This window comes from Martes martes, assembly GCF_963455335.1.
Source record: "Martes martes genome assembly, chromosome: X".
Classification (NCBI taxonomy): Eukaryota; Metazoa; Chordata; class Mammalia; order Carnivora; family Mustelidae; genus Martes; species Martes martes.
This window is the reverse complement of record NC_137897.1, coordinates 116,075,213-116,219,391: the sequence shown is the minus strand read 5'-3', so window position 1 is coordinate 116,219,391 and position 144,179 is coordinate 116,075,213. Positions and strand designations below refer to the sequence as shown.

Below are 144,179 nucleotides of genomic sequence, written 5' to 3'. Positions count from 1 at the left end.
TGTATAACTTTTCATATAAATGTATTCACAAAGCAAAAACAATCCTTTTGTCGGATTTCACATACTGCTTCCGACATCAGAAAATAAGGTCACCTTACAGAAGGCTGCAGAGAAACACATTCTAAGAGTGTTCCTCTTCTGCCATCTTGTGGATTTTTGTTGAAAAATATAGTAAAAAGCTGCAAGGGTATTTTTTTCCTTCTCATTTTCAACACCCAAATACCCCTCACCTATGTTCACCAACTGTTAACATCTAGCTACAACCAGTCCATATGGCTACACACCCACAAGCCCACACTTCCTTTTTTTTCAAATCATAGAAAAGTAGGCTACGTTCATCATGACACTTCACCATGAAATATTTCAGCATCTATTTCCCAGAAAGATCCCCCTATTTAACTACATTAGCACACTCTGCGAAAAATCATCATAAATTAAATATCCAGCATCCAGTCTATACTACATTTTCTTCTGTTGTCCCCAAAATGTCCTTCTTGACTTCTGTTTTTCCAATCCATGATCCATTCAAGATTCAGAGCATTTGGCTGTGTCTCTTTAGGATCCTGCAATCCAGAGCAATCCCAACTCCTTCTGTCCTTCATGACATCAAATCCTTTGAACAGTCCAAGTCAGTTGTCCTTCATCGTTCCTCACATTATAGAATTGCCTGTTTCCTCATGATGAAATTCAGGTAAAACATTTCCAGCAAGAACATCACATTGTTCTCATTACATAAATGTCACATAAATGACATTGTGTACCTCACACTGGATCTTAGTGGAGGCACTCAGTCAAATCACTACAAGCATTTGCAGGCTTGACCACTTGGTTAAGGTATTGGCCACTAGACTTTCCCATTGTAAGAGCACATTTACCCCCTTTATTAAAAGTAATCTGTGAAGTGATCGTTTGAGACTCGTTCCCAAGAACATTTTACTCAGTCATATTTGCATCAACTGAAGATCCTTATCACCAATTATTCCTTCAAGGGTTACAAGACAGGAACTTTCTAATTAAACCATTCCTTTTACATTTAATAGCTGGCATTCTTCTGTAAAAATAAAAACAAAAACAGAGCTTTTCCCTTTTACTCTCTTCTCCTTTAATTTTAAATGTCACCAAGGATTTCTGGATTTTACATAAGTCAATGTATTACACACTATGACCAATAGTGTTTTATAAGTTTATTTATTTAAGCAATATCTACCTCAATGTGGGGCTCAAACCCATGGTCCCCGAGACAAAGAGTCACATTCTTTACTGACTGAGATGGTCAGGAGCCCCTACCATTATCATTATTTTTTTAAGCTATCTTAATTTTTTCTTCAAATTTTTATTTAAATTCTAGTTAGTTAATATATAGTGTAATATTGATTTCTAGAGTAGAATTCAGTGGTTCATCACTTACATAAAACACCCAGTGTTCATCACAAGTGCTCTCCTTAATAGCCATCATCCATATAGCCCATCCCCCACGTACCTACCCTCCAGCAACCCTCAGTTTGTTCTCTATCTTTGAGAGGTTTGTTTCTCTCTCTCTCTCTCTCTTTTTCCCCTTCCCGTATGTTCATCTGTTTCATTTCTTAAATTCCACATATGAGTGAAATCATATGGTGTTTGTCTTTCTCTGATTGACTTATTTCACTTAGCATAATATACTCTAGCTCTATCCACATCATTGCAAATGGCAAGATTTCATTCTTTTTGATGGCTGAGTAATATTCCATTGTATATCTATACCACATCCTTTTTATCCATTCATGAGTCAATGGACATCTGGGCTCTCTCCATAATTAAGCTATTTATAACGCTGCTATAAACATCAGGGTGCTTGTGCCCCCTTAAATCTGTATTCTTGTACTTTTGGGTAAAAATGTAATACTGTAATTGCTGGATTGTAAGGTAGTTCTTTGTTTAACTTTTTGAGGAACTTCCGTACTGTTTTCCAGAGTGGCTACACCAGTTTGCATTCCCATCAGAAATACAAGAGAGTTCCCCTTCTCTACATCCTCACCAACACCTGTTGATTCTTGTGTTGTTAATTTTAGCCATTCTAAGATGGTATCTTATCCTGGTTTTGATTTGTATTTCTCTAATGATGAGTGATATTGAACATCTTTCCATGTGTCTGTTGGCCATCTGAACGTCTTTTTTGGAAAAATATCTTTTCCTGTATTCTGCCCATTTTTTAATTGAATTATTTGGTTTGGGGGTGTTGAATTTGATAAGTTCTTTGTAGATTTTTGGATACTCTTTTTTTTAGATTTTATTTATTTATTTGTCAGAGAGAGAGAGACAGAGAGAGAGAGAGACAGAGCACAAGCAAGCAGAGTGGCAGGCAGAGGCAGAGAGAGAAGCAGGCTCCCCGCTGAGCAAGGAGCCCGATGTGGGACTCAATCCCAAGATCCTGGGATCATGACCCAAGCCGAAGGCAGAGGCTTAACCGACTGAGCCACCCAGGCGTCCCTGGATACTAACTCTTTATCAGATATATCATTTATAAATATTTTCTCCCACTCTGTAGGCTGCCTTTTAGTTTTGTTGATTGTTTCCTTTGCTGTGCAGAAGCTTTTTATCCTGATGAAGTCCAAATACACCATTTTTGCTTTTGTTTCCCCATCATTAGTATTTTTTTTTTTAAAGATTTCATCTATTTATTTGACAGATAGAGAGACCACAAGTAGGCAGAGAGGCAGGCAGAGAGAGAAGGGGAAGCAGGCTCCCCGCTGAGCAGAGAGCCCGACGCGGGGCTCGATCCTAGGACCCTGAGATCATGACCTGAGCCGAAGGCAGCGGCTTAATCCACTGAGCCACCCAGGCGCCCCCCCATCATTAGTATTTTTGATGTTCAAATTATTCCAGACTTAGCCAGTGGGTGTCCCTTCAGTTTGGCTTCTGTGTCCTTATGACATGTTCCCATCACTCTCTGATCTTTTTCTTAATTTGTAGTCCAGCAAGACACTCAGGCTCATCTTGTACTTTCCTTAAAATCAGCTACTTCTTTAAGGAAACCTGATTCATCTTCATGGGAAATGGTGTATAGAAACAGAGATCTGAGTGCTAGGCATGTTCACTGCTACTGGAGAGTTTTTCTTCTTATATCCTTTTGATCAATGTACAGAGATAAGGGAAAATACATGCCTAAACATACACATACATTTTAATCATGAGTTCAGAAGACTTCTGTGATAGAGTAGCCTTCTAGCAGACCAATATTCTAACAAGAAAACTAGAAAATTCAGGTTTTAGAAAATATCTTGTGTGAAGGAATCAAAGGACCACTGAGGCAGCCAAGATTTGAGAGAGCAAATCCAGAAAGAAGAGAAGCTCATTAAGGTAAGCCTTACTTTCTGCATACTATTTTCTCCTCAGGATCTTTTTGGCATAGGGCATAAGACAAGCCAGCAGATCAGCTTTAGGTTGCCTCATGGGGCTCAGAAGACTAAAAAAGTAAAGTTTGGAGTTGTCAAGGTAGCTAACAGTTGAGGGACCAAGATCCTAGAGAAAAAAGGAGGACACAAAATAGAACATAATACATGGAACCAGTTTTCTTCTAGAGGTATGTACGGTTTAAGCTGCACAGAAAATAAGGGCAGAAAGCATCAGCAAAGCAGAGCAAGTTTGTGACAAGCTTACAGTGCTGAGGGAGCAAAGGAGATTATAAAGTGCTACGTAGAAGAAGCCCTATCAAACAATCCTAATTTTTATTTGGAACTCTTAGAGGGCTACCCCCTAGAAATGGGGGTGAACTAGAGGCAAACCTGGACATTTAAAGACTGCAAACTACCCCAGAGTCAGCAAAGTCTATAGTTGAAATAAGGTGATCAGAATCTCTGCTTCCTGACAGAAGGGAGGGGTAAACCTCTCTGGAGGAAGATAACATGATCTGGAGCCCTTATAATTTTCACACATAATGTTGGGCATTCAATCAAAATTTACTGGCATACAAATAAACAAGACCAAGAGCAATAGAGAGAGGGTAGAAACAGAAACATAGGTGATACTGAAGTTATCAGACACAGACTCTGGAATAATTGTGATGAATAGGTTCAAGAAAATAGATGGCAAGAGAGAAATTTTCACCAGGGAACTGGAAACTGTAATAAAAAGCCAAATGGAAAATCTGGAACAGAAAATAAAATAACGAAAACTAAGACCTCAACAGATGGATTTAACAGTAAATTAGGCAAAGTTGAAAACATGATTTGTGAACTAAAAGGTCAATAGATAATAGCTAGAAAGAAGAATGGGGAGCAAAAGGGATGGAAATGAGACATATGAGAGACATATGAGATATGGTTAAGAGTGCATTTGGGAGACCCAGAAAAGTGAGAGAATGGGTCAGAAGCAGCCCTTGAAAGAGCAGACAAATTCCTTGAGAAACACAATTCAATAAAACTGACACAAGAAGAAAAGAGTCTTATATGAGTGTAAGAAATGAAACTTGTTATTAAAAAGTTAAACTGCAGACCTAAATGGCTTCACTGGTAAGTTCTTTCAAACACTTAAAGAAGAAATAACATTGATCTTTAACAAACACTTCCAAAGATCAGGAAAAAAGGGGATATTTGTTATCTTATTTTATGAAGTCAGCACAACCAAAACCTGAAAGAAATTACAAGAAATGAAAATCACATAATAATAATAATAAAGGGGGCAGGAAGGAAATTTGGGAGGTGATGGATATGTCTTTGGTCTTGACGGTGGTGATTGTTTCACAGGTATATAATTATCCTCAAACTCATCAAATTATATACATTAAATATGTACAGCTTTTAACATGTAAGCTATAACTTAATAAAGTAGCTTAAAAAAGAAATGAAAATTTTAAACAATGATATATATGTTTGAATCTAATCCAGTGATATTTAACAATGATTAATACATCTCAACAAAGTGGGTTTATGGGAAGATCAATTAGTGTAATTAGGCATATTAACAAAAAAATCTAGAAAATTATAGATGCAGAAAAGGCATTTAATAAATTATACTCCTACTTGATGTTAAAAAAAACCTCATAGCCAAAACCAACCAAACAAACAAACAAAAAAACAAACTCATAGATAACTTGGAAGCAAAGGCAACTTTCTTAGTCTGAGTAAATAGTGGCTGCAAAAAAAAAAAAATCATTAATTTTTTATTTAAATCATTATTTTTTAATTTCCCCTGAGATCATGAATAAGACAAGGATATCAGCTAGTAATGCATCTATTTAATGCTGTCCTGGAGGTCTTAGTGTAATCAAGCAAGGAAAACATAGAAAAGGCAAAAGGAGTAAAAATGAAGAAAGAAAAACTATCATTTACACAAGACATGATTATACATAAGAAATCCAAAAGAACCTACAAATAATGTCAACTAATAACTGTATTTAACAATATTGATACAAATTTAAAATGTAAAAATCAATTTATATAGATCAGGATGAGTAAGTAAGAAAAATTTTTAATTTATAATACTACCTAAAAGACATCAAATACTTAAGAAAAAATTTAACAAAAGATCTATAAGATCTTCACACTGAAAACTAGAAAATATTATTGAGAGAAATTAAAGAAAACCTAAATAAATATAGGGATATACCATATTCATAGGCTAGAGTCTCAATATTGTTAATACTGGGCTGTTTTTATTTTTTATAGGAAGTAGGATTTATTGGTGTGCATGAATAGGGAGAGGGCAGTGCCAAAGTTCTCAAGAGTGCAGAGCCCACCATTTGTCCAAGGGGACATGATTTGACCCCATAACCATCTTGGATGAACCAATTTTTAGCCACCATATCTTCAAATTCATCCACATCAAACTTATTAAAGCCTCAATTCCTGGAAGTGTGGATCTTCTGGTGGCCAGGGAATTTGAACTTGGTCCTGCATAGGGCCTCAATCACATGCTCTTTGTTCTGTAGCTTGGTACTGATGGACATGATGACTTGGCCAATATGGACCCTGGCCACTGTGCCTTGGGCTTTGCAAAAGTATACTGCATACCTGTCTGGAGCCTAGTTTGGAGATAGCATGAGGTTAGACATCAATGTCCACTGGAAAGGGCTATCTCCAAGGTCTCTTAGGGCAACCCATACAATCAACAGGCTGCATACACAATCAAGGAGGGTAGTGTTTGCTGCCATTGTACACTGGGACCCCACTGGGTACACTGTTAATATGCCAATTCCTCCTTGATTTATGGAGTCGATGAAATCCAAATAAAAACTGTAACTGGTTTGTTATAAAAACTGACAAGCCAATATTGAAATTTATATGGATACACAAAAAGCCATGAATAGCCAAGGTAATTTTAAAGAATAAAGCTGAAGGAATTACACAACCAGGTATCACGACCTACTATACAGCTATAATAAGACAGTGTGCTTTTGGGGTCAGCATAGATAAATACATCAGTGAAACAAAATAAAAAGTATAGGAACAAACCACAATTATATAATCTCCTGATTTTTATATCTTTTTAAAACAGATTTTATTTATTTATTTGGAAGAGAGAGAGAGAGCACAAGCGGGGGGAGCAGCAGGCAGAGGGAGAGGGAGAAGCAGGCTCCCCACTAAGTGGAGAGCCCAATGTGAGGCTCAATCCCAGGACCCTGGGATCATGACCTGAGCCAAAGGCAGACACTTAACCAACTGAGCCACCCGGCTGCCCCTGATTTTTGTATATTTAGGTTATATCCTACTGAGATTATTCAGAGTCAAAATTTACTTGAATTCTTTCTTCTTTGATTAAGTTATCAATCTGATACACAAGATCATTTGTTTTTGTATGCATTCAACTTAAGATTTGCTTTTCTTAAATCTTTTTTGGATATGTCAGATATGTACATGATTCAAAAGTCAAAACTATATTAAAAGAGTAGAAAGTATTATTTTTAAAAGATTTTATTTATTTTAGAGTAAGATAGAGAGTATGAGTTGAAGGAGGGGCAGAGGGAGAGAGAGAATTCCAAGCAAACTCCATGCTGAGTACAGAACCTGATTTGGGACTCGATCCAAGGATGCTGAGACCATGATCTGAACTGAAATCAAAGAGTCAGATGCTTAACTAACTGAGCCACCAGGTACCCCAAAAGAGTAGAAATTAAACAACACACTACTTCATAACCATAGGTCAAAGAAGACATCACAAAGAAAATTGTAAAATACTTTGAGATGAATGAAAATATAAACACAACATACCAAACTTATATGGTACAACTAAAACAGCATTTAGATAAAAATTTATAACTGTGAAGACTTATATTAAAAGAAAAAGATCTTAAATAAGTAACTCAAATCAATAGCCTAAACAAGAAAAAAGGAAGAGCAAACTAAACCTAAAGCAAACTGAAGGGAGGAAATAGTAGAGATTAGAACAGAAATAAATAATAGAAAGTTGAAAAATAAAGATCAATGACACAAAAGGTAGGTTCTTTGAATAGGTCAACAGAATTGACAAATTTTTTTTAAAGATTTTATTTATTCATTTTGTCAGAGAGAGTGAGCACAGGCAGACAGAGAGGCAGGCAGAGGCAGAGGGAGAAGCAGGCTCCCCGCTGAGCAAGGAGCCCAATGTGGGACTCAATCCCAAGACCCTGGGATCATGATCTGAGCCGAAGGCAGCTGCCCAACCAACTGAGCCACCCAGGCATCCCAGAATTGACAAATTTTTAACTATATCAACCAAGCAAAGAAGAGAGAAGATTCAAATTATTAAAATCAGAAATGAAAGAGGGAACCCTATTATCAACCTTACAAAAATAAAAAAGGATACAGAAATAAAATGGATACTATGAACAATTATATGCCAATAACTTAGATGAAGGGATAAATTCCTAGAAAGGTACAAATTACTGAAATTCAAGAAGATTCAATTAGTAATTTAAAAACTATCCTCACACAAAAGCCCAGGTCCAGATAGCTGGATAACTGGATTTCACAAACTCTTTCAGATAATAGAAGAAGAAATACTTCTCAACTCATTCTATGAGGCCATTATTACCTTCATATAAAAACCATATAGGTCTTTTTTGAAGATGGTACTGAAGGCAGAGAAGGAAGCCCCTGTCCCTCCCAAAGCTGAAGCCAAAGCAAAAGCTTTGAAGACCAAGAAAGCAGTGCTGAAAGTGTCCACAGTCACACACAAAAAAAGACGACATGTGTGACCTACCTTCCAATGGCCTAAGACACTGCTTCTCTGAAGGCAGCCCAAACATCCTCAGTAGAGCACCCGGAGAAGCAAGCTTGATCACTACGCCATCATCAAGTTCCCCTTGACTACTGAATCAGCCACGAAGAAAAGGGAAGACAATAACACACTTGAGTTCATTGTGGATGTCAAGACCAACAAGCACCAGACCAAACAGACTGTGAGGAAGCTCTATGGCATTGATGTGGTCAAGGTCAGCACCCTGATCAGGCCTGAGGGAGAAAAGAAGGTATATGTTTGACTGGTTCCTAACTATGATGCTCTGGATGTTGCTAATAAAATTGGTATCATCTAAATGAGTCCAGCTGGCTAAAGCTAAATCTAATTTTTTTCACCATAAAAAAAAGATATAGAGGTGCCTGGGAAGCTCAGTTAGTTAGGTGTCTGACTTCAGTTCAGGTCATGATCTCAGAGTCCTGAGATTGAGCCCCTTGTCAGACTCCACACTCAGTGGGGCATCTGCTTGTCCTTCTCCCTCTCTCCCTCCACTCATGTTCCCTCTCTCTCTCTCTCAAATATATAAAATCTTTAAAAGAAGACATAGACATCACAGATCAATATCCATAAGAAAACCACAGACCAATATCCATTATGAATATAGGCACAAAAATCCTCAACAAAGTACCAAATCCAGCGATATATAAAAAAATTATACATCATCACCAAATGGGACCTCAAGAATGCCAGGTTGGCACAACGTATGAAAATCAATCAATGCAACATGCCATATCAATAAAATAAAGTGAAAAAACACATGATAATCTTGATAGACACAGAAAAAGCACTTGACAACCTCTAACATCCCATCAACAGCAAACTAGGAATAAACCAGGAATAAAAGTAATCTTCTTCAACCTGATAAAGGACATCTATGAAAACTGCACATTGTACTCAATGATGAAAGACTGGATGTTTCACCTAAAGATCAGGAACAAGACAAGGCTGTCCATTCTTATTACTTCTGTTCAATGTTATACTCGAGGTTCTAGAAAGGGTAATTAGCCAAAAAAGAAATAAAAGGCATTCATATCAGAAAGGAAGAAGTAAAACCGTATTTTTCATCTCTATCTATACATAGAAGATGTTATCTTTTATATACAAAGTCCTAAGTAATCTTCTAAAAAAGAAACTATTAGAACTAATAAATGAGGGGCAACTGGGTGGCTCAGTCAGTTGAGCATGTGACTCTTGATTTCAGCTCACATCATGATCTCAGGGTCATGAGATAAAGCCCCACATCTACCTCTGTGCTCAGCCCAGTCTGCTTGAGATTCTGCCCCTCCCACTTGTGCTCTTTCTCTCAAATAAATAAATAAATCTTTTTAAAAATGGGGCATGGTGGGGAGGAGTCAAGATGGCGGAGAAGTAGCAGGCTGAGACGACATCAGGTAGCAGGAGATCACCTATATAGCTCATTTAACAACTGCGAACACCTACAAATCCAACAGGAAATCGAAGAGAAGAAGAGCAGCAATTCTAGAAACAGAAAATCGACCACTTCCTGAAAGGTAGGACCGGCGGAGAAGTGAATCCAAAGCAACGGGAAGACAGACCGTGGGGGGAGGGGCTGGCTCCCGGCAAGCGGCGGAGCAGGACTTTTAAAAGTCGGCTCCACAGAGGGACGTCGCTCCGGAGGCTAAACCGGGGGGAAGCCCACACGGGGTCAGCGTAACCCCAGGTCCTGCGGGGTCACAGAAAGACCAGGGGTGTCTAAGTGTCGCAGAGCTCGCAGGTATTAGAGCAGGGAAGCCGGCTACAGAGACAGAGCCGAGGAGTGAGCTCTCAGCTCGAGGTTACCTTTGAACCCTTGAACCAGTCACAGGCTGGGTGAGCTCAGAGCGCGGCTGGAGGCCAGGGAGACGGAGTGACTGAGCACTTTTCTCCAAGTGAGCGGCTGGAGGCCAGGGAGACGGAAGCAACTGAGAGCTTTTCTCCAAGCGCGATCGATTGAGCGCTTTCCTCCAAGCGCAACCAGAGGCCAGGGAGATGGGGGTGGTTGGGCGCTTTTCTCTGAGGGCGCACTGAGGAGCAGGACCCCGAACTCTCGGCTCCTCCGGGCCGGAGATCGGGAGGCCGCCATTTTCATTCCCGCCCTCCGGAACTCTATGGAAAGTGCTCATGGAACAAAAGCTCCCGAAAGCAAACCTGAACGGATTAATTAGCCCAGCCCCTGGTAAGGGTGGCGCAATTCCGCCTGGGGCAAAGACACTTGAGAATCACTACAACAGGCCCCTCCCCCAGAAGATCAACAAGAAACCCAGCCAAGACCAACTTCACTCACCAAGAACAGTGGAATTCTAGAGGAGGAGAAAGCAAATCTTATCTAGACAGAATGACAAGGCGGAAAAACTCACCACAAAAAAAAAGAACAAGAGGCAGTACCGAAGGCTGGGGACCCAATCAATATGGACATTGCTAATATGACAGATCTAGAGTTCAGAATGACGATTCTCAAGGTTCTAGCCGGGCTCGAAAAAGGCATAGAAGATATTAGAGAAACCCTCTCCGGAGAGATAAAAGCCCTTTCAGGAGAAATAAAAGAACTAAAATCTAACCAAGTTGAAATCAAAAAAGCTATTAATGAGGTGCAATCAAAAATGGAAGCTCTCACTGCTAGGATAAATGAGGCAGAAGAAAGAATTAGTGACATAGAAGAACAATGACAGAGAAAAAAGAAGCTGAGCAAAAGAGAGACAAACAAATACTGGATCATGAGGAGTGAATTCGAGAGATAAGTGACACCAAAAGACGACACAACATTAGAATAATTGGGATTCCAGAAGAAGAAGAGAGAGGGGAGCAGAAGGTATATTGGAGAGAATTATTGTAGAGAATTACCCTGATATGGCAAAGGGAACAAACATCAAAATCCAGGAGATCAAAACCAAATAAAAATCAATAAATCAATAAAAATAGGTCCACACCCCGTCACCTGATAGTAAAATTTACAAGTCTTAGCAACAAAGAGAAAATCCTGAAAGCAGCCCGGGAAAAGAAGTCTGTAACATACAAGGGTAAAAACATTAGATTGGCAGCGGACTTATCCGCAGAGACCTGGCACTCCAGAAAGAACTGGCATGATATATTCAGAGCACTAAACGAGAAAAACATGCAGCCAAGAATACTATATCCAGCAAGGCTATCATTGAAAATAGAAGGAGAGATAAAGAGCTTCCAGGACAACAAAAACTGAAAGAATTTGCAAACACCAAACCAGTTCTACAGGAAATATTGAAAGGGGTCATCTAAGAAATGAGAGACCCTAAAAGTAGTAAATCAGAAAGAAACAGAGACAATATGCAGTAACAGTCACCTTACAGGCAAGACAATGGCAATAAATTCATATCTCTCAATAGTTACCTTGAATGTTAATGGGCTAAATGCCCCAATCAAAAGACACAGGGTATCAGAATGGATAAAAAAAACAAAACCCATCAATATGCTGCCTACAAGAAACTCATTTTAGACCCGAAGACACCTCCAGATTTAAAGTGAGGGGATGGAAAATAATGTACCATGCTAATGGACATCAGAAGAAAGCTGGGGTGGCAATCCTTATATCAGATCAATTAGATTTTAAGCCAAAGGCTATAATAAGAGATGAGGAAGGACACTATATCATACTCAAAGTGTCTGTCCAACAAGAAGACCTAACAATCTTAAATATCTATGCCCCTAACATGGGAGCAGCCAACTGTATAAACCAATTAATAACAAAACCAAAGAAATACATCGACAGTAATACAATAATAGCAGGGGACTTTAACACTCCCCTCACTGAAATGGACAGATCATCTAAGCAAAAGATCAACAAGGAAATAAAGGCCTTAAATGACACACTGGACCAGATGGACATCACAGATATATTCAGAACATTCCATCCCAAAGCAACAGAATATACATTCTTCTCTAGTGCACATGGAACATTCTCCAGAATAGACCACATCCTGGGTCATAAATCAGGTCTCAACCGGTATCAAAAGATTGAGATCATTCCCTGCATATTTTCAGACCACAATTCTCTGAAGCTAGAACTCAATCACAAGAGGAAATTTGGAAAGAACACAAATACATGGAGACTAAACAGCATCCTTCTAGAAAATGAATGGGTCAACCAGGAAATTAAAAAAGAATTGAAAAAATTCATGGAAACAAATGATAATGAAAACACAACAGTTCAAAATCTGTGGGACACAACAAAGGCAGTCCTGAGAGGAAAATATATAGCAGTGCAAGCCTTTCTCAAGAAACAAGAAAGGTCTCAAATACATAACCTAACCCTACACCTAAAGGAGCTAGAGAGAGAACAACAAAGAAAGCCTAAACCCAGCAGGAGAAGAGAAATCATAAAGATCAGAGCAGAAATCAATGAAATAGAAACTTAAAAGACAATAGAACAAATCAACGAAACTAGGAGCTGGTTCTTTGAAAGAATTAGTAAGATTGACAAACCCCTGGCCATTCTTATCAAAAAGAAAAGAGAAAGGACCCAAATAAATAAAATCATGAATGAAAGAGGAGACATCACAACCAACACCAAAGAAATACAAATAATTATAAGAACATACTATGAGCAACTCTACGCCAACAAATTTGACAATCTGGAAGAAATGGGTACATTTCTAGAGACATATAAACTACCACAACTGAACCAGAAAGAAATAGAAAACCTGAACAGACCCATAACCAGTAAGGAGATTGAAACAGTCATCAAAAATCTCCAAAGAAACAAAGGTCCAGGGCCAGACGGCTTCCCAGGGGAATTCTACCAAACATTTAAAGAAGAATTAATTCCTATTCGCCTGAAACTGTTCCAAAAAATAGAAATGGAAGGAAAACTTCCAAACTCATTTTATGAGGCCAGCATCACCTTGATCCCAAAACCAGACAAGGATCCCATCAAAAAAGAGAATTACAGACCAATATCCTTGATGAACACAGATGCGAAAATTCTCACCAAAATACTGGTCAATAGGATCCAATAGTACATTAAAAGGATTATCCACCACGACCAAGTGGGATTTATTCCAGGGCTGCAAGGTTGGTAAAACATCCACAAATCTATCAATGTGATACAACACATTAATTAAAGAAAGAACAAGAACCATATGATACTCTCAATAGATGCTGAAAAAGCATTTGAAAAAGTGCAGCATCCCTTCCTGATTAAAACTCTTCAAAGTGTAGGGATAGAGGGCACATACCTCAACATTATCAAAGCCATCTATGAAAAACCCACTGCAAATATCATTCTCAATGGAGAAAAACTGAAAGCTTTTCCGCTAAGGTCAGGAACACAGCAAGGATGTCCGTTATCACCACTGCTCTTCAACATAGTACTAGAAGTTCTAGCCTCAGCAATCAGACAACAAAAAGAAATTAAAGGCATCCAAATTGGCAATGAAGAAGTCAAACTATCACTCTTTGCAGATGATATGATACTATATGTGGAAAACCCAAAAGGCTCCACTCCAAAACTGCTAGAACTTGTACAGGAATTCAGTAAAGTGTCAGGATATAAAGTCAATGCACAGAAATCGGTTGCATTTCTTTACACTAACAACAAGATGGAAGAAAGAGAAATTAAACAGTCAATCCCATTTACAATTGCACCCAAAACCATAAGATATCTAGGAATAAACCTAACCAAAGAAGCATATAATCTATACTCAGAGAACTATAAAGTACTCATGAAAGAAATTGAGGATGACACAAAGAAATGGAAAAATATTCCATGCTCCTGGATTGGAAGAACAAATATTGTGAAAATGTCTATGCTACCTAAAGCAATCTACACATTTAATGCAATCCCTATCAAAATCCCATCCATTTTTTTCAAAGAAATGGAACAAATAATCCTAAAATTTATATGGAACAAGAAAAGACCTCGAATAGCCAAAGGAATATTGAAAAAGAAAGCCAAAGTTGGTGGTATCAGAATTCCGGACTTCAAGCTCTATTACAAAGCTGTCATCATCAAGACAGTATGGTACTGGCACAAAAACAGACACATAGATCAATGGAACAGAATAAAGAGCCCAGAAATAGACCCTCAACTCTATGGTCAACTAATCTTTGACAAAGCAGGAAAGAATGTCCAATGGAAAAAAGACAGCCTCTTCAACAAATGGTGTTGGGAAAATTGGACAGCCACATGCAGAAGAATGAAACTGGACCATTTCCTTACACCACACACAAAAATAGACTCAAAATGGATGAAGGACCTCAATGTGAGAAAGGAATCCATCAAAATCCTTGAGGAGAACACAGGCAGCAACCTCTTTGACCTCAGCCGCAGCAACTTCTTCCTAGCAACAGTGCCAAAGGCAAGGGAAGCAAGGGCAGAAATGAACTATTGAGACTTCATCAAGATCAAAAGCTTTTGCACAGCAAAGGAAACAGTTAACAAAACCAAAAGACAACTGACAGAATGGGAGAAGATATTTGCAAATGACATATCAGATAAGGGGCTAGTATCCAAAATCTATAAAGAGCTTAGCAAACTCAACTCCCAAAGAACAAATAATCCAATCAAGAAATGGGCAGAGGACATGAACAGACATTTCTGCAAAGAAGACATCCAGATGGCCAAGAGACACATGAAAAAATGCTCCACATCACTCGGCATCAGAGAAATACAAATCAAAACCACAATGAAATACCACCTCACACCAGTCAGAATGGCTAAAATTAACAAGTCAGGAAATGACAGATGCTGGCGAGGATGCGGAGAGAGGGGAACCCTCCTCCACTGTTGGTGGGAATGCAAGCTGGTGCAACCACTCTGGAAAACAGTATGGAGGTTCCTCAAAAAGTTGAAAATAGAGCTACCCTATGACCCAGCAATTGCACTACTGGGTATTTACCCTAAAGATAAAAATGTAGTGATCCGAAGGGGCACATGCACCTGAATGTTTATAGCAGCAATGTCCACAATACCCAAACTATGGAAAGAACCTAGATGTCCATCAACAGATGAATGGATAAAGAAGATGTGAGATAGATAGATAGATAGATAGATAGATAGATAACGGAATACTATGCAGCCATCAAAAGAAATGAAATCTTGCCATTTGTGATGAGTGGATGGAACTAGAGGGTATTATGCTTAGTGAAATAAGTCAATCAGAGAAAGACAATTATCATATGATCTCCCTGATATGAGAAAGTGGAGATGCAACGTGGGGGGTTTTGGGGGTAGGAAGGGAGGGAGACAAACCATAAGAGACTCTTAATCTCACACAAAAAAACAGGGTTTCTGGGGGTAGGGGAGTAGGGAGAGGGTGGTGGGGTTATGGACATTGGGGAGGGTATGTGCTATGGTGAGTGCTGTGAAGTGTGTAAACCTGGCAATTCACAGACCTGTATCCCTGGGGCTAATAATACATTATATGTTTATAAAAAATTTTTAAAAAGGTGATTGGATTAGACAACTTTTGATCTTTTCCAATTCTAAATATTCTTATTACATTTACATTTAGCTTAGATGGTTAAAGTCCATTTTCCAATGCACTAGTTATTGCTAATGCTTTTTCCAAGTATGACCCTCTACTTAAAAAAATTGTAAGTCAAATTGTCTAAAAGCTGTTCTGTAAGCTATTTTATCATGAACACGCATTCCATGTCTGTCTATACTTGAGTGAAGGACCTAACATTCTGACCGATCAATCATTCAGTTCATTAGGTGATTTTCTCACCCTCCAGTGAATCAACTGGTCATTTGACTAAATAGTCTAAATAAACCAAATGTGGAAGAATGTTTTGGAAGATCATCTCTCTAACTGCAGCAAGACACTGTGGCCTACATAAAAGTGAAAATGAACAAGTATTTTCAGGCTATATTTACCTATTCATTGTCTAACACATTACTTGGCAAGGCACACAAATGTCAGTCAGCCCAAAACTCTTCTCCCAGCCTTGGTGCTCAACTAAGACAAAGTAGACCAAATATTTGGGAGTTACATTGCTTTCCCTAGGTGATGCTAGTCTACATGACCTAATTTTTGGTGTTATTTTTTTAAAAACTTTTATTTTGAAATAATTATAGATTCATAGGAAGTTGTAAAGATAGAACAGAGGGGTCCTACATATCCATCACCCAGTTTTACCCAATGGTTACATCTCACATAGCCATAGTTCAATATCAAAACAAGGAAATTCACATCAGTACAATGTGTGTGCATAGTTCTGTCATTTTATCACATGTGTAGGTTCACTGTTACCATTACAGCAGTCCAGATACAGAACTACTCCCTGACCCCAAAGATCTCTTAGTGCTACTCCTTTATAGTTATAGTCACTCCCTCCTCTCTACATTACCTGTGTTCAATTCTTGAAAGAATAAACTGCCCCAGGGGCACCCAAGTGGCTCAGTCGGTTAAGGTTAAGTGTCTGCCTTCAGCTCAGATCATGATCCTGAGGTCCTGAGATAGAGACCTGTGTCAGACTCCCTGCTCAGCAAGGGGTTTCCTTCTCCCTCTCCCTCTGCTCCTCCTCTCTGCTTGTGCTCTCTCTCTCTCACGCATGTTCTCTCTTTATTTCAAATAAATAAATAAAATCTTTAAAAAAAGAAAGAAGAAACTGCTGCAAATGGAATTTCCCTACTGTGACACACATATCTCTAAAAATTCCAAGAACAGATCTCCTTCATTTTCATAACCAAGAAACCCCTGACAACTCATCAAAGCTGCTTTGAACCTGGGCTCACAGCTATCAATCTGTTTTATTGTCATTCAAAAAAAAATCTGAGATGTATCAGAGCCTTTCTAGGAATATTTAACATTCAAATATATCTTAACTTATTATATTCTTGTTCTGGTTGAAGCATGGATTTCACAAAATCCCCTTAGTAAGTGATTGTTTAAAATGCCTGTTCCAATGACCTAGTTACATGCTCAATAAGACAACGCAATCTGGATCCAGGGCTCTGAGGAATAACATTTGATCCCTTTCTCTCTCCAGTGTGAAAGAATGTGTAAAAAAAGAGAAAGAACTATGGGTCATAAGTATCTAAAATACAAACCATCTCATTACAATGAGAACATTCCCTCTGTGTTACATCTCCCAATCTCCACCAGTTTTCTTCTCTTCCCCTACTCTACATCCTTCTACTTTTCCAACCTATCAGATTTCTTTTTTCCCTTACCCACAATAATCTACCCCCCTAAAGACACTAAAGTCAATTCTATCCACAGAAATTCTATTCGTTATCTCAAATATTTCAAAGATATACATATATGATATTGATTTATAATAAAAATGGTACTCAAGTATACATAGAGTTATATCATCTTTTTCACTCTACACGTGAATATTTTCCCATGTCATTAAACATTTCATTATTCTTAAAGATTTAATATGGAAAAATCTGTCAAAAGAGTAGATTGAGCTGAAGTAGACCCATGCCTTGTGCTAGAAATATATAGGAATATTGGATAAAATACAATACTCGAATTTTAATACATAGACTAGCTTGAAAGGAAAATAAATTTCCAGGGATTATAAGGGAAGAAAGAAATCAGAGCCAGAGTTAGGGTGACTTCTTGGGTTTAGTAAGTCCTGCATCCAAGAAAACCTCTCTGTTCTGGGCAACCAGGACAGTGGTTTTCCTTACCTAGAGCAGTAAAGTTAAGGGAAGCTGATATACAATAGACTTGTTATGGACTCTAAGTGCTGGATATAACACTATTAACTGTCTTATTAGTCCCAATTGTTTATTAGTTCCCTTGTATTTTCTATGCAAATGAAAATATTGTTTGCAAATGAGAGATTTCCTCTTTTAGTCTTTATTTATTTATTTTTTTTTTACAAAATTTTTTTTTTTAAGATTTTATTTATTCACTTGACAGGCAGAGATCACAAGCAGGCAGAGAAGCAGGCAGAGAGAGAGAGGGAGGTAGAAGCAGGCTCCCTGCTGAGCAGAGAGCCCGATGCGGGGCTCAATCCCAGGACCCTGGGACCATGACCTGAGCCGAAGGCAGAGGCCCTAACCCACTGAGCCACCCAAGCGCCCCAACCTCTTTTAGTCTTTAAAGGATATTTGTTTCTCTTAAATGATTTCCTTGGCTAGGTGCTCCAGTATTATGTTAAACAGCTGTGGGAGTGTCTGGTTGGCTCAGTTGATGGAGCATGCTACTCTTGATCTTGGGGTATTGGGTTTGAGCCCCACATTGGGGGTAGAGTTTAGTTAAACAAAACAAAAAATATATAATAGCTGCCATACCAGCCTTCATTTTCCTGTTCCTGACCTTAAAGGGAACACCTCTAAGTTGTCTTCATTAATACTTACACTTTATTTTCTTTTAAGATGTTAAGGGAACTTCCATCTATTTCTAGTTTGCTAAGATTTCTTTAAATCATAAATTGGTGACAGGCATCTGGGTGGCTCAGTGTGTTAAGCATCTGCCTTCAGCTCCTCTGCCTTCAGGTCAGGTCATGATCCCAGGGGTCTTGAGATGGAGCCCCAGGTTGGGGTCCCTGTTCAGCGGGGAGTCTGCTTCTCCCTCCCCCTCTGCCTGCCATTCATTACCCCCTGCTTTTCTCTCCCTCTGTCTCTCTCTCTCTCTCTCTCTCTGTCAAATAAATAAATAAATAAATAAATAAATAAAATCATATATAGATATTGATATTTATCAATTGCTTTCTTCTGAAAATCATGTAATTTTTCTCCTTCAGTTCATTAATGTAATTATATTCTTACGCATTCCAGCATTGAAACATCCTTGTACTGCTGGAACAAAGCCTACTTAATACATAATTGGCTTCAGTACACACACACACACACACACACACAAACACACGGGTATAGGATTTTTGTCTCTATGCCCTTAAGTTAAATTGGCTTCTAATATTCTCTAATATTCTTGCGTTATCTTCTGGTTGTGATCTCTATAGCACACCAGCGTCATAAAGATGGGCAGCTTTTCCCGTTATTCTACCTTCTGAAACAATTTGTGTAAGATTGGGATTATCCGTTCCTGAAATTTTGGTAATACTCACCTTTTGAAAATGGGACCTGACTCTGGGGGCAATAAGGGGAAAGTAAAGAGTGCAACTAGAAACCCTTACCCTAACCATCTGTAGGCCCTGGCCAACATCTGCATTTCCTTTCATGTATTAACCTTGCCCTAAGGCTTTTGAAGATTTTTAGTTGCTACATTTGACACTGAGTTCCATTAATTTCTCCATCACTTTGTTGGCATTGGCAGTGAGTAAGAGACAGGGGGGACTAGGTAGGTAGAGATAGAGGGGCTATGTGATCACACTCACAGAAATCCCAAAAATGCAGAGGTGTAAGGAAACCAGACATAAGGGAACATACCAGACCACCTTGCCACAGGTGTCTGAGAAGGGGAGCCTTATTTATGATGGTCTCCTATGGTCAACAGAAAATAACCAGACCCTAAAAAAGAAGTAAGCCATTAAAAATGTTATCACTAGTCCTCAATCAATGGTGCATCCAGTAGAGAAGTTAAAAAGATTTGAGTTCCCTGGTTAGCTTTCAATAAAAGACCAACCCTACAAGTCCTCAGTGGCAACCCCATTGGGACCCCTCTCACTCCTAACTTTTTCTGTATCCTTGCTTAATAAAATTCTATCATTTTATTCACTCCCTTTGGTCTGCGAGTTTCATTCTTCAAATTCTTCAAATCCATGAGACAAGAACCTTGCTCTCCCTGCTTCATTTTGGAGCCAAAACCCAGGATCACTCCTACTGAAGGGTGAGTAAAAGCAGCCTCTTTCCTCAAAAGAAGGGAATGTTGGCTTAACCCTACCCAGTTCTCTTTTCTGTTCATTTGCTTTTCTTAAATGGCTCTCTCCCACCTCAGGGACTTTGCCTATAGTAGGGCCCTTCCAACCTTTGAGGATCAGTATTCCCTTTTAATCAGGGATTCATTTCAGGATTTATAATCACTTTTTATCCTGCACAGTTCCTTTTCAAAGCACCTGGGAATTTTGTGGGTTCAATAGTTCAATAGGTCCTGCCGACTTTGCTATCTGGGAGAAGAATGTTGCCTATGTAGATAAAACTTTTTCATTTAAAAATGTCTTTGGCAAAAACTTAGTTCAAGAGGAAAATCTTTTCCTCATTTATGTGGACTGGTAAGACATATGTTTTTCTGGTAGGTATAACTTAGGTTTAGTCACGGCCAGGAATTATAGCCCAAGTTATCAGCAAGCAGGATTAGAGCTATCTCTTTATACGATAAATTGGAGGCATCCCAATATTTCCTGGGCATTTACTCCCCTTGGAATACCTTGGGCAGTAAGGAAGGAATTAGAAACCCCAGCCAATGTTTTGATTGGTTGTATTAGCAGCTGGGGCTTCAATGGGTCGTATAGGTGAGTTTTTCTTGTTTCAACAACAAAAATATCAAATTATGATGATGCTAAATCTCAGGGTCTGCACCCCTCAAACATGGCCATGCTTACAAATGGGATCTCAGGTATAAGGACAGGAAAAGCCCTTGAGGGGTAAGGCAAGGACTCATAATTGAAATCAGCTTATAATTGGCCTGACTGCTGAGGTACCATCAAGCGAATTTATATGACCAAACAGTGAGAACTCAATCACAGAGCTCTTTTTTTTAAATTTTTGATTTATTTTTTAAATTTCTTTTCAGTGTTCCATATGCACCACACCCAGTGCTCCATGCAATATGTGCCCTCCATAATACCCACCACCAGGCTCACCCAACCTCCCACCCCCCTCCCCTCCAAAGCCCTCAGCTTGTTTCTCAGAGTCCACAGTCTCTCATGGTTCATCTCCCCCTCCACAAAGCTCTTAAGAATAAGGTCTTTAAAAGGATTCCCTGCTTTGCGTTAAGGTTCACTGTGGGGGGTGGGGTGGCAGCGCACAGAAGGACTGGCATTCCAGCACTCTGAACCTGCTCTTTGGTTACCATTGATGGCCTTGGGTGTCTCAGAGACACATAAAAGGATAGAGACCAGCTCTGGGTGGGGGGGTGTCACATCCCAGGGAAGCTGCATCCATAAATAGCACATGCCTCCCACTGAGAGAACCTAGCTGTTTCATTCGCATTCTTAGCCTTCTAAAGAGATATTAAAGTTTAATCTCACACCAAGCCCCTGGGGCAGAATCCTGAGGAGACAAGGAGGATCAGCTGACTGACTGGTAAGAGTGGCTATTCCCAATGATCTGATCCCTCCTCAACCCAAGATGTTAGGCCAGTCTTTCACCCTGGGTAGGCAAACCGGGGGATGCCTTGGTTCGCAGGGGAGAGCTAATATGTAGGGACACCTTCATAGTCACCTCTCTATAACAGGTACGGGGTAACACCTACAGGGATCACAAGATGGGAAGCCATTCTACGCAGGGATTCCTCTTTATCGGGTAGGGCAAAATTGGGTAATTTCCCCTTGTAAAACTTTTCTGGTGTTTTTCAGAGATTAAATACCGTGGGTTCTTCAAGGCAAGGTAAAATAAAGTGTGACCTCCATGGCAAGGCATGGTCTCTTCTTCAATTACCAAAGACTCTCCCTTGGGGTGCCTTTTAATTCACTGGAAACAATCTGGACTGCAAACTTTAGGAAAGGACCAAGCTCCTGTAACACTCACTGCATGGCCTTAATGGGATCTATCAGATCTCTTCTGCAGGAAAACAGGGTCACTAGATGGAGGTAACCTAAGTCCACCCAGGTTTTCAGGGCTCTAAATCAGGACCCAGACCTAGGTGCCTCTTGCAGAACATGTTTGGTCATAACCAGACCAGTAAACTCCCTCCTGATGTATGGGATGATAATTACCTAAACAGGCCTTCTCTGAATAAACCCAGGTTGCTGGAGGAAACACAGGCCCTCCCTGGCAAAGGGGATGCCGACACTCTCTCACTGATCCTCCTAATAGATGTGGGGGCTTTTCCCTCATTCATTTTCCAGGTTAATGACTATAACTGGAGCCAACTGTGGTCAGTCCACCTCAGGATGGGGAATTTAAGGAATATTCCCGAGCAGTTGTTTAAACTCTCTTTGTTTCGGGGAAGTTCCCTGTCTTCTCTGGCCTGACATGGACTGACTAATCCCACTTGTTGGTGAAAAAAACATGGCTTTTGCTCATCTGCCCAAGTGGATGAGATTTAGAACCGGGAACCCTTTTTCTCTGCCTTCTGGCTGCATTTTGCCTTCTCTGTCTCCCCCACCCACTCCTGTTTCTGTACCACCTTGGATAAGGTCTGCATACACCACTCACCTCAGATTTCCCCACCAGTGTCTCAGATAAAAATTGACAATGGGGGGGCGCTTGGGTGGCTCAGGGGGTTAAAGCCTCTGCCTTCGGCTCAGGTCATGATCCCAGGGTCCTGGGATCGAGCCCCACATCGGGCTCTCTGCTCAGCGGGGAGCCTGCTCTCTCCTCTCTCTCTGCTTGCCTCTCTCCCTACTTGTGATCTCTGTCTGTCAAATAAATAAATAAAATATTTTTTAAAAATTCTGGTGTAACAGTTCACGATTGGTTACTACTTGGCCTTCTTCACTGAAGACTTAATTTTCGAAGAGTTAAAATTCTGCTAAATGAAATTAATACTGATGGAAATAAGCAACACTACATGTAAGAAGATCTAAGGAGTGGGAATGACTTTTTGTTAAAGGTAAAAGGAAGTAACTTTGTCCTAAATAAGACTGATTGTTTGGAGAGAAATGGCTTGGGACAAATCTTAATGTAAAGAAAGTTATAGAAGGTTTGTTTTAGGGAAATTTTTGGAAAGGAATTTTACATGTGGTCAGGACAGACTAAGATTAAAATGAAGGGCTTTTAAAAGTATAAGGGTATAAGATTGAAAGTCTGCTTTCTCTCAGTCAAAAAGACAAAGTTTTCTTAAATGGTTGGTCTGTTTGGTCTGCTCTTGATAAGGAAATCTAAACACTTGTTTTCTCTTTGTCTGCCCAAAAAACCCAGTTTCTATGTTTTGCCTTCATCCGGTGTTTAATGATCCTAATCCTATTTAGGCATGTGCTTTAAAACTTTCTTTTTTTTAATTTTTTTTAAAGATTTTATTTATTTATTTGACAGAGAGAGAGATCACAAGTAGGCAGAGAGGCAGGCAGAGAGAGAGGAGGAAGCGGGCTCCCCGCCGAGCAGAGAGCCCGATGCGGGGCTCGATCCCAGGACCCTGGGATCATGACCTGAGCCGAAGGCAGAGGCTTTAACCCACTGAGCCACCCAGGTGCCCCCTTTTTTTTTTTTTAATTTTTATTGTGTTATGTTACTCACCATAAAATACATCATTAGTTTTTGATGCAGTGTTCCAAGACTCATTGTTTATGTACAACACCCAGTGCTCCATACAATGCTTTCTAAGGTTTTCTTTAAATTATTACTTATTTTATTTTTTTTATTAACATGTAATATATTATTTGTTTCAGGGGTACAGGTCTGTGATTCATCAGTGTTACACAATTCACAGTGCTCAGTGTAGCACAACCCTCCCCAATGTCCATCACCCAGCCACCCCTAAGGTTTTAACAGACTTCCCAAGATTTGAATTATAAATGAAGTCTCTTTGACTCATTAGGCCTTTTATTTCCTATGGGGAGTTACTTGGAAAGCACTGTCAAATAATGATAAGCCTTGGGTTATGTTTGGGTGAATGCTATTACATTTCTAGGTATACAATTCCTAAAGTTTTAGTATGTTTTAATATAAAGTCATCACTTGATATTTTGATTATTGAAGTGTTATGTGTCACAGAAATAACCAGATTTCCTTGCCAGCCATATTTTAATCTCTCATCAGATCGTTGGTCATGTCCATTTTTAAATCTTTTGTCATTTCTAATTGTTCTTATTCTCTTGCAAAATGAGTTTCATTTTCAAGGAGGTTCATAAAGAGGACTTTAGGACAAATACAGGTATTTAATATCTTTACAATCAAGACTAAAATGGGTAAGAATTTTCAGAACTAACTAAAGTTGCATTCAAATTAAACAAGAATAGTAACATGGGACTAAATGAACAAAAAGATGATTATAGTTCTGTGACTCTTGTTTGAAACATTGCTGGTTCTCTAATGTTTGCTCTCCCAGATAAAGGAAACTTCCTCTTAAGATATCTATGACTTACAGAAACATGATAAAGCATTCATTAGTGAACAAATTGAAGCATTTAATTTTTCTCTCTACCTGAACCCTCTGAAATTCACGGGGTCTCAGTAAGCATTCTTTCTCCCATGGCAGTCACAGTCATTTGCATAAGCTCATTAAGAATCTGTTCTCCTTGTAACAGGACGCTATTGGAAACATGGGTTATTTTACCAAGGCTTTTGAGAGAGACATGCATAGACTCAGATATGACCAAACAGCTTTGAGGAACTAGAGTTGACTTTATGAAACCGGGAACCATAAAGCCCCTTGGAGATGTTGGCCTGATACCTTGCTTAGGTTCCCAGCAGCCTCACCAGGTGATAAAGAATGCCAAATCCTGGCAGGTGCAGCGCCTCAGGATAGACTGGGGACCTAATGAGGAGGAATCTGCCCACATCTACAGGTATTGCAGGCATGTCTGATGGCAAGCACTTGGCTTGGCTTCTGGCCTGGAGAGAATACTAAGAGTTCAACCTAAAGATTCCTTATAAAAGTTGCAGCAAAGCAGATTCTGAAAGATTTATATGATCCATCATTATTCTTGCTGAGCTTATATAAATAATTAGGCCAAGTTTGTTAAAATTGGACTTGTTTGGTAAAACAAATTGGTCTTGATTTGGCTATCTCTGAAAAAAAGGGTGATTTTAGAGAGAAAAATTATGTTTCAATAACATAATGTGGATGTTAAATCCTAGTTCTGATGGTCTTTGAATGATGTTTGCCTAAGCTAGACAACCTAAGGTAAACTTCAGAGAAATTGCCACAATAGCTCATGTATAGGCAATCTTCTTGCTTATTATTCTGTGGGGGATAATAACAGAACCCCATGGGCATATGGTTATTTAAACAACTAGAAAAATGAGATTGATTCCCCAACAGCTGTATAATTCAACTAGCACCTTGACCAATTCTGTGTGGCTGGGATGACAAATTCTTCCCTTTAAACCCAGAGCATACTTACTCCACTGCATGGTGTTGACTATAGACTTATGGAGATAATGGATAACCCCACTTTCTTTATGATTGGATTGGATGATGCACTTGGGGATGACCTTATCTCTTGAGACAAGTTTTCTCCCACTTGCCAGTGATTCATTGTAATTAGGATATTGTTAAGTCTGGACCTCAAAGAAGGCTTCTTGATGGTTTTATTCCTTAGTCATATTTATCCTAGAAGCCATTTCTACTGAGGTACAATTACAAACAAAGGCTTTAGCCAAGCACACAACAGCACTCCTGGAAAAAAAAAAAAAAAGAAAGCCTGAAAGCTCACTATGGGTCTTCCAGGACTTAGCAAATAAGCAAAACAGTATGCTTGCTCAGCAGGACTCTAAAATGATACTTCCCGGGCACTAGATACACTAAGCCAAGAATTGAGTGAAGTCAAGGGACTTCTCAAGAACTGTGCCACAATTGACTGTCTACTATTGCTACACCATTTGAGGTGTGATGAGTTTCCTCACATGTATTGTTTTAACATCATAGTTAATTCCTGCAAGGTGTCTCGATAGCAGACCTTTGTGATCAATGACATAAGATCAAGATATTCACTGGTCTGTTTGACAGAATTGGTAACTGGGAATATTATCTGAGGGATGTGATCATAATTTTGGGCCCAATATTTGTTTTATATTTATCCTCATTCATGTGCTGATGTACGCACCATTTGTTGTCCATCATGGCCCCCTGGAGCCCCCACAGGCCCTTGGACTGACCCCTGGATAGATTCTAACTGCCACACAGCCCACCGCCCCATTTTAGCAGGGAGCAGTCAAAGCAGTCATTATCCCATTCCCTAATGCCAGTTAGGGTTACTATTCCAGGGGGAGGGATGAGTAAGGGACAGGCAGGACTAGGTAGGGAGAGATGATAGGGCACTATGTGACAGGCTTACAGAAATCCCCAAAGTGCAGAGGTGTAAAGAAACCAGAGATAAGGGAACACACTAGACCACCCTGCCCTAGGTGTCCAAGGTGGGGGGTCTCATTTATGACAGTCTCCTGTGGGCTGGTTTCATGGGCATGCAACTTATGCACTCATAAATAGGCCCAGCTCTTCTCTCACAGAAGGGCCCTGTGCTTGGTTTAATGTTCTGCTGTCACCATCTTGAAATTCTTAACAATTGTAAAAATGCAGACGGTATTTTCATTTAGTACTAGGCTCCATACATTATACAGCTAGTCTTGCTATTCCTAAATAATTTTCTATTTGAGTTTCACCTTCTTCTGTTCTTTCTACCCTGAAGTTAGAACCCATATACAAGTACAATTTTTGCTTGAGATCTGGGACAGGCAGCAGCTAACCCACATATTACACCTTGGTCTGAGGCTTTAAATTCAGCCTGGCAATCCTATAGTAGGTATTATCAGTTTTCCTAGTCCTCCCAAGGGAAAGTTGTGCATCATTTAGACCATAAATAGACAAGAAATATTTACAAAATGCTATAATGGATAAAATGTGTCTTCTTACACTAAAGAGAAGCCCTTATTTTATGGAACATTTCCATCATCCATGATGCTGATATCTAAGAGAGATCTTGTCCTCATTTTTAAACAACCAAACTTTACATCTATCCAGATTCTCTACCAGTGTCTTGTTGCCCATGGGCTAATGTGGAAGGGCTTTGTTTTTGACCAATTGGTCATTCTTGGCTTATTTTTCTTTAAAGATCTGTATTTGTTTGAGAGAGAGAAAGCACGAGTGGGGAGAAGAGGCAGAGGGAGAGGGAGAAGCAGACTCCCTACTGAGCAGGGAGCCTGATGTATGTGGGACTCAATCCCAGGACCCCAGGACCATGACCTTAGCCAAAGGCAGATGCTTAACTGACTGAACCATCCCGGTGCCCTGTTTGTTTTTGGTTTAATGTCTCAATGTCTGCAGTTGGGGAGAATGCTCATAACCTCTGGTTTTAAAATAGTCACCTTAATCAGTTTAAGTTCAGGCTCCGCATCAGAGGTACTTCTTGTTTAGTGTCTTTTTATTTGGAACGGATACAGTAATGGCTTGAGGGAAATGACTCTGTGACTGTTAAAGTTTGCATTTTAGTGACATACTTATGATCTACCAATTTATCTCTTGCAGGACTTGGTCAGCCATATCAGACATGATTTAGTAGTGTATTAGGCGCTGGTGTCGGGAACAGCTCTCTAAAAACACTTGTTTCCTTCCCACTCTTGTGAGGGTCTGTTTGGTTTTTAATCTTTAATAATAATAACCTTCAATTGCTTCAACTTTTCATCTCTGTCCCGACATTTGTTCTGCATCTCTAGTTGTTTGACTACCACTCTAAACTCACATTCTTTCCCCTCACATTATCACCTAATAGTAATCTCTGTCAGTGTCCCCTGCAACTTGGTTTCTAATCTGTTAGAGAACCTTTGCAGATGTTCCTATCTATTGCTTTCAAAGTACTGCATCAACCATACTTATAGCCATAGACTGCCACTGTTTTTGATAAATTTGAATTTTATACTCTAAAATATCTGTTTCTTTTTGTAGTTGTTTTATTACTTATTTCTATCCAGAGAACTTTTTTGTTTGTTCTTTTTCATTTAGTTTTGCCTGAATGCAGTTCTTAAAATTTAGAGCAGCAGTATCAGATTCTTGGGGAATAGCTTTGAAAGCAACCACTTGTTTACTGAACTGGTGATCGTTTGTTGTACAGTTTGGCTTTTTTTCTAAGACTTCATTTTGCCTTGGAAGTACCTGTTAATCATAGAAAAAGTGAAGAATACCACAAAAATATCTTCGTTTCCAATCCAATCATCCAATAGTTATTTTATTTGTTGAGCACCTTCTCTGTGCCAGACACTGTCTGAGGCACTTGGGATATATCCCTGCACTGAACAGAAAAAACTCCTTCTGCTCTAGGAGAGCTTACGTTCTGGCAGGGGAATGCAAATAATAAATAATAAGCATAATAAATAACCAAATTATATGGTATGTTCACAATAAATAAATGCTATGGAATAAACAGAACAAAGTAAGTTGGGGATCAGTAGGGCAGGCTGAAACTTCCCCACACCTCCAGCCTTTACACTCAATGCTCCTTCTATTCCCTATCTTTAAAAAATTCTCCCCATTCTAAACTACCAATCAATTACTATACCTCTTCACAGCCAAACTTCTTCAACAAGCTTTCCACACTGATTTCGCTTTCTCACTTGCAAGTCACTCTGTAACTCAAGTTATCTAGTTTCTGCTCCCACCTCATCACAAACTGTTACCACCAAAGTCACCCATGACTTCCATGTTACTAAATCCAGTGGAAATTAATCAGAATTTTGATGCTGTTGATCATTCCCTCCTCTTTTGAAACATGCCATCCTTTTGGATTTCATTACATTGCTCTGTAGGAGAACAAAACTTGCCACCCCAAAATGTGTCTCTTTGTCATGTGGATTATTTCAGGCTGATTCTTTTTAAGAAACAGAAAACTCAAGAAGTTTTTTTGTGTTGCTTTATTTTTCCTTTTTGTTTTTCATTTTTTGCCTTCCTGCTAACTGCCTAAAAGAATTCAGATAGAGGTCCTACTCCAGAAAGGGAACAATTAACATAGATAACTACTGTATGATATGAACTAGGTATGGCAAACAGGAAGGAACCTAGCAAAGTTTGTTTGTTAAAATTTCTCTCTGTATCCCATTGTTTTTTTAAAGATAGAGATTTTTTTAAAGATAGGGAATAGAAGGAACATTGAGTGTAAAGGCTAGAGGTGTGGGGAAGTTTCAGCCTGCCCTACTGATCCCCAACTTACCTTGTTCTGTTTATTCCATAGCATTTATTACTTGTGAACATACCATATAATTTGGTTATTTATTATGCTTATATGGCCCAGGAAACATTTGCTTACCAAAAATTTACTGTTTTTCATCTACCAGTGAATTTTCTTCCCTTCGAAGTCCCAGACCCTTATCCCTTTTCTCCTTAGCTCTGAATGGCATATAAGCCTCAATTGCCTGACTGCCTATAGGCCTCAAATTCTTTACAGAGCATCTGTATGTACATAATTAAATTTGATTTTCTCCTGTTAGTTTGTCTCATGTCAATTCTTAGACCAGCCAAAAGAATGTTTAAAGGTATAGAAAAGTTTTTCCTCCCCAATTCTTTCCTGCTTATTCTCATACTTCTCAGTCTCCACTGACAGCTACACCATTTCTGACCATCCCTTAAATGCTTGTGTTCTTCTGGATTCTATTCTAGAAGATTCTATTCCCTTATTTTTTTCTTATTCTTCTTGGTTGATATCATTCATTCACTAGGACTTCAATTATCATCTATATATTGATGATTCCTAAACTTTTACACATAACCAGACCTTTCCCCTGAGCTCCAAACCCATATATCTAACTGTCTACTGGTCATTTCAACCTGGATGTTCCACAGGCACTTCAAACAGCCTATCCAAAAATGACTCATCTTCACCTGCCACACCTGTCCTTCTTCTCATTGTCCCATTTCACTGAATAGGAATAGGACCACTATCTTTCCAGTTGGTTCATCACTTAGAAACCTGAAATTTATACTATCCTTTCAACCTCCTCATTCCTTTCCCACACAAACAAATAACTAAGTCCTATTAATACTACATGCCATACAGCTCTTAGATCTATTTACTTTTGTCCATAGTCTCACTACCCTTGCCCAGGACACTGTATTTTCTCATCTATGTTAATACAACAGCCTCATAAGTGATTCTCTTGACTCCAGTACTGCTCACTTCCAATTCTCCACACAATAGTTGGAGTGGCCTCTAAGGATATAGAGCTAACCACACCCTTCTTGTGCTTAATGTTCTTCATTGGTTCCCTTCTGTCTAAAAGATAAAGCCCATTTTTAAAATGTGGGTTATAACCAAAAAGAGGAAACCAACTAAAAACCAGACTCTTAACTATAGATAACTGGTGGTTATCAGAAGGGATGGGTGAAATAGGTGAAGGGGATTAAGTGTACACTTACCTTTGGAGCTCAGAGTAACATATAGAAATGTTAAATCACTATATTATACTCCTGAAACTAATTTAACATTGTACACTAACTATACCGGAATTAAAATTTTAAAAAGGGCCTAAAAAATAAATAAATGTAGGTTAAAAAGTTCTCATCAGAGCCACCTGGGTGACTCAGTCAGTTAAGCATCCTACTCTTGATTTCAGCTCAGTCATGATCTCTGGCTCTGGACTCAGCATGGAGTCCACTTGTCCCTCTCCCAAAACTCCTCCCCCCACTTGTGCTCTTTCTCTTTCTCTCTCAAATAAATAAACAAATCTTAAAAAAATAAAGTTCTTTTTTTTTTAAAGATTTTATTTATTTGAGAGAGAGAGAGAGAGCATGAAAGGGGTGAGGGGCAGAGGGAGAGGCTGGCTCCCCGATGAGCAGAGGGCCCAATGTGGGACTCGATCCCGGGACTCCAGGATCATGACCCAAGCTGAAGGCAGTCGCTTAACCAACTAAGCCACCCAGGTGCCCCCAAAATAAAGTTCTTTTAATCTAACATCTAAATTGAATTTGCTGCCATCCTGAACTATTTGCTGTATTCCAAATATTCCATGTACTTGGGCCTTCATATATGAAATGGTCCTCCCACCACACACTGATTGCATGGGAAACACCTGCTGGTCCTTCTTACCTTCCATTTTATGCCTCTTCCTGAAGTCTGGGCTAAGTGCTCCCTGCTAAATGCTCCCATAGAACTTGGTACTCCTTCTCTCATAGCCTTGTCATTACTTTACCTGGCTTCCTCTCTAGCAGGATTGTGAGCTCCATGAGGGAAAGGCTAGCTTTATCTTGCTTGTGACTACATCCCTAGCACATAGAAAGTGCATTGCCCATAGCAGGGGCTTAATTAATGCTTGTTGAATGAATGAGCAACAAGTCAACGTAAACTTGAGCCCCACACATTTCAAAAGAGGAAAGTGAATAATAAAGACAACTTTTAAAAAATCAGTTAATGGGGGCGCTTGGTTGGCTCAGTGGGTTAAAGCCTCTGCTTTTGGCTCAGGTCCTGATCCCAGAGTCCTGGGATCGAGCCCCACATTGGGCTCTCTGCTCAGCAGGGAGCCTGCCTCCCCTTCTCTCTGCCTGCCTCTCTGCCTACTTGTGACCTCTGTCAAATAAATAAATAAAATCTTTAAAAAATAACAAAAAAATAAAAATCAGTTAATGTATATCATAGAACATAGAACACAATTTAAAAATAACAAACTAACAACAGTGTTCAGCTCTTGGTAGTAGGATTATGGATAATTTTCCCTTTCTTCTACAGAACTTTATATACCAAATTTTCTATAATGAGTATGCCTTTTATGGTAGAAAAATAATGTTATATGTTATAAAATAAGAAGAAAAACCCTATTACAAAATATTTTTATGTCTTTTCTTCAAAATAAAGACAGTATCAAATATAGTGAAATATGATCACTGGGTTCCCCCATCCCCAACCACTTTGCTGGAAGGTGAATAACACCATGAAATCTCTGCCTTATTTCACCCCAACAGAAGTATTATGCTGATAACATAACCGAAGTTGCAAAAATCACATTAGTACCTAAGACCTGAATTGTCACCAGTGTTTTTCATATATATTGTTTTAATTCTGCAGAAACTATTTTTAACAAGAAGAACTCAGATCCTGATTTGATGCACAGAAACATAACTATCAACTTTATTTTATATTTGGAAGTAAACATGACAAAAATAAGAACTCCATCAGGTTTAGATGACTGGAACAGTCTCCTCTGCTCTGAATGGTTTGTGTTCCTTTTAGCGGGAAAATAATGCTACAAGAGAAAAGTAAAGTAGAGTAAAACAACTTGAAAGGACTAGTATACATACATCACACTTTGTTAGAAGAGGAAATGATTGCAACAAAGTTCTCAAACTCTGTATATTCAGTGCTATGTTTAACTTAACGTATTTTCAGTTTGCCAGTTTCAGTGTATCATCTTATGTTACTGTGAGGCTAAGACAAAATACACTGTGGCAAATACAATGACAATTTCTGAATAACAAGGTGAACTTCCATGCCCCAGTAAATGGCCCACAGAAATCATATTGTTAGTCTATTTATAAAGTCATATATGTGTGTCTGTGTGTGCATACATACGCACATATATATATTGCATTAAACTTATACAAAGCAATGATATATAGGTATGTATATACATGTATGATCATAATACATATTTGTGTATTACCTTAGATTGTGTGTGTGTGTGTGTGTGTGTGTGTGTGTGTATATATAATACCTTATATAAGAATTTTGTTTCTTCTGAGATAAGTCACATTTCTTATTCATCTAGTCCAAACTTCTTATTTTGCAGCTTGGTGAACTGAAGCCCAGGGAAGTTAAGGGAATTGCCCAAGTTCCCACTGTACATAATGGCAGAACTGAGACTAAAGCCAGAGTCTCCTGACACTAAGATCAATGGTCTGTTATTCCACTCCTCTGCTTCTCTGTAACTGAGGCTAGAACTTAACAATTTAAATGTGAGTATTGCACTGCAATTTTCAAAGCATGTTCACATACATTATATTGTTTAAGTTATATAAAAAAATTTCAGCTAATGGTATCAAGTTGCTGAAAGGTTAACTTGTCTGTGAAAATGCTATAAGATAACGGCCTGAGTCTCCTGACCACCCCCAGTCCAATACTCTATTCCCTGATACCTCTCTTCTAACTGACCATTTTATTCTTAGTTGGCTCTTCCTAATTATTATGGAAGAAGGAATCTCCAAGCCTAGGAGATCCGTAAGCCTGAGGTCCAGGTAGTCCCTGCTGTATGATTCTGGGATCCCTCAACCACTCATAATACTAAATTATTTAAGTTTGGGGAGCAGGTAGCTGAAACTAACAGCTAGGATCCAGGATTGGATTGTAGATCTGTCAGATTCCTGAAGCTACCCTCTTTCACCTGCCTATCTGGCATGGTAAGTACATATGGGGAACTACAGCCATTAATATTTAGTGAAGGTGTCTGTCATGGAGCTGCAGAGTCAGAGCAGACAGATTCCACTTATTTCTTCTAAAGGGCTGAACTATGTATACCAAACAGTGTGGTACCCAAACAACTTGGCATCTTTCTTGTCCACCTTCCTAAAATCCAAATATCCCTAGTGATAATACTGTTTCAGAAGCTCATATCCTGTGGTCCAAACATTTGTGGGATAAAAAACAAAAACAAAAACAAAACAAAACAACAACAAAAAAAACCCCAACCAACCAACAAAGCACATCAATTGAACCAAGATAGTGGTAAAAGAATCAAATATTAAATACTTCAATTTTATACCCTACTGCTAATTACCTTTGGTCTCCTGCTCTTTTTCATCACCTAAACCTTCCTCCTCTTCTGCTGCTCTCCGTAACATTTCAGCATCCCTCTTTATTTTCTTTCTTTGTTTCTTCAAACCCTTTAAAATTCTGTTGACTCTCCTTCGTAAAGGATTGGCCCATTTGCTGTAATGTTAAAAATTCAAAGTGAAACCTTATTATTCAACAGTGATAGAACAATTAACAATTATGGGTTAAAAAAAATGATGGGTTATAAGGAAAAGGCTATTTACCCACATAACTCTTTATACATTCCCACCTGATTATTTAACTCACTGTATTTAACAAATCTGATAGAAAATATTGCACTGGGCTCATTCATATTTATCATTGTAACCATTACTATTACTCTACATAGTGTCATTTTGATCACTTGATCCTCTTCCACAATAGTAATGCTGTCGTACCCTCCTCTGCCAACATCAATGTTACTCACACTTCAAGACCCAGCTTATATATTATTTGCTTGGGAAACCTTCCCTTTTACTCCTAGCCTATAGAGATTCTTCTCTCCTATTAATTTAAAAACTAAATGGTAATAGTTCACATTACATTATCATCTATAATTTTATAAGCTTACACTTTCACTGACTATTGCTATCATTTGGAATTCAGGTGCCCCAAGATCTCTCACTTTCTAAAGATCTAAGCACAAGCCAAGGAGAAAAACTAGAAATGCTCAAAGCAAAGATAAGGACGGAAACCCAAAAGAGAAAGGAAGATTTCCATATGATGTTATGAAGAAGTAATGACAGATACATAGTTCTAGCCTCAGCTCAAAGCTAGGTAGTGTGCAGAAGAGGACACCTGGCTCCTGACAGTGCTACTTAGCTATACAGAGCAACCAGGTTCTTAGCATGTGGGACCCAGAGATTGATAAGCCTGCCCTTGAAATGATGACTTTGAAGGTAATATTCACTTTTCTCCCCTCAAACTGCATTACTGAGTTGTCACTGAGCTCCACTAGGTAAGACATATATGGAGCAAGTAAATACTTTTTCCTCAGTTAATCATAAAAAAGTCTCCGGGCATAAATGAAATAGTGGGTGAAGGCCAAAAATATATTTATGATTTACCTATGGCCTCTTTATGTTTTAGTGCTATTAACTTCAGTCTCAAAAAAATAATAACTGAAACAACTATATAGTTCTCAGTCTCTTGGGGCCAGATGTGGTCCAGAGTGCAGAATATTTTGGGTTTTAGAAAGGTAATATGACATGATATACTGAATATTACATGGCACTTCCATAACGTCTGAAGCAACATCTCATGATCAAACACAATAATATTTCTACGACAAAATATATGATTGTTCATTTTAAGCATTAACTAATGACTAGAAAATGTCTCAGGTCAGGTCAGCTCAGGTTTTGTTGCCAAATGAGTTTGAAAAAAGTTTTAGGTTTGTAGAACTTTTTGAACTTCAGAATTTTAGATAAGAAATTGGGGATTTATTCTGTTTTTCTAATGTGACTTCAATATATTTTATTTTACATAATTAAAATGACTATGTTTTTTTATTCATAGATTTTACTTTAAATTTAATGGAGTACATTTCACCTTAGTTGACAAAGAAAAATGCAACATGGCCTTATTATTTCGAAATGCACTGCACTAGTCTAGTTTGCAGAGAACTAGGTTTTAGGTTCAGCCTTAACGTTCATTACTGAGACCCAAAGTTAGATATTCTACCCAATATCTACTGAGAATGCCCAAGAGGGAAAGTAGGGGTGAAATGATTTGTCCAGAATCCTAGAGGTGATTTTCTTCTTTTTATGTAAAATGTCATATTGTGACCAGCATACTCGCACTTGAAATGTACAGATCAACTTATCTCATACTCATTCACTTGCTGACACATTTGCTCATTTATGAAATAAATACCATTCTAAATACTAGAGACATAAGATGAATAATATATGTGTCCTGCCCTCAAGAAGCTTAAAATTTAGAAGGGAAGAGAGCTATATAAGCTGAATTATATCACATTGAGACAATCCAAACAGCAGTAAGCAGAGATTGGTAGGAGACAAAAAGGAAGAAGCCTGACCCAGTCTGGGTTGGTGGTCTGGGGTAAGCTTCCAAGAGGAGGTAACATCAAAGCTGAGGCGTGCATCCAGGGTAGGGAGAGCCAGATAAAGAAGAGTGGTGATGGGAAGATGTACAAGAGCTTTTCAATCAGTGGGTGGTACATTGTGTGAAAAGATCAGAGTGGCAAAGAAGTATGTTGTTTGTAAACATCAAGTAGAGTGGTGTGGCTGGAAACACTAATTGGCTCACTGGGAATTTCTTGTTATACAGATCTATACAGTTGTGAGATTTTCTTTTTCTCTAAGAATTCCCAGGAACCTATAGATCTAGGAGCAGAGAAGTAGTGTGGATTCTATTTCAAAGAAACAAAGGAGCTGGAAAGAATGGACTCATGTATCAGACGATAGGATCCAGGCTAGATAAAGAAATCAGATAATATTAAAAGATAGAAAACAGAAGATAGGGGAAAACAGAGTTAAAGACCCTAGAGGTCCCAATGAGAATAGGTGTAGCAAGAGTAAAAGAAAAGAAAAACCTAGAGGACAAATCACCTATAGTCAAAGAGTAGTTTGAGGTTCGAAGTTTAAGATTTCAAAGACTCAGAGGTTCAATTTGTGATGAATGACAAGATTTAGGATATGAGCATGAAAGTGGGTGGCCAATACAGAATACAGGAGAGATTCCTCAGAATTGAGTGCATCAGGGAACTCTGAAGCTATGGGCTTAGATGGCTCATAACATAGACAGTGAAGCTTCCCAGGTAGATGACCAGATGGAGAAGAACACAACACCTAGCAAGTGCCCAGACCAAAGTTAGAGCTCGATAAATAAGAAATAAAAATAAATAATAAATAAATAATAATAAAATAATAAATAAAAGGTCTGGAATCCAGATATTCTTTTTCTTTTTAAGATTTGTATTTATTTATTTGACAGAGAGACAGAATGAGAGGGAACACAAGCAGGGGAAGTGGGAGAGGGAGAAGCAGGCTTCCGCTGAGCAGGGAGCCTGATGCCGGACTTGATCCTAGGACCCTGGGATCATGACCTGAGCCCAAAGCAGATGCTTAATGACTGAGCCACCCAGGCGCCCCTGGAATCCAGATATTCTTGAATGCATCAGAAGATCTTGAATAATATAATAAAATGAAATAATACTATCTTTGGAAGATTAATCTGGCAGGACATTACAGGATGGAATAGAAGGAGCATAGATTAGGAATCCAGGTATATGTCCAAATTGGCTTGGTAAGCATCCTTAATAACTCCCTCCTTCTTTTTTTTTTTAATTTTTTTATTTCTTTTCAGCGTAACAGTATTCATTGCTTTTTCACCACACCCAGTGCTCCATGCAATCCGTGCCCTCCCTAGTACCCACCACTTGGTTCCTCCGACCTCCCAACCCCCGCCCCTTCAAAACCCTCAGGTTGTTTTTCAGAGTCCATAGTCTCTCATGGTTCACCTCCCCTTCCAGTTTCCCTCAACTCCCTTCTCCACTCCATCTACCCTTGTCCTCCATATTATTTGTTATGCTCCACAAATAAGTGAAACCATATGATACTTGACTCTCTCTGCTCGACTTATTTCACTCAGCATAATCTCTTCCAGTCCCGTCCATGTTGCTACAAAAGGTAACTCCCTCCTTCTTAAGGGCACAGTCATATATTCCTATCAAAGTGCCAGGAGACTTCTCCAGGACTCAACTCCTAGCCATCTTCCAAACCCCACTTATAGTTCCAACCTAGTTATATTCTCTTGTGTATAAACTCTTTGGATTAAATACCTTATTCCAGTGCCCTCTGCAGTTCTCAATCCTTTCTTTGCCCTTGGATGCTAGCTAGCCTTTTGTTATAGAACTGAATGCTTGTGTCCTTAAAACTCATATATTAAGTCCTAACTTCCAGTATGGTTATATTTGCAGACTGGAGTCTCTAAGTAATTAAGTTTAAATGAGGTCGTAAGGGTGGGGCCCCAATCAGTAAAATGAATATCATTATAAAAACTAATTTTTCAGTTATTTATTTATTTATATTTTTAAAAGATTTTATTTATTTATTTGAGAAAGAGAGAGAGAGAGCACACAAGCAGGGGGAAGGGCAGAGGGTGAGGGAGAAGCAGACTCCCCACTGAGCAGGGAGCCAGACCAGGGCTGGATCCCAGGACCCTGAGATCACGACATGAACTCAAGTCAGATGCTTAACCAACTGAGCCACCTGGGTGCCCCAATTTTTCATTTTTTTAAACTAAAAACCAGAGATTTTGGTTTTTTCTCTCTCTTCCCCTTCTCTCATGCATCAAGGAAAGGCCATCTGAGTACACAGTGAGAAGATGGCCATGTGCAGGAAGAGAGCCCTCACCAGAAATCAAATCCTCTGGCATCATGATCATGGACTTCTAGCCTGCAGAATTGTGAGAAAATAAATGTCTATTGGTTAAATCCCCTGGTCTCTGGTGTTTTATTATGGTAGCCCTAAAAGACTAATACACCTTGGCTCCTTTTTGCTCCTCTTCTGAAACCACGTAACCGGGACAGAAGTTGACAGAATACAAGACCTGGACCAAGCTGTATAAATAGATAAATTTGAGAAGAGACAAATCTCAGACTCATTCCAAAGGAAAGCAAAAAAATGACAATGGATTAAGAGAATAGATTACATATTGCAAATAAGGGAAAGTAGTCACAGATGACTTTAAGGTTTCTAGTCTGGGAGACTAAAGAAATTATTGATAGAAATGAACAGATGTCAAGGGGAAATCATTTGAGAGAAAAAAAGATAAGTTCAGTTTTCCGCATGTTGCATTTAAGGTACTAACAGAACACCTAATTCATGAAGGCAATTAGAAATTTGGAAGAGGTAGAGGTAAGGATTTCAGGATTCAGATTTTTTTTAAGATTTTATTTATTTATTTGACAGAGAGAGAGAGAGATCACAAGTAGGCAGAGAGGCAGGCAGAGAGAGGGGGAAAGCAGGCTCCCCGCTGAGCAGAGAGCCCGATGCGGTCCTCGATCCCAGGACCCTGAGACCATGACCTGAGCCGAAGGCAGAGGCTTAACCCACCGAGCCACCCAGGCACCCCAGGATTCAGATTTTTTAAAAAAAGATTTATTTAATTGTTTATTTATTTGGGGGGGGAGAGAGCCTGAGAAGGGAGAGAGGTAAAAGGAGAGGGGGAAGCAGACACCCCGCTGAGCAGGCAGCGAGATGTGGGGGCTTGGTCCCAGGACCCTGGGATTAGGACCTGAGCCAAAGAAAGATGCTTAACTGATTGAACCATTCAGTCACCCTCCCCAGGATTCAGATGTAAAAGAGTTATTCACCCAGAGAAAACCAGAATATTACTATCAGAAAGGACCGTGGGAATTATCTAACTCAATTCTCTAACTTCAAGAGAAAACCAGTACCAAAAGAAGTTAAACTCACTATAAGACTGGTAGAAAAGAACTAGAATACAGATCTTTTCAAATGTTCTTTCTGATACATACTTGTAATATTCTCTGGTAGATAAGAATAAGACTTTGGAAAACAACCACGGCTGGGAGAACAAAGTAAAGCAAACTGTGATGGATCAGAATGGTAAGGGGAACAATGAAATCCAAGGAAGGAAATTTTCAAGAAAGGAGCAGTCAACAATGTACTACTATGTGACAAAAAGTTCAAGTTGGATGGGAATTGAGAAAAGGCCACTGCATTTTGCAATGAGGTTATTAGTTACCTGGCAACAAAATGTTCTTTTTAATAGTACCTACTATTCCAGAATTCTCTAAAATGCTGCCCTTGGAGTCTTTGCAATGGGAACACCTCAGACATATAATCCGCATATAATGAGATTCTCTTATTATTTCAGTAACTAAATTATTTTGAACAGGGTCCAGGAAGAACTGGCTTTATGTGAGTTTCAAATCTATAGTGACTCATGTCAGAGCAGGGTTCCAGTTTGCTCACATTCTCATCTGATCATGTTTTATCAAAGTTCTTGGAGACTAGCCATAGTTTTAAATTTTATAGACTTTATTTCCTTTCTCTAATTCATATGTATATAATCCAGGAACTTCAAACCTTTCAGCAGTTGGTTAATTACTACATAAAGCTTTTCAAAATAACATTACTAATTATATTGTACAGTATAATGAAACACACAAACATGGGGATTTGAAAATGTAAATGCCTATTTTTAAAACTCATTGGGTGATGATTTTTAGGCAATTTTTGACACATTTATTCCCAATTCTTTACCTCCCTTTCTAAAAAACTAAGCAGTATTAAGACTATCTGCATTATGAAAACCACATTATAAATACAGAGAATCACGCAGCAGAATTTGTCTAAATGTAGAAATTTTCAGTAACAGCCATCTGGCAAGAAGCAACATTGAAAGTGTATGGGGGATGTTCTATTTACATTATCTGTGTATCAGATGATCTACAATCTTTAAAAAAATGGCTTTTTATTAGTTGAGAGAAAACATAGTTTTATCATTTGCAGACTGAGTTCTGAATTTTTTCTTAGTTCAAAGTTGCAAAAAAAAAGAAAACAAGAAAATGTACTCCATCTGAGTTTAATAGACATGGTATTATAATATTTGAATTTTCACCTTACCAAAGCTATGTACATACTCAAGTATCATATCACTATATAATACACAGATGTTTAACTGGCCTATGCATAGAGATTAAACTTTATCTAAAAACAGATAAAGATTAGAAAATTAATTTGACACTTGAGACTACTATTATTGGCATTCTATTACTGTAACGGGAACAATTCAGACACCGCTCTTCTCTCTCCACTACAGCCCTCCTCCTCTGCTTCCTTTTGTCCTCATCCACCTGATCTTTTCCTTTCTTCATCTCTATATAAGTCTTAAGCCAGCCAGTGACACTTAAACCTAATGAGGCTTCTGATCCCTATTAATGAGAATAAAAATAGATCTTACATAACCTTGACGATGTAATGAATTTCAAAACTCATCTTATATGCAAGTTTAATAAGGCTATTAGTGGCAAATTCTTAGAAAGTGTTTCACTAATGTTTTCTGCTCCCTTTTGTATATGTGCAACCAGCTCAAGCGGTCTCGAGTTCTCTGTGTACCTCGTTCGTACCCCACCTGAACTCAAGTCAAGCAGAAGTAAACTAGAGATTCCATTAGAGGTTACTCCAGGGGCAAATTTCAGCCACCTCTGCTTGCAAATGATGAGCAGTTAAGGGGGAGACTCTATCTGGATGTACTGAATTCTGTGGGAGCATCCTTCAACCTAAATCTTGTCCTCCCTTCAAAACAGCTCAAATAGCACCTCTACTGTGGAACTCGCTCTGCTCTCTCCCACTTATCCTGATCCCCACTGCCTCAGAACTTCGACAAGTTATTGCCACCACTCTTTTAGTCCTTAATTATATTCCGTCTTGTACTGTTATTTAATATATCATGCTTGGGACTTATTTTAAGGTAGATTTAAACTTCTTGGATGTAGGGCCTATGTCTTGGACATTTCTGTATCCTCCCTAGCACAAGCAGTGACTAAGTACGGTCAATTATGGAAAGCATGAATTAGGCACCAAAAGAATGAAATACATTTGGCTCTGGAAAGCGATTATCCTCTTCCCCTAAACTGCTTTCATTTCTCCCACCTGCTCATATTACTTCTCATTTTTACTTCCTCCAACCCTTGCCTGAGGCAATCTGTAAATAAAACTCACTGTCCAAATTGCAGGAGCTGGGGAATGTCAAGACATCACTTGTTTTGGCTTACAACTAAAGACTGAGAGGGGAGAGGTACAACATCTGAAGGTGTGTATATTTAATGTATAGGACAGGATCCGGCAGGAGGAGGAGCGTAAGAGTATCTTTCAGTGTCTCAAGAGTTCTTCTCACAAATAGGTCCAGATCATGTTACTGCAGATCTGCTTTTGGCTTTTAGCCCCTCTGATTTAGACGAACAACTGTGTTTGGCTACTTTCTTTTCTCTTTAAAACCACTACATATTGATTTTACTGCTGCATCTACTTCCCTTTTATGTGGGCACTTATTTTACCTACTGCAATATTTTATCTATCTCTTTATTCTTTGAAATGAACAGGAAGTGAGTTAAGGAGATAGTTCTAAAGAGATATCTTGACCCTCAAAAGGCAGAGGGATGGTTAGCAGGCTTTGGCTTCCATTTAAGCTCCGTGTTTGGTATCAAGGATAGGATCTTTATTCTATCACAATTATTACCCTTGCCTCTAACATCAGCTTACCAGGAAAAGCGTGACAGTGCCACATCCACCCTTGAACATCCATTGTTCCTGGAAATTAAGCTAAGCGGCAAGCTGCCCCCACATAATCCGGGGTTGCAACAAACAACCCAGGACTTCTGAAAGAACATGCCACTCTTACACAAAATTGTAAAACAAATTTTAAAAATAAACAAATAAATAAATCATAGCAAACCAAAATTTTTGGTGTTCAATAAACATACTATTCACATTGTTCAAGTCTCAAGCAGTTTATACTATGTAGAAAGAAGAAAATATATTCTTATCAAGGAATAGTTCTTTGAATTTCATTTTAAAGAAAAATCCAGTGTACCTGAATATCCCCACAAAACTCCTTGGCAGAGACACAATACAGAGGCTGTAATTAAATTATTGTACCAGGCCTATTATACCAGGCTCTAAATTGCATGGCATAATCCTAGCCACAATTTTCTAGCAAATATTATTTCATTTCTATTCAGAGTTATCTTTTATCTGAAATCAGACTTTGAAGAAGGAAAGTTCAAAAATTACACTCCTATTCCCAGTCATCTGTGGAAAGAAAGAAAATGAGAGAGGCCTAGGGATTACACACTCAGTACTGGAAACTAAGTAAAAATGGAAAGAACTGTCAGCAAACTGGAGGAGTTGAAATGCTATGACTCCATGTGTCTTCAAAATGGTCTGAGAAAATGATATAAGTGATGAGAAGGTTTAAATTACTGTAAGACTGCCTTCCAGGCTAGCCAATGTTAGCTAATATATTTCTTTACTCATTCAACCACTTATTTATTCAACAAAAATATATTAAGCACCTTAATATATGAGGCACCCTGCTATGGACTGAAAATACAGTGTTGAATATGACACACTCATCAAACACAAGCAAAATGTACAAAAAAGAAAAAAAAGACTTAATGATCTTTATGGAAAATAAGGTAACTTGTGTATAGTATAGTGTCAATATTCCAGTGAAATCTAAACAATTTTTTTGGTACCTCAAATACCACTTTCTCATTAACTTGAATAAAAACATCAGAGAAGCTTAATCTTCAATAGGTGACTTTGCTTTTTCTTTTTTCTTTTTTCTTTCTTTCTTTCTTTTTTTTTTTTTTTAAGATTTATCCAGTCATTTGAGAGAGAGAGAGCACACACACATGGTGCAGGAGTGAGGTGGGGGTGGGAGGTGGTGAGGGAGAGGGAGAGAAGCAGACTCCCCACTGAGCATGGAGGCTGAGGCAGGGCTCCATCTCAGGACCCCGAGATCCTGGCCTGAGCCAAAATCAAGAGGTGGACAACCGGCCGAGCCACCCAGGCACCCCAGGTACCTTTTCTTTCCCTGAGAACTGAAGAAAATACCTAGTTGCATGGTCATGCTAGTGCCCTTACACAAACCTGAGAGTGAGTGCCTCCTTCATTTTTGTGCTCCAACTGCCTCACTCACCCTGGCCCTGCTCTTTATCTCCACATCCACTGTTCTAGTAGGTAGAGAGGTAATTTTTAAAACCTTAGAAACATTGTGCCAATAGGCCACTGGGATTTTTTATAAGATGGTAAGAAGAAATCTGATACAAATTGGCTTGAAGACAGACCAAGGCTTTTAAGACCCAATAGTACATGACCAGCTACTAGATGGAGACAACACTTCTGGGAACTCTTCTGACTTGCAGTTAATAACCACTTCCACTCACACACTCCCAGCTCACTGATGTATTTTTCCTTCCAATTGTCTGATGAGGGAAGGTACAGACTATGCAAGAGAATGTCTAAATTCGTGGAAAAATAAAATAACATGCATTTAAGAATATTATGGGAACTCTATTTTAGGTTTTTCTTAAGCTACTTTCTTTTAAACAAAAGGGACCCAAACATAATCCTTGTGTTTCTAGTGCATACGAATAAATGTGTCTACACAGAAATATCCAAATACACTCAGCAATCAGCAAATAAAAGTTTATGTTTGCCTACCTCCTCCGGCAAAGAGCGCAGCAATAAATGGGCAGACATCCCAGGATGATCATGCTGATCACACCAAGCCCAAACATCCGGAACATCTGTGTAGGCTCTGTTGGTTTAATTATATCCTGTTACTTTTATGACTTAAGCAAGAGAAGCAAATCTGAGCTCTTTCATAAAGTTTTTATTTAAAAAACTACCAGTGAATAAAGCAAAATAAGGAGGTATTCTTATATGACAGGTAAATATCTTTGCTACTATATCAGAAGCAGGAGTTTATGAAATGTTCTTGAAATACAACTAAACACTACACTTGAAATACATGCTTCCCAAAGGAAGCTTTAGCAAAATGATCCTACTGTTTTTGCTAAACAGACTAGTAAGACTCATACTATATATTTCTTCCTATAGCTTAAGTGTGTTTTTTCCCTTGGCCATGTTATACATTCTCAAGCAGTCAAGGAGTGAATTAATCTATGAATAGTTAATTTGTTAAAGGAATGGCTTCTTAAATGTTTACTTCAAATTATAAAACATTAAACAAGAAATTAAGAATTTTCAAGTGAATAAGCATATTTTATTCATTTTTAAGATTTTATTTATTTATTTATTTGTTTGTTTTAGAGAGACACTAGAGGGAAGGACACAGGGAATGGGACAAGCAGACTCCACGCTGAATATAGAACCTGCTGAGAGCTTGATCTCGCACCCCTGAGATCAGGACCTGAGCTGAAACCAAGAGTTGGACACTCAACCAACCGAGCCAGCTAGGTGCCCCAAGCATATTTTATTCTTATATTCATTTTGGAAATGCATTCCAATATGATTGGGGAATTATAAGTCACGGTTCAATTTTCCCCTCTATAAAGACCAAATGTCTCTTCACACATAATATAAAGACTAAACTGATGAATGAATTATAAACAACATGAGACAGTGTTGAAATTGTAATACTATATTCATGATCAGGTTTCAGTTTCCATTATTAATACTAGATGTTCAACAAAGAGCTGTAAATTGAATAGGGACTATATTAACCTAAGACATTGTTTTGCATGCATCCTTTTTGTAGTATTTGTTAGTGTTTAATCATATCTAATATGCCTTCATGGGACCAATTGGTAATATGTCCCTACTGTCCAAATGCAGGAGCAAAAATAGATGGTCTAGTTCTTAAAACTTTGTAAAGAAAAAAAAAACCTTAAGAACCTGATTCAAAAATAATAGAACAAAGAGAAACTAATAAACAAACCTTAACAAGGAACATTTGAGTCTATTGTTACATACTGAGATGTTGAAGAAAAGATAAATGGGAAGAATTCTACTCAAGTAGGAAGAGAAGTTAAGATGAGAAAAATAAGCTAAGGCATGCCTGATTGGTATCTTCTCCCAGGCACTGAGGGTCATGTATCATAAAGTCTGAAATCTTTTGAAGAAGACAGAGAGTGGCCAAAGCAAAAGAAAAGATAAGACTAATTCTGAACTGCCAAAGTCACATCCAAGGGCTAAGCAGAAACTGTTCATGAATAGATGCCTGACAACCTCAGGACTTTCACAGAGAGTGTTGCTCTAGGGCTGGGAGCCCCCTTTAGGTGTGAAGCTGGGAGATCGAAATTTAAATTTATGCCATTGTGACCTATTTATTTGATTTTTTAAAAAAAGAAATAAAATAAATGTAAGAGGATGAACTTACTGTCTTTTAATGGGGCAAAACAGCTGAAGTTACTGGTCCTGAAGGATGTATAACAGCATTTGTATCCCAAACATTCACTCTTGTTATAATCTTGCAGCTCATTGCAAGCCTTCACCACCTGATTCACCTTTGGAATGCACGCTTTCAGAAACAAAATCCAAGAAAAAGAATTCAGTATGGTTAATAAGCGTTTTCCCTAATTAAATAATGACTGCAAAACAAAAAAAAATTCAAACTGGTGCATTTAAAGACTGAATAACATATACAAAGTGATGAATGCTGAAAAAAATAAGAGTTAAGCTAAAAATTATCACAAAGTTATTAACATCACATTTAGATTCTAGATGAACTGCAGAAAAATATAAATTGTTAACAGGTCATTGGTAAGGTAGTTTTAAAAGGACTATAGATCATAAGCTGAGTAGTAGGATACATATATAAAATAGAAGGAGCTAAATAACAAGAAATATCAAATGTCTTTAAAACCGACACCTTGTTAAAATAATACCATAGATATCCTCTCACTCAATTTTTCTAAGCTACAGAAATTCATTAAATATGTCAATGAAAATGAATGTAAGTAAAATTCACAGTTTATTGCTAGAGTATAAGGTAAGTGGTACTACTGATATTGACCTACTTTCTGTGAACACTTACCATATTAGCACTACAGTATGTTTTAAGATTATTCCTTTTGGCCTTAAATTATGTCTCTATAATTTTGAATAGGCAATGATTTATAGCATGAACACCAAGGTTCATGCAACTGCAATAAATCCATACATATCTGAATCTATAAGATTTGCAAGCTCATGAATAGATAAATAAATAAAAAATAAAGATGCACAAGCTCAAATAACTGATTTTTTTAAATCCTGTTTTATAAGCAAATGACGTATAAACAAATGACAACCAAATAGATAGATAGATATGTTTTATATTCAAAAAGAAAACTTCCACAGTATGGCTTAAGGCCAGCATAGATTCGGTTTACTCTCCAACACAATCAACAACTACAGACTTAGAAAAGTAATAACTGATATTTCATGATTGCTCCGAAGAACTTTAATGTCAACAAAGAACAATATCATGGTTACAGGCATAATTTTTTATCTCTTAGTATGTGTATGTGTATATATACATATATATGTATATGTGTATATATATATGTATGTGTGTGTATATATATTATATATATATATATATATATATATATATATATTCATTCTCCTTTTTAAAAATTGGCAATTCCTAAAACTAAAGCAAAAGTAATAATAGCTACCATTCACTAGGTATCTATTTGGGCCAGGTTCCTTGCTTTACACACATTTCTAATTTTCACAACAAACTCTCAAAATGAGTTTCAAAACCCCCATTCTAGAAATAAAGAATCAAAGTAATCTCTGCAAGGCCATAAATTTAATGCATTTCTAGCTGACTTGGATATTCATTTCCCACACATTTTAGACATGTGAGAGTTTGGTCTACTTTCTTTTTATCTGACAGAGAGAGATCACAAGTAGGCAGAGAGGCAGGCACAGAGAGTGGAAGCAGTCTCCCCACTGAACAGAGAGCCTGATGTGGGGCTCGATCCCAGGACCCTAAGACCATGACCTGAGCCGAAGGCAGAGGCTTAACCCACTGAGCCACCCAGGCGCCTGGTCTACTTTCTTGTTATATACACTGGGCAATCTATTCTCCAATTCTGCCAGGCCCACGGTGATTTCCTCCCCCAGGCTGGACTGCATTGGGAATACCACGTTCATTCCTAGGCACCACACACTCAAAAAAGGGTGACTAGAGTCAGGGCCTGGTCAGAGATGGTATGAACTTACTGCGTGTTGAATTTACTATTAGCATTGCTCAAAGACCAATTTCCAGGAATGGAAGTCAAAGAAGAGATTTTAAATCACAGAAGAGACTGGACTGTATGATCTCTAAGATCCCATCTAATGCTGAATTTCTGTTATTTTATACTGAAATTGCATCTGATGGACTTTATGCCAGATACTAAAATTAGCTTTCAGACTTAAATTACCGAGACACCTGTATTTTGAAGAACAAAAAGAGTAGACTAATTTTTATCAGGTTTCTGTATATAATTTTGTCCTAAGAGAGAAGGATCATGTGACCTCTCGAGCTTCCCTGCCAGTCTGTCTCAAGGTTATCACTTTAATGAGCAAGAGATAAATCTTTGATGAACAACAGCCTGATGACAAAACGGCAGGATTTTTTTTTTTTTTTTTTTTAGTGCTTATGTGGGGAGAGTGTTCCTTTTCAATTATACACGGGAGGAAATAAATTGGTTAAAAGTATTTCACATCTTATGAACTCATAGTTATTCTTTTCAAAGAGATAGCATATACATTTCATAAATATTTAATCCCTGTTTTTGAAAGATTTAAATCAACCTGGGCCCAAAGTTTCTTTTAAAATGAACAGTCTGATTTTGTTGGGCATCTCATACAATTGATTTTGACTCAACTTACTGCACCAGGTTGAAGGAATATTTTGGGATGCAGATATTCATATTTAAGCTATTTTTAAAGGTGGCTTCAGTGTTTGTATAATGTTATTAGAGGTAATTATGGGACAGTGTATGTCTGTTATCTCCATAAGTTCTAAAGCTTAAATCATCATCTGTTGTTGTTTATGACCAACTTTGGCACTCAGTAACCATTTTTTTAGTTTCACAACATACCACCTTCTCAAATTTCTTTCTTTTTTTTTAAAGTTTTTGTTTCTATTTTTTTAAAAGTTTATTTATTTGTTTTAGAGAGAGTGTGTGTGAGCTGGGGTGCTGGGCAGAGGGAGAGGGAGAGAAGCAAACTCCCGGCTGAGTGTGGAGCCCCATGAAAGGCTCAATCTCATGACCCCGAGATCATAACCTGAGCTGAAATCAAGAATTGGATGCTTAACTGACTGAGCCACCCAGGCACCCCAATTTTTATTTTTATTTTTTTACACTAAACTCTATGCCCAACATGGGGCTTAAACTTACAACCCCAAGATTGAGATGCTTTACCGACTGAGCCAGCCAGGCAACCCCTCAAATTTCTCTTTCTTCACTCAACTTGACCATGGCCATTTTTAAAGTTTATTTAAGGGTCTCATTTATTTTGTTATTCTCATTAGTAGTAGGTGTTATAATGCCTGTTTTGTACTGGATGAAACCAATATAGAGAGGTGTGAAGAGATTTATGCAAGATCACAGAAAAATTAAGTGGTAAACCCCGATATTAAACAATGGATACAATTTTGTGCTTATATATGTACATCAAATTTTGTTAGAATAAATTCTCATGATTTTTAATAAAAGCTTCATCCTTATAATTCACATGTCAATTTATTTGAAGATTCTCCTTGAAAGGGCACCACATGCTGTAGAAAATGAAACGTTTATTTGTGGTTAATAATTCTCAGGGGTCATCATGTGCTTTATAAACACATTACATACAGAATCACAAAAATATGATGTGACTTGAAACCTGAACTTTTTATCATTAAAACAGATGGGAGAACATCTGGTATATTCCATAACATCAGAGCCACACAATTCCCTGATTAATGCTAAAGAAGATATTGATTTCACAATATTGGGTCAGTGACTAAATTTTAGGCAATGCCTTTAAGATAAACTATGAAAGGTTTAGATATTTGTGAAGGAGAAGCATCTCCATAAAGAGTTAACATTTATGGAATGTCTTAAAAGTACAGTTTCAGGTCATCCTCACAATTCTTTGTGGTAAATATTTTCATTTTAAGGATGAGGACACTGAAGTTCAGAGATGTTACCTCGCCTAAGGCAAAGGGCAGAAACAGCATTAAAACTCAGGTCTGGCTCTCCCCCCGTGCCAATAGCCCACACTGCCTCCTAAAGATGTAACTACTCTTCAAAAAGAGAACATTGGGAGGAAAAAAAAAATCAAAGAACTTACTTGTTGGAAAGAAAAAATTTAACAGAGCTTCCCAAATGGAAGTTTTTTCCAGAGACCGTCCATTAGCATTTTCACCGCTCCACAGAATATGTTCACTTGGAGACACAGAATTCGAGAACCCTTAAGAAACAGTGAAATTATTAATCCCAAAGTATAAAACATTGATCACTTTTTATGACCCTTTAGTAGTAATTACCTTTTGCTTAGTTAATTTAATTATGGAAAGTCTAAGGACTAACAGGTATTATACTTACATCTCATAACAGCTTAGGTACTATTAATCAGAAACTGATTCTGCTGAAAACTGAAAAACTAAGTATTAATATTTTAAAATTTTTTAATTAAAAATAATTAATTTTAAAATGCTTAAGCCATAGGCTAACACATCTTATTATTGTGCTATAAACTGAATTGCAATACTGAATTTGCCTCTGACAAACAACATTAACATTCCGAGGCCCAACCAATTAACAACTTGGAAACAGTATGTATCCCAACTAAATCAGACCCCATCACAGAAACTCTTGGCATATATTGATGGCTTCTTTATTTACTGATAAAAATGAAGCCCTTAGACATTGTAAAACTCTCCTTATCCTTCTTCCTCAACACTTCAGACTGCTGTTAGTTTTATTTGCATCATTCCCTCTTATACAAGAGGAAAGTATATCTGTCTTTGTTCCTGTAGCATGGATTTGTCCATACCATTCAATATTTTTCAAGACTATCTTTAATAATTTCACAGTATTCCATTACATGGCCCTATTACATCTAAGTTAGCCATTCCCCCATAGAAATACATTTAAGTTATTCACAAGATATTGATATTATAAAGAACACTGCATAGAACTCATAGATACAAAAACAAAACAAAACTCATAGACAAAGAAGAAATTGGTGGTTGCCAGAGACACGTGGTAGGGGTAGGTGAAATGGGTTAAAGGAATCAAAAGGTACAAAATTCCAGGTATAAAATAAATAAGTTCTGGGGATGTAATGTACAGCATGGCGACTATAGTTAATAATACTGTATTGCATATTTAAAGTTGCTAATAATACTGTATTGCATATTTAAAGTTGCTAAGAGAGTAGATTTCAAAAGTTCCCATCACAAGAAAAAATCATTTGTAACTATGTACGAGAACAGTTGTTAACTAGAGTTATTGTGATCATTTTGCAATATATACAAATATCTAATCATTATGTTGTACACCTGAAACTAATGTAATGTTATATGTCAATTATACGTCAGTAAGAAAAAAAAAAGAAAAGAACACTGTAATGATTACCACTGGAACTATATATTTGCCAATAGCTATGAAAAATACCTTGGGATAAATTAGTAAAGAATGGCTCTTGATTTTGGTGACACTACCCTCCAGCAAGCCTGCCCAAAAGTGCACTTCTACCAGTAGTGCAGGTAAATACCAGTTTTCTTGCACCCTAGCCTTTTTGTTATTTGTCAGTTTAATGGCCAAAATAATGGTATTTCTTTTGTTTTAATTGCACCTTCAGTCATCAGTGAGCTTACATCTTTCATACATTTGTTGTATGAAATAGAGAACTTAAGCTTTAGTCTGTCACATATGTTATAAATATTTTTCAAGGTAGTCAGCTATCTTTATATTTTTTATGACGTTTTGGGAAGTTCAAAAGTTGCAAGTGTTTTATGTAATCAAATGTATCAATCTCTTCCTTTACTATTTCTGCCTTTTGGGTCATGTTTAGAAAGATATTCTAAATTCCAATATTTCCTTCTACCACTTTTTTTAAAAGATTTTATTTATTTATTTGAAAGACAGAGAGTGAGTGAGAGAGAGAGAGCACAAGCCAGGGGAGGCACAGAGAGAGAGGGAGGAACAGACTCCTCGCTGAGCAGGGAGCCAGATGTGGGACTCCATCCCAGGACCCTGGGATCATGATCTGAGCTAAAGGCAGGCACTTAACTGACTGAACCACCCAGGTGCCCTCCTTCTAACACTTTTGAAATTCATATCTTTAATCCACCTGGAATGTATTATGAAGTAGGGATGCTTTTTTTCTAGTTGTCCAAATACATAAAGTCCATCCTTTCCTGCTTATGATACTGCCATCATATTCTAGGTCATTAAAGAGTTATAAATCTGATTCTTGAATTTTCTACTCTGTTCCATTACTCTATGTGTTCATGAACCAATAGCACCACTGTTATAATTTATCTTACACTGTTATATGTTTTAATAACTGATCTGGCAATCCTTTCATTAGTCTTCATTATCAAAATTTTATTCTTAACTCTGAAGAATTTTTTAGATGAAGCTTAGAATCATTTTATCAAGTCAAAAAAATTAATATTTTTATTGCAATTATGTTCACTTATTTAAAATTCATTAAAAATATTTATTGTGTGTCTCATGTGCTTAGCATGAATACGGTTATATGTCAGCTCATTTGGAATGAAGTGATAACTGTACAATATTTTTTCACCCAATAATAGGTTTGTTTTCTCCACTCATTCAACTCTCTTCTTCTCTACCTGAGTAAGGTTTATTGCTATATTCATGCAGGTACTATGCCTTATTCTTACTATGTTTACTCCCTTATATCATATATATTTTGCTATATGAATATAATCTATTTCATTACATTTTCTAGCTGATTTACTGTTGGTATGTAAGAAAGCTATTGATTTGGGTTCATGTATATTCTGATTTACTACCTTATTTGACGCTCTTTAGCTCTCCACTGTTCTTCATTTTCATTCCAGATCTATACAATCACATTATCAATAAATATAGATGGTTTTGCCTCCTTTCTTTCCAACACTAACAGCTCATTTCTTTTTCTTCTCTCACTTCATTGCTAGAACTTCTGAAACTATGGTGAAAAACAGCTATGATAATGGACATACTATAGTCAATCCTGACTCTAATGAGAATGCACTAGTGTTTCAACATTAAGTATAACTGGCTGCTGACTTAAGATGGCTATTTTTTATTTTAAATTAAGGATACATTCCTCTAGTCTTGGTTTAGTACAAATTTTTGGTTATTATTTTGTTTCATTTTTAATCAAGAATGGAAGTAGGATTTTATCAAGGGCTTTTACTATTTACTGCAACAATCATACTTCCCTCTGCCTATTAACTTTTGAATATTAATATATTTTCCAATATTAAAATATTTTTGCATTCCTGAAGCCCACAAGTGCTAACACTTTATGTAGGATTTGTGGATCAACATTCCTAAGTATGCCTGAATTTCCTTTTCTGGTACCTCTGTAGGTTTTGCTATGGGGTTTATATTCGCTTCATAAAATAATTTGGGAAGCTTTCCATATTTTTTTCTATACTGAAAAAATTTAAACAGCATAGGAAATATTTGATCCATTAAAAGTTTGGGAAAATTCTTCAATAAATAGTCTGACTCTGTATTTTGTAGAGTGAATAATTCCTCAACAACATTTCACTTCTTCATGCTCATGAGCCAATTTTAACCTTAATTTTCCTAGAAAATCATCCACTTACAAAATAATTATTAGGGTGGAATCATAATAATATTCACTTATAATTTTTAAGTCTCCTTTATATCAATGAAAATGTCCTTTCTTATTTAATGAGACCAATTTCCATACACATACACTTGAATGTGTATTCTTGGTCTGTAGGGTACTTTATTTTGTTTGTTTGTTTTTTTTTTTAGATTTTATTTGTTTTTCAGAGAGAGAGCACAAGCAGGGGGAGCTGCAGGCAGAGGGAGAAGCAGGCTCCCTGCTGAGCAAGGAGCCTGATATAGGACTTGATCCCAGGACCCTGGAATCAAGGTCCCAGCCAAAGGAAGATGCCTAACCAACTGAGGTACCCAGGCATCCCTGTAGGGTACTTTCTAATGACATGAAATTTATTATATGAATATTAACTTTATTACACATGTTAAATCAAGCTAAAGTGTGTTATTCAAATGCTCAATATCTTTATTTTATCTGTCAAAGACTAAAAGATATGTATTAGAGTCTACCACCATGACTGTGGCTTTGTCCATTTCTACTTGAATTTCTAAACCATTTGTTTTATGTATTTTAAGACTATGCATAAACATTCATTCATTAGAGTTTTTTCTTCACTGTATATTACATATCTTGACAATATTTAAAGTAAGTAACCCATTTTCTTCTATTTGTTTTTCCTAACTCATACTCATTCAATAGATATGTATTTAAGGCCTACTATAGTCTAGGGTTGGGGGATACATCACTGAACAAATCAGATAAGAACCCTGCCCTCACAGGGCTTAAAATATTGTGGAGAAAACAGACAAAAAATAAGTAGACTAACAATTAAATAATTACAAATTGTAATGAGTGCTGTGAAGAAAGTAGATACCAATACAGTTTAAGGTAAGCGACCTACTTTGACTAGAGGATTGTCTATCTGAGATGATATTTAAGCTTAAAAAGTGATTAAAAGAAGCTGGGCACACAAAGAGCTTGGAAGAGTGCTTCCAGGACAGGGTACAAAAAATGAAATTAATATCATCAGGCACACTTCAGCAGAGTAGAGGGCTCACTGCTCTACACTACACAGGAAAGGAACTACAATTAGAAGTGGCTTTGACAGGACGAGAAACTGCCATTTGTTCAATTGGTGTCCCCCTTCCCCAATTGACCTGTCCTTGTCAGTGCGCCATCTTAGGGAAGTATTGGCTGACAGTAGCACATTGTGCCCTAAGTCTCCCCTCTAGGTTATCTTCTACAGGGGCTGTGCTTTCTGGAATCCCTCCAGGACAGAGACTGATCCCCAACTCAAAGTACCCTAGCCTCCACCTCCTCCCAGATAGGCTCAGCCTAAACCTGTGGTAAAACACATGTTGCTGCAACTTTTCTCAGTAGTGTCTGACCTGGCCTCCTCTCTATCTTTCAGAAATCCCTCCAAATTTCTGGCATGTTGATGGCAGATGGAACCTTCTTGGTTCTCTTTGTTTTCAACCATTATAGATCTTTTGGTCATTTCAATGGGCATTTGAAATAGAGGAAGTGATTAAACATTTTACTCAGATAAGCACCATGAGTGGCAGCCTGAACCAAAATTCTCCAGTATATTTAATTTGCACTCTACCTCTGCTTTCTTCCCTACACTGAAAGACAATTATTTACAAATTACCTTGAGCAGTATTTCCCAAAGGGTGGTATGAGTATCAACAGCATTACATGAGTTGATTTTAAGAGGAACACCATTGAATATTTATGGATGGATTGATTTTTTGCTATTTATGTATTACTTTGAAAGTGTAGAAAGAAATATAAATGAGTGTTACATACACACACACACACACATATATAAACACACACACACACACATATATATATATATATGATTTAACATGTGTAATAAAGTTAATATTCATATAATAAATTTCATGTCATTAGAAAGTACCCTACAGGGATGCCTGGGTGCCTCAGTTGGTTAGGCATCTTCCTTCGGCTGGGACCTTGATTCCAGGGTCCTGGGATCAAGTCCTAAATCAGGCTCCTTGCTCAGCAGGGAGCCTGCTTCTCCTTCTGCCTCTAATTTGCATCTGTACACTCATTATGCTCAGCAAACAAAAAATTAGGCACCAGCTTCCTTAAAAGGCAGGAAGAAATGGTAAAGAAACAATTATGTTTCCCTGTCACAAAGAATTTTATTTTTTTTATTTTTTAATTTCCCTGTTGCAAAAAAAGACCGAAAATCTAACTACATTTAAAAAAGAAAAAACAAACTCAAAGCTGCAGGATCCATGGGCATGAGACCTGTGCAATCTACAGAGTCTGGCTCTTAGAAGGACCCTATTCTTGGGGTCCTTGTTCTGCTACCATCTTGAAATGTGTAATAAATTTTGAACAAGGGACCTTGTATTTTCATTATGCAAATTATGTTGCCAGCCCTGTTCAGCAGGAAGGTCTCTCAGATGAGGAACTCTATTAAAGAGTGAGGAGACAGAGTGGGAGTAGTGGCTAATGGTATCACATTGGAGAAGATTCGGTTGGGAATTTCTGGGCTTTGGTCTCAAATAGACCTGAATTTGCATTCTGGCTCTGCTACATAATCGTTGGTGAACTTCAAATCAGTAAACTTCTCTTTGCCTCAGTTTATTCTTCTGTAAAATGGAGATAATGTTTATTTTGAAGGATTGTAAGGAGTAAATGAAGTAAAAAATGCAGTGCTTAGTACAATGAAAAAAAGGTAAATATTTTGTCATACATCCTCCATTATTTATTTTAATTTTATTGCTTATAATTTTAAATTTAATAACATTACTTTGTTTTCAGGGTATTTATTTTTATAAATAATTGTCATAGTAGCAAATGTGACCAGTTTTCAATTTATAATTGTGCTATGGTTTCCTTTTAAAATAAATATATTTATGTTAAAAAAAGTGGGGCAGTTCAACAAAAGATGAAAAACTGGTAACATTAAGATAATCAAGAACTATGCAGGTGTCATACAAATGACTGAGGCAGGAGAAACACTTATCTAGTGAAATCTCAATTTTTAGACAAGATAACACAAACCTAAAGAGGTAAGGTGACTCATCAAAGGTCACACAGCATGTCAGTGGCAGAATCAAGATAACTTAGGTCTCCCAACTCCTAATTCAGAGCTCCTCCAAACATACCACATGCACAAGTGGTTAAAACGAGAGCAAGCATGGTGCTTAATGAGGTGCATGTCAAGTAGCCAGACCTTCTTTCAATATGCACTGCCTCGTTCATTCCCCAAGGAGAGCAGGTAAGTGAAGTATTCTAATATAATAATACAGAAACTAGTCACATGGTTTTGACAATGGAGCTGAAGTATTTTGAAAATACCACCTATTAGTAAATCTTTATTTCTTGTTTTATGTTTTAAATCTCCCTGAAAAATATGTGCAATGAAGACTGATTCAATAGGTCACAGAAAATTGGTAAAATAGATGGGATCAAATTCTCAGTCCCCAACCTGCTAGTCTCCTCATCCTGTATGCCACCAGTCTTTATGTCTTCTACATAAATATAACCTGAAAAGCAAAGTCGCTTGGGAACCCAAATGAAAATATGAAACTAGAAATATCCCAGAGCTACCTCAAGTCCTTCAACTTCAAATTCCATTGGTGACAATAAGTCTAAAAGAACTCAGAAGTGTCTGTCTAGGAAAGAGAAGGGGAAATTTAGCTGTAGGACCATGTAACTTGCTTTCACCATAATCCTCCAGGCCATGGTCACATTATTTTACTCTTCAGTGTGTAGTTTGCTAAGGTTGTTGAAACAAAGCACCATAAACTGGGTGACTTAAACAATAGAAACTGATTGTCTCACCATTCTGGAGGCTAGAAGTCCCAAAATCAAGATGTCAATAGGATCGGTTCCTTCTGAGGGCTGGGAAGAAAAACCTCTCTACTTGGCTTATATACAGCTGTCTTCTTCCTGTGTCTATTCATTTGGTCTTTTCTCTATGAATGTCTAACTCTGTGTCCAAATTCCCCCTTTCTATAAGGACACCAGTCCTATTGGATTAGGGCTCACTTCATTTTAACTTGATTACCTCTATAAAGACCTTTTCCCCAAATAAAATCACATTCTGAGGTACTTTGGTTTAAAAGTCCAACTTTTTTCTGGAAGGGACACAATTCAACCCATAACACACTGCATTTAGTTAGATTAATTAAGTTAAATCATTTAAAATGCAAAATGATACTTAATCCATCCAGTCACATATCACCTCCTGGGAATCTGGGAAATCTGACAATATAAAGAATGAATCATGGATTATTTTAGGAGAAAACATGTTAAACCTATATTGGAAAAAGTCCCCAAGGAAATAAAGAAATCACACTGAATAACAGTATTCTTTTTTTGTTAGAGTTCCACTCAAAATAGAAATAGAAAATGAAGAAATCATGGACTAAGAAAAAAGTGATGTACAATTTATAGTTTTGTTTTTTAACTTACTTTTTCAGAGAATGAAAAAGCTCTCAGTTTGTAAGGCTCTCAAGTGTATTTGTAACTAACATTTACAAATACAGTAAAAGTAATTCAGAAATACTTTGGTATTTTAGATGAATAGAAGAAAAAATAAATATGAATAATTTGAAGTAATATGATTTGCAAGCAATCATTTAAAAAGTATCTTAAGATATTTGTGAAAGAGCAAAGATTTTATTTTCCCAACTTATGTAAAATAGCTGATAGAAGAATGAACAGCATATATTTTATTTAACTTTGAATTTCATCCCCCACCAAAAGTTACAAACCCACAAAGTTATGACATAGTAGTATACAGAGGTCTGTTCCATTTACTTACAATGCCTCTGCTCAATTTTTGCCTCCTCCTTTGACTGTAGGAGGACCTTGGTTGGGGGGATGGAAGGTCCTGGAGCAGGCAGGGAAAGAGAAGTCCTTGAGCTTAGAGGTGGAGGGATAGGATGGAGCTTGAGTGAGGGAGAGAGACTGTCGGAAAGCCAAAGCCTTTATGCAGATGAGGAGACAGAATACCATTGAGAGGGAGCTGTGGGGGAGGGCAGGCCAGGGGTTAAGGTAGAGAAGGTACTTTTGAGAAGGCCAACTTGGAGCTAAGGAGAGAAGGCTGTGGGGAAAGGAAAAGTATTTGAGTGAGGGACAAGACATATTTGAAGAAGGAGGTGGGAAAGACTTTGAGGAAAATGAGGCAGCAAGACCACTGAGTAGAAGAAAAGAAGGCTGTGGGGCAGAAGGAGAGAGTACCTTTGAGCAGTGAAGGAGGAAAAACTTAAGGGTAGGGAGAAGGAGGGCCTTTGGAGGGCTGAGAGAGGCCTCTAAGAGGACAGTGAACAAAGAAGGCCTGAAGGAGGGTAAATAAGGAGGTAAGAAGGATTCTGAGCAAGGGGAGGAAGGACTTCGTTACAGTGAGTTAGAGAGAGGACAGCGTGAAGTTAGTGAACGAAGGCATTTTTCTAAGGGAGGTCTGGAGTGAAGACCTGGAGCGAGGGGACTCAAGGGCTTTGTGAGATAAAGAAGAAAGGTTTTTGAGGAAGGGGAGAGGAGGCCTGTAAGGTGAGCAAAGGAAAGTCATCCTGGGGAGGTGAAGAATGAAAAGACCTTGATTGAAAGTTTGAGCAGTGAGGGAGGGAATACATCTACCAGGTAAGGTGACAGAGAGAAGGCCTTTAGGCGTATAAGTAAAGAACACATTTTTAAGAAAGGGAGGAAATCGCAATTCTGCTCCTAGGTATATGCCCAAGAGGGCTGAAATCACATTGACACAAACACTGTACGCAAATATTCACAGCAATATTATTCATAACAACCAACAATCGGAAATAACCCAAACATCCGGAACATAATCAATGGATACACAAAATACAGGATATTCATGCAATGGAATAATATTCAGCCGTTAAGATGTAATAAAGTACCGATACATGCTACAACAGGCGTCAATCTCAAAAAACGTCATGCTAGGTAAAAGAAGCTGGATACAAATCCCAAGTATTCTACATTACCACCACAGGAAACGGCCACCAAAGGTCAATCCCCCGAGACAGAAAGCAGGGTGGTGGTTGCCCAGAACTGGCCGATGAGGAGGGAGTAACGGCTTTACGAACAGAGTGTGGATTTTCACTTGGGTGGATGAAAACATTTTGGAACCAGGTAACGGCAGTGGCTTTGCAACAGTGAAATAGACTAAATGCCACTGACTCATTCGCTATAAAATGGGCCATTTTCCGGGAGGGAAATTCACCTCCGTTTTTCAAAAAAAAAAAAAAAAAAAAAAAAAAAAAAAGGCAGGGGGCTGAGGGAGATTAGAATTTTGTAGGGGGGGGAAGTCGGCGAAGGGAGGTCTCGATGAAAGGCCCCAGGAGGGAAGGGCTTTGGGAGGGGCTCTGAGGGGCGTGAAAGGGGAGAGACTGGGGGGAAGAGAAGCCAGGAGATGGAGAGGCGGGGGGGGGGGGGGGGGAAGGGAGGAGGTGGGGGGAAGGGAGGAGGGCGGGGGGGAAGGGGAGGGGAGGGGGGGCGGAGGGGAGGGGGGTGTTGGAAAAGCAGGGTGCGGGGTGGAGCGGGGGGGCAGGTAGAGACGCGACTGCGTGGCTCGGCAGAGGCTGGCCACGGCCACTCACCGGTGTTCAGGGAGTAGCACAGCAAAAGCAACATCCAGACGGTGAGCAAGAGCAGCCCGAAGCACTTGTGGGCCCACATCTTCACCAGAGAATGGCGCGTCTCCGCCCGCAGGCCTCGCAGAGACGCTTGCCAGCCGGGCTGAGGCGTGGCTGCCATGAGGGCCCGGTGCCCGGGGATGCTGCCCCCTGGGTGCGACCCGATGGCTGCGTTATCCGCACTACACCCCGCCTCACAACCTAGCAACCTGGAGCGAGCCCCTCGCAGGACCCTGGGCTTTGGTCTTGGCCTCCCCCGCATCGAATTCTCCTCAGAAGCCATGGCTCTGGGTCGCTGCCTCACCGAAGTGACGCCTCAGTGCCACAGACCTGTGACCCAAAAGCCCCCGCGGTGATGACGCAGACGTAGCGCCCCTCAGTCTCACGTGCCAGGCCCCGCCCCTTTTTAACGGCCGTCCTATTGTCTTGTGCCCCCTCCCCCACCCAAGGCCTGGCACTTCTGCTGCTTGCTTGTGAAATGCCCTTGAATGAATGACTGCAGCCTGGAGCCTGGTCCTGTGACGTAACTGCTTGTCGTGGATCTACCAGATATTTCGAGGGAATTCAGACCCCAGCCTTGGCTGCTCATTCTTCCCCAGATTCAGCCCTGTGACGCGTGCCATACTCTGCGGCCACTACCGTTAAGTTAGTCCCCACAGTAGCCACTAGGCAAATATGGCGGTTTAAATGGCAATTCTAACTAATTAAAATTAAACAGAGTTAAGGAACCAGTTCCTCGGTCACAACAGCCATGTATGAAGTGCTCAGTGGCCAGACATATCTCGTAGTGACCATATTGGTCGGTGCCAGTTTGGAGAGTTTCCATCATGGCGGAAAGCTGGATTGGGCAGCACTGGATGTGCATAGTGACTAGCGAATATGGTAGATAATTTAGTACGCTGTTACTCCGTAGGAGGAGCTTTTAAGTGGAACGACCTGATATTTGCCTTCAGAGATTTTAAGGTTTAGTTACCAATAAATGAAACAGGACAACATGAGGACAAAGAATGTGTGAGGAACGCTAAAGAGCGTCTCAGAGCACTTAGATTTTATTACCGTCGTTTTCCACCAACGAATGGGGTAGCCCTAAGTGTCTTCCTACTTGGCCTCAGTGCGGCAATGTGTAAATAGAGAGTTAGCATCGTCTCTAAGCACCCTTTTGACTCTAAAGTCTGACCCGTGGGCGAAATCCCAGTAGCTTGCATGGTTTGGGCATGTCTGCAAAAGGAACATGCAGTTGAGGCTGGCTTACCTATAGCCTACCTCATCCCAGTTTTCAAAGGGTGTGAAAACTGCCCCTTGCAACTGCATTTCCATCCTTGTTCTTATAGTACTTTACTCTGGCTTTCCAAATAGATTTCTACTGATTTTATTCTATTGTTCTTATTGTTCTTTCCAATGTTAATATGCATTCCATAGGGGGAAGGAGGGAGGAAGGTTTCTATGCAAATAATTCTTGACACTTAGCCCACTAGACCCCGCCCCCACATCCAGCAGCAATTCATAATGCTCTTTAGTTACTTAAAGGACAAGACAAGAAAAGAACCCGCTTCCCTCTCTCTGTATTTTTTATAAATTTTTTTGCCTCAACTTTTCCCAGACTAATTTAACCAGAGAACACCTGTCCCACTTAACAGCTTCTGAAACCACTGCTTGCAACTCTGAGAAACTCAAGTACCTGAGATTTTACCCCACTTTCGAGTAATAAGGTAAGCTGCTGCAGTTTCAAAGAAGCCGGCAGAAGATGCAAGACAACTGGGGCAGAGGCAAAGGATGAAAGCTCCTCTGAGACACACAGAAACTTGAGAGACCCACGAACAATTGCCTACCAACAGCAACCTTGTTCATGTCATGGCACACGTGGAAAATGATCCTGTGACCAGGCACCACGCAACCACCCTGAGGGCTCAGGGGATTAAGCTAGAGCACATGGGTTAGGCACTCAGCCCTTGACGACTTCACAGTTTATGCTCTCTGAGACTTAGTTTCCCCTTCTGCAAATTATGAGCTATGGGCAGCCTGATTGTGAAGCTCCCTTCCTGCTCTGCTTGCTGTGGCTTGTCCTGGACAGTAGCATTTGGGGTTACTGTAAACAGGCAAGACATGGCAGTTCTCCAACAACGCAGTACTCCTAAGCAAGCCACATTCTGCCATTTGAAACCCAAATTACTAACTGGAACTCAGAGGGACAAAAATCCCTAAGATTATGCCTGAGCAATCCCTGGATTACATAACACTGATTCAAGATTGGAGACACAAAAAGCCATGTGAACTGTCCGTTTTGAAGATTATCAGATGGTGATTTAAAATTCTGCACTGGCGTTCCTCTTTCATTCTATATTCTCGGGATAGCTAAATTTGATACTAGACCCAGACCTAATTAGGGAGGAAAATCTGTTGTATGGGCATGAATACAAGAACTGCCTCATGAGGTGGTACATACCACTGCTCAGAATGCCACTACTGTTCTTGTGGAAAATTGAGAATTGACACTATTTTTTAAATATTGCCATAGACAGACAGGAAAAGATGCTCCGCCTCTGGTAATCAGGGGAATGCAAATTAATCAACAATGAGATATCATTTTATGCTCATCAGATTGGCAAAAATTAAATATTCATAAGAATATGCAAAAATAGAAATTCAGTCATTGCTGGTGGAGATGTAAGTGGGTACAACCATGTTGGAGTGCAATTTGATAACACTTTGTAAAGTTAAATATCCATGTAGTTTGTGATGCAGATGCAGAAATTCTACTTTAGGGATCTATCCTGTCATCCATGTGTAAAAGGAGACATGTACAAAGACATTCATTGTTTTAGTGAAAGCAGTGTAAAGGATGTCTCAGTAGGGAAATGGAAACACAGTGTAGTTCCATCATATAACGTAGTGTACTACTAGTATATAGTACTTAATGGCAATCAAGATCAATCACCCTAGCCAACATAGTAATTCTCTCTCTCTCTCTCTTTCTTTTTTTTTTTTTTTTTTTTTTTGTTGTTGTTGTTGCTTTGCCTAGTGGCATGAAGTGGCAGTCCCAGCTTCTAGTTCAGTGGAAGCATTGTTGTGTTCCCTGAAAGAAATCGTCCTCCCCTAGATAATAAACTTCCAAAAGAACAGAAGCCAGAGTTGTGCAAATGAGAAGCAAAGTGCAAAATTTTTGCAAGTGGGTCATTAGGTATTTCTCACCACTACCCCTTAATTCTTAGCCTCATGGGTCCGGTTATGGGAGAAACCACAATGTATGTTGATGGGCCCAGTTCAGAGTGTTGAGAGACATCACCTCAAACTCATGGAGTGCTTTCTCCTAGGTGGTGTCATACTAGGTTTTCAAGAGGTGATTTCATTGTTCTATTAGGCCAACCTCTTTTTGTCAGCTTTATTAGGGTATAATTGCTAAAAAAAAAAAAAAAAGTGTAAGATATTTAAAATCTACACATAGTGATTTGATACACATATACACTGTGAAAGGATTCCCTCTATCTAGTTAATTAAGACAGCCGTTACCTCACATATTTAGCTCTATCTTTTGCTTTTGTTCTCTTTTCTTTTCTTTCCTTTCATTCTTTCTTTTTTTTTCTTTTTTTTGGTGAGAACATTTAAGTTCTCAGCAAATTTAAATGATATAATACAGTGATATAATACACAGATCAACATGTGTCACATTAGATCCTCAGACCTTATTCATCTTATAGCTGAAAGTCTACACCCTTTTTACCAACCTCTCTATTTCCCCCACCTTCCAGCTCCTGACAATCACTTTTCTTTCTTTCTTTTTTTTTTTAATTAACATATAATGTATTATTTGCTTCAGGGGTGCAGGTCTGTGAATCATCAATCTTACACAATTCACAACCCTTACCATAGCACATACCCTCCCATTGTCCATCACCCAGCCACCCTATCCCTTCCCCCACACCCCCCCCCCAGCAGCTCTCAGTTTGTTTCATGAGATTTAGAGTCTCTGTGGTTTGTCTCCTTCCCTGGTCCCATCTTGTTTCATTTTTTCCCTCCCTACCCCCACAAACCCCCCATCCTGACTCTCAAATTCCCCATATCAGAGAGATCATATGATAATTGTCTTTGTCTGATTGACTTACTTCGCTTAGCATAATACCCTCTAGTTCCATCCATGTCATTGCAAATGGCAAGATTTTGGGGGGTTTTTTGGTGGCTGCATAGTATTCCATTGTATATATATACCACATCTTCTTTATCCATTCATCTGTTGATGCACATCAAGGCTCTTTCCATATTTTGGCTATTGTGGACATTGCTGCTATAAACATTCAGGTGCACATCTGGCAATCACTTTTCTAACCTCTGTTTCTATTTCTATGAGTTTGACTTTTTTAAAAAGTTAAGATTCCACATACAAAAGATACCACAAAGTATGTGATTTCTCTGCCTGGCTTATATTCTGAAAAAAAAAAAATTCATTGGACTATGTTCTAACAAATTGCTGTGACTACTGTTGAGTTGTAATAATACATATATAAGCTTCAATTCAGAACATTTTAATTGCATATTCTTTAATCAACACTGTATTTACATGTTAAGTTAAGTTAAGTTGGAGTACTTCCAGTTTTAGAAAACTTCCAGTTGGGCAATGCCTAGCACCTGTTGGACCCAACAACGTATGATCATTTTGTTTGTTTGTTTGTTTTTAAAGATTTGATTTGATTTGATTTGATTTCAGTGTTCCAAGATTCATTGTTTATGCACCACACCCAGTGCTCCATGCAATATGTGCCCTCCATAATACTCACCACCAGGCCACCAGGCTCACCCATCCCCCCACCCTCCTCCCCTCCAAAACCCTCAGTTTGTTTCTCAGAGTCCACAGTCTCTCATGCTTTGTCTTCCCCTCTGATTTACTCCCACTCACTTCTCCTCTCCATCTCCCAATGTCTTCTGTGTTATTCCTTATGCTCCATAAGTAGGTGAAACCGTATGATAATTGACTCTCTCTGCTTGACTTATTTCACTCAACATAATCTCCTCCAGTCCCGTCCATGTTGATACAAAAGTTGGGTATTCATCCTTTCTGATGGAGGCATAATACTCCATAGTGTATATGGACCACATCTTCCTTATCCATTCGTCCGTTGAAGGGCATCTTGGTTCTTTCCACAGTTTGGTGACTGTGGCCATGGCTGCTATGAACATTTGGGTACAGATGGACCTTCTTTTCACTATATCTGTATCTTTGGGGTAAATACCCAGTAGTGCAAATAGAGCTACCCTATGCTCGTTTTTGAGAATAAGTTCCTCACAGTTTAAAATCATGCAATATCACTTCAGGTACAGTTCATGTCTCCAATACTTGTGGTTGTTTAGTAAGTGTAAATGTTAGCTCATACATGAAATAATGGCTCATTCATGAACGATTTTACTGAATTTGAAAATCTTTAAAATTGTGATGGATCTTTTGTACATTGCTGTTCTTCTTTGTTGTTTTTTGATTTCTATTAAACTAGAACGTTATTATTCATTTCTGCAACAGACAAATATATAGATGTAAGTTTGTTCCCCTTTTTTTCCAAAAAATTATTAATGTAATTAAGAAGTATTAATCCATTGTTTTTCTTCCTTTTTTTGCACTCAATTCTAATATTTATTTTATTATTTATTAATATTCCTGGTATGATTATATATATGAAGTTCAATAAAAGAAAATTTTCACACTGTCTGTATTTCTTCTCTGGCCATTTATGTTTATTCATTTCATTTAATGATTATTCCTGAAAAGCATTGTATCATATGGAAGAGAGAGGTGATAAAAAACAATCCACTCCATCGTATGTGGTATGAGATATGCTTGTCATCCAATGAAAGGAACTGCTACCTTTGCTCTAGTTGAGAGACTGGAGCTCAGGAAGTCTTTTCTAGAACTGGTGGTTCTAGGAAAATGCAACTTTACCTGTGACCGGGGATTGGGAACATGCTGCCAGGACTGTTGACTCCAGACCCTCAGCAGCAAAATAAGTGCCGTGCATGTGACGCTTTGCTCCCCATTTGGCTCAGTTTGGAATTCAAGCATAGTACAATTTTGTCTAATTGGCCATACCGAAATCACATCCAAAACCCTGTCTGCAAGGTAATCTGGGAAGTGTAGTTTTTAGCTTTCTAGTTTTTCTAGTATAGAAGGCAAACCCCCAAAGGTTGGATGTTGAGTAAGCCACTATCACCTTCAATAACCTCACACCCAGCCAGATTAAGGCTACTGCCACCCACGCACACTCCACTTCTGACTCACTCTAACAGCTCCTTCCACTGTGCCTGCGGTCATAGAGCATCCTACATCTATATCTACAGCTTTTAAAAATATTTATTTATTTATTTATTTATTTATTTATTTATCAGAGAGAGAGAGAGCACAAGCAGGGAGGAGCAGCAGGCAGAGGGAGATGCCGGCTCCCTGCTGAGCAAGGAGCCCAGTGTGGGACTGGTCCCAGGACCCTGGGATCATGACCTGAGCCGAAGGTAGCCACTTAATCCACTGAGCCACCCAGGTGTCCATCCGCACATCTCCATCCTGATGCAGAGAAACTGTTCTAAATCCTTACACTTTTCCTTTTCCCTGCTTTCCTTCCCCTTGAATGGAAAAGTTTAGCTTCCTACTGATTAACCCTTCCCGTGTTCATCACTGTCCTGAAAATCCTCTGTAATGGATGCTGCTCCTCCTTCCACTTCCAGGTGAAGAGAAGGGGGTCAGTAAACACCTTAGATCCCTTTGCCCCAGGCCATAGTTTCAATGCCTGTGGTGAATGTCTTCTGTTTGGGAGCTCACATTATCTGATTATACCATCTGTTTCATTTTTCTATATCCCAAGGGCCTACTACTACTAAATTCTTTTCTCTACTTCTCTGACTTCTTTACATCTCAATTCTCAGCCATTATCCTTGCAACGAAACTGGCTACATGGCTTTTTCACCTTCCAATTTTCAAATCAGAAGGGCACTGAAGTTATCTATCCTCAAACACTTTGCTGCATTTGAAACCGTTAACTTTCCTCCTTCTGTGAGGGAAGCTGAGTCCCTACAGTGTGGTAAGTTCTATGGGAGCAGGGATCTTGCTTATTTATTGATGTATTTTTAGTGCCTACACAGTGAGTGGCACATAGTAGCCACTGAATAAATATATTTTAATGGTAATTGCTATGACAGAGCACAGTTCTCACATCCTTCTAATCCCTAGCTCATCGGCTAAATGTAGATATTCCCTGAGATTTAGCCCTCTGCTACCTATTTGTGCTGTCTTTTTTTTTTTCCTGAGTGACATACTTATTTTTTCTTTGGTGGTCACTCTGTGTCAGCCATGCTTTCATCTTTATATATCTAGCCTCACCCCTGTCCTGAGCTCCAAACTGGAGATCAACAAAGCAAGTTCAATGATGTTGCTTCTGGGAGAAGCAGATGGAATAAGTCAGAGGCCCTGGGCTCTGGGAGTTGCACTCTAGTGTGGGAAGCAGGCATGTAAAATGCAATTATAACAGAGTATGATGAATGCTCTTAAAAACAAAGGTATGAACAGAGTGCTGTAGGAACACAGAGGAGAGGGCAAATAATTCAGCTTAGAGTTGTCAGTGAAAGCTACTGAAAAGTGACATTTAATTTAAGTTTTGAAGATTGAATAGAAAATGTTCAGGCCAACAAGATGGGAAAGATTTTTTTTCATGGAGGAGGCCAAACAGAGACCCAGAGGAATGGAAGGACATGATAGATATGGTATGTTTGGGAGTCAGGGATAAATATTCTGCCATACTTCAAACTATGTACAAACCTGAGCTTTCGATCTTTTTCTCCCAAACCAATATCTGCTCCTGACTTCTTTATTTCCTGTGGATGTTCCCATCCTTCTGATCCCTTTGATTGACAACCTCATGTCCAATTAGATGCCTGTTGATTTTGCTTCAAAATACTCCTCATTTCCATTCCTCCTTTCTTGTTCTACCTAAAGAGTCCTAGCTTAGACCTACATTACTTCTTCCCTTGACCAGCAAAGGTTTCCTGAGAGATCTCTACAAGTAGGGTCTCACAGTTCTAATGCACCCTACTCACTGCAGTCAAACAATTCTTCCTACTAAAATAACCTCTGCTGGATCCCTAAAGGCAACAGTATAAATGATAACAATAAATCTGCTCCCTCCTTCAGGAAGCAGTCTCTCTCTTTGGTGCTGGGCCCGCTCTTAGGCCTTCTTCTCTTTGCTTCCTCACTCTACCCTACCCCTGCAAAGGATCACGTACACTCCTGCAGCTGACTTGCCATTATGTCCTGATTATTCACAAAACTGCAGTTCAGATCTCTCTCTTGAGCCCCACTGAAGCACCATTTCTGCTTGGCTGACTCACAGCACTTAAATCGGCTCACATCCAAAATTGAATGATTATCTACCACAAATCTGCCCTTCCTCCACTGTTCACTATCTCAATCGGAGGTACCACCTTTTGTCCAGTGGCTCAAGTGGGAAATCTGGGAGTCCTCACTGAGTACTCCATAGTTTTCAATCCCCACCAGTCAATCAACAAAAGCTCTCTATTCTAACTATGAAATTAAGTGTGATGGTTAGTTTTTTGTGTGACCTTGGCCAGGCTATATAACCTAGTCATTCCATCAAACACTAGTCTAGGTGTCACTGTGGAAGTATTTTATAGCTGTGGCTTAACATTTATAATCAGTTGACTTTAAGTAAGGGACGTTTCCCTCAGTAATCTGGGCGGACCTTATTGAATTAGTTGAGAGACCCCGAGAGCAAAATTGAAATGTCCCCGAAGAAGAAATTGTGCCTCAAGATGGCAGTATTTTCTGGCCTGCATTTTCAGCCTGCCAGCCTGCTCTAGGAATTCTGAACTTGCTGGCTTCCATAGTTGCACAAGCCAGTTTCTCGAATTAAATCAATATCTATTTTATAAATTTTGTGGGTTCTGTTTCTCTGGAGAACCTTGACCGATACACAATGTCTCTATTCTGTCCACTGCTCTTGTTTCCAGGTCACTCTCCTTTTCTGTAAACTTCGAAGACAGCTGGTTATGGCCCAAATGCCTTTCCTTGGTTCCTAGCTCATGAGCGCTCACCTGCTCTGCATTTGTCTTAACCCCCTGGCCTCGGCTCTTGTCCCTCTCCGTCATTCCATGATGGCCGCACACAACTTGCCCAGACTCGTGCTTGAATGTGAAAAACCGAATTCATAGTGAATTCAGGGAAAGAAAGATCTGCTCTGTATTTATCACCTCCTCCACTCGTTGTTGGGGTTTTTTGCAAGACAGGATGACTTTTCTTTGTTTACACTGATTTGTTTACACTGTTTACACTAAGTTTGAATTCCTGCTAAACACACATACTTCTAAATCTTCCATCCATTTTTTTATCACCCTATCAACAAGGTGGGAGACTGAAGAATGCCTATTTTCCCCAGCTGGAATTGGCATGAGACACCAAAGTGTCTAAAAAAGTCTCTGATTCTTTAGGGTTTATAAGGGTGGGCTAAAGATGACAAAATGCCGAAGTCTTAGTACCTTAACACAATAAAAGTTTATCACTTGTTCATGCTACATGCCCCACACAAGTGGGCAGGGACACTCTGCTCATCATTGTCCCTGTTACCCAGATCGATGGAGGTGACGCTGTCTTATGACGCTGCCATCTCAACTTGAGCTTCCAAATTACCGTGTCCGGGTTAGAGAGTGTGGAGAATCACAACATCCTGGCTTGTCATCTCGTTGGCCCAGAAAGGATGTGCATCCTTTCTGCTTCCACTTCATTGGCTACAGGAAATTATAGGGCCAGGCTTCAGTCAAGGGAGGCATGTGCCTGGGAGGAAAGAAGAATCAGGAACCATGGTGAGCCCTAAAAATATGTAACACTAGCATTATACGAACAGCAATCCTTTAGGGGGGATGAGCCATGTACAGCACACTGTGCTAAGCACATTATATTAATCCTTCTAACAGGCCTGAGGCAAGTGTTAATATCTCCATATTTGGGGGGAAACTGAGGTTCAGGGAGATTGTATGATTTGTTGGAGGCTGTGGGTGATATTTAAGCTGGGATCCGAACCTGCCAGCCGCTGCTTACTCCGGACGCTGTACCCTCGTTCTTAATGCCCTTTCCAGAACTCTGTGCTTTTGCGCCCATGATTCCCTGGGCCTGACCAAAGTAGGAAAAGTGCATTCTTGGCAAACTCCTGTTTACCCCTGCTAATCCATTTCAAACCAGAAGTCCTCTGTGAAACTTCTCCTGACTTCCTCCTGCAGAGCTCATTGCCCCAGGCTCAGCCGCACTCAGCTCAAATCCCTAGCAGAACCCTCATCGTATGGTTTTGTTATTATCTGTTAACCTGATTTTTTCCACTAGATTGTGGATCCTTGAACAAGGGAGCCATGTCCCATTTCTCTCTGTATTTCCAGGCCAGAGGCAGAAGAGCTGAAATCCAGCCAGAGCTTTACACATGCCAGTTTCACTCTCATGCCATCTCGGTGAGTTAGGTGCTGTTATTAGCGTCATCCATTTTACCAATGAAGAAACTTACACTAGAGAATGTTTAAATAACTTGCCCAAAGCCTCATAGGTAGTAAATAACTGTGCTGGAATTAGAACTCCCGAAGTCCAACCCCAGAGCCTAAGCATGCTTAGCCACTATGCTACTGCTAGAAAGTTCTTCCAGCTCATATCTTAGCCCTTTGCTCCTAAATACTTCATGTATTTCCTAAAATCGGGAATATTCTCTTATATAATCATAGTACAGTTATCAAAAATGAGAAATTAGCATTGTCCTATTATGTAATCTATAGAACATATTCATAGTCAAGTTTCCCAATAATGCCTACTGTAATAGAAGACAACAATATTTTCTGGTTCAGGATCCAGGGCAGGGCCACATGTTGCATTTAACTGTCATGCCTTTTTAGCATGCTTCAACTGGCAACAGTTCCTCGGTGTTTCTTTGTCTTTTATGACCTCAATAATTGTGATGAATACAAGCCTTTAATTTTGTAAAATGTCCATTGATTTGAACTTGTCTGATGTTTCTGCATTATTAGATTAAGCTTATTAATTTTTCTAACAAGAACACTGCTGAGTGAGCTGTGCCCTTCTCAGTGCATCATATGAAGAGACATGATTATCTCTTTGTCACTGTAATTATCTATTATCTTATGCTAATTTTTCTGTTTCCCAGTGTCATTTTCTTCTGCATCTCCACATCAAATACACTGGCTCATGGTGTATTTTTTTTAAGATTTTATTTATTTATTTGACAGAGGGAGAGAGAAAGAGAGAGAGAAAAAAGGAACACAAGCAGGGGAAGTGGGAGAGGAAGAACCCAAAACGGGACTCGATCCCAGGAACCTGGGTCATGACCTGAGTCAAAGGCAGATTCTTAACAACTGAGCCACCCAGGCACTACATGGTGCATGTTTAATAAACATTAGTTGTATGAATAAATCCTCATTCCTCTAAAAGAAAACTATTAATCAAGCCCAAACTATGTGAATCATAACCCTAGTTTCTTCCCTTTCTCTGTCCCCACATAATAATCACCAAGTCCCACTGATTCTCTCTCCTAAATATCATAGTGATCCCACCATCTCCATTCTCGATGTCATTGCATTGGCTCGTTATTCAAACAACCTGGCCTCCCTGCCTCTAGTCTTGCTCCCTTTAATGTACCTCTGGAAGGTGAGTGAAATAAAACACAAGTCCTGTATAATGGACACAAGAATAGGTTTAATTGTTAAGTGTTAGTAAGATGAGGCACACGGTCTCATGTTCTGTCATTATCCCACAGTGAAACCTGTCTTCTCATTGGGACCAGAAATTAATTGGATTTGTCAGTGGGATTTCTAGAAGTGGTGACAATGGCAAAGAAGACATTGTAAAATGAAGAGGGTCCTAAATGAGATACAAAGTTCATCATGAAAACTGTAGGACTAGGGTAGGAGGTGGTTGAGAGCCATGTGGCTAACTCTTATAGTTGATGTTAGATAGTGCCACTTGCAGTGAGGTATTCAAGAAGAAACAGCAGGAGCTGTTGGCCACAGTGCATACTGCCTAGTCAGTAAATGAGCCAAAGCAATGCAGTTATCCAACAAAGCAGAGGTAGGGAATCAAGAATATCTTTGGTAGTGAGACCCTAGCTATCTCATTGGTAATCTCGTGGAGTCAGCCTTAGAAACATCTCCTGATGGGAGGAAAACCCATATAAAATGGTGATAAACTGTGTCCCTCACGCCCTCAGGTAGATCTTGTTAATGGGACCAGGATCTGGGGTTATATAGTCTGTGCCCACTGGCTCTTTGGCTATGAAAGAGTTGTATGGCTGTTCTTAGGAAGCGAGTAACCTTGTATCTAAGTAGGAGGCAGGGGAGACAAGGGAGGTGGTCCCACTACATAGAAAAACTAGCCCTGGAAGTGGGTGAGAAGAGCACAAATGCTGCTTTGAATTGGGTCCAAGGTGAATCTCTGTACCCATTTGGCATGGACATCACAGGTGATGGATACATGAATGTAGGAAATCAAGGCAGAGTGGTTGAGTCCCCTGCCTGGTAGGAGCAATATCAGAGGTCTTGTATGATAGTGCAGTGCTGATAAGATTCCCCCATAGCCAAATCAATTGGGGGTGACATAGCTAGCTTTCTGATAGTTAGTAGTATGGTCACTGCCCCAGACAGGTACAGTCTACCCATATCTGAACTAGGAGAAGAGAGGTTATTTGCCCCTTGATCCTCCACTTGCTTCCCAGAGTTGGATCGGTCCATGCCCAACCAGTTGGGGTCCATAAGCTCCCCTCAGTAATGAACCAGGCCGTATTTTATATGCTGGAGTGAAAAGCTCCACAGAGACCAGGGACTCACAATTCCATTACCAAAGGGAGTCAGTCCCTTGACATCAAGGAAGATGGCTACAGTGTAAAGGTGACTTACTGCATGGGCAAGAGTGTCCTCAACTTGCAGAGGAGGGGTATGAAAAACCCAGTGTCAGAGTTGTCTGCCTGGTGGGGAAGGACACGAGATGCCATTTTAAATTTGTGTTCATCCACATTTCCGTGACCTATGTAGTAAAAATTTTCCAATTACTCACTATGGTCAGTGCAGGTCCAAAGAGAGGGGGAAGTATTATTACATAGTGTGGTACCCGTGCAGCTGTGCCTGAGAGCCCCACTTGCTACCCTTCTGCAGCCAGGACTGTGTTTGTGCCAAGGTCGTGTTTCCTGTAGACCACTTCTAGCCCTTGATTGAGCAACAGTGGGGGTACAAATGTAGATCCATTCTTAGGAGGAGGAGAACCCCTGTAACAGCTAACTTTGGTTCAAGAACTCCCCATCAGCCTGGTTGAAACTTGCTTGGAACTGTAACATAGCCTGAGATCCTTCCTACCCCATCCTTCTTCAGGCCCGTGAAGTATATTTGCCAGTATGAGCCAGTCCTATCTTCCATAGTATGACAAAGCTCACCCTGAATTACAGTTTAGGATGCTGCCTGGGAGTGTAGCTTCTTTGAGTGTCAAATGACAGCCCTTCACGGTGGTTTTGTCACTGTGCTGGGTCTGGACATAGATCTAGTAGGCCACCATGGATATGGATATGACTGATGTCTCACGGGCTCAGTTGACCTACTTCTTGCAGATGCTTTGCTTTTCTGAGGATGTGGAGACAAATACATAAGTGACTTACTAATTGAGCTTGGAGGTGAGTCGTATTTGTTTTCATCATGTTATGACTTGACTAGTCTCAGCCTGGGTCGCTTAAAGGCCTGACTGGAGTGAGGCCATTCGCAGTAGCCCATGAGTCCATGAAAATGTGTATTTCATCCATTGAGGAGCAGAATGCTTTATTACCGAAAACAGCACTTTTCAGGTCGCCCCATTGTGTAGAGCAACTAATGCCACGGGTTGTCAGCACTTACCATCTTCATAACAGATGGCCTGGTATTCTACGGAACTTGTTCACCCATCAGTGAAACAAGTTTCCTTGTAAGGTACCGAGTCTCAAAATGGAGGCCCCTATGAAGCCAGTCACTCAGGGCAAGCAGCCAATGGGGACATCTCGGTTTCTGCTGAGTGGGTAGCCACCTATTCTTGCAGGTGGCTTAACCCCCGATTGGAGGGACTTCCATTTTACATTTTCTCAGTTCGTGACACGTTGTCAATGATTAAGCGATTGTCTCTCAGTTCCAGACCATCCTTCCGTGTTCTTCTCTGCTCTGTCACCAGTGCTGCCTACTGGGTTCTGCCCCTAAGAGTCTCTAGAGGGAGACTGGAAAACTGTGGTTCATGGTTCTTCACTCTGGCAGGAATGGTTTGCTCCGGTAGCGGCAGATGAATCCAATTTCTGATTTCCTTCCCCCCACTCCCCCACCGGAGAACAAGCATCATCATGTCTGCTGGGAGACACCAGCATCAACCAGTTGGCAGGTACTCCCTCTCAGTGCTCTAAGTCCCAGCCCCATGGGGGTCTTCCCACGAGTTACCAAGGTACCAGTACCAACCAAAAGCATCCCTTTCCTGGAGGTCTGGGTTTGAATTCTGTGCGTCTCTCCTTTGAGCCTGATCCCTTTGTTCCCGAAGGCCTCAGGATGGCAGATGCTTCTTGTGGACCCCACCTCTGTGTTACCTTAATGTTCCTGTTCTGAATTTTCAATCCTTAAATGTATGTCTAGCCAATCTCTATATTAAATTCTCTATTAAAAGCACTAGGGTGATTTTCAGTTTCCCAACAGGACCATTACTGATACCCCGATGGGATGGAATTTGGTTTAGTGACAACAACCCATCACAGGATGGGAATGTTGGAATTGAGAATCACACTTTTTTTCTATAGTGAGACAATGTGTCCCCACCAGGACAAATAACTGTCATTCAAAAGGCAGGTACCATTCAGTGGTGTAGCTAGTATTTGCAAGGCCAATAGTTTTTCCTGATTAGGCTGTGGAATATCTCTTTGGGCAGTTGCTTATATAGCCCCCAAGCCGGGCACTCAAGTGGCCTGGTCCTGGTCTCTATCCTAATTCAAGGTCTTGCCACCTGTGCAGAGTTGAGGGCATGCATAGAGAGCTGTGAGGGCCACCAGAAAAATATCATCAAGACAGGGGCACCTGGGTGGCTCAGTCAGATAAGTGTCTGACTCTTGATTTCGGCTCAGGTCTTGATCTCAGGGTGGTGAGTTCAAGCCCTTCATTAGGCTCCACCCTGGGCGCAGTCTACTTAAAAACAAAATATCATCAATATAATGTACTGGACTTGCCCAACTCATTACTGATACGTTGCAGTTACTAAGTATTGCTGGGGAAGTTCAAAATACCTGAGGCAGGACAATAAAGGTTAACTTCATGCTTTGCCAGGTGAAAACAAAAATTTTTTTTTTCTTCCTAGAGAAATCTGGAGAAGACATTAGCAATGTCTATAGCAGCTCTGAGAATAATATAACATGAGCCACATATGTAATTAAAAATTTTCGGGGCACCTGGGTGGCTCAGTCCATTAAGCATCTGCCTTCAGCTCAGGTCGTGATCACAGAGTCCTGGAATCAAGCCCCCCATCAGGCTCCCTGCTAAGTGGGGAGTCTGCTTCTCCCCCTCTCCCTCTGCATGTCTCCCCAGCTTGTGCTCTCTCTCTCTGAAATAAAGAAATTTTTTAAAAAATCTCAAAAAAATTTTTTTCTTGTAGACCAATTAAAAAAAAAAAACAGTTAAAAGAGGCAGGTATAACTAATGTTAATGACATAGTTTAGCTAACCCAATAGATCCAAAATATTGACAATGCAGTATTTAAATGTAAAAAAAAATAACTAGTTAGATAATCTTCAAACTAAGTCTTCAGAATCCATTGTATATTCTGCACTTAACAGAATATCTCAGTTCAGACCAGCCATGTTTCAAGCGCTCAAAAGCCACCACGAGTGGCTAGTGGCTGAAGAACTGGACGGTGCCACGCTAAGGCCACATACCAGGTGCCAAGAACGGCTGCCATCAGTTCAGTCACCTGCTGTGTATCAGATGCTTTGAGTGTCATGGCAGCCACCACTAAAACCACAGTGATGTGCAATCAGGGGCGACAGGCACTGGATTTGCTCACTGGCTAAAGAGGACTGGGAATTGGAAGACACTGTGAACTACCACTCCCTCCTGGCAATGGGATAAGCCTTGTATATATTCTTTCTCACCTACTGGTAGGTGATTCTGTTTCAACTGCCCAGTCGTGGCAGGCTTTGGCAATACAAGAGGCTCTGCATTTACTGGGAAAGATGGCAATAGCCACACCCACTCAGTAGGTCAGTGTACCACGCTGGGTTGAGGGAGCCCAGCATGTCCATACCTATTATGTAGTAATTGTGCCGAGTCTCTTGGCTGCAAGTAAAACCCACCTCAAACCCTGCCAGGGAAATTCATTTACTGTGCACTTACTGGTCCAAGAACAACAGTGCCTCAGGATCTAGTGCCTGGTAGGTCCAGGTCTGCTGAATCCTCCCCACACATGTTCTAGGCTACAAGGACCAGGACAGAAAGTCAGCAATCCCCTTGAAAAGGGCAGAGGACTGGGCCCTGGGCCAAGTTCACTTTTGAATGAACTCAAATCTGAATTGAAGGGCCAACTAGCGGTTGGGCTAGAAAATCAGTCTCCTGGGTGGCACAGAGGCCTGCTGGAGATGGGGAGTCTCTGACAGTCTCTTTCAGCAGTGTTAAGATATGGCTAAGCACTTGGCTTCCTCCTCTGGAGTCTTCTCCAAGGAGGCTTTGCAGATTTGCTGGCCAGACAGTAGGGAAAATGAATGGCCTCCATCTCCAAAGGGAATTGCCCCCATCCAGGACCTCCTGGCATCAGCTCTCTATAAGGGTGTGCTTGATGTAGAATCAGTTATTGATGGGGTGTTTGGGTGGTACAGTCAGTTGAGCGTCCAACTCCTGATTTTGGCTCAGGTCATGATCTCAGGATCGTGGGATCGAGCCCGGTATTGGTAGGGGTGCGGGCGGGACTCTGCGCTCAGCAGGGAGTCTGCTTGCGGTTCTCTCACCCTTCCCCTCTCCCCCCATCCCCCGGCTGGCTCGCTCACTTTCTTTATAGAATAAATACATCTTAAAAGAGTAAGTTCTTGTTGTTTCCTGGACACTTCCTTATGTTCTCTCTGCAACCTCCTTATAGTGATCTGGGTTACTTAGCCCTTAGCCCGATGACCTCACTACTTGTCCCATTTCCTTCCTTAGCGATCCCTTCGTTCAAGCCCCAGAGCCATAACATGCTGCCTGAGGGAGCCTCAAAAGAGATCTGAAGTGGTGCTTTGATGCCTTCCCACTTTTGCTGAGACCTGGGGCACCTTACAGGGCCCTTTATCTCTTCCCCCTTTGGATAGGGCCTAAGTCAGCCGCTGGAGGATTATCCCATCCCTTACTCCCTGAGAGAAGGAGTAAAATTAGGGCTGTCTTCCTCACGTAAGACGCCATCAGCCTTGTCAGCGGTCTCTGAATTAGTCATTTGCTCACAACCTATCCCAATGCCCAGGGTTTTCCTACAAGCATGGTAATAGTGCCAGAGCGCCTCAAGGCCGCTAGGACCTCAGCAGGGATGTCTCACTCTGGATTCAGTGTCTCAGGACGTCTCCTCTTTGCGGATGTGTGAATCTGACTTCCATGAGTATCCAATTCAAGCCCAGGGCAGGCACATCTGCTCTCTCCTCATTGGTCAGACTAGCCAAATCATTCGGCAAAAGGGAACCCTGTAGTAAACCCCAAATGCTGGTCAGTGTCACTCACCTCATGGGTGCAACTTCCTCATCACGCAAGCAGTTCAAGCCTCAAGAGATTCGTGTGACTGTCAGTGTACCTCAACCCCACCCCTGACAGGCCCCTGGGTGGTACACTGCATAATGAACAGGGTTCACATCCAAGAAGTTAGACTGAATCAACTATTCTAAGGGCACTTGGGACCAAAGGCTCTTTTCTCCTGATTTCTTTCTTCTTAGGGCTCACAGGGCTGGCTGACTTGAGAGCACTGAGGGATCCAATCATTTCAGTCTGCCTTACACGGAGGGGCTTACATGTCCAGGGCCTTTGCAATAACATGTTCACCAGCGACTGCAGCTCGGCTAGGTTTTCTACTACCCTTGGTGGGTTGCTATCCATCCTGGTATGGCTTAGTTGACCATTTTTTCAGTTTCCCAAAGGCCGGAGCTGGAACAAGCGGCATTTGCCTCACGCTGGGCACCATCTGGGAAAGGGTGGGTGAAGGCGAACACCACACCACCATCCGAAAGGAAGAGGTTTTAATAAGGGAAAATTACCAGCAAGAAGAGGCACAGGGATGCCCATTTTCTCTTGCAGAGATGCAAAGGTCACAGGAGAAGGTTATGTCTTCTCCGGGGGTCTACCCTTCCACAGGGCGAGCCTGACGGCATCCTTGTACGCAGATGATCAAATCAGTGCTTAGAACTGCCGGCTGTCAGGGGAGCTGTCTGGGAACCCAGGCCGCAGGCACCTGTGACCCTGTGGGAAGCTGGCTTTGCACTGCGGGGCAGAAGAGACTCCTGAGAGTTGGATTTGGGCCCAGTCCCTCCTGCCAGCTGGTTACAAGGTAACTTGACAGGGGCTCCCAGAGTCATGGGACAATCCTGTCTGTTCGCCACACTAAGTGGAAACCTGGTCATTTCAGACCCTTCCAAGGCACCCTGAGGTCCAATCCCTAACACGACACTGTAGGCCTCCCTGACAGTACCTCCACTCACCTCTCTCTCCCTCAAATTCTGTGCCCTAGCCACATGGAACTCTTGGAAGCTTCCCCAATACAGATTTCCTCATGCGTAGATTATTGCCCTCAGCACCTGTACACCAGGCTAACTCCTCCAATCTGTTTTAAGTAAGACTCACTTCACCTGAGAAGTAGTCCCTTCCTGGCTCCACACCATCCTGATCCCGGCGGGTCCCTCTGCATGCTCCCACCTTGCCCAGCGCATTTTAGTACTTACTGTGTACTGTATGCCGCAACTGCCCATAGACTCAAGCTCTCCCATTTGACAGTGACTTATTAAAGGTCTGAGATATTATCCCTGCATCCCTAAGAAACTTGTCATAGGCCTGCTATATAATAAATATTTAGTAATGATTTAATGAGATGAAATCAGGGGGATGGTTCATTACCACGGACTCTCTGTAGCTTTCTCCACATAAAACATAAATACTTATACATGAAACACGAATGCATATACAACTTTGGAGTTGGGATACCTTAGCAACCATTCCTTTAACACATGGAAAAACTGAAACATGGAGTTGAAATGACTTATGCAGTAACCACAGAGTCAGTCTATGCCCGGGACAAGTGTGGAATCTACCCTGCAATTCCATTTTCCACAGCATAACTCCCTATGTCCCTTCCTGTCATGTAGTAGCTACAATGCATTTGCAACTTTTAATGATACATATTCCTTGAGAACCAGTACTGTTTATTGACACAGTATCTTACGGGCTTTGATTTCCGGGGAAATCTGACAAAGATGCCTTAGTATTTATCAAAGGAACTTTATACTTGAAGAAATAACACTGGAATTTTTTTTCCTTCCTGCATAAGCCATCCAAATTTTGAATAATGCTGAATCATTATCATACACCCCAATTCCCAGGATTCTGTTTAACTGTCTCTTGTTGACACTCAGTCTTCCAATTTTCAACCTACCCCTGTAATCAAATCTATGGTATACACAAATTGGTGGGAAAGCCTTTAAGCACTCAATTTTGAAATTTAGTCTTCAATCATTTAGCAAGTGCAACTTGCAGAGTTTTAATGCCTTTCCCACTAATATAAGACTCCTTTGCACTAAAAAAAAGAAAGGATTTCCCCATTTCTTCATGGCAAGTTCTCAGAAAGAAATGGTAAGAAAATTTCTTTTTAAAAATAGATTTATTGGGGGGCGCCTGGGTGGCTCAGTGGGTTAAAGCCTCTGCCTTCGGCTCGGGTCATGATCCCAGGGTCCTGGGATCGAGCCCCGCATCGGGCTCTCTGCTCAGCGGGGAGCCTGCTTCCTCCTCTCTCTCTCTGCCTGCCTCTCTGCCTACTTGTGATCTCTCTCTCTCTCTCTCTCTGTCAAATAAAATAAAATCTTTTAAAAAAAAATAGATTTATTGGGACGCCTGGGTGGCTCAGTCAGTTAAGCCACTGCCTTCGGCTCAGGTCATGATCCCAGGGTCCTGGGATTGAGTCCCACATCGGGCTCCTTGCTTGGCAGGGAGCCTGCTTCTCTCTCTCCGCCTCTGCCTGTGTGTGCTCTCTCTGACAAAGAAATTAAAAAAAATCTTTAAAAAAGTAAAAAATTTAAAAAAATAGATCGAGAGAGAGAACGAGCAAGAGGGGCAGAGGAAGAGAGAATCTCAAGCAGACTCTGAGTGCTGAGTGCTGAGCCTGACGCGGGGCTCAATCTCACAACCCTGAGACCACCACCTGAGCCAAAACCAAGAGTCAGATGTTTAACCGACAGTGCCACCCAGGCACTGCAGAAAGAAAACTCCTAAATAGCCCCAAATAAAATTTTTAAACAGCCCTAAATAAACATACAGTGGAAAAGATGCTCAAGATTTAAATAATGGTACCTGTGGGGTACCTGAGTGTCTCAGTCAGTTAAGTGGCTGCCTTCAACTCAGGTCATGATTCCAGGGGGGATCGAGCCTGGCATCAGGCTCCCCTGCTCAATGGGGAGCCTGTATCTCCCCCTCCTCCCCATGCTCATACTGTCTCTTTCAAATAAATAAAATCTGAGAATAAGTAAGTACTGGTACCTGTTAAGCTTTTTGAAGGATAAAGATTAGCATCTGCTAATGGCTATTTCAGAATAACTGGTTATCTGAGGCATCAGAAGGTCATGAAGGAAAGATGCTATTTATGGCCACGAGACAAATGGACTCAACAGGGATCAAATCAGTATACTGACTCTAAAAGACACTGTAGTCCTAAGCACTAGGAGCTCTAAGATCATGATCAGATGGGAGAAAGGCCTCTGAGTAAGCCAAATTGTCAAGGCGGATCTTGCCAACAGACTTTTCATACGTAGCACTGAAGACCACTGTGAAACCAGGAAAATCCAACCAAATTACTCATAGATTGGTTTTAACCTACCACATCTAATGGACTGTGCTCAGCTCTTCTGGCCCTGGAAGAGTACAGAACGAGGCAGAAGGCAGAACAAGGTAGCAGAAAACCAGGTAAGTAGGAGAATGAAAATCCAGAATGGCAGAAAATGAAGATAGAGTTTTCAGAGGGGGAACGGGGGAGGGGAGAGGCAGGCCGTCAATATAGAAGAGACTGTCCTGCATCCTTAAAATCATTTTGGATGCTAACACAGAGAAATTTGACTCGATCTCCTCTCCACTTTTAACCTTTTATCTCGGCTGTGCCCAAGTTTCTTGAAGTGACTACAACAGCCATTTCAGGCACCTTCTACCTACAAACACATCATTTATTTTATTATGGTTTTCTTTTTTAAACTACACAGACACATTTAGTATTTTCAAATGGCAGGGTTTATTTATGTGTGCACAGACAGGAGTATGTGTTCAATATGGTTTGGTGGCACCCTATGTAATTAATGTGTTGAAATGTTATGACTGGGAATACGGAGAAGCATTTTCCAGTGGTTATGTTTTTGCCTTTAAAGGGCACATAAAACATTATTTGCAAGGCATATATGCTTTGAATGATAAATAACTCCCCCACCCCCAGATACTGCTAATATTTGTTATATTTAGAAATTTAAGACCAGGAGCAAACATCTGTCAGACTAATTTTTTGCTTTTTCATAAGTGCAACTTTTTAATAAAAATTTACATCTAGATAAACAATCTTCAGATTTTTGAAACTTTTTAATAAGATTTTAAAAACATGACTTAGAACTGAAAAACATACACGTTTAGCACACAAATATTGTAATACGAATCAACTCCAACTCCATTTGAAAACATGTGAATCAAATTACAGTTTTAGAAGTTAGTAATTCACATTTAAGCAAGTTAGCGCCTTGCTGAATTCAGCCTTTGTAAAAAAAGAGACTTAGTGCATATTGTAATGGCACAATGTGCTTTTGTACCATTTTGTTGATTTTTTTTTCCACCTTATTAAACAAGATCAAGTTCTTGAAAGTTGGTAGATAACAGCTAACTTCCTAAGACATGTGAAACTTCCAGTGGTAACAGTTACATTTTGTAACAGAACACTTTCTATAGATTTCTTTTCCTATCTTAAAATTTTAAAAGCAATCATTTGTAAGGATTGCATCAACATCAATTTAGCAGAGGAAGATCAAACTTTATTGAAACTGCTTGCATACAAAATATATTGCACTATAACCAAACAAATGTCAACATAAAATCCAATCTGTTGTCGCTAATATGTACAGAGAATATTGCCCAAGAGCAGTTACATTACAAGGTCATTCTACCTTGGTTAATTATCTACAGTATTTTAAACCAAACAGCTTACAGATGATGTGTGCAAGGTACCAATTTCTGTTTTCAAATACTATACATTCCCAGAATAAATAACTAAAAATCAACATTAATGTTTGGCAATACTTTTAAAAGACTTTTTAATATTCTTGAAATCATGTGCAGTTTGTTGCCATTTTTATATGCTTATTTGTATGCAAGGAAAAGTAACTGTAAAATGAAAATTCAAAGAAACAAACTCACAAAATACATCAGAGGCAGAACTTCGGTTCACACGGCTCTGTACAGACTCAGTGGTACCCCTACTTGGAGTTATTTTTTAAGAAAAATATAATATCTGAAGAGTGAAGGTCCTTCACATATTTTTCCTCAGTAAATTTCATTCATAAAAAAGACTCAAAAAAAGAAAGAAAACCCAACACATCAAAAAACAAACAAAAAAAAAACTAAAGAAAAGAAGTATTTGTTAACCAGTTCTAGTCTGCTTTCCAATTCCACTTATACATTAGAGCTCATATTTCAAGGCTTACATTTAACCTGCTTCCAATGTTTCTTAGACAAAGTACCTGTACTTCACAGGATTATTATGCACACATGAAAATGACCTTTCTATCTCCCCCAAATAACCTTGAAATTAAAATATGAAAAACTTCACAAAACTTGGGGAGGACAAAATAAAAAAAAGGCTCTAAGTTAAAATTGGTCATCAGGCCAAAGAGCAGGCATATCCTACTAACTTTCGACCAGGAAGATTTGTTCCTAGCTGAAAACATTTTATTTTAGCCTCTCTCAAATGAAAAGATAGTTATTTCTTCTCCTGTCTATACAGAAAAATTACACATCCCTCTCAATAACACTATTTGTCAAACTTCAGTGCAACAAAACAAAAACAAGTTCTATTCTTTATACTGCCTAACCTGATGTTTCTGTAAGGAAAAAAATATGGAAAGCATGCATTCTTCTATAAAGTACTAATGTTTGACAGGGTTTGCTACATCTTTAACATTTAGTGTTTCCAACTTATCTTCCCTGAACTCTGCATCCAAATATAATATTCCTACCTGCCAAGATATAAAAAAGGCACAGATCATACAACTTTTTTTTTTTTTTTTTTTTGCTAATGAAAATGACAAACGTCACATCACACACATCTCAGGGTCCACTAAAATACTGGAAAAGTGGACCAAACATAAACTGACACAGGACATGAAATGACATAGTATTTCATGGACTTCTATAGAAGATTGAAAACAGAACTGCAATATGATTACTAAAAATGCTATTTATTCAGAAAAACTGAAATGTACCGGCAAGTTATAACCCGATGCAGGAAAATGGTCCAAATTAACAAAAAATATCACTGCTCAGTACTTTAAAAAATAAACCAAACTAAAATCCTGCCCTGAAGTGCTAATGTATACTTAAAAGCAATGTTTCAAAATTTCAACGTATCTTTTTGTGCAAATTTGAAAATTGTTGCTTATGGCCAATACCAAAAAAAATAAAACTCATAACAGAATTTGTATTCATTTCATGCCCTGTGCCATCTTGCCTACTATTTGTCTTTGGCCTAACAAAGTTTTCTAATACGGAATAAGAGTTATGGAAATGGTTTAGGAAATGTAACTTCAGAATTATGCAGTTTAGGGTACTCCGTTCACAAGTGGTTGCTGACCGTCCACGTTGTCTGGCTTTTCCTTCTTCTGGTTACGATCTTTACCCGTGCGCAGCCGATTACCTTCACTGGAGGTATTCTGTAATGTTTTAGTGTGGACACTCCTTTCATTATTGCAGTCAACTCTGATCTAAAACAAGTTATAGTTGTTATATACACAGACCATATCCTATTGTAATCTGTAATTGGCCTGACAAGAAATTTAAGCCTAAGTGTAAGTTCCACATGGTAAAAGGGGAAATGGGAGTGAGAACAGAGGAAGTGCAAGAAATTAAGGTCAGGAAGGATTTTTTATTTATTTTATGAGTTTTAAAACACTCTTCTTCTTTAACTGGAGCACACTGGTCATCTCACTGCGTCCAAAGTTAGATAAAAACTCACAATCCTACCGTGTCTTCTTCTAAGCAGAATAAAATAGTGAGAAACAAAATAGTTAAAATTAATTACTATTACTAATTATGAGATAATATATACCTATAATACTAGAGTTCAAAAGAATGGGTTATTCTTAAAGACTGTGAAACCCACGAGGGACCCAGATTGATGCCTTCCTATTCCCCTTTACCAGGATAAGAACTCAACTCGCTCATTAAGTAACTACCCTTTAGTTTACACCTGAATTACCTATCATAGGTAAGATTAACCTCTCTATACTGAGGCTCCCACTGTCTTACAGTAGAAAAATTTGAGCCTTGCTTTCTTATAGCTTGTATTTTCAGTAAGGCAAGTCAGATAATCATAAGACTTGAACTCTGAAGAATAATAATGGTACAGGGAAATTCGACAACACTAATGTGTGAAAGGACTGGAATGCCAAGACATGTGTAAAGATGAATGCAATTCAGAAAATAGTACCCTAAGGTTTATAAAATAGTTTAAGTGCCAACACGGAACACTTAAAACACTGCTAACAATTCCAGATGCTGTATAAAAGAAGATAATATTGACCAATGGGCTTAAAACAACTACAACTATTGATCTGTGTGAAATACAAATGCTACATAGATCTCAAAATGGATTGCTCTAATTTCAAAGTGCGTTCAAGTGCTGGGTCTCAGTGTGCATTCTAAATGTTTGGCCATCAAAGGCTTAGTGCTTTGACTTGGATCTATTCTCCTACATGGAAAACACAAACCTTTTTATTCGCTGTCCCATTTTAATTATAAATACAATTATGAATATGCATCCTTTTAACCAATATGACCAGATTGCCAAATTCCTGGAACATGTCACTTTAAGCAGAGAATTAAAAGGCCGGCAGATAAAGGCCTTCTATCTCTGCAAAACACATGTACGTACATCATTTCCTCATCTCTTTACCTAGATCTAAGGTCTTTTCTATTCCTTAAGAACCTGCCAACAGTTAACACCTACTTACAACGACCAGGAATCCTACAGAATATTCTGTCATGAAATTTGTGCTCTTGAAAAGCATCTCACTAATCTTGAATGTTGGTCCTAAACCAAACCATAGTCAATAAGGAACCCTAACTACTTGGATTAAGGATTAAGAATTTAAGAAGCGGAGGAAAATACGGGTTCTGGGAATCATATACTAGAGTTCAAATATCATTCCACCGTACGATCATTATGTGACTGTGGACAAAGGACTGAATCTTTCTAAAAGCTTCAGTTTACTCACCTAAAGAATAAAAAATAAAACTACTTACCTCAGGGGGCTGCTGAAAGAGTAAATAAGATAACACACACACACACACACACACAAAGCACTTAGCAATGGTGTCTGACATGCTCAGGAGTAATTTTAAAGTTATTTAACAATGGATTCAGCATAGGTGATGACCAACTGAAAAGGGATCTCAGAATAGAGGCTGGTTATAAACCAACAGCTGGCTGATTCACATGTACTAGCTGAGAGCACCAGCAGCTCTGTCTACCACAATTACTACCTATGAGACAGACACCTCCTTTTCCTTACTTTCCATTCAAAGAGATCACCCTATCCCTGCAACTCAGGGGAAGAGGGGTCCACAGGGCTACTCAGGTCTCTCAATACATTCCGGGATGTCTCTTTCCTTGGGGGAATTGCAGGGAAACACCAATGTGGTATTCAAGTCCTAATAGACTGTCAAAGTCTTCACAAATGCTTAAGACTGCATAGTCTCTAGAGAAATTTTCTTGGTGTATTTGTCACGAAGAACTAAGAATGCCCACAATTATAATGTTGAAAGGAAAACATGTCACATGTATCAATTCTACAACTTTTCAACATGTTTAAAAATCAAGTAAAATAAACTTGTAAGTCTCAAAATACAGTAATTCAAATAATTTAGATGTAAAAAGGCACACAGTTTACCTGGAGGGATCCATCTGCTGTTCTTCCTTTAGCCTCTCTTGGATTACGTGGGCGATTATCTGTTCGGGAGTGATCGTCGTTTCCTACAGGGTCAATTTTAAAAGGTTCAACAGTTAACTGATTCTGATGTGCTTATTAGAAGTTCTTTATTCCTACACTCTCAATTTATTTAGACCACAGAATCTAAAACATAATCAATGATCTAGTGATTCCAGGTACATAATGCTTAGAAATCTAGCATGCAACCAAGAAGCAGAAAATATTTCAAAGGCATTACAATTCTGCATCAACTATGTCACAGGTCAACCTGAGCTAATGATCACGTTATGGGCAGAATCCCCAAAGAAGCTGAACTAGTTATCGGTGTTTATTTTTATGTTCTACACAAGCCATGGGAAGGCTGAACCGTTGATTACTGCTGAGCCCTTCCCCTGCTGACCAGATGGGGTTTTAAGTAATATATTCTTGAATCACAAGATTTCTCACGGAACTTTGGTTGTTAAAATTCACCTTTAATTATTAAGAAATGAACATCTCTGTACCTTTGAAGCCACCTCCACGTCCTCTTCCTCCCTGTCCTCTTCCTCCACCGCCACGTCGTCGTCCGTCTCCTCTGCGTAGAAAGTTCTCCCTCTCTTCCTCTGTTGGAGCTAATGACCAATCACTGAGTTCGTCTCTGTGGTCAGATTCTGTTTCAGAAGCATTTGATGCTTCAGAATTAGTTCCTATCGAGAGTTAAAAGTTATATACCGTTGTCCGACTTAAAAAAAAAAAAAGTCAGGTTAACAGAAGCTTCCAGAGACGTTTCAGGGGTAATCCAATACTCTTCCCAATTTATAAACCCAAAGAGTATCATCACCTTCCATTTTGTAAAACAAATTATCTTAAATTCAAAATGAAGGGTTTCACAATATTTGAGGTAATTTTGGTTTTAAATGTTTTTGGTTCTCATAAAAAAAAAAAAAAAGGTATTTTATTAGCCATCTAAGTTCAAACCTGAGTATGCCACATCATTAAACAGCTGTGCTCCTTTAAACATCTGTGCTCTCAGGAGGAAGAGTTGTCTACAACAGTTAAATGCAATACCTTGATAAATAAACCTCTATAAAGAGAGTTCCTTTTAACAAGGTTTGGCCCAGGAACAGCGAGGAATGCATACATTTTGGTCACCTCTGAGAGGGTGGCGAAGGCCAACATGGTAACTCTCTCAGGGAAGGGTCTTCTGTGGGATCCGGGATTGAACTTAGCTGAAAGGGGATATGCTTTCCTGATGCTTGGTCCACAACCTACCCTCCCTCTCCCACTGAAATAATTTATCATTAATAAGGGAATTATTAAGATAAGCTCATTATGCATGGGGGGGGTGGATTAATGATGTAGGGGGGATGGGAGTGGGAGAAAAGAGCTCCACGGTGAGGTGGGACTTCAACAGCAAAAAGGACAGACTGTTGGGAGAGGGGTTAGGGGTTAGGTTCAAGGTTTGCCTTAGGAGTAGGTGTCTGTCTCCCCCACTCCAGAATATCAACTCTACTACCTCTCTCTCTTCCTCTGTTGGAGCTAATGACCAATTATAGCTTCACCATTATAGCTTCTTTCCTGTGGATCTTGAAGGCTTTTCCATCTTAAAGAGTTCCTTTTTGAAATGCAAATATTTGTGAGATGGATTATACCTTATACCACCATTAGCAAGTTACATAGTAGATACACAGTTGAGCAAGAAAGACAGTAGGCACTGGCAGGTGGGGACAGTGTTCAGTGGAAGGTACTGGGAGAGAAGAAAGAAGCACTGACAGAAGAGCTGGGAAGGCAAAGAGAAACTTTGCCTACTTCTTGACTGTGCCTAGGGCTGACTTTGGCCATGACACTCAAAATCACCTTATGAGCCATAGGATGCAGAGCCCTGATTTACACAGTCCATCCAGCAAGTATGACCAGCACATGCCTGACAAAAAATGAGCCACAGTACACAAATGAAAATAATTTTGGGTATACAGTAATAAAATCAGGAAAGGCCTTAAGAAAGTCATCAACACACAAGGGCTTAAGCAGATTTATCCCCAAGTCAGAACGTGGACAGAACTCACACCTGCCCTGTAAACTCTAAGTGTTATCATCAGGTTTTAACTCTGTATGTCTCTTGCAACACAATTTGACCCACTGTCAATCGGAAACCATGTAGTGAGAAACCGTTATAATGGGGTTCTAATGAATATTAGAGATTAGCAGCTATTAAGTCTAGGAACAGATAAAGTTACTGAGTAAAATGCTTAGTTTGTACCTGAAGTATATCCAGGACCGCGTCTGCCGTGCCCCCTATTTCTGTAAGGTCTACTACCTCGACCCATTCCTTGACCATCATCAGTCACATAGCCTTTTTCCTTATCTGTACGATTTGGTGGTGGTCTAGAACTAGCTCCAATCTGTCGCAACTGCTCATCAATTTGTAATCTCTCCAAACGCAACTGGTCTACTTCCTATTTAAAATATACAAGATAACAGTAAAAATAATTTGACATTTTACTTAATAATACCTTTCTCCTTTTCATCAGATAAAAAATATACTGGAAATATTTCAATTTCAGTTCTAAATTTATAGTAAACACTATTACACAGAATTATCAGGAAACTGAATGGTGTCCTTAAAAAGAAAAATTACTATAGATAACAGATTATTGATGTCCATAATTAGAGATATAACAAAAATACTCAGCATTAAAATTCTACTGAATAGAATTTAAAGTTGTTTGATTTGGCACTATTATCCAATAGAATCTGCTAAGGCACAGATATGCTAGTTGGGGGACTTCTTGATGATAGGATATTGAATAAAGCAACTCTAAAATGCAGGTAAATGACATTTAAGGTTTATCGAGCTAACCTGAAAAAAATCACACACTGTAAATAATCTTAATCGAAATATATTTGCCAGCTAGTATCTTAATTTATGAAGCACTGAGTTTGGGCCATCTTCTGCTTTCAAAGAACATATATTATGGTAGGTCTTTGGATATGATTACACCATCAAGGGAAAATTATTTTCAGGGAACTGAAAATGCTCCTATTCCTTATATGGCAGGGAAGGGGGGGATACAACTATTTAAGAGCTAACCAAAAAAGTTAGATCTTAACATCATGCCTTGAGACCTCTTAAAAGACTACAACTATGCTAGAACAAGTACAATGAACAGTATTAACGTTGATCAAAATATACACCTGGGGTCAACTGACAGACCCTTAACACATAGTGCTTCTGATATGTTTGATATGTTGGGTTTGTCAAATCCAGATGAAGCCTCAATTCTAACCCCGTCCTTCCAATCTACCCATAAAACATCTCCTTTTCTGGCTAATAGGGAACTGTATCCATAACTCTAATAGTACTAGGTGTCTGAGTAAAGCAGTGGCCATCATAGGGACTGCTAACATGGACAGTCACTGGATAAGCCCCTGTTAAGCCAAGTTCTTAAAATCCTGGTTGTGGAAGCTTCTGGAAAATAAAGGGCAGATACACTGAATCTGTGCTCTGAACCAGAATTTCTGTTTTACAAGGACTTGAGCAATGAGAGAGTGAGTAGTTTACTCCATGAGTATAGTTATAGCTCATGGAATGGGTGTTATCTTGCAAAACAGAATGGTAGTCCAGGTTATCCCACTGGGGCAAAGCAGTCACCTTTTGGTGAAAGATGCCAAGCCCAATCAAGGGAAGATCTGGTGATGAAAAGAATGGCAACAGGACAGCTGCTGATAACCAAAAAAGATATTCAATTGTGAAGAATAAATAAAAAGATCTAAAAAAGAACATTAGTCAAAAGAACAAGGGATTGATTACAATGCAACCCTAACTCTCCAGGTCATCGTAATTATTTAAGCTAAGAATATGGGAAAAAAAACCACACAGAACAGATTACAAATAAAATACACACTTTAAAACAAAAATAAATAAGCAAACCAACAGGGTATCCTACCCATGCAAACCTTGCTGGATGAAACCTTCCCATTTTCAATTATTAACTGACCACCATAAGATGAATGAAATGCCTAACTACTGTACATTTTCCCCCTTATTCGCATCCAAAAATTGTTTCTTTCTTTCAAGAAATCAGCAAAAACATTCTTAAGATTGGATCATAAATAAAAGAAAAAGCTGGATTATTTTTAAAATCCTATTTAGTACTAGTCACTTGTAATTTTGATGCATATGGATATAAAGAAGAAATTATAAAAGTGACATGGGTAAGATTTTATTTCATTGAATTATACAATATCTTGGCTAAAAGAAATTTTAAAAAGCATCCAGTATAGGGAGAAGTGACTTGCCTAAAGTCACATAAGCTAGTTCATGGTAGGAGAGAGACTAGAAGCAAATCACTAGACTGCCAATCCAGTGCTCTTTCCACTATACCTCGTAGCCTCCCAGTTCCTGATTTCCAGTTTGCAATCTAGAGAAGGTATAACCGTACAAATACTAACTAAAAAGAGCATCTACAAGACACGAGTTGTTTATATTTTGTATAACAGAGTATAGAGAAAAATACAAAGGATAAACATTTAAACAGAGGACTTCATGAAACACTGGGATTTCCTTAATAAATAACATAAAAGGGACGAACAAAGGCAACTGTTAACAGACAAAATCTGGCCTGGAAAAAACTCAGAGGCTAGAAAGGATCAACTAGATGAAAAGGCTATGTACAAGAGTACCTACATTGAGCGTTAAGGGTTTAACAGAAAAATAATGGGAAATAGGGGGATTTATTGAGAACTGGGATATTGGTCCTTAAATTTATAATGATAGAAAATGGACTTGAGTCTTCAAAAGGAATATAATAAGCAAAACAAAGTGAATATTTGCTCTATTACCTTTTAGAGGCCATTCATTATAATGTACAGGCTAGAATGAACCTTCACTGCTGAAAGACTGACTGTGGAGTTTTTATATTTTAGTACAAAAGGATTAGAAATTAAAGTTCTTCTTGCTCTCACCTTTAAATAGTTCAGGTGATAATCCAGAAGAACAGTGGCATTAGCAATGCTGTCCTTTGTTCCCACAAAAACAAATGGTACCATACCCTGAAAAATAAACGGCAACAATAATCCTATAAAATTAATAATGGATTAATCTGACAAAAATGCAAATAATAACTAAATCCCTAGCACAGGGCCTGACAAACAGTAGGTACACAAATGGTTGTTGAAAATATAAATCAATACATGGAAACAAAAGTAGCTGGCATATTATACACATCTATTGTGTGTAATGACACATCAATACAGCAACCCCTTGAGTGTACCAGATTATTATGTTTTAAATGCCACTATTAAATGTTGGCAAAATCACAAATTATGTAATTCAAAATTATACAAGCTCTGACATGAGATGCATAAACAAAACGCATAAAGTACTCCAATTCATATACTACAGGTTTTATCTGGACCAAATTCTTTACAGAGAAATTAAAAGTTAAATACTAGGGCACAAAAGTAAAACTAAATCCATTTTGCTAACCAAGTCAAGAGAGTACAAACAAAACACAAACAAGAAGAATTAGGGTAAATCCCCTGCACTAATTATTCTGTGCAGGGGATTGAGGGTAAGAGGCAGATCCATGAGCACAAAATTTAACATTTCAATAATGTACTCTAAAAATTGTAAAAGGCTGAATCATAAGGAAAATTTGATCTTTTCTCTATGGTACTACTTTAATATAAAGACAGATTTTCAAAAAGGAGCACACAAAAAAATTTATACTTCTAGCCCATCAGTACAAATGAGGAAAAAAAAAGTTCTAAAGAAGCCAAGGTGTTGTGCAAACTTATAGCTGGCAATTAGGACATTCAAAATTGAGAATACTTCAATATTTTACTACTGGAGAAATACACATGGTTATTGATATTCACACACGTGACCATAGATGACCATATGGTGGCTTTGATGAGGACATAGTTTTCTAGCCAAAGTTTCTAGGTGTGAAAAATCAAGAAGCTGTCTCGTTAGCAAGCATCACCTCTTTTATATAAAAAGAGCATTCATCTGATAGGTGTGGTTACTGCTGGGCTGCTTAAATGTATGTGGGGCTGGAATAGTTTTTTTCTTTCTTTTCCCTTCCACCTTAACATGGTTGTTGATGTGGGAGAAAAAAAAAAACTGAACAATTAGGAATTAACGCTTGTAAAATGACCTTTATCTGGTAGGCAAGGCACTGCTTCCCAGTAGCAATGACCAGCTGAAGAGTCAGGTGCCACTGAAAACCCATGGGCTTCATATGGATTTTTTTGCACTGAATAATATATGAACTATGGAAATGATCAGGCCTATGCATCAGATCTCCTTTTCTCAAAAACATTTTTGTTTTTTCCCCAACTGATTTTGTTTTTTCCCCAACTGATGTTGTTACAAAGCAGTTAAACCTTATCATTTTCCAAAATGTCGTATGATGAAATGTTACACTCTTCCCTCTAGATCAAGTATGTCCAAAATAAACTTTAAAACCCTATGTCACAGGTTTAGTCTGATCACTTCGGAGCAAATAGTTTTAAACCATTTTCTTCTTCCTCATGTCCAAACCGTTGTTGTACCCAAGTGCCACTCTAATTTGAGCACACCACTAGGGGACTAGATTAGTCAAATGAAGAAGGGCCAAGAGCACAACAGCGGCCTTCAACATGAATGCAAGGAGAAAGGGATTCCTTGCCTGGGCTAAGAAATGAGTTGCCCAGCAGAGAGGAATATCCCATCCACTTGTGGTTATATTTCTCTTTATAAAATGGCAGTTCTTGCTTTTAGTCTCTGGTGAGCCATGACATTTTTCCCATAAATAGTTCTCATGGGCCAGGTAGGGGGCCCTGCACCCTCAAAGAACTCATGTTGTGGCCAAAGAGATTAACAAGTGAACGTCTATGTAGGAAGTGCTACTGAGAGGGATGAGCACACTGGAACACAGAAGGGGGAAAGGCCCTCGGGCCAGTCAGGGGGAGGAGACCTGTGGCAAGTACACAAGGAAAGCTGCACAAGGAGTAAGGTCAAAGCAAATTGGGAAGTTGGAGGGTAAAGGGCACTCTGGTGAAGGATACATATGCATACAGAGGCAACAGTGTTCAGAGAACTCTAAGTACTTCAGTATGGTTCAAGCCACTCTGGAAGGCAAAGGAGGGGAATGATAAGAGGTGACACTGGACAGGTGCGCATCAAAGAAAGGCCTGATAAGCAACAGGAAGGAACTTGAGCTTTCTCCCCAGGGCAATGGATAAACATACCCCAAAACACTCCTCCACCATCCCCAAACCCTGCTGATCATTTGTAGTCTTTCTTAACAAGGGGAATAAACATTAAAATATAAAATTAAAATGTATTTTTCAAGGAATGTTTTCCTACCTGCCAAGCCTTGAGTTCAGGTTTCTGGGATTCCCCTGCTACAATTGATGAAACCACTAACACCTAAAGCAGTATAAGGAATGCAAGTGATGTCATTAACTATAACAAATGATACACAGAAGCCTGAACGCAGGACTTTCACTGTAGGACTTCTAAACCCATTTCTAAATAGTTAGGTTAGTTCAAATATTGAAAACCAGTTTCTAAAATATGATTCTAAGTAGTAACTAAATGTATCTAATAGAAGGTACATTTTGAGCTACCACAACCTGCAAAATTTCAAGAAACAGCATGAAAAAATGAAAGACCACCCTCAAAAGAAAACATGTGATCATTAATTGTAACCCCATATTTTATGTTTATACCATCATATTTGTCACTGTGAGTAAACTGAGAAGTAGGTATCACTCTGGTTTGTAACCTCTCATAAGATGGCAATCAGATTTCAAAAAAAAAAAAAAAAAATACATGAGTAGTCTATAAGCCTAACCAGAGAAAACACCCAAAACACCAACTGTGACATCTGGGTCAAAGAAATTCCTTTTAATATAATTCAAAGTGACAAATATTTCTTACCCTCTGGACTTTTGTACTGTTAGGTTGAGAAAAATGAGTACTGTTTTCCTTTATATCTATATGTTTTTTTTCTTCTGGGGGAGTAGGTCCAACCCTTGAGTTACTGGAAGGTAGGGAATTTGGTGGCATGATTTCCTTGGTAAAAAACAAAACACAAAAGGGAAAAGAGAATCAATTTAAAAGACGGTATTAAGCCCCATTTTTATATCAATGATCATATTTTAAGAATATAAATTACTATAAACATTTTTGGTAGAAAGAATTAGAGAATGCAAATATTATGCAGTAAAACCCCCAAAACATCAAACATCAGCTAAAAGAACCTTTCACAGAAGAGAAGACTAGATAATACGTGAAAATATGGCAAAATTTGACTTTTATCTGGTAGGCAAGGCACCGCTTCCCAGTAGCAATGACCAGCTGAAGAGTAAGGTGCCACTGAAAACCCATGGGCTTCGTATGGATTTTTTTGCACTGAATAATATGAATTTGGGGGGATTTTATTTTAAACAGTATTGTTGTACAGAAGAGCACACCCTTACCTCCCCCAACCCACATAAATACTTTAAAGGCTGCTACCAAAAACCATATATTCATGAAGATGAAAGTGAGGGTTATAAAATTTAATGACTGGGAAGAGATTATTATGCCCAGATAAAAATGTAAAGAACAGAAAATAAACACACATACACACAAACTAAAAAAGACAAAGGATAAAAGCCAGAAAGCCTGATTAGTGTCCCAACTTGGTCTCTGTCAGCAACATCAAAGCTATATTTGAGAAGTGCCTTATACTCTTTTTAGAATTTATGACCATCCATTTTGAAGACTGAGAAAGAGAGTCCCAAGTCACTCTCCAGCTATAACAATGACTGGCATGACTGTCAGAATTTTCACATTCCTAGCATGTGCATACTGTACTACAGAGGCCTCTAAATTAACATATTGAAAAAAACAGAAACTTTTATTAGACAAACCAGAAACACATGCACTATAACATACCTCTTCTTGTGGAACACTTTTCTCATTTTCGGCTTCAATTCTCACCCTCACAACTCCCGACTTGTCCACAATTTCCTGAATCAGTTTTCCATTTTTTCCTATTACTTTGCCTAAGAAATGAGTAATTCATGTTTGGTTTTAAAAACATATATCTCAAACCAGTAAGCGTACCCTACTGTAAACTATCACATAAAACGTAAGATTTCAAAACCAAAACAGAAACTCTTTTCAAAAAGACAGAGTTAAACAGGCTTTCTGTTTATTAGGTTGTCTGTCACTGTTTAAACTACTTTGGTAAAGTACCAGAGGTATTTAAATCTCATGAATTGATGGGATAATTTTGAATTTTTAAGGAAGTTTGAAGATAGGCTCTTATTTTGCCTAAAAGGGTCTACTTGAAACTTGCTGGTACAGTGGTATATATCACTCTTTCTGCAAAGTTCTATGAAAAGAATTAAGGGAAAGGACAGGTAATAGGAAATTATAGATAATAGATGATAATTGATAATAGATAGATGATATATAGATATATAACATATATAATATATATAACATATAATATGTATTATAAATAATATATAACCTATTATATATATATATATATATATAATAGATAATAGATAATAGAAAATACATTTGCTTATTCATTTGGCAATTTTAGTTCTGTCTGTACCTGATTTAAATCTGCTTCTTTGCCCATGATAAATATTTTTAGAATTTTACATGTCACATTTATAAAAGATACTCCAAGTTTAAAAGGGACTGAGGCAGCTGTACATACATCTAAAAGAAGTACACATTTTCCACGCCAATATGTTAACATAATATTACTCCTGTGTATCACTCATAGATTGTATCAGTATATTAAAAGGTGAAGTGTGACTTCTTAATCTTTTATTAGCCACAGAATAAAAGATTAAGAAATCACACTTTATTAAGATAACACAAAACTACAATGAAAAAACTTAAAAACCAGTTCAAGATTAACTATTACTCAATACCATCTGTTAAAACTCCAAAGACTTTGAATACTGGTAATAAATAGGCATTCTTTCCCTCATTTTAGAAAACTCAGTCATACCCTTTAACTGGGAAATGACTGCTTTCATAGCCATCATCATCCATTATTGTAAAGCAAGACCCTGCAAATAAAAGAACTATTGGTTTCAGAAGTCTACATGTGCATTACATAGGCTTCTGAGTGCCTTCCCAAGGTATCTAAAAAGCACCCTTATACTGGCCAAGACCATCATGTGCTTGTCCCAGTGTCTCCTCTAAGGCAGGGATGGGGAAAAATCTGGAAGCCAAAATTTGCTTTGAGTCAATGCTACAGAAGAAACCGGGGAAAGCGTCACAACAGGAACTTGTGGTTCTTCTCATCAGCATTACCCTGGCATTCCAGCCACGTCAGACAGCCTCATTCACCCTTATAACCTTTTCTGACTGCTCAGTGGTCAGGGAACAGAACTGACATTAAATCAGAACTCCTGATATAGGCAGGTCCTTTTGTCAATTATTTCTGATCCTCCTGTCTTCAAATGAAGAGAGGTTTTTACACAGTGTTGTCCCACAGTTTGTTTTTAATCTATAACACTTATATTTTCATGAATTAATGTGATTTTTAAAAAGGTCTAAATGAGTCAGGAAAAAGAAAATTGAGTTTGGCACATGTTGCTGTTAATATCTTAACTATCCTAAGTATTGTGTTAACTATAATTAACTGAATAATTAAACCAATTCACTGTCAAAGTGGATGAAAAACAAATTTTTAGAAAAGAATGACAAATCCGTGTACGTGCTAGACAGAGTTTGGGAAAAATAAAGAGATCATAAATCATACTGTGGGACTCAAAGAAAACTCATGCAATACTAATTAGACATCTCCCTAAAGATGTGCCTTGCCAACTCTCTTACACAAAAATGCTTTCTGAAAACTCTCAACATTCCTAGTGTTGTAGTAGACAATCTCTAAAACAGACTTGCTTTATTTTATTCACTAGAAACAAAAGAAAACTGAGGCTGACTGTACTTCAGCAGGCTTTCTGGTGAAAGGTCACTGCTGGAACCCTCTTCTCTTCAGGTATGACCAGAGGTAGAATCTATTTTTAATAACAGATAATGCAATTCTTTTTTTTTTAAAGATTTTATTTATTCATTTGTCAGAGAGAGTGAGTACAGGCAGACAGAGAGAGAAGCAGGCTCCCTGCTGAGCAAGGAGCCCGATGTGGGACTCAATCCCAGGACCCTGGGATCATGACCCGAGCCGAAGGCAGCTGCTTAACCAACTGAGCCACCCAGGAGTCCCCAGATAATGCAATTCTATACCACATGGTTATTTCTAAATCCCAACTGACAGCTTACTACAATTTTGCTCTACTGAACTGGATGGAATTGATCTAAATAAGGAGAAAAGAGAAGTAACATTTACAGAGTCCCATACTATGTCCAGAGCTTATCTAAACCTTTCTATCAACATCTTCCTGTTTAGTTATCATGGCAACTCTGTGAGGTGGACACTATTATTCACATTTTTTGGAGGTAAGGAAAATAAAATTCAAGGGGGCGGAGTCAGTTACAAGGTCAAATTACCAAAAAGTGAGGTAGGGACTGAAACCTACATTCAACTCCAACTCCAACACCTAAGAACTTTCCCCTAGAGGCATCATGCCACATCCCAAATGAACTGTAGTGAATGAATTTAACACATGTTTCTGTTTGGTAATTACTGAAAAAATTGTCTACTGGCTATATAAGAATTTCTAAATTTAAAATAACTTTTCTAACTATAAAATGTATATAATTGCTTGGCAAACTGTAACTAAAAGGAAAATAAGCATCATTCAAAACCCCACTTATCCTGAGGTAATAAGGACAGTGCTACACACACACAAAACTGAGTCCAAGTTACCTCAGTAACATCACATTCTTTAGCTGTCTGTAGAACACAGCTGAATGAATAATTCTGCATTAATTTCACTGGCATTTACCCTTGAACTAATTTTATTCAAGAGAAAAATATTATTCCAAGTGTTTTTAATGGCATAGGAAGATGTTTATTAATTCTATGCTGACAAAAAATTAAAGCAGGCTAAGCAGGACTGAAACTATGGGAACAAAATGCATAGAAGTTCTTATTTTCTTGTTCTTTAAACTTTCCAAAGGGCATGCATTACTTTTTATAATCAGTTGTGATTTCAAGTTTAGTAAATTAAAAATGTATAGGCAGTATGTCCCAATTTTATGTATAAAGACATAGGTAGTGTTCTTGATTAAAAAAAAAAAAAAAGAAAACCAAAAACCTGCAACTTGCTTGATATGTTCTGCTAAAGAGATCTTCAGCATTTGAGAATATTGGTAGAGAGTTTCTGGTATTTGCTGGTACCTGTGATGATGATAGTAATGAAACAGAAGTATTCAAAGTCAAAATGAAGAACTACCACTGGTGCTGCAAAAAGCCCCAGAGACATTCAGAGTTACTTTTAGCTTTGCAACTCATTAGGTTTAAGTAACCTACATTCAGATTCTCAATTCAGAGATAATTCAGAATGCTATCATTTAATAGTCCCATCAGAGAGATCAAATAAATACAAATATCCTCCGAATTATAAAGCCCTCAAATGTCATTCATTTTGAAAAAAAAATGGTTTTAAGATAGATTTTTTAAAAGATTTACTTATTTATTTGAGAGAGAGAGAACACACAGTGGGTAAGGGCAGAAGGAGAGAGTCCCAAACAGATTCTGTACAGCACGCAGAGCCCAATGCAGGGCTCAATCCCACAACTCCAAGGTCACCAACTGAGCTGAGACCAAGAGTTTGGATGCTTAACCGAATGAACCACTCAGGCGCCCCTGAAGATTTATTTATTCGACAGAGAGACAGCACACAGGAGCGTGAGTGGGGGAGACGGAAAGAGGGGGAGACAAGCAGACTTCCCACTGAGCACAGAGCCTAACATGGGACCTCGATCTCACGACGCTGAGATCATGACCTGAGCCGAAATCAAGAGTTGGATGCCTAACTCACTGAGCCACTCAGGTGTCCCTTGAAAAAATGTTTAATTTTAAGACACAGAAACTACACACTGAAGAGGCTGTACAAAATTTATTCTTCCAGGCTCTAACAGGTTTGAACTAGCAAAGCATTCTCTTTTGTATACCTTCTAATTTTTGAGTATCATATTTATCAAATATTTTCTGTATACTGTAACAACAGACCATATTTCAAAAGATTAAGCTTCAATTAAATGACTCTCCAAGTGAATGAACATGGAATTCTAGCAGTATAACTGAACTATTTCCCTAACTGGTGTTTTTGTAGTGTATGTCAACAGTAATTTCTGACTCACCGACCAAGTTCCTTGGAACTTGTATGACATCTTCAGCAAATTCAAGAAAGCTTCTAGCCTTTTTCACTGCATCCTGATCCTAACAACAAAGGGCAAAAGATTTAAGATAAAAGAAGAGCCATATGAAATACTGTTTGCTATTTTAGAAAAAAACTATGTTAGTAAAATATTTACCTCTCCATAAATATGAAATGTGCAGGTATCTTCATCTAGATCAATAGCAGTGACCCCAGGTACTTTTCTAGCTTGCTGAATATTAGCACCATGAGTACCAATAGCTAGACCCATCAGATCTTCTCGTACGATAAATTGTTCATGAAATCTTGAGGCAAGTTGCCTTGAACTCTGAAGAGAAATGCACGTCTGATTAATATGTTTTATCGGCTATCAAGACAACTGTATTTAGGTCAGCCATATAAATAATCTTGACCCTATGTATCAGGGGCCGATAAATTAGTTTCAATTGTAAACTAAAAGGTTTTAGAAAACACCTCCCACAGCATAAGTACTTTTTAGGTTACTGAAGGTCTATACCATCTGATATATTTGTTAATAGGAAAGGGCTTCTTGTCAACTTTCCAAGGTAACTTTTAAAAACCTATTTGCAAGACTGCCTTAGGTAACCAATGACATCAATAACTTAGTATTAAGAAGCAGATCAAAGGTTCCCAAATAAAAACCAGGCCACCAGATCTGACAGACTCAATGTTATTTAAGTAAAAAAAAAAAAATTTAAAATACCATCTTTACAGAAAATTGTATTCACTTCATTTTTATTAAAGGATATCAGTACATATCCATTTTTTCAGTTTTCTTCCTGGAAACTGCTCCATTTATTTAACTTATCATTAGATATTGTGGTCTAGATATCCATCCCTCTGACGAAGTGGTGCTATTAAAATACTTTCCTTCCCCCACCCCCCCAACCTGAGGAATGGAATCATAAAAATTATTGGTGCAGTCATGAAATAAAATAATTATAGAATGCCAAAGGTTTACAACTTATCTTGCATATGCACCTGGAACCTAATATGAGAGTCTGTAAGACCTTGTGATCTGGATCCACAAGTATGATGGATTCTTTTAAATATTCAGTAATGACTGAAATATGTTACAGTCAACACCCCAAACTTGTGGATAATTGCTCTCTCTTTAAACAGCATTATCAAAATTTAATGTTTAGTTCTAGCATGCCATAAATGAAAACCGAACATATTAGTGGCTCATGTTGAAAATGGAAATTTCTTATCTGAATATGTGGATCTCTTTAATATTAGTAGTGAGGAAAGAAAGGCATGCACACTAGCTTCTCAGTCTTCAACATACCTACTAATTGGAATGTATGAGTGTTAACTACTGTAAACAATTTTAAAAAGTCTAATAGCCATTTTGTAGATTAGAGTAACAAAATGTATGAAATATTCCTAGGACTTTTCAAGAAGTCTTGTTTTTTGAATCCTGGTTCATTCACCTGGTTTATTCTTTTCACTGATAATTCACTGATAAATGGTAAACCAAAGGTACCATAACAGATCACTTAAGAAGAATTAGATGTTTAAGAAGAGGCATGAGTATATTTTCCATAATACTCACAATGACAGTAAGGAGGCTGTTCTGGCCTAAAAGTTATGAAAGAATTGCTAAAGAAACCACAAATGTGTGAACATAGGGACATCAAGAAAGAATGAGAGTAAAAACCAATTAAACAGACCTCCATGGCCATAAGGAAAACAGTAACAAAAGGAGATATGAGTGTCTTTTCTCTTGCTAAGAGTTCAGCAATCACACATCAAGTGGGAAGGTGGCAAGTTTCATAGGGTTTTATGGGACTATAGCCTTGACTACCTTCTCTCTTAATATGCAATTTGGGACTCTTTTTTTTTTTCCTTTATTATTTCAACTGCATGGTGTTTTCCCTCTATGAAATGAATAATGATGAACTCTGGAATCTGACAGTAATACATCTGAGTTGGGACATTAAAATCCATTTAGTTTCTATGGTTATGGATGAAAGTACTAGATAGTTATCAATGCAAATAAATGTATGGTGATGGAAATTACTGGAAGATTAATAAAAGTAGATAAAATGCACCTGAAGAGACGAAATAGTAAGTTAGGGAAATAGCCTCTGGCAGGAATCTGAAGACAGGAGTTTTAAAGAGTGACAACCAATTAGAATGAAGAAGTTCTATACCCTTTTAAACAGAGATAAACATACATAATGAAAGGAATATGATTAGATATTTAAATACTCTCTAGTACTTAAATGATAACATGTTATATGGAAGAAGCATTGCCTCATTTTATTAACAGCTTTGATGAACTTCTAGAAAAAGTGAGTTGACCAGAAGTTCCTTAATATATATCAACTGCTGCTTAATTCTGAAACCTTAGCCATGAAAAACTTTAGTATGATTAGGCGCTGTATAATTTAATTTTTCAAAATATAAAATATAGGGAATTGCTAAGACACAGTAAATAAAGGACAACGTGCCCCATATTCAAGCTTTGAAACTCCACAGTGACCATTTCTAGATAGCCTTACAAGCAGCACTAGGGAAAGCCACATACCTCTAGCTGCTTACTGGCTTCTTCATTTCTCAGTATCAGAGACAGCTTAGTGCGCAGACTCCGAAAGTGCATGTCAATTAACATGTGTGCTCGTTTCGAGGTGACTTCACTGATAGACTAAGGATATTTAAATTAACACTATTATTATCAAACTAAATACTCCGAATGAAGTACATCAAAAGAGACAAGTCAAAAACACTCACCAAAATGACAAGCTGATAATTCTCTGGATCGTAAGTTACAGAAAAGGCACCAACTGCCTTTTTAAAATCCTTATGTGCCGATTCTTTGGCACACCTAGAAATAAAAAGAATATCCACTGTGAAATTAAGATGAATGACTGCGAACTACTGGCAATAACTGTATGCCAGAGACTTATACTTAGTAGAACTATGAATTCATACTAAACATGATACACACAAAATGCTGTATCTGTTTAAAAGTTTAGTTCCTTTGCTGGACATCCCCGAAATACTTTTAGCCCACTCAAGTATTTGATTACAGAGAAAGGTTCCTTTGCTGTCCACCTCTGTTATACTCAGTCAAATCAAACATCTGAGATTACAGAGAAACAAAAAAACTAGTTATGCTTTTAAGGGATTGCTAGTGGTCCTAGACTACCAAAGGTGGCATTATTTAGGACAGTAACTCTCCTCTGAAGCTTCCTTATTTCAGTTACATATGATTAGTAATTTTCTTAACTGTTGAAAACTTTTGGGGATAGCTACATGTTACCCAGTTTTATTCTGCTGCTTCTTTTCTACAGAAAAACTGCTGACCAATTTAAGGGAAAGAAGGAAATGTATGAGTCAGAAAGCACAAAAATTTACACACATATGTAATCACTTGAAAAAGCAGGATTTCTATGTACTTTGAATTTCAAGGTAATGTTTATCTAAAGCGTGACACATCCAAATCAAACTCATTACACCCCCCTGATGAAACCTTTAAAAAGGAATCTCTCACCTAAGAGTCTTTAAGCATAACTCCAGCCCAAGGATTGTAAGATTGAGACAACCTTTGGAAGCTTCTTTACTCTACTCATTACATATTTATCTGACAATATTAAGATCTACACTAATCATTTTTAAAATTTCAAAATTCTATGAACAAAGTTTATTTCTGCACTACTTTTGCAAACCATTTTTGCCAAAGTTTGTTGAATTTAAAAATTGGTATTATTTTAAAATTTATATTCTTTTAAATTAACTGCATATCACCTGTAAGGTCTCAGCATTTCTTGCATATTAACTTACATTTGTCGTAAGTCTTCTGGCACGTCCAGTTTGATTTTATGGAAAGTATCTTTCGTGGCAGGTTTGTTGGGATTAACCGATCGTAGACGTTCAATTGTGACAATTTCATTGTATGTAGCATCACATGCTGCATATTCTATCACATAAAACTGACAGAAATAGATAAAAGTCATTCCTGGTCATAGTTTTTAAATTAAGAACAATAAGCTATACCTACACAGTTATTTGTAAGTTCTCTAGAGGGAAGAAAAAACTCTATTTGATCAATTAACTAAAATATACAAAACATACTGAACATGTAGAGAAAACATTTTAATAAAATGACTCAAGTCAGATATTAATTTAAATTAGAAATCCACACTGAAATGTAATACCTGGGTTTAGAAAAGGCAAACAGTACAAAAATTTTTAAATATGCAGTTTCCTACCTCACCCTTTATCATCCTCACTTTAGCTAACCACCAACAGCAAGGCTCTTTTTCATTTGCTCTGGAATAAACCTACACAAAAATTACAACATAGATTATTTCATAATTAGCATCATTCAGAAATCTATAGATTATCAGACATTGAAGAAAATTCTTAAAATGAGCCAGGTGTCTTTCAAACCCGTATGCTGTATGCCTTAAAGCAAACTGCAACACTACAGATACATAATCAGAAACTACTTGATTACCTGGGAGAGCCCTGAACAAAGCACCTTCCTATTTTCTTTGTTTCAGATCAATAATAATCAGTCCTCTGCATATGAATGCTCAAGAAAAGCAGATTGCTCATAAACCTGGGCATACTTGCCTTGGATACTCTGTCAACTATGAAAATGTATCTAAAACTGTATAAACTTGTTTTTGTTTTACTCTGGTAGGTAAATAACTGATTGGAAGTTATTGACCTGGCCTACTGCCTGGTTACTAAATGGGTGAGGGCCTCTGACCACTCAAACCCACTAAGGATACCACCCTGGCATTCATGTCTCCTGGCGCCTAAATGAAGAAATCCTTGGTCACTCCCTGGTCTCCTGTCCCCTATCTCACTCCACTAAAATGGACAACTCTAGGCTTGCAATCCTCTGGATACAACCTTCCTGCTCTTGCACACTGGATTATTTCTTCTAACTGATCTTTCTGGTGACCACGTTAAAGTTCACTTACAACGTGCAGCATGGGACTTTTTGTGAAGACACCAGCAAATCAAGGATAATGGGAAAAGAGATGGCATAGTGTATATGGAGAGACAGACAGAAATACTCAGAAACAGAAAGCAGGGAGGAGAGGAGAGAGAGCTCAGAGCCTAAGGCTGATGAGTAACTCAAGGCTCCAATTCTTGTCTCCCTTTTACAATTGAAGTTACATAGTGACTAAACATAGCTTAACCTACCCTTCTCTCTTGCTCTATCACTTATTCTCAATTCCGCTCTAGCCAGAGAAATAACCTCAGTTAATTGTTATGTAATACAGTGAGGTCGTCCTAGCAACGGGACCTCATTGGTCCCCCATATGTCATGTGATTAAGTTGGGGGAGAAGTTCCCTTAATCCATCACTATTATGAGCATTCCTGATCCAAACACACCAGAAGACCCAGTGTCTTGTGCCCCTTTTTACAGCCTAAGTTAATGGTTATACAATACAGTGACTAATACAACTTAATTTAACCTACCTTTCCCTCTTGCCACCACCCAGGCCTTTCAACTCTCTACCTAGAGCAATAACCTCAGTTATGTATCACTGTGACGCAATATAGTTAAGACCACTCTAGCAACAGCATTTCATTGGTCACCACCTGTCATGTGACTCAGTTGGAAAAAACGTCTCTATTGTCCACCCCAACATTATTAGAGTGTTTCTAACATAGACAGACCAAATGACCTTGCCTTCAGGAAGCTTGCAGTCTCCAGGGGTAGTGGACAACTAAAGGTCCTTAAGTGTAGACAATGTTTTTGTTTCCTAGTAGGATCCCTCACAACACCAAGCCCAGTCCCTTATACCTAGTAGGTACTGAGTACATTTCTGGTAATTACATAGTACTTTATTCTACTCCACTTTAGAAGACAGAAGAACACAGGCCTGGACATTCAGAGACCTTCCCTGAGTATTTCTCTAGAATAGTACTCCAGCCCCTAATCACCTTCCATTCTCTTACTTTTTTCTTCCATCTGCATAATGTTAGATACCCTGACAAGAATGTGACCTCATCAAAGGCAGGGGACTCCTCTGGTTCACTGTACCATCTGTACTCTAGAAAGCACAGGAAATAAGAATTCAAGGACCTAGTGCGCTTTACCCTATCTGTATATAAATGTTTGCTTAGCTGCTTCCTTCATACCACAAATATTCATGACGTTGCAACTATTAACAAGACATTGTGGAGAAAGAGAAGCAACTTAAAATGGTGTGAAAGGGGAGGAAGGAGAGGATACTACATAGACCAATTACAACATAAAGCAGACTCCAAGTGCTTTAAGTCCCAAAACAATTTTCAGTAGCTAGAGAAATTATGAACACAATGTTTTTGTTACTGTGTTTTATCTCTACAACACATTTTGGTCAAAGACATCAATGGCACATGGGCAGGTGGTTCACAGCATGCCCAGTGAAAAGAGGGTTTCCCTATATGTGTTTGTGTTAAAACACATAGATGGGTTTTTAATAATACACCAGAAGGATCCGTTGCTAAAGAAATTCTAGAATGCTGCTCTATCACAAGGCATGATTTCTTCTATGATTTCTTCTTCTTTGTAAGACTAATTCTCCTAATCCATTTTGCTTAAAATGAAGACAAACTTGTAAGCTAACAATACATTATTCAAATAAAGATTGAAAGATTGAAGGAAAGGGCAAAAGGAATTTCCTAGCAGGCAAAGGAAATTGGCAGTGACTTTCAAAGATGCACCCTCAGTGCTGCTCAGTCAGCCCCATTTAAGCATTATGTAGTATATCAGATCATTATTAAGATGGCTCAATCAAAAGCACACGTCCATCATGGCTATAATTTTCAAGGTAGTTTAAGCAGTGTTAAAGACAACAGGTACAAAAGGCACAGTCAAATTAAATGGTCCCTCCTTCAGTGCTTAGTAACTTGAGGGCAGGGGAAACTTACCTCAACTTCATCACTTTCATTTATATCTTTATTATAACCTACAGGTGGTGGGAATCTCACATCATGAAAGGGAATCTGCCTCTCTGGCTGCCAGCTGCAAATAAGCAAACACATAATTAACATGCTTTCTGACTTGATGGAAACAGTGACCACACTGCCATCAACTCTTGGTTAAGTGTGACCTTCTGTTTTTCCAGTTTAAAGAAGCAAATGCTTTCAAAACAGTCAGTGTTTTGCTGAGTGGGGCATAATGGCAATGTAGAAACATTTCAACAAAGTCTGCATGCAGCACAGCAGCCTCGTAGTTCTATTTGGAATATTCCTCTAAACACAATAGATCAACATTACAATTTTCCAAACAAGTCTTTCTTTCAGTAATTTCAACCTCTAAGAGTGCTAAGTGCAAGGCCACAACAGCAATTTCCTCTGATGTTTAAATTAAACGTTAGTATCAGTAAGTGTTAGTAACATCATCACCATACTTCTACTCGCAAAGGAATTTGAACCACATTCTAAGGACCACAGAAACTGGTCCTAAATGCCCTCTAATTCCCAAGCAAAATGGGGCAGCCAGCACATCGGGAACTCACAACTCACTGTTCCCCCTTTAAATTTAAGATCCCACGAGGTGGTCAATTCTTGCCACGGGTAGTTGGCTGCTGATCAGCATGCCCTGGTGGGGTCTGCTAAACCACAGAAACCCGATGGAGACAGCCTACAGGAGTTTGGTAAGTTGCCTATGTTTTTAAATTTAAAACGATATGGAACAATTTTGAAAAACACCAAATTATTCTTTTATGTGCAAAATGATATAAAATATTAAAAGACAAGCTTTGCAAAAACACTGGCAGATTCAGCTGCTGAAGCAGTCACTTCTGGGTTTTTTCTCAAAGAGCTTTCTTTAGTAAAATCCTACTAAGTGCTAATTTTTTTAAGAAATATTTTATTTATTACTTGAGAGCAAGCATGAGGGGGTACATGGAGGAGGGATGAACAGAGAGGAAGGAAGAGGGAAAGAATCTCAAGCAGATTCCCCACTGATACAGAGCCTGACTCGGGGCTCAATCTCAGGACCCCGAGATCATGACTTGAGGTGAAAGCAAGAGTCAGATGCTTAACCAACCAAGCCATCCAGAAGCCCCTAATTTTTTTTTTTTTTTAAGAAGAGCCATATATAAGGTAGGAGGGTAGGTAATTAAGTCAGAATCTATAGAAATCTGATTAGGTTTATATTAGACTGAACCCTTTCTCTGAATTACACAATTTAAAAACTATGAAGCTTTAGAAAACACTGTCTTTACTTCAGAAAACACTTTTTATATTTACTGAAAATTAATAACTTTTAACAAGTCACAAATTCATTGCTAAAGGTGACTGGAAAACATAATAATACATAATATAATTTTCTGGGTTCCAAAGGAAGAATTATTTTAAGTCTTAAGTGCACAGAGATGAAAATACAAATTCTTTCCTCAAAAACGTGAAATATGGGAGGTAAAAACATAGCATCTAAAATAAGCTGGTGTTACAGTAATAGGAATTGCTTTATGACTGAAAGGAAAGAAAGGGTAAATACAGTCTGAGGTTCTATAAAAGTTTTTTTTAACAGAAAAACAAAAAGGAAACACCCAAGGAAGGGCAGAGACCACTTTGGTAGAGACCTATCAAACACTAGTGATGTGCTCAAATCCAGTGTTGAATCTCAAATATACTCCATGAACACAAGGAAAACAGTTCATTTGTTTCAAATTCCCAGGATGACATCTTGAAGAAAAAGTTTTATGTAGCTACAGAACAGAAGAGAACTAGGAGGTCCAAATGTAGAATAATTTTAGGTTTATAGTAGAAATCTGACTGAAAACAAAAGAGAACTAATCTTATAAATCAGTGTATTAAGCAGACACATTCTTAAATGCATGGAGGAAATGAGTGTTTGCTTAACACTTTAGATTAAAGACTACAGGAGAAATTAAAAGAGTGGCAAATAAAGATAACTCTTCCTATATGGGAAACAGTGTTTATCTAGTGATGGAAGTAAGCAGGTAAGAGTAAATTATAAAGGAAAAAATTACTCTCAAGTTATCAAAGATTCTTCTGTTAAAAGTGTGATGTTGCTATCTAGTATGTAACCATGCAAATTCATGAATACTTGAACCAGCAGAGGCAAATTCTGGAAACTTTGGCTCTATGCATTCAGAAAAAGTTATTCTATTATTCATGCTTGTATTCTGGACTGAGATTAGTCTAGAGCTGAGAACAGGGTTGGATATTCTAAATCCTTTTATCTCTGTTCCCTAAATGTGTTGCAGGCATCCAAGAGTACTACTACTTTGTCCTTTTGGTAGCTAAAAGAATCTGCTAACAGTCAAATTACAGTATGCCTGGGCCAGATACTGTATTTCAACAAATTTACTGATACAACTCATATACCATATAATCCAACCACTTGTCTATATATAATTCAATGGTTTTAAGTATATTAACAGATAGGTGCAACCATTACCAGTCAATTTTAGAACATTTTCATCACCTCAAAAGGCAATCCCATGCCTTTAATTATGACTCCCCATCCCTCCTCCAGCCCTAAGCAACTACTAAGCTATTTCTTTTCTCTATAGATTGCAACCTGCTTTTGGGATACCATCAAATTCTCTTGGTACACAAAATCCAAAACACAACTGTTGACCATTCTTCAGAGTTCAATATAATATTAACATCATGACATCAACACTTTGGCTAAGGAGTTGATATGTACTTTAGCATCTTGAATGGCTACTCTGAAAATAGCCTTTATTAGTATTCAAAAAATTTAGTCAATAGATTTGTCTCTCCTGATAAAATACTAACATCTATACCACTGATGTCTTCATATAGCTAACGTTCCTAGGCCTACAAGTATTTCTATTTACTCTTCTAGCACAAAAGATTGGTTACTGCTATTACTGATTATAAATACATGAAGCAGATATAAAATAAGCTAATAAGTAAATATGATTATTCCTGATAAAATGTACTAGACAACTAAAACCATCAATTTTAGATTTAACCCACATCAAATAGACAAAACCCACATTAATTCTACCAATACCCATGAATTCATTCATTTTCATCTTGTAACAATTAGAAATATTTCTATCCAAACTCTCAGTTATTAATACAGAAGAATCTGTTTTTTTCTTTACATTCAAGGGGATTGGGATGTAGGGATCAAGGTTAAATGAAAGGGATCTCTAAGGTCATTAGCGGGAAGAGTCATTCCATTGGTTTTAATACTTAGTTTTTCGGGAACTTCCTTGTCAGTAACACGAAGATCCATTCCTGAAAAACACTCAAACTAGACTTGAATTTTTTTCAACTAGTAAAAAGGATAATTAGTATAAAATAGTACAGAACCTGAACATTAAAATTATATCAAGACACTTACTTGTTTTCAAATGCAACTGTTATTGAATCTTCATGAACATCCTTTACAAATGCCTGTAAGAAAAACATCGGTTAACTTCTAAGCTTAAAGATGTTTTTATTTAAATTTTATAGATATACCAAACATTCCTGTTTAAGAAAAAAACGGAGCTTCAAATGAAAGTTTGTTAGTTTGTGAGGATGACTCATTCATGGATCACATTTGTATCTGGCCACCTACTATGTGTAAGGCCCTGGGAATATGGATTAGTTAAAACAAAACGTGAAAGAAAATGCTCCAGAGTTCAGCATCTAATGAAAGAGTGAGAGGGCTAAATAATTGAAAATTACAATGCAGGTGTTGAGTACAAGCCTGGAGGTGCACTTTAGGCTAGAATTATTGAAAACAAAGAAATCTGTTCCATGTATAGATCTGTTATAACTTATCTTCCTCTCCTTGATAAAATTTTAGGAGAATACCACAGTAAATGACTAAATATAATCTCAAATTTAGGAATATACAAGCACACTAAATTTTCCTTAACAACAATATGCTGCTAATACCACTAAAATGTCCAATTACCAGAGCTTAATTAAATTCTCAATCTCATAGGCACCTGGAGGAAAAAAACAGTAATACAAAGTAGAGGCTGAAATCTTCTAAATCTGATGACGCAATTGCTAATAATCTGCAGAAAGACATAACACAAGTAATAGCTAACTAATTATCAAGAATTCTTTAAGCAGCATGCCATCCATAATTCTATAAAATGACGTAACTAAAGTAATAGCTAAATTAATTATCAAGAATTCTTTAAGCAGCGTGCTGTCCGTAATACTATAAAATTAAGTTTTTAATAGGTGCAGAAAAGGAGGTTTTGATTTTGTTTTGACAATTAGAGGAGTAGGATAAAACATAAGGAAACCCAAGAGGCTTTATATCTTAATTCATTTTAAAATGGCTTGAGAGATTTAAGCCTCTTACTCAAATTTGTTCTGTACATGTTTCTCTCCTTCCTTGGTTTCTCCCTGCCTGTGGGATTATAGCCAAGCTCCTTTTCTGGCTGTAAAAGGCCCTTCGTGACCCGGCCCCACCCCTCACCTCTCCAAGCTTCATCTTTCACATCCCTGGAGGCAGGGATCCAGCAATGCTAAACTACTTGGGCCTCTCTCCCTAAATGTTGTTCCTTCTTTCCCATTGTCCTTCCCCTCTTTTCATCTAGCTACCTCTAGTCTTTAGGTTTCAGTTCAGATGTCACCACCTATGGGAAAACCCAGACTAGGTTAAATTCCGTCCTCTGCAAGCACATCCCGTGCTTATCCCTACTATAAACTTACCCCACTGTATTATTATTACCATTTCCCCACTAACAGTAAGTTTCCTAAGGTCTTATTTTATTTACTGTTGGACTTCAGAGTGACTACTAAGAACTCAATGAGTAGTTATTAAATGAACCACTGCCTAAGGGGTTCCTATTCTATCCTTAGAGGAAAGACTGTATGTGTGTGAGGGGTGTGTATGTTCCATTTATCAAGGAAGACAAGGAGAAGAAGGTGAGTTTCCTTATCAAACTTTGAAGGCTGGGGAAGAATTAGCCACACAAAAGGGAGTGGAGGATACAAGAGGCCCACCAGGCCTAAGGGGTGGGGAGGTAAGGAACAAAGGCTCTGACCTGGAGAAACAGCTTAGGGTATGGTAGAAATAAATCCTTTGTGAACAAAGAAGCCAACACAATTCAATGTGGAAAAGAATAGTGCTTTTATCAAATGGTGGCGGGGACAACTGCATATCCATGTGCAAAAAAAAAAAATGTTTGATCCTTATCTCAGACCATATACAAAAATCAACTGAAAATGCATGAGACCAAAAAGTAAGAGCTAGAACTATAAACAAACAATCGATCCAATGCAAATGTCTTGGTAAACATCTTGAAAGGCTTGAAATGAAAGGATTTTTAAAAAACCTTAAACTTCTTCAACTATAAAATTAAAACTTATCAGTCAAATATTAATTAGCTGCTCTTAAGAAAAATAATCAGGTGAGGCAGGGCCCTAGAAAACATTTATATAGAAACTACATAAACAGACACATCACATCAATCTTCTGCAATTATGCTTAAAAGAACAAAAGAAAAGCTATGCTAAAAAAAAGAAGTTTCCTTATAAGATCAAGGTGGGCTATAATGGAATCCAAGTGTTCTGCTATACCCAGCACGGCTAAATTATTATTTCTAAGTTAAATATGTGTATATGTTTCTATAGATGTTGGTTTGGGGGGAATTAATATTTTCTTCCCATCACTTTCCCTTATTTTTCCTCAGCTGTATTTAAATCATGACTACTTTCTACAGCAGCTTTTGAAAACTCTAGCTTAATACCAACCATGATGTTTTAGAATATACTAGATTTCATAAGGGTGCATGCCCCAAGACTTTAAGGGGTTGTTTTCCTATTACTTCACCAACAGAAAGGCTTGATTTTGAGTTAGTTACAGGAATTGGTTACTCTTAGTTTTATAAAGCCCCCCAAATTATGAAGAATGGGAATAATAGGACTCCCCACCCCATTTCTCCCTTCTCTTTACTTGGTAGCTAGTACCAAATTAACATTATCTGCTTGTGGGGGAAGGGAGTCAGTCCATCAAGGACGAAAATCAAGACTCCTATTAGGAGGTGATCCATTCTTTACCAAGAAGGCCCACTGCTTCTGTTTTCATTCTTGTCTGAAGTTTTATGTTTGTATGACTTGGCTGTAATTAACATTAGCTCCATACTGTATATTACACTGAAAATGTTAAGTCCTTTAGTCAGTTAAGAGAACCTTGTTACAGCTGAGTGAGGAACTGTTCTCACTTAATCAGGTATCTTTCCAGTACTATTGCCCTTGTCTAAAACTATTCTGTCTACCACAGCAGCCACTGGTCATATGTGACTATATTTAAGGTAATTACAGTTAAATTAAAAATCAGTCTTCCAGTTACACTCGCCACATTTCAGATGCTCAACTGCCACACATAGCTTAGTGTCTAGTGTAGTCAACAGCACCGGTAGAGACCATTTCCAACACTGCAGAAAATTCCACTGGATGGAACGGATTCAAAACATTTACAGGGGCACCTGGGTGGCTCAGTTGGTTAAGCGTCTGACTTTTGGTTTTTGCTCAGATCATGATCTTAGGGTTATGAGATCTAGCCCCACCTTGGGCTCTGCACTGGGCATAGAGCCTGCTTAGGGTTCTCTTTTTCTCTCTCTCCCTCTATAATTAATCAACTAATTAATTAATCAATAATTTACAAATGTTGGGGACTGTTTTCAAACCCACCTTAAAAGTATTCTAAAAGTCAGTCTCATTACTTTATTTCTGTATTTTTATTTTTCTCTCTTTGACACAAAGTTATTGCACAGTTTAATCATACTCATTCACCACATCTGCCTAGTTCCTAAAATCAAATATTCCCTCAAAGGAGGAAAGTCTGCAACTGTTGTGACTATTAACAAAAGCTTTCAAAGGCTTCCAAGGCAGTTCCGGATGTAGAGTGTCAGAAACAGTTTGAATAATCATCACAGCCTACTAGCCCATGGCCTTCAAGTTAATGAGGCTTATCTGTATGTGGATGTTCACATGACTATTCCAAAATCAGTCATTTTTAGTCATTGTTTGCATATTAAGTAAATACAGAAGGCAAGTAATACCTTCTTGCTGCTATAACACACTAAATAAAAGAAACTATTGGTTGATTCTGCCCTGCGCTCATACCAAGGACAAATACCTCTTTTGACTTCTAAGGCCTTTTTACTAAACTGTCATTCACTTCCAACAAGGTTCCCATCTTTCTGCTGCTCCTATTTTCTCCAATAACCATTCTTTGGCCACCCCTCCCTTAGCCCCACACTCCTCTGTGCCCTGGACAACCCCAGAGCACTACCACCCCACCAGCCACCAACCTGGAAAACTATGTTTTGTCGTGATCCTCTGGGGAGAAGACAGGTTCAGGGGACTCCTGAGAGGTTACCAAAGAAGGCAGACTGAGTAACAGAATGTGCAAAGGGAGCTGCACCTTACTGAATGAGAGCTAGAGATCTTACAGGAGTCCATAAACCTCGTAGTTAAGAGTTTTGCTGTAAATGAGATGTAGGCTCAAAATTTTGGTTCTATCAGATAAGCTGGGAGACTCAATTCCCCAAGTGGTCTCTGTGCCTCAGACTCCTCAAATACAAGTAACAAATGGATATGAGGGAACTGGACCTGCCTTCTAAGGGTGTTGTAATGAAATCACACATGTCTATTACCTGCTACCATGCCCGCCTGAGACATAGATGGCACTAAATAAAATGAGAGGTAAAGCAGAGAGGGGCGTATTTTATAAAAGAGGCAGAACCATAAATAGTCTTGCAGTTGAGAAAAGTTACATCTTAACAAAAGCACACTAAAAAAAGATTTAAAAATTGGGATACAAAAAGAAAAGGCTGTATCCTCAAAGATACTAAATACTGAAAGGTTATTTAGACTCTGAGAAGAAAAAAAAATGTGATGAAAATCCCTGGGGTTTGAGAAAGGTGCTAAAGTGCAGTGCTAAAGACAGATACACGCTCCTTATCGGGGGAATAAGCAAGAAATCAAAAAGTCATTATGGGATCCCCAATTTACTGGCAAATAGATCAAAGAAACAGTTACAAAACTGTACTTACCCAAATGTGTGATGACTAGAGTTATCCAATTCAAACATTACAAGGATTGATGAAACTAAGAAGTCCATCCTTATTTGGGTGAACTCTTACTCACCCTCACCCTCAATCTCACACTCCTTAGCTTAGTAAATTCACAAATGAGTCACTGGTCACAAGAGTGCTTATTGTATAGACAAAATTTCAAAGTAAGGCCCTGACCACCACTGAGAACAACTACTACATTATCACTGAAGACAACATATATGTAGGGCAATAATTCTCCTTAGAGAAAATGTAGAACACTGCAAAAAAGTCCCTCCTAAAGAAAACACATAGTACTGGAGAACAGGGGTATAGAAATCAAACCCAAGGCTTTACATATAAAGTGAGTTACCACTTTGTTACCTTTGTATATGGGCACTAACAACATAAAGGAGTGAAAATGGAAAGGGAAAACCCCAATTAACCTCAATTAACCTCATCAACAACCATTCCAACCACAGCACAGGTCCAGGAATACTTGACTTGGGCACTTACCACAAATTCTGAGAAAAACGCATGCTTTTTGATTCATCCTGACACAAAGACAACACACAGGTAGAGAGAGAATAGTATGAACTTTCCTGTGTGCATGTAATCTAACTTTTTAATACTTCAGTTCTTATGTGCTTCCAACGTAACAAAAGCAAATTTCATAGCAAGGTCGGAGATTTCCAACTTTCTCTTTCCTTAGTGGGCATTCATATGAAGAATTACCAAGTAATAATAACAAATTACAACAGTTAATAGAAAGGAAGTTGATACATAAGCTGAGTACGTCCTGACACCTGACATCTTTGTATCAAAAGTAAAAAGTGGTAACATCACTTTGCAACTGTACTTAAAGAATGCTAAGGAGGCGTTACAAAAACAAAACAAAATTGAAGGTTACAATGAAATAAAAAAAAATGGGCAGGAAATCAAATCCAGTTCGTTTCTTCAAGCTAACTTTCATCATTTCAGAAAGTCAGACTATCTTATCTCAATCTCAGATCTGAGGTCCCTTACTAGCTCTGACACTTAGTAGTAAGCCACTTACCCAATCTCTATGTAATCTTCATCCTCATCTATAAAATGGGAATAACAACAGTACCTCAGGATTGTGGTAGAGAATTAAATTATTCACAGATGTACAAGTGTCTGGAATAGTGCCTGGCACCTAAAAAGCTGTCAGTACCTCTTAACAGTTACCGTGTTCTTGACTGTAGTCATCTCATGAAGCAAATTCCCACAGTGGACAGGAAACAGAAACCCAATTATTATATCACTGAATTTTGTATTTAATTAATAATTTGGAGGTTTTCAGAATGTGTGAACATGAAGTTGGAAAATGCATGTTCAAAAGGGGAAAAATGATGCTTCCACAAAGACACCAAACATTAAAAAAGTCAGACTCGGGGAAGAAAAAAAATATGTGGTTGACCTGAATCATTCACTTGCCTGAAATACATAACAACACCTGTATGCAAAGTTAGATCTAGAGACTTCAGAGAAAACATGAATAACGCCTTATCCAAGTTTATTTGTGGTAAAACACGGATTTCTAGCAGGCTATAGCTAACATGACATGCTAGGCCACCAATGTCTTCCTTCAAAATATTTCTTCCTGATTGTACATTTTGTCATAGTTAACTGCTAGTTCCATAATATTTCTCACCATGTTAAAGTCTGTCCTCAGATACCAAACTTAAAAACATAAGATATATCAAATGAAAATCTAAAAATAAGAATACAATTTAGCATATTCACACCCTATTACATTAATGAATCGGGTATCAGTCACTATATTTTCAGAAAACAAAAAGGTGTTATATCTTATGTTTCCAACACATGATTTATCCATCTTTAGTAATTTTCATACTGCTACCCAAAAACCTAGGATCAGGATATACTAGTACATTCATATCAGAAATTCATATATTCTATACTTAAAATTGAAGTTAAATTCATTTCCATTCTCAATATACCAAAACTCAGTCCCCCCCAAAAGAAGAACCCCCCCCAACACACACCAAAACAAAACCAACCAAACAAACAAAAACCCAAAACACGACACTATTTCAGGCAGATGCCCTTAGAAGAAAGAACTTATCTCAACATTATGTGTTTAGGAAATGTTTTGTAAAGATTTGGTGAAGTTTATCCAAGTGTCTTCATGTCTTAAATAACATTAAGACTCTAAGTTGTACACAAAACTAACTTTTTCTAAGTCAAAGAAATAGCTAAGCATAAAAGTAGTGGCTCTGACAAGTACTAAATCTAACTTTCACGTTTTAAAGAATAAACACCAGAGAGAAAAACAGAAATGAGGCGTCCGATGTTTGGTTTAGGTTTCATGGTTCTGTTAGTTCTGAATCCTGAGCTTTAGATATTTTGCAGAGAAAGAATCCAAACATGCCCAGCTATACTCTATCCAGTTTATATTGTAAACTTGGACCATGTGCTCAGAAGATGGAGAATCATCCCTTGCAATATGGTGGTTCTGTTAGGCAAATCAAAGTCGAATTCACTAATACTCAAGTCATTTGAGTAGAGTTTTTTAAAGGCTTTTCTATCACTCTGATAAAACATGTTCCTATTTCTTTCATAAATGGAACATTTCTCCTAGTAGTTCATTTTTTATTGGTCTATTTCCCATATTTTCTGCCCATTTTACTGGACAAGCAACTCAAGTTTACTCTTTGTTTTACTTTATAACTCACAACAATACTATGAGTCCTATAAAAACGTAAACCTTTTCATTATAAAAACTATTTTTCTACCAATATAGACCATTTGAGGTTTCCTTAAAAATACATATTGATCAATTTTCAATTTTCACATTTCTCCTCAAAGAACTAAGGGACAATCCATTCTTTTTATTCATCTTCAAATTAAGCAAATTTGTTTAAAAAAAAAACAACTAAAATAGGATTAATAGCAAAAACAGAGGGCATTTCTTATTCTATTCCAATCAGTTTGCAAGCAAAATCACCAGAGCAAATCATAGGTTGCTGGAAGAGAACAATAAATCCTTCAAGACCACGATGTGCCACTTGCCCTCTTATAGCAGGCAAATTCCACGGAAAGACATTAAGAGTGGTGTCAATCTAAGCAAATATCACAGACAAATTGGAATATTGCTCAATGGTTAACCTCTGCTTATATTTATTACAGTTAGCACCACAAACCTAGCGAGCAAAACTACCTATCTAGGAACCAAATTATTCTACACTAACTAGTAGGAATTATTATGGATGACTGAAATAAATGCAACCAAAATTTTACCTGCAGTCTACTGAAACAATTTTATATTGGTGAGACTTAAGAACATAAATGCTGGGTTTTTTCCTTTTATAGTTGCAGGTTATTAGAGTATGAAACAGTTTACATATTTTACACACTTATGAAATATGTTGATCTCCAAATATCTCCACAGAACTGGTAAACACACACATGAAGTCAATTGTTAATTTTCCCTTTGTCAAATGAGTCTCGTTTGAAACGTTTAAGTTATGCTATAATAAATTTAAGAATTGTGTTGGACAATGGAAATAGCTAATTTCCACGTGTATCTTCTATTGCCCAAATACTGTACTAAGGTGGGATATTACCTACAGAAGTTACAGAGGAACATTCAAGAGAAAGCGATAATTTATAGATCACCAGATCTACAGTAAGTTCGTACCAACAGACGCACGACCGATACATTAAAGTATTTTTATACCTCCTTTTGAAAATCTAAGATATTAGTTGATCTACAATGGTGTAACTTAAAAAAGAAAAATCCACCGTAACACTATGCATGTCTATTTAAAACCTCAATACTGTCCACCGCAACATTACACATTCAGAGAAGACAGTCAAGTACTTGGAGCACAAAACAATTATTTCCACTCACGATTTAAAATTCTCTAGTAATGATGTACTTTCCGTTAATTTCCTTAAGTTTCACGGCATATATTCAGGCCTTTGGAGAGTTAAAAACGTTTTCTTTAAGTACCGGAGTTGCTAAAACGTTTTTAGATGCTGAAGCATCCGTATTCCTGAATTTGGCCGCATTTATAACAAGGGAGGGGGACCGTGAATATTTAAGGTTAAGAACTTCTCTAATGCACTGCTCGGTTATGTCAGGGTCTTCCTGAAACTTTTGGATCTAAAATCTCTTCTGAAATTCAGAGATAGAGGCCACTAAATATCAGTTGCCATTGTGATTCGGAACTGAGTACAGCTTCTTACTACTCTTTCTCCACACCCCTAGCCCAGAACAGTGGAGCTCTCCGAAGTCCCAATGCTGGACCGGAAAAGAGAAGCCAAAGGAGATCTCAAACCCTCTGTGCAAGGCAGGAGGCGGCTCGACGGAAGCGCCCCCCGCTACTCAGCAACTACCCACACGTCAGGCCTGGATCCCACTGGGAGAGGATATTTAGGAAAGGGAAAGAAGCCGCTGCCGTCACTTCGCGCGGATACCGGCCATTCCCGCCGGATCTTGTACCTGCCGCCGGCCCTTGCCCATCCCCAGCTCTCCCTCGACTCCCGAGAGGACACCTTCTTCTCCTTGCCCGCTTTCATACCAGTAGGCGCCGGGGCCTCTCATAGGAGAGGCAGCGGGGCTCGAGGGGCTTCCTACAGGCCCTAAGTCCGGTCCTTCTCTCCCTAACAACATCCCAAGGAGCGCACCCTGGCCCCCGGGCGCGGCGCTCGGGAAGAGGGCCCCGGGCCTGCCTCCCGCCGAGGCCGAGAAGAAAAGGGAGGGAAAGAAGGGCGAAGATGGGGCCTGCCCTGGAGCCAAGTACCTTGTAGAAAGCGCCATTGGAGCCCCGCACTTCCACCACCAGCTCCTCCATCTTCTCGAAAGCCCAGCTCGCGCCGGGAGCCCGCCCCCGAGAGGTGGGCTGCGGGCGCAAGAGGCCCAGCCGCCGCCGCCGCCGCCGCCGCCGCCGCCGCCGCCGCCGCCGCTGCCGCCGCCGCCGCCGCCGCCGCCGCCGCCGCCGCGCTCCCGCACGCCCCCCGGCAGCGGCGCCGCCGTCACCGCCGCCACCCGCGCTCGCCGTCGGCTCACCGCCCGCTCGGAGGCGGCCCCTCACCGGAAGTGAAACCGAAACGGAGCAGAGCGCCTGACTGAGGCCGAACGCTCCGGCCGCTCCGCGTGTAAACAGTGAAACCGCGTCACGTGACCGACACCGCCCCTCCCCCCGCGGGCTTGGCCCCCCTCGGCCCCGCCCTCTTTCTCCCCGCCGGCCCAGGAGCGCGCGCATGCGTGCTACTGGGAAACCGGCTGGAGGCCGGGCCCAACGTAAGGCGCGCGGGCTCGGCGTGCGCGGGCTCGGTGGAGGGCGGGAAGGCGGGAAGGGCGGTGACAGGTCGCCCGGCTGGCCGAGGTCGCGCCGCTTCGGGTGTCCTGGCAAGGGCCAGAGCGTCTATTCCTGTAGAAGGTTAGGTACAGGCGTGAGAAAGGTCCTCCTGTAGCGATCAAGTGTATTCACTTATCCGAGTCTGAGCTGGCTTGGGTTGGAGGGTTTTTGTTTTTTTTTAAGTGGGGCAGAGTCTGAGCTGGAGGTGGAGTAGGGGACAAGACTAAAGGTGAAGAATTAGATTGAGGACGACTTTGAACTAGTAACAGTGGCAACCACGATGACCCAGACTTGTGTGACCCTTAGAGGCAGAAGGTGAGAGTAATGCCACCCCCTCCCCTAGAGATTTTGGGCTGTCCTGTGGATACATACTGTGCCCTCTGAGGGGCAGTGGATTGTGTCAGGACCTCTGGAAACGTCAGTTATCCCTCAGACCCAGTACTGACCCATGTGCTTCCCTTTCCTTGATTCAGTTTCATACCTGACATTAAAAAAAAAGTCTTAAACACTTGTTAATTTCTTTACATTTTATTTTCCTAATATTTTGCCCCTACTGTGTGCCCACCCTGTACAGGAAGGTGGGGTGGGCATGTGTGCAGCAGTCAGATGACTTATCTACAGGGGCCAGTGCACCAGTTTTCCTTGCAGCTCTCCCCCTTTACCTGCCACAGTACAACAAACACCAGCTCTTTCTTTCTTTTTTTTTTTTTAAGATTTTATTTATTTGACAGAGAGAAATCAGAGCTAGGCAGAGAGGCAGACAGAGAGAGGGGGAAGCAGGCTCCTGCTGAGCAGAGAGCCCGATGCGGGGCTCCATCCGAGGACCCTGAGATCATGACCTGAGCTGAAGGCAGAGGCTTAAACCACTGAGCCACCCAGGCGCCCCACCCCAGCTCTTTCTCATTCCTCTTTCAACACTGTGCTTATATCCACTTTGGAAAGCTTGAATAAGGTGAAGAGTAAAAAGAAAAAGATTGCCAGCATCTAACTTGGAACCTAGAGGCATAGATGGGTATAAGTCAAATTATCAGAAAAATAAATGTGGGGTTGCAACTGTGATAAGGACAATGAAAATTTAGGTATACCAATGATAGTGGGACAGGACCCAGTCTGGGGTGGGTGAGGGGCGGTCAGAACTAGAAAATGGCTCCATCGGGACTGTGACCAGGGAGAGTTGGTGGAGGTGGGGTGAACTGCCCCAGGCAGGTGCCCCAGAATTAGAGGCATGCTTGGGCCTCCAGTTCCCTTCCCACCCTACTCCTGTCCAGAGCAGCAGCGTTACTGGAGTGGAGCTCCAGTTTTAAAGCAGTGGATCAAGGGCCACATTCCTTGAGGCCACAGTACACAAAAATGAGCCGTTGGAATAGGGTTTCCAGGGTAGTCACAAGATGTGAAGACTGCAGGATGGCTGAAACAGAATCTCACCACAGGGTGTATAGGAGCAGAGCCCACTCTTTAATGCCAACGTATTAAAAGAGAGCAGATTGATTAGAAAGGTTATAACACTCACAGGTAGGGTGTTGTTCAGTTCACCCAAGGCCTTCAAACATTATCAGCTCTTCAGAGCCTCTATAAGCCACACTAAACCTGGTGCTGTTCCCTGAACTTATGATTCACTTTCATGCCTCCCTGTCTCTACATGCACTTCTGGTTCTCCAGAACTACCCTTCTCCTTAGAGTTATCAGATGGAATCCTTTTTAAAAAAAAAAAGATTTTTTTATTTGAGAGAGAGAGAGAGAGAGAGAGAGACCGAGCGAGCAGGGGGAGGGACAGAGGGAGAGAGAGAATCCCAAGCAGATTTCACACTGAGCACGGAGTCTGATGCGGGGCTTGATTCCAAGACCCTGAGATGATGACCTGAGCTGAAATTAAGAGTCAAATGCTTAACTGACTGAGCCACTCAGGTGCCCCTCAGATGGATTCCTAGCAGCTATTTTACTTCAGGTGCACAGAATTGAGTTAACTTTGCTCCTCAATTCTCAGCCTATTATCATCATCAGTCGCTGCCAGGTACCTCTCTTACTTTTATTATTTTATATTGTTGCTATTAGTTTTCATTGTCTTACTCGATACACATTCCCATTCTTTTTCTAGATACCAACTACAATGTGCTGATACAGATCCTTGGTAATTTAAGACATGCAGTGTTTTGTGTATGCCTTTACATTTACAGAGATGGTATTGGGGTGGAAATGTGTTTCTCACTGTTTTCATTCAACACTGTGTTCTTGAGCTGTAGCCACCTTGCCGTGTGTACACCTAGTTTTTGGCTTCTAACGGCTGCTGAGTTTTCCATAGATTTTACTGATACGTTTCCCTAGTGGTGGGCATCTAGGTTACTGCCAACTCCCTGATGTCACACTGTGGTGAAAGCCCTTGTGAACATCTTTACGAACCTTTGCAAGAATTTGTGTGTGTGTGCTCTCATAGAAGTTTGTATACACTTCTTGCTTCCTCACCACACTGCTTGGCATATGGCAGGGATTCAGTAAATGTCGGATACCTCTCCTATGATGCTTGATGTACTACAATCACTTATTTATATTTCAATTTCCCTTATTAGACTGTGAGTTCCTTCCAGGCAGGAAAGATGTCTTATTTTTCTTTGTATCCCTGGCAAAAAGTGGTTGATTTTAGGAAATGTTTGATGAGTAAGTACCTGTCTAGCTTCACTTCCTGTATGTGTTCTGACTGAGCCTTACCCACTTAATTGCATCTTAGCCTTGTTCTTATCTCTAACTCATGCAATGCCCCCTTTCAGGACAAGCTTAGCCGAATTAGACATAGGCTCAGTCCTGTTTGTGAGCCTGCTTCTCCCATATTCTCTCTCTCTCTCAGTCACTGGCAACCCTTTCTTCAAGTTAGTTCCCTAGGCCTAAAACAGAGTCATTTTGACCCTTTCCATCACATACCTAATCCAACAGCAATCTTTTCCTGAGTCTATAATCTTTTTCTTACCACCTGCACTGCTAAGACCATGCTCCCATCCCCCATTTTCTCTTACCTGGATGACCACAAAAATTTCACTGGTCTCCCTGCAGCCACTCTTACCCTCTTGTCTATTCTGAGCACGGAAGAGACAGTGCCCTATTCAGGTGTCAGTCAAGCGACTCTGCTACTCAGAACCCCTTCAGTTGTTCCCTGATTGTCTGAGGGTCAAAGCCAAAGTGCTTATTTATTCTGGCCTCAGTGCCCTACATACTCTGGCCTCTGTTATCTGTCTCATCTTCCACCTCCCCCTTCACTCCACTCCAGCCATACTGGCTTATTTGCAGTTTCTTGAAAACACCAGGCAGGTTGCCTCTCACTAGAATATAAGCTCATGGAGAACAGAGATTTTGTTTCTTTTATTCACTGCTTGTCCCAGTGCCTAGCATAGTGTTTGGAACATATCAGGTGCTTACCAAATATTTACTGAGTGAATGAATGAATGAACATGTGTTGAGGACCCAGCTCAGATCAAGTCCGCTCCCATGCCTAAGTTTATCTGATAGTGGAATTGATGCTTCAGCACTTCTAGCCTTGCCTTGGCCCCTAGCTTCCATTAAATTGCTTCCTGTTGTCTTTGCATTGATTTATTTTGTGTTATTTCCTGCTCCTTCACAATTTGAGCCCTCTGAGTATTTTTCATACCTCAATCCCAGCTGAAATGCCCTTACTCCTTTCTAATTCTAGAAATCCTGTGTATCCTCTAGGACCCAGCTAAAGCTTCACTTCTTTCATGACACTTTCTCTGATAATTTCAACTCACTTTGACCTGTCCTTTGAACTGGGTGTTAAAAATACCTTTTAAAATTAATAATCTTTATGTTTTAGAACAGTTTCAGATTTACAGAAAACTTGAGGCAATAGGAGAGAGTTCCCATATTAGTTCCCTGATACCCCCTCCCAGTTTTCTCTGTTATGAACATCTTGTATTATTGTATTACATTTGTTGTCATTGATGAGCCAATATCAACACATAGTTTTTAACTGAAGCCCATAATTTACATTGTTTCACTCTTTGTGTTGTACAATGTATGGGTTTTGACAAATGCATAATGCCATGCAACCAACATTACAGTATCATATAAAATAATTCCACCACCCTAAAAATCCATTGTGTTCCACTTGTATATCATCAGCTCAACCCACAAACCTTTGGCAACCACTGATCTTTTTACATTTCCATAGATTTGCCTTTTCTAGAATGTCATATGTTTGGAATCCTATAGTAGGTAGCCTTTTCAAATTGTCTTCTTTCACTTAGCAATAAGCATTTAAGATTCCTCCATGTCTTTGGATGACTTTATAGCATGTTTCTTTTTATTGAGGAATAATACTCTATCATCTGATACACATGGTTGGTTTATCCACTAACTGAAGGACATTTGTTTGCTTTCAGTTTTTGTTGATTATGAAAAAAGCTGCTATAAACATTCATGTGCAGGTTTGTATGGACATAAGTGTTCAACTCATTGGGTAAATACCTAAGAGTGCAGTAGCCAGATTGTATGGTGACTATGTCTGGCTTTGTAAGAAACTGCTAACTGTCTTCCAGAGTGGCTGTATTATTTTGCATTCCCACCGACAGTGAATGAGAGTTCCTATTGCTACACATACTCTCAAGCTTTTGGTGTTATCAGTGTTTTGAATTTTGGCCATTCTAATAAATGTGTAGTGGAATTTCATTGTTTTAATTTGCAATTCCCTAATGACTTATGATGTTGAACACCTTTTTATGTTTATTTGCCATCTGTACATATCTCTCCATTGATAAGGTCTTTGTTCAGATCTTTTGCCCGTTTTTTAATTGGGTTGTTTTCTTATTGGTGAATTTTAATAGTTCTTCATATATTTCCGATACCAGCCCTTCATCAAATTGTGTTTTTCAAATATTTTCTCCCAGTCTGTGGCTTCTCTTTTCATTCACTTAACAGTGTCTTTCACAGAACAGAGGTTTTTAATTTAAAAAAAAAGTCTAAATTAGCAGTTTTTTTCTTCATGATCATGCTTTTGGCACTGTATCAAAAAAATCATCAGCAAACCTAAGTTCACCTAGATTTTATCCTGTTATCTTCTAGATAGTGGTTTCCATTTAGGTCTATGATATATTTTGAGTTAATTTCTGTGAGAGGTATAAGGTCTGTGTCTAGATTCTTCATTTTTTTTGCATATGCATATCCAATCATTCCAGTACCATTTTTTAAAAATAAATACTACTGTTTCTCCATTGAATTGCCTTTGCTCCTTTGGAAGAGATCAGTTGGCTATATTTGTATGGGTCTAATTCTGGTCTCTTTCTTCTATTCATTCATTTGTGTATTCTTTCACTAATTACCATATTCACTTGATTCCTATAGTTTTAAGTAAATCTTAAAGTTGGGTAGTGTCAGTCTTCTGACTTTGTTCCCTTCCTTCAGTATTGTGTTTCCTATTTTGAGTCTTGCCTTTCCATTTAAACTCTAGAATCAGTCTGTCAATATCTACAGAATAATTTGTTGCGATTTTGATTACAATTGCATTGAATCTATAGATCAAGTTGGGAAGAAATGATAACAATATTGAGTTTTCTTATCCATGAACATGGAACATCCCTCCATTTAGATCTTCTTTGATTTATTTCATCAAGGTTTTGTAGTGTTCCTCATATAGGGACATACTTTGTGAGACTTATGCCTAAGTATCTTATTTTTTTGGTGCTGATGTAAATGGTATTGTGTTTTCAAATTCTGATTGTTCATTGCTAACCACTGCTTTTGCTACAACCCATAAATCTTTTTTTAAAGATTTTTATTTATTTGAGAGAGAGAGAGAGAGAGAGAGAATGCACACATGCCCGAGGAGGGGGGAGGGGCAGAGGGACAAGCACTGAGCAGGGACCCTGAAGCAGGACTTTTCTGAGTGAAAGATGGATACTTAACTAACTGAGCCACCCAGGCACCCTTCGCAGTCTGTGTTTAAAATGAGCCATCCAAGTAATTCTGATGCATGTCCAAGTTTGAACCACTGAGATAGATACTGCTAGCAGTGTACATGGTCTAGCTTGGTAATGGATTTTTTAAAAGATGTTTTATTTATTTGTTTGAAGGCAGATGTTCAATCAACTGACCCACCCAGGTGCCTGTGCAACCCATAAATCTTGATAAGTTGTAATGTTTTTCATTTAGTTCAAAACAGTTTTAAATTTCTCTTGAAACTTCTCCTTTTACCCATGTGTTATTTAGAAGTATGTTGTTTAATCTCCAAATATTTGGGGATTTTCCAGTTATCTTTCTGTTATTGATTTCTAGTCTAATTCTGTTGTGGTCTGAGAGCAGACATTGTAGGATTTCTGTTCTTTCAAATTTGTTAAGATACGTTTTGTGGACCAGAAGTTGGACTGTCATGGTGAATGATCCATGTGAACTTGAGAAGAAATTACCCTGCTGCTGTTGGTTGAAACAGTCTATCGATGTCTTTTAGATCAAGTTGTCAATTGATAGAGCTGTTCAGTTCAACTATATATCCTTACAGATTTTCTGCTGCTCAATATATCAATTATTGACAGAATGGTATTGAAGTCTTCAAATATAACAAAGATTTGTCTATTTCTCCTTGTAGTTCTATCAGCTTTTGCCTCCTATATTTTGATACTCTGTTTTTGGCTGCATAGACCTTTAGAAATTTCATGTCTTCTTGGAGAATTGATCTCTTTATCATTGTATAACACCCGTCTTTTTTTTTTTAAGATTTTAATTATTTGACAGAGAGAGAAATCACAAGTAGGCAGAGAGGCAGGCAGGGATGGGGAGCAGGCTCCCTGCTGAGCAGAGAACCCAATGTGGGGCTCGATCCCAGGACTCTGAGATCATGACCTGAGCCGAAGGCAGAGGCTTAACCCACTGAGCCACCCAGGTGCCCCTATAATACCCATCTTTATCCTTGATAATGTTCCTTGCTCTGAAGTCTGCTTTATCTGAAATTAATATACCTACTTCACCTTTCTTTTGATTAGTGTTAGCATGGTATATCTCTCTCCATCCCTTTACTTTTAATCTATTTGTGTTTATATTTAAAGTGGATATCTTGTAGACAATAGGTAGTCACATCTTCTTTGACAGTCTCCATATTTTTTCATGATTTTTAAAATATAATTTAATTTTTTCAGTGTTCCAAGATTCATTGTTTATGCACCACACCCAGTGTTCCATGCAATCTGTGCCCTCTTTGATACCCGCCACCAGGTTCACCCAACCACCCATGCCCCCTCCCTTCCAAAACCCTCAGTTTGTTTCTCAGAGTCCACGGTCTCTCATGCTTTGTCTCCCCGTCTGATTTACCCCGATTCACTTTTCCTTTCATTCTCCTAATGTCCTTCATGTTATTCCTTATGCTACACAAGTAAGTGAAACCATATAATTGACTTTCTCTGCTTGACTTATTTCACTCAGCATGATCTCGTCTAGTCCTGTCCATGTTGATACAAAAGTTGGCTATTCATTCTTTCTGATGGAGGTGTAATATTCCATTGTATATATGGACCATATCTTCTTTATCCATCATCTGTTGAAGGGCATCTTGGGTCTTTTCCACAGTTTGGCTATTTTGGCCATTGCTGATATGAACATTGGGGTACAGATGGCCCTTCTTTTCACTACATCTGTATCTTGGGGTAAATACCCAGTAGTGCAATTGCAGGGTCATAGGGAAGCTCTATTTTTAATTTCTTAAGGAATCTCTACACTGATTTCCAAAGTGGCTGCTCCAACTTGCATTCCCACCAACAGTGTAAGAGGGTTCCCGTTTCTCCACATCCTCTCCAACACTTGTTGTTTACTGTCTTGTTAATTTTGGCCATTCTAACTGGTGTAAGGTGGTATCTCAATGTGGTTTTGATTTGAATTTCCCTGATGGCTAGTAATGAACCTTTTTTCATGTGTCTGTTAGCCATTTGTTTGTCTTCTTTGGAGAAGTGTCTGTTCATGTCCTCTGCCCATTTTTTGATGTGATTATCTGTTCTGTGTGTTGAGTTTGAGGAGTTCTTTATAAAGCTTGGATATTAACCCTTAGTCTGTAATGTCATTTGGGAATATCTTCTCCCATTCTTTGGGTTATCTCTTTGTTTTCTTGACTGTTTCCTTTGCTGTGCAGAAGCTTTTTATCTTGAGAAGTCCCAAAAGTTCATTTTCACTTTTGTTTCCTTTGCCTTTGGAGACATATCTTGAAAGAAGTTGCTGTGACTGATGATGAAGAGGTTACTGCCTATGTTCTCCTCTAGGATTTTGATAGATTCCTGGCTCACGTTGAGGTCTTTTATCCATATCAACTTTATCTTTGTGTGTGGTGTAAAAGAATGGTCAAGTTTCATTCTTCTATACATAGCTGTCCAATTTTCCCAACAGCATTTATTGAAGAGACTGTCTTTTTTCCACTGGATATTTTTTCCTGCTTTGTCAAAGATTATTTGACCGTAGAGTTGTGGGTTCATATCTGGGCTCTCTGTTCTGTTCCATTGATCTAGGTGTCTGTTTTTGTGCCAGTACCATGCTGTCTTGGTGATCACAGCTTTATAGTAAAGTTTGAAATGTTTTGTTGAAGTTAAGGCATGGTGCATTGGGTAATAGGAACTGTGTTAATTAGGCTTTTAGTTTTAGGTTTTATGTTAATTTGGGTAGGACCTGAGCTGTGTTTATTTGTTGCAGCTGTAGGTGGCAGATACTTCATTTTCTTTTAGTATCCTTGGGTTTGTTTGTTTGTTTGTTTGTTTTTTGTCTCCTTTGTTATCTTTGGGTTTCCCTGAGAACTCCTTCTTACATAGTCTGTTGCTCAGGTCTCTTAGTTCTAATCTATCAACCTGGAGCCCTGTTGATGTGGTGGCAAGGTGGCAGGGAGGGGAAGCATTCTTTCATCTTATGATTAACTGTCAGAGTTTTAGGAAGCCGGAGTCCCTGGCCTGTGTTCTTCAGAAGCACTTCTTAGCTTTTTCCTCCCTCCCTTTAGGTGCTACAGGAAGGTTAGAGAGGACTACCATTAGCAAGTAGCCCTTCTCCCAGGTCAGGACTGGCTCTGGTAAGTAAATTTCCCTTGGAGGGCAGGCTTTTGTTGTGGAGAGCAGGGGATATATTTTAGAATGGTTGCTTTTCCCCACTGTCTGCAGGAAACAGGAGGGACTTTTTCTCTGATCTTCACTGTGAGAACCTCATGGGTTCCTGGAGGCAAAACCCATGAAAATGTAGGCCTCCCCCCCAAGATTGGTTCCCCAGAAGTTTTTAACTCTCAACTAAGTCTACACCCAGCCTGAATCAATTCATCAAAACCACCTTTTAAGCGTTCCTACCAATAATTGGCTCCAGCAACTTCTGCCTTCAGTAATCTGATCTCTGCTTCAATTCTCTGTATGTACCTGTCTTTCCACATTTTGGGCTGGCAGTTTGCCCTGTGACCTTAGTTCTCTGGGTCTAAGAAAAGTCATTTCTGTTTGCTCAGCATCTTTCTTGTTGTGAGGCTCAAAGTGACAACTTCCAAGCTCTCTATATGTCAGAACTCCATATTAGACATTTGAGTTGGAATTTCTCTTGTACCTTGGGGTTGTGTGTCAGGACTCCGATTCATAGCCCAAACATCACCAATAAATATCTTCTCCCATTCCGTGGGTTGCCTCTTTGTTTTGTTGACTGTTTGCTTTGCTGTGCAGAAGCTTTTGATCTTGATGAAGTCCCAAAAGTTCATTTTCACTTTTGTTTCCTTTGCCCTTGGAGACATATCTTGAAAGAAGTTGCTGTGGCTGATATCAAAGAGGTTACTGCCTATGTTCTCCTCTAGGATTCTGATGGATTCCTGTCTCACGTTGAGGTCTTTTATCCACTTTGAGTTTATCTTTGTGTACGGTGTAAGAGAATGGTCGAGTTTCATTCTTCTACATATAGCTGTCCAATTTTCCCAGCACCATTTATTGAAGAGACTGTCTTTTTTCCACTGGATATTTTTTCCTGCTTTGTCAAAGATTATTTGACCATAGAGTTGAGGGTCCATATCTGGGCTCTCTACTCTGTTCCAATAAGCCTACACAAGTAGAATTATTAACTTTCAAGGTCAGTTAAGTGTCTACTTCATTATGAGATAATTGTACTATTTTCTATTTATCTTTTAAGAACAAATATGCATGCAGTCTGTGGCAGGCACTGGGCTGGCTAACTCCACTTCTATTCCCAGCCTCATTCTCCCTTGGCTGCCTCTACCCTAGAGGCCAGAAAACCTAAATGCATTTTTCCAGCTACCCAGAGGTGAAAATGGCTACATGACTCCTTCCTCCCTTCCTCCTTCCCTCCTTCTTTCTTTCTTTCCTTCCTTCCTTTTAAATAAGATGTAAACATGAGTTTATTGGCAAGTTTCTGAGAAAGTGCTTGTTTGAGAAAAGCAGACAAATTTGGCTGGTGTTGCTACTTCCTCCGCAATGCCTGCCTTGGTTATAGATTTGATACATAAGGCTAGGGAATGTCCAGGTAGCCTCGGTGAACCATTGCCAGCAACCACCCACCACCAGATTTCTTGAGTCAGAAAAATAAACCTCTATTTGATTAAGCCTTCTTTTTTTTTTTTTAAAGATTTTATTTATTTATTTGACAGACAGAGATCACAAGTAGGCAGAGAGGCAGGCAGAGAGAAGGGAGAAGGAGGCTCCCTGCTAAGCAGAGAGCCTGATATGGGGCTTGATCCCAGGACCCCAGGATCATCACCTGAGCCGAAGGCAGAGGCTTAACCCACTGAGCCACCCAGGTGCCCCTGATTAAGCCTTCTTAAGTTGGCTTTTCTTTAACCTACGGACATATGCACTTCTAACTCATGGAACACCTAAGCCATATGGAATCTGAGCTATAAAACCAAAAAATGAGTCTAACAGATAAACACTAGAAAGAGCAAGAGTAAGTTTGACTACAATGAAAGAGTAATGCTGACACCCACCCATTCAAAGAACTAAAGCAAAGATTCATCTTAATGTTGAAATACCAGGGACTAGAGTTTTGCTGATTGCCATTTATTCTATGCATACATTATGTGAGATGTGGTGGGAATGTTGATTCTGTGGAAGTTCAAAGTCACAGGGACCAGTAGCATGAGAAGAGGGCAATTTTTAAGGAGATAGGACTATTGTAGTGTCTCAGAGCTGCACAGATGAAATTAACCAAAAGATGGATTTCTCAAATTGTCTGAAATCAGGATAAGAGGTACTTCCTTAACCAGTCTTCTTGGGCTTATTTGATCTCTGTGTGCTTCAGTTTCCCTAGCCATAAAATGAGGATAATAATAAAATGTACCTCACTGAGGGATCGTGAGCATTAAATGAGATAATCTATGTGAAAAGTTTAACTAGTGCCTGCACACCAGAAGTGTTGTATCAACAGTATTAGAATTGGATTGTGGACATAGCCCTCTGCCTTGCATTGTCATTACCAGCCACAAACTCACACGGGACATTGCCTCACTCTGGGGAGAAGCACACATGACTGGCTTGTTCTTCACACATCAAGGAACCCAAGAAGGGTTCTTAATAGCAGGGTAGAGAAATGTTTCCATTGCAATGGACCTTGATTTGATCATTTATTTGAGCTCAATGAGCTGCCAAAATCAAGTGAACTTTAACCTGCAGGAAAGTAAGTGAAGTCCTTCGGAAGCATGAATTTGTTGAGTAACAATCTCCTTTAGAGTTCTTCTAAGAATTAACTAAGCTTGGAGGTCTCTCCATCCTTTTTGAAATGTGAAATATTGTCTGTCTTCAGTCTTCTGGCCTTTTTCTCATTCTCTTGATTTCTCAGAGATCATTTTAAAAGGTTACCAACTGTTACTGTCTGCTGTAGTACTGGGTCAGTACATGTTGCAAGTGGGGATCTATTTATCAGTATGATTACACTTGATTACAGATCACTCAAACCTGACAAATATTGACTTAATTAAAGGGTTTCTAAAATAGTATTTATTATTCTCATGTAATGAGAAGCCTGGAGACAGGCGATGTGGAGCTAATATGGGGGAATCCTTCTGCTTTCTACTTACTGCTCTTGATGTCCCCATGCTTGCAAGTTGACTGCTCCTTCTCCAGGCCTTGAGTTTACAGTTTATGCAGAAAAAGAGGGAAGAAAAGAAAAGAATAGTATTGGTTATGCAGCTGGCTGTGAGTGCCACATTCTGAATCCATAGTGTCGACTGTGGGACAGTAATAGCTGAGGAGCCAACACTTGCAAGCTAGTCAACAGAGCAGAGGGGGTCAGTGAAATGTAGAGATGTTTGCCCCTGGCATTGATGGAAATGTTGCCTATTTTGAAGGAGTAGAGGAAAGTCTAACCTCAGAAATATGTAATTGTTATATTGTAAAACTATATTCCAGAGCTTTCTTGCTCCTCTCTTTATTGACAAACATGTCTTTTCAGAATTGATAGGGAAAATATTTTGCATAACCTTTAAAATCTAGCCAGAGCAGGGCTCAGACTCTTCCTATAGAACTGACATAAAAATATTTCAACCATTTAAAAATTAAAGGGACAATAAAAGACTGAGGAATGGTAATAAACCAAAAGTCACTAAAAAGACATGATGACAAAATGCAATATGATGTTCTAGTTTGGGTCTCAGAAGAGGTGAAAGAAGGTAGCAGAAAAACTAGTGAAATCCAAATAAAATCTGTAGTTTAGTTAACAGTAGTGTACAGAAGTCGGTTTCTTAGTTGGGACAAATATAACAAGGTAATGTGTTTGTTAATACTAGGGGAAACTGGGTGGGGGCTTATGCGAGCTCTGGATTATCCTTTGTAATTTTCTGTAAATTGAAAATTATTCCAACATAAAATGTTTTTGAAAGAATTAGGGAAAGGTTGGAGGAAAAATTATTACATGACGAACTAGGTGTTTCTATTTAATTAACAGCAACTATAATTAGAGTGAATGGAATCCAAGTGTACTAGTATGAGTGTAAGATATATTCACAGCTCGAATTTAGGTATGTCCAGAAAACTGATGGGAGGGAGGCCCACCATAAGTCTGTTTTTCATGAGGGATAAAAAACCTAATATGACAGAACTTATCTTTGAAATGGAGAGATCAAGCAAATGTGGTTCAAGGACTGAGGCCACCATGGGATAAGAGGACCAATTCTAAGTATAGTGTGTTATCAGTCATTCAGATTATATCCCAGTTCTAGAGTCCCTGGCATCATGCCAGAGTTCTAGAAGTAAGAAAAACTATAAAGAGCTCACAAAGCTTGCCGACAGAGGATGTAATGTGTCAGTTGGATTGGGTCCATGATTTTCTCCAAGCAATAGACATGACATGAGCTGTTTTAGCGGTGATGGGAGTGTGCATCCTTTATTTTCTTTTTTCTTTTTTTTTTCATCCTTTATTTTCTTATTGTAGGACTGTTAGCAATGGGCCTGAGCATCAGTGGTCTAGTTGGAGGGCAGGGGTAGCATAGTTTTAGCGATACGAGATGTCAGTATGGGAGAAGAGGGACATAGAAAATGCCACAGGAACCAAGAGGGCTGGTTCTAGGAAAACACATGAAGCAGAGCCAGGGGACTCACCAGAAGTATGTTTGAGATACTGAAGAGGCCAGTGTTTCTTCAGAACTGAAGAGGAGCATGGGCAGAGAAATACTAACATGCAGCTGCCATCGCAACTTTCCTTTTACATTGAGGTTGGTATGACCCAAGAATCACAGTTTATATGAAAATGCATTTTGCAAGGCCTCACTATAGAACTGATTGCTACTTGCTGGGTTCTTTTAGTACTTGAAATCTGACTCATGGATGCTGACCAAAATACAGAATGATAAAAAAGGAAATGAAAATCAGTTTGGCTTGGAAGATGTGTATTTGAAAATGCTACTCTCTTCAAGTAAATGGTGATCTTGTCTTGTAAGAAGGAAAATGAGCTACCATTTAAGCATTATTATTATTCATGGAAACTGACCACTTAATTATTCAGGAGAAATTAATTCCTCAGCACTAGGGTTTGGGGCTGGTGTCAATCTGATCACTGACAGTTAAGTCTTATGATAAGAAGACTAGATGAAGAACATCAAAAAATGTTACAAATATTGTAATTTTTAAAATCAGAAATGTCTTTACCATAGTGAGTTTCTGAAAATGCTTGCAATAAATCTAGAGGAAAATCAGGCAGAGTTTTAAAATCCAAACTCACTATATATCTTGAAATAAAAAATTCCTTAATTTTAGTGGAGTTACAAAGTCTTGGAAATGGACAGGGAGGACTTGAACATATAGTTCCCAACTCCAATCTCTCTTCCTCTCTTGAGACAGATGCTGACACCTTCAGATATTGAGTGCAGGTAAAGCTTTGGGCTCTGCTTGAGAGCTCCAGTGGAAACAGTTGCTGTGGGGCTTTCTTCTACATGGGCTACAGAAACACCTGGTGACCAGCATCCAGGAATCCTGGGTTTAGGGGAAGAATGCTTTATATCCCAAGAAAAGCTTGGTGGTCAAAGCAAAATGGAGTCATCTTCAGTGCCTGCTTGCCGGGGACTGGCAATCTACTTGTTTCCATATCCATGACCTGCGGGGCTGAATCTTTTTTTTTTTTTTACCAGTCTCCAGCTGGAGGACTGCCTCAACTGAGGACTCTCTAAAATCCAGAACTGAGCCCCTAAGAGGGAAGAGTAACAATAAAATAACCATCAGCTCAGGGGCTCAGCAGCCAGAGAGAAAGATCCATCAAGACACCTCCAGGTAAATGGCTTGCTAGAGGAAACAGGACAAATTGAATAGAAAATAACAAGAGCATTTGAGGATATTCAAGAGCACAAAGAAGAAGTCTAAAGTTCTACAACTGGCTCTCTCAACTAAACAATACAGTAGATGAATTGAAGGGGAGTGACTGTTGGGATCCAATTTTGTGGACTGGAACATCAACCCAAAACATACACAAAAAATAGAAAGACATGGAAATCATGAGAGAAAAGAAAGGACATTTGGAGGACAGGCACAAATTTAATGTGAAAATTAGTAGGAGGCCTAAGAGGGAAAAAGGAGGAGGTTGGGGACAGTCTATGTGCGAGAAGGAAGACCAGGGTCTCTAGGATGAAGGAGGTCACCAGGTTTCCAGCTGGGGTGATGGGAAGAGTCACTGAGGGTCGATGGGCTTTCCAGGACACCAGAAAGCCATGGGATGAAGTACTCCACAGGGACACCATTGCATGGACTCTGCTCCCTGCCCTGGCTGATGCCAAGTCCTGCTCGAGAATCAGGAGAGCTCAATGTTCGTAAACTTTGCCTTAAAGGAAAGCACCCAGATTATTCAAATTGTCCAGAATGTGATGTGAGTTTGAGAATAAAAGGGCAGTGGTGTAGCTGTAATTTGGCTACTTTCTCTGTTGTGGGGGGATCCTGCCTGTGGGAAAGTAACACTGGCAGCTGCACCCCCAAGTGGAACTTAGAAGCAAGGGAAAAGCCATGGAAAATTATGCTGCATCTACTCCCTACCAAGGTTGCCGTTGGTGTTGTTTATCAAATATTTCTAGTTTTCCCCCGTTCTGGGAAATTGGTACTATCTTAATGTTTATGCAGTCCCCCCCCCCTTTTTTTGGTCTTAGGTCTTTTTAATTTCTCATTTGTATTTTTTAACAACAAAAGGGAGTTGGAACCCTGAATAAAGGGGAAACCAGACATTCAAGCAGGGGCCTGAATAAATATCTCAAATGGATGCCCCAGGTCCTGTTACTGCAGATGGTAACATAGGAAATTGGGGATGTCTTGAGAACTACCTCGAGACCCCAAGAAATGAACAGTTGCTAACTTTTCAGGCAGGGATTTGATAGTACCCAGTGCTTTTAGAATCAGGAAGTGGTAACAGCTGTGATGAAAAACTTTCAACTTTCATGGAGCTCACTCTCCTTGTAGAAATGGTCTGAAATATGGAGACTACAAAATCAGGGGATTTAAATAGATACCTAAAGTTTTAAATGTAGGAATGGATAATAGTAATACCAGTGAAGTTTAAAAAAAATTTGTTTTTATTAACTTTCCCTGAAAAACTGGCTAAGGAGGAAAAACACTTCAAGTTAAAAGGTTTTGTTGAAAGTAACTCTTGTAAAATATGTACTAGATCTTTCCCTTCTAAAGGCGGCTGAAATCTTTGAGCTCTGTGATTTATGTAGGTGAATTCTTTTACTTTTAAGTGATGGTCAGAGGACAAGGATTCAGAAATGATTTTCTACATGGAATTTGACCCTTTCCCCCCAAATGTATATGTAAATATTACACAAAACTTCCACTGGTTAATGGTCCAAAAAATGATTTCTGTCTGACACTTTCTTTAGAAGATGACTGAGTGTATGTATGCATTTCGGGCAGGTAGATCAGACAGTATTCGGTCATTTAATGGGTCTGAACAATTTGGCATTGCCGTAATGATCTATGCTCTTCAAGTGTACTGAACTGAAATGGCCTTGAGGTACTTTACCTAAAGGATTAAGATAAGTATAATTTTAACAAATTAGATACCTCATTTTACTTCAGACATGATTTTATTGAAGGAAGAAAATGATCTTGCTGAAGTGGGATGCTGCTAAGACTGGGGGCAAGGGAGCAGTCGTCAATAAACCCAGGTTTTTGTTATTGAATAGCTTTTCTCAAAGGCTATAAGACTTGGGAAAAGAGTAGTTTGTTTGCTTTTCTTTCGTTTTCTTACTCTTAGAATGTTTTAAAATCTGAGCTTGAGGCTGAGGTATCGGAGCTGGCAAGTAGAGAATTTGGACAGTCCCTTTAATAAAGGTGGAGAAATGTAGATTGTAAAAGATGGCAGGGGTATTAAAGGGACAGCATCAGACAGGATAGGAATCTGTTGCGATCACAGTGCAATAGTACTTCTGGCATTAAACACTCAAGAGAGAGTAGGAGGAGATCCAGCAAGACACTGGGAGAACTCCCATCTCCCCATGTTGCCAGGACATAAGGGGCTCCTTTTGCAGATACAGCCAGAGTTAGCCAAGATGAAAGATGTCGGAGTCTCATTTGAGACCTAAAGACACCTGCAGATTGAAAGTAAGGGGATAGAGAAACATCTATTATTCAAAATGGATGTCAAAAGAAAGCTGGGGTAGCAATACTTATATCAGACAAACTGAACTTTAAAACAAAGACTATAACAAGAGAGGTACAGGATAATAATAAAGGAGACAATCCAAGAACAAGATATGGCACTTGTAAATATTTCTGCCTCCAACATAGGAGCACCCAAATACATAAAATAGTTAATAACAAACATAAAAGACCTAATCGATAGTAATACAATAGTAGAGAACTTTAATACCCCACTTATACTGATGGACAAATAATCTAAACAGAAAATAAACAAGGCAATGATGGCTTTGAATGACACACTGGAACAGATGGATTTTACAGATATATTCAGAACATTCCATCCTGAAACAGCAAAATACACATTCTTTTCAAGTGCACATGGAACATTCTCCAGAATAGATCACGTATTAGTCCATAAAACAAGCCTCAACAAATTCAAGAAGATCAAAGTCATACCATGCATCTTTTCTGACCACAAGGCAATAAAACTAGAAGTTAATCACGAGAAAAAATCTGTAAAGACCACAAAAATATGGAGGTTAAAGGACATGCAACTGAGCAATGCATGGGTCAACCAAGAAATGAAAGAATAAATAAGAAAAAGTATATGGAAACAGATGAAAACACAATGGTCCAAAGCCTTTGGGATGCAGCAAAGTGGTTCTAAAGGGAAGTTTGTGGCAATACAGTCCTACCTCAAGAAGCAAGAAAAATCTCAAATAATCTAACCTTCTACCTAAATGAGCTGGAAAAAGAATAACAAATGAAACCCAAAGGCAGCAGAAGGAAAGAAAAAATAAAGATTAGAGCAGAAACAAATGACACAGAAACTTGAAAAACGATAGCTAGGTCAATGAAACCAGGAGCTAGTTCTTTGAAAAAAATCAAGAAAATTGATAAACCTCTAGCCAGACTTACCAAGAAAAAGGGAAAGGACTCAAATTAAGTAAATCATAAATGAGAGATGAGAAATAACAACGAATACCACAGAAAAAAAACAAACAATTATAAGAGAATATTATGAAAAAGTATATGCCAACAAATTGGACAACCTAGAATGAATGGATAAATCCCTAGAGACATGTAAACTACCAAAACTGAAACAGGAAGAAATAGAAAATTTGAACAGATTGATAACCGGCAAAGAAATGGAATTGGGAATTAAAAAATCTCCCAAAAAACAAAAGTGCAGGACCGGATGGCTTGACAGGGGAAATACACTAAATATGTAAAGAAAAGTTAATACCTATTCTTCTCAAAATATTCTAAAAAATAGAAAAGGAAGGAAAACTTCCAAATTCATCCTCGGAGGCCAGTCCAACCCTGATACCAAAACCAGATAAAGACAACACTAAAAAAGAGAACTACAGGCTAATATCTCTGATGAACACAGATGCAAAAGTCCTGAACAAATCACTAGCAAACTGAATTCAATAATATATTACAAAAATCATTCACCATGATCAAATGGGATTTATTCTTGGGTGGCCAGGATGGTTCAATATTCACAGATCAACCAATGTGATACATCACATCAATAAGAGAAAGGATAAGAACCATATGCTGCTTTAGGTAGATGCAGAAAAAACATTTGACAAAGTATAACATCCATTCATGATAAGAACCATCAACAAAGTAGGTTTAGAGGGAACATACCTCATCATAATAAAGGTCACATATGAAAAACCCACAGCTTACATCATCCTCAATGGGGAAAAACTGAGAGCTTTTCCCCTAAGGTCAGGAACAAGACAAAGATTTCCACTCTTACCAGTCTTACTCAAACAACATAATACTGGGAGTCCTAGCCATAGCAATCAGACAACAGAAAGAAGTAAAAGACATACAAATAGGTAAGGAAGAAATAAAACTTTCACTATATGCAGAAGACATGATACTCTATGTAGAAAACCTGAAAGACTCTACCAAAAAAAAAATCTGCTAGAATTCATAAACAAATTCAGTAAAATCACAGGATACAAAATCAGTGCCCAGAAATCTGCTACATCTCTATACGTCAAAGATAAAGCAGCGAAAAGAGAAATTAAGAAAACAATACCATTTATAATCACATCAAAAATAATAAGATGCCTAGGAATAAATCTAACCAAAGAGGCAAAAGACCTGTACTCTGAAAACTATAAAACACTGATGAAAGAAATTGAAGAGGACACAAGTAAATGGAAAGACATTCCATGCTCGTGGATTGGACGAACAAATATTGTTAAAATGTCTATATTACCCCAAGGAGTCTACACTTTCAATGCAATCCCTATCAAAATATGAACAGCATTTTTAACAGAACTAGAGCAAACAAACCTAAAATATGTATGTAATCCAAAAGATCCCAAAAAGCCAAAACAATCTTTAAAAAGAAAAGGAAAGCTAGGGGCATCACTGTTCTGGACTTCAAGTTATATTGGAAAGCTGTAGTAATAAAGACAGTATGGTACTGGCATAAAACCAGACACATAGATCAATTGAACAGAATAGAAAATCCAGAAATGGATCCATGACTATGTGGTCAATTAATCTTTGACAAAGAAGGACAGACTATCCAGTGGGGAAAAGACCATTTTTTCATTAAATGGTGTTGGGAAAACTGGTCAGCAACATGCCAAAGAATGAAACTGGGCCACTTTCTCATACCATACACAAAAATAAATTCAAAATGGATGAAAGACCTAAATGTGAGACCTGAAGCCATAAAAACCTTAAAAGAGAACACAGGCAGTAACTTCTTTGATATTGGCCATAACAGCTTCTTTCTAGATGTGTTCCTGAAGCAAGGGGAAAAAAAGCAAAAATAAACTATTGAAACTATATGAAAATAAAAAGCTTCTGTACAGTGAGGGAAACAATAAAAACTAAAAGAACCTGTGGAATGGGAGAAGATACTTGCACATGGCATATCTAGTAAAGGACTAGTATCTAAAATATATAAAGAACTTATAAAACTCAGCACCAAAAAACAAATATTCCAATTCAAAAATGGGCAGAAGATATGAACAGACATTTCTCCAAAGAAGGCATATAGATGGCTAAGAGACACATGAAAAGATGCTCATCATCAGTTATCATCAGGTATATGTAAATAAAAACTACAATGAGATATATCACCTCACAGCTATCAGAATGGCTAAAATCAAGAAAGACACAAGAAATAACAAATGTTGATAAGGATGTGGAAAAACGCCCAGATATGGACCCTCAACTCTATGGTCAAATAATCTTCGACAAAACAGGAAATAGTATCCAGTGGAAAAAAGACAGTCTCTTCAATAAATGGTGCTGGGAAAACTGGACAGCTATATGTAGAAGAATGAAACTTGACCATTCTCTTACACAGTACACAAAGATAAACTCGAAATGGTTGAAAGACCTCAACGTGAGACAGGAATCCATCAGAATCCTCGAGAAGAACATAGGCAGTAACCTCTTTGATATCAGCCACAGCAACTTCTTTCAAGATATGTCTCCAAAGGCAAAGGAAACAAAGGCAAAGATGAACTTTTGGGACTTCATCAAGATCGAAAGCTTCTGCACAGCAAAAGAAACAGTCAACAAAACAAAGAGGCAACCCACGGAATGGGAGAAGATATTTGCAAATGACAGTACAGACAAAAGGTTGATATCCAGGATCTATAAAGAATTCCTTAAACTCAACACACACAAAACACAATCATATTAAAAAATGGGCAGAAGATATGAACAGACACTTCTCCAATGAAGACATACAAATGGCTACCAGACACATGAAAAAATGTTCATCATCACTAGCCATCAGGGAGATTCAAATCAAAACCACATTGAGATACCACCTTACACCAGTTAGAATGGCCAAAATTAGCAAGACAGGAAACAACGTGTGTTGGAGAGGATGTGGAGAAAGGGGAACGCTCTTACACTGTTGGTAGGAATGCAAACTGGTGCAGCCACTTTGGAGAACAGTGTGGAGATTCCTCAGGAAATTAAAAATAGAGCTTCCCTATGACCCTGCAATTGCACTACTGGGTATTTACCCCAAAGATACAGAAGTAGTGAAAAGAAGGGCCATCTGTACCCCAATGTTTATAGCAGCAATGGCCATGGTCGCCAAACTGTGGAAAGAACCAAGATGCCCTTCAACGGATGAATGGATAACGAAGATGTGGTCCATAGACACTATGGAGTATTATGACTCCATCAGAAAGGACGAATACCCAACTTTTATATCCACATGGACGGGACTGGAAGAGATTATGCTGAGTGAAATAAGTCAAACAGAGAGAGTCAAGTATCATATGGTTTCACTTATTTGTGGAGCATAACAAATAATATAGAGGACAAAGGTAGATGGAAAGGAGAAGGGAGTTGAGGGAAATTGGAAGGGGAGGTGAACCATGAGAGACTATGGACTCTGAAAAACAACCTGAGGGTTTTGAAGGGGCGGGAGGTGGGAGGGTGGGGGAACCAGGTGGTGGGTATTGGGGAGGGCACAGATTGCATGGAGCACTGGGTGTGGTGAAAAAACAATGAATACTGTTACACTGAAAATAAATAAAAAATTTAATAAAAAAAAAAGGATGTGGAAAAACAGGAACCCTTTGTGCATTGTTGGTATAAATGCAAACTGGAACAGACACTGTGGAAAACAGTAAGGAAGTTCCTCAAAAAGTTAAAAATAGAACTACCTTACAATCCAGCAATCACACTACCAGGTATTTACCTAAAGAATACAAGAACACTAATTCAAAGGGATGCATGTACCCCTATGTTTATACCAGCATTATTTACAATAGCCAAGATATGGAAGCAGTCCAAGTGTCCATCGATTCATGTACTGGATAAAGAAGTTGTACATAGGGGTGTCTGCGTGGCTCAGTTGTTAAGCATCTGCCTTTGGCTCAGGTCACAGTCCCAGGGTCCTGAGATCAAGCTCCGCATTGGGCTCCCTGCTCCTTGGGAAGCCTGCTTTTCCCTTTCCCACTCCCCCTGCTTGTGTTCCCTTTCTCGCTTTGTCTCTCTCCGTCAAATAAATAAATAAATAAATAAATAAAATCTAAAACAAAAAATAAGTGGTACATATACACGATGGAATATTATTCAGCCATAAAAATGAAATCTTACCATTTGCAATGACATGGATGGAACTGGAGAGTATAATGCTAAGTGAAATAAGGCAGTCAGAGAAAGACAAATACCATATGACTTAACTCCTATGTGGAATTTAGGAAACAAAACAAGCAAAGGAAAACATATATAGAGAGAAATCATGAAACAGACTCTAAAGAGAACAAACTGATGGTTACCAGAGAGGAGGTGGGTGAAATAAGTGATGGGGTGAAATAAGTGATGGGATACACTTATCATGATGAGCACAGGGTGACGTGTGGAAGTGTTGAATCACTATATTGTATGCCTGAAACTAATATAACAGTGTAAGCTTTCTAACTGGAATTAAAATTAAAACTTAAAAATAAAGATGTCAGAGTCAGACTTGCAAAGGAAGTCAGATGGGACCTGGTGGAAGAGAAGCTGCAGTTCTCACCTCCAGAGCTCAGAGAAGAGTCTGAGCACAGACACAGGGAAGATATAGAATTAGAAAAATGAAAAACTGTTCTGAAAACTGAACTCTGGGGAGAGAAGCTTGACTGAGCCCTGCCCCTAAGCCAGATTGCTGGTGAACACAGGTACTGGTTGGACATGCAAAATGAGAGCTTCTAGTATTACTGACCCCTAGAAAAGGGTTAATTTAAAGCAGTTAAAATCCTAAAGAATATATTACTGGCTTTGGTCCCACCCAAGTTTGAGTAGGAATTTCACCCCCTAGTTAGCCTGTTATGGGTCTGGCGAAACCATATTCCATACTTGAGTCTCTTGTGGGTTGTATTCACTGGATTGCTTGGAAAGAATGGACTTTGCAGTTTTTCACTATGTTGATCATGAGGTAACCACAGAGTGCAAGACTAGGCTATTTTGTTTCTTTGGGTTGTTTCTATGATTGGAGAGTAATTTACATAAATCACAATGTACTCTTTTCAATGTATGGTTCTCTGAGTTTTGACAAACAGTTGTAGTTGTATAACTACAACCTTTCCCTCTCACACCCAGCTGCTGGCAACCACTCTATTTTCTTTCCCTACAGTTTTATCCTTTCCACAATGTCATATTAATGTATTCATATATAGCCTTTTGAGTCTGGATTTTTGCACTTAGCAAAATGCAATTAAAATTCATCCATGTATTGCATGTATTAGTGATTCATTACTTTGTATTGCTGAGTAGTGTCACATTTTGTATATATGTACATGTACTATAGTTTGTTCATTCATTTGCTATTTGGAAGCCATTTGTGTTTTTTCCTGTTTTGGCAGATTATGAATAAACCTGGGATAAACATTTGTGTGGAGATATTTGTGTGAATACAAGTTTTTGTTTCTCTCAAACACCCAGAAGTGGAATTGCTAGGTCATATGGTAATTGTGTACTTCACTTTATAAGAAATTGCCAACCTCTTTTCAAGAGTGGATGTACTATTTTGCATTTTGACCAGCAGTGCATACTTCTTGCTCAGAATTCTTGCCAGCACTTGGTATTCTTATTTTTAAGAAGAACCATTCTAATAGGTGTGTGGTGATATCACAGCTGGTTTTTAATTTGTACTTCCCTGATGAGTAGTCAAGTTGAGTTCATATGCTTATTATCCATTTGTATATCTTTCTTGGTAAATTACCTAAAAATCTTTTGTCCATTTAAAAAATGTGTTTGTTTCTTTTATTGTTCTGGATCCATGTTCTTTGCTACATGTGTGTTTTGCAAATATTTTCTCCTAGTCTGTAGCTTGTCTTTCGTTATTTTAGTATGTCTTTTGAAGAGCAGTAGTTTTCTTTTTAAAGATTTTATTTATTTATTTGACAGAGAGAGATCACAAGTAGGCAGAAAGGCAGACAGAGAGAGAGGGGGAAACAGGGTCCCTGCCGAGCAGAGAGTCCGATGCGGGGCTCGATCCCAGGACCCTGGGATCATGACCTGAGCCAAAGGCAGAGGCTTTAACCCACTGAGCCACCCAGGTGCCCCTGAAGAGCAGTAGTTTTTAATTTTGATGAAGTCCAACTTATTTATTTATTCTTTATAGACTGTGCTTTGTTTGGTCTACCTAAAAAATCTTTTCTTATGCCTGTGTGGTAAAGCTTTTTTCCTATGTTATCTTCTGGAAGTTTTATAGTTTCAGCTTTTAGGTAGGTCTCATCCACTTCAGTTTAACTTTTCTATAAGGTAGGAGGTGTAGGTTGCGTTTCACTTTGTTTTCAAATGGATATCAAATTGTTTTAACACCGGTGGGTAGGGCTCAGGTTGGAAGATGGAAAGTGAGTGGAAATAAAGGTCTTTTAAAAGATAAGGAGAGGTGGGTAGGGTAGAGTGAAAGTATTCTAAATGTTTCATCTTACTGGCATGGAGAAAAATGGGGGAGGAAATTAAG

The 144,179-nt window shown here is 38.9% G+C and overlaps 2 protein-coding genes across 21 annotated transcripts; both read right to left on the bottom strand.

The window, feature by feature from the left end:
* Positions 1-27,806: 27,806 nt before the first annotated feature.
* Positions 27,807-59,879, bottom strand: FMR1NB (FMR1 neighbor; the record flags this gene model as incomplete). The annotated part of the gene is made up of 7 exons (XM_080795588.1): positions 27,807-27,995; positions 30,249-30,256; positions 33,596-33,747; positions 43,854-43,950; positions 45,535-45,675; positions 49,473-49,592; positions 59,561-59,879. 7 exons carry the CDS (start codon positions 59,877-59,879, stop codon positions 27,807-27,809), a joined length of 1,026 nt encoding a protein of 341 aa, XP_080651714.1.
* Positions 59,880-81,368: 21,489 nt separating this feature from the next.
* On the bottom strand, positions 81,369-119,284 carry FMR1 (fragile X messenger ribonucleoprotein 1). Of its 20 annotated transcripts, none has more exons than XM_080794962.1 (17): positions 119,112-119,284; positions 109,653-109,705; positions 106,229-106,322; positions 103,560-103,631; positions 103,132-103,280; positions 102,079-102,172; positions 101,876-101,992; positions 99,479-99,649; positions 99,305-99,383; positions 94,958-95,067; positions 93,956-94,090; positions 93,380-93,442; positions 90,991-91,077; positions 88,286-88,481; positions 86,550-86,732; positions 86,008-86,090; positions 81,369-83,769 (listed from the first exon to the last, which is right to left on the bottom strand). In XM_080794962.1, the coding sequence occupies exons 1-17, from the start codon at positions 119,160-119,162 to the stop codon at positions 83,659-83,661; spliced, it is 1,848 nt and encodes a 615-aa protein (XP_080651088.1). In that variant the 5' UTR covers positions 119,163-119,284; the 3' UTR covers positions 81,369-83,658. The 20 variants fall into 20 exon arrangements, with proteins under 20 accessions (XP_080651088.1, XP_080651075.1, XP_080651089.1 ...); XM_080794949.1 differs by having other exon boundaries at positions 81,417-83,820; XM_080794960.1 differs by having other exon boundaries at positions 81,817-83,820; positions 86,550-86,696.
* Between the last annotated feature and the right edge of the window lie 24,895 nt (positions 119,285-144,179).

Coding starts and splice junctions, on each gene's coding strand:
- FMR1 (XM_080794949.1), bottom strand. CDS start 119,162: ATGGAGGAGCTGGTGGTGGAAGTGCGGGGCTCCAATGGCGCTTTCTAC. Junction 103,632..106,228: donor ATGAAAGTGATGAAGTTGAG/GTAAGTTTCCCC, acceptor ATTTTTGTGTAG/GTTTATTCCAGAGCAAATGA. Junction 83,821..86,007: donor CAGCAGATGGATCCCTCCAG/GTAAACTGTGTG, acceptor AACTTGTTTTAG/ATCAGAGTTGACTGCAATAA.